Source organism: Paramisgurnus dabryanus, chromosome 2 (genome assembly GCF_030506205.2).
Source record: "Paramisgurnus dabryanus chromosome 2, PD_genome_1.1, whole genome shotgun sequence".
Classification (NCBI taxonomy): domain Eukaryota; kingdom Metazoa; phylum Chordata; class Actinopteri; order Cypriniformes; family Cobitidae; genus Paramisgurnus; species Paramisgurnus dabryanus.
In genome coordinates this window covers 38,504,863-38,649,041 of record NC_133338.1, presented here as the reverse complement: position 1 = coordinate 38,649,041, position 144,179 = coordinate 38,504,863, and the positions used below count along the sequence as shown (strand labels likewise).

The 144,179-nt window shown below is 37.6% G+C and overlaps 4 protein-coding genes and 1 long non-coding RNA gene across 7 annotated transcripts; all 5 read left to right on the top strand.

The window, feature by feature from the left end:
- The first annotated feature begins 37,585 nt into the window (after positions 1-37,585).
- Positions 37,586-59,900, top strand: vstm2b (V-set and transmembrane domain containing 2B). The gene is made up of 5 exons (XM_065289285.1): positions 37,586-38,345; positions 38,745-38,932; positions 39,660-39,689; positions 40,095-40,497; positions 58,889-59,900. The coding sequence occupies exons 1-5, from the start codon at positions 38,273-38,275 to the stop codon at positions 58,975-58,977; spliced, it is 783 nt and encodes a 260-aa protein (XP_065145357.1). The 5' UTR covers positions 37,586-38,272; the 3' UTR covers positions 58,978-59,900.
- A 25,021-nt stretch (positions 59,901-84,921) lies between these two features.
- On the top strand, positions 84,922-87,083 carry ciao2b (cytosolic iron-sulfur assembly component 2B). Its single transcript, XM_073813659.1, has 5 exons — positions 84,922-85,216; positions 85,416-85,493; positions 85,595-85,720; positions 85,807-85,852; positions 86,266-87,083. Exons 1-5 carry the CDS (start codon positions 85,088-85,090, stop codon positions 86,364-86,366), a joined length of 480 nt encoding a protein of 159 aa, XP_073669760.1. The 5' UTR covers positions 84,922-85,087; the 3' UTR covers positions 86,367-87,083.
- Positions 87,084-89,113: 2,030 nt separating this feature from the next.
- rrad (Ras-related associated with diabetes) lies at positions 89,114-91,896 on the top strand. Of its 2 annotated transcripts, none has more exons than XM_065289288.2 (5): positions 89,114-89,242; positions 89,693-90,064; positions 90,337-90,410; positions 90,513-90,717; positions 90,873-91,895. In XM_065289288.2, the coding sequence occupies exons 2-5, from the start codon at positions 89,707-89,709 to the stop codon at positions 91,148-91,150; spliced, it is 915 nt and encodes a 304-aa protein (XP_065145360.1). In that variant the 5' UTR covers positions 89,114-89,242; positions 89,693-89,706; the 3' UTR covers positions 91,151-91,895. The 2 variants fall into 2 exon arrangements, with proteins under 2 accessions (XP_065145360.1, XP_065145359.1); XM_065289287.2 differs by having other exon boundaries at positions 89,145-89,242; positions 89,697-90,064; positions 90,873-91,896.
- Positions 91,897-99,801: 7,905 nt separating this feature from the next.
- On the top strand, positions 99,802-123,083 carry cdh16 (cadherin 16, KSP-cadherin). The gene is made up of 14 exons (XM_065289584.1): positions 99,802-99,922; positions 101,340-101,498; positions 103,727-103,923; positions 107,455-107,580; positions 108,870-109,020; positions 109,109-109,321; positions 109,550-109,626; positions 111,021-111,212; positions 114,582-114,823; positions 115,041-115,171; positions 117,809-118,048; positions 121,767-121,883; positions 122,700-122,816; positions 122,908-123,083. The coding sequence occupies exons 1-14, from the start codon at positions 99,811-99,813 to the stop codon at positions 123,006-123,008; spliced, it is 2,175 nt and encodes a 724-aa protein (XP_065145656.1). The 5' UTR covers positions 99,802-99,810; the 3' UTR covers positions 123,009-123,083.
- An 18,759-nt stretch (positions 123,084-141,842) lies between these two features.
- On the top strand, positions 141,843-143,499 carry LOC135778932 (uncharacterized). 2 transcript variants are annotated; one of them, XR_010544656.2, is made up of 5 exons: positions 141,843-141,924; positions 142,280-142,377; positions 142,518-142,603; positions 142,684-142,799; positions 142,929-143,499. It is a non-coding gene; the product is annotated as an uncharacterized lncRNA (long non-coding RNA). The 2 variants fall into 2 exon arrangements; XR_010544655.2 differs by lacking the exon at positions 141,843-141,924 and having other exon boundaries at positions 142,196-142,377; positions 142,929-143,498.
- Positions 143,500-144,179: the final 680 nt, after the last annotated feature.

Genomic DNA, 144,179 nt, shown 5'->3' with positions numbered 1-144,179 from the left:
TCAGTATATTTAAAATATGAATCATTGAGCATAATAAAGCATTCAAATTAATGAACAAAACAAAGTGTAATCCTGCATAACAACATTAACAATAATAAAGAAATAACAAAGTTAGATTAAAAAAAATATTAATTGGAGATCTGGTAATGAATAATAAAAAGCAAGATCAGTGATTAATAGCAAAGTCCCAATAGTTTCAGGGAATGTCTACTTGATGTAACCCGTTGTGTTGAAATGGAGATGCTCCTCAGTATGGTGGAAATCCTCACGTGTTGAACAGGTGTTCCTCAGACGCGTTGCTTTATTAATGAAGGGATTGGAGTTCATTGCGATGATATTCTGTTGTTGCTGGTGACACCCGGGATTTTTATGTATGTCGGTGTGTGTGTGTGATGTGGTTCTAGAATAAAACAAATAAAGCGCCATTTGTAAGAATCGTTAACTTACTTTATAATATTGCTCTTAAAAGGTTAACGTTAAACACGTGAGACACGCATCTGATGTATAAATATATAAAACATTGCAGCTATGTTATCCAATCTGAATACTTACAACAATATACCCAACAATACTTTAGATAATAAGATAAGACCGAATAATAAGCAAGAGTGACTTACAATCTTTATTGAGGCACATCATTGAGGCTCGTCATATATCCGCGAACTCCGATGCAATCATACACCACCTGTAGTCAATCCAACACGAAAACTTCTCTTCGCTCATCACTCTGTTATTTATTCACCGGTTATGCCATCAATCTGTGATATTACAAACTTTAGAAAGACAGCACGTGTACCTTCCTCCATTGCTACAGCGGATCTCGCGTTATTTCTCTCCGAACGCGCGAGTCTCGATACTTAAGCATAACCACGCCTACTAGGCGCAACCAATACCGAAGCAACAATGGTTTAAAAATAGGAAAAAAACAGTTGAGTAACCAATACGTGATAATGACACGAAAACAGGAATTCGTTATTGTAACGACACAATAAAGTGGAGGAAGCAAGCGCAGGCGATCAACACAGATTTATTGTAAATGATGGTAATGACAGAGAAACAACAGAACATGTGACAGAGTCCAGGATGTTGGCGATGGTGATCGAAGGTATACGGTGGCTGAAGAGTGATGAAGCGTGAAGTCGGTTAAGAGTGTGATGATGGCCAATGGACGAAACCAGGAACGGACCCAACACTCACACGGAGACGACAAACACGAACACTGATCCAAAAGCACACGAAGACGAGAGACGATAATCCAAGTGGTACTGCTGGAACATGAAATGAGGATCTGACAACAGGAAGAGAACTGATTGAGTATATGTAGCTGATGGGTAATGAGGACCAGCTGGAGCGAGGCAATCATACACAGGTGACAACACTTAATCAAACGAGCACATGGCAGAGGTGAGTGAACAAACAAACACACACACACATGACACGGAGGAAACAGAGGATTTCCTACCGTGACAGTACCCCCTCCCCTAGGAACGCCCCTTGGCGTTCCCAGCCTGCTTTACCTGAAGATTGTAATCATCAATAAGGCGGTGATCCAGTATGTCCCGAGCAGGAACCCACCTTCTCTCCTCCGGACCGTAACTTTCCCAATCCACCAAGTACTGAAAACCGCGTCCCCTCCATCTAGAGTCCAGAATACGATTAACCGAATATGTGGTCTCCCCATTAACGATACGAGGCGGTGGGGGAACCGGGGCAGGCGGATTAAGACGGGAAAAAATCACCGGTTTAATTTTGGACACATGAAAGACGGGATGCACCCTCCTGTACGCCGGTGGAAGGCTAAGACGCACTGTTACCGGATTAATGATTTTGGTAACAGAAAACGGGCCAATAAATTTGGGAGCAAGCTTATTCGAAACGGAACGCATCGGAATGTTCTGGGTTGAAAGCCACACTCTTTGACCGACGACGTATCGGGGAGGCTTCGACCGGTGGCGATCGGCCTTAGCCTTGGTGCGCGACCTTGCCTGGAGCAGAGCTCTACGAGCTCTGGTCCAGGTGCGGTGACACCTCTGGACTAGTGCGTTTGCAGAGGGGACCGACACCTCGGATTCAGTACTGACAAAATTAGGTGGTTGGTACCCTAAACTACACTTAAATGGAGAGATGCCCGTAGATGACACTGGCAGAGAATTGTGTGCGTACTCCACAATTGAGAGTTGTTGACACCAGGACGAAGGATTGTTGGAAGCCAAACATCGCAAAGCCCTCTCGACATCCTGATTGGCTCGCTCGCTTTGACCATTGCTCTGGGGATGGAACCCGGATGAAAGACTAACAGTCGCCCCTAACAATTTACAAAATTCTCGCCAAAATTTGGACACAAATTGGGGACCCCTGTCAGAAACCACGTCTGTCGGAAGGCCATGTATACGGAAGACGTGGTCAATGACAGTTACCGCTGTTTCCTTGGCTGATGGCAATTTGGGCAAGGGAATGAAATGAGCCGCCTTCGAGAACCGGTCCACTACGGTTAAAATCACCGTATTACCCTTAGAGGGTGGGAGGGCGGTAATGAAATCTAGCGAGTAACCCATCTGGAGGTCGATTGGAAGTCTTACCAACAGCACAAACCGAGCAAGCCAAGACGAAATCGTGGACATCACGAGCCATACCAGGCCACCAAAATCGTTGCTTGACTAGAAATTTAGTTCTACTAACCCCTGGGTGACAAGCAACACTGGAACAATGACCCCACTGGAGAACGTCTGACCGTAACCCCTCCGGCACAAATAAACGGTTCGGTGGGCAACGAGCCGGGGGCGTTACCCCTTCTAAGGCAGTCAAAACCTTCGATTCGACCTCCCATCTGAGCGCGGAGATAATGATGGTCTCCGGTAAAATGGGCTCGGGAGTAGCAGTACGATCGGAACGCTCAAAAAGACGGGATAAAGCATCGGGTTTGATGTTTTTGGAACCCGGCCGGTAAGATAATGTAAAATCGAAACGACCGAAAAACAATGCCCACCGAGCCTGCCTGGAGTTAAGTCTTTTAGCAGTTCTAATGTATTCGAGATTCTTATGGTCCGTCCATACAATGAAAGGTACACCCGACCCTTCAAGCCAGTGACGCCATTCCTCCAGTGCCAATTTGACGGCCAACAACTCCCGATTGCCAATGTCATAGTTAACTTCCGCAGGGGATAAACGATGAGAATAATACGCGCAAGGATCCGTCCTTCTTTCCCACAAAAAAGAACCCCGCCCCCGCTGGAGAAGAGGAAGGGCGAATGAACCCCGTTGCTAGAGAACTGGATATATATTTCTCCATGGCCGCCGTCTCTGGAATAGACAAGGAATATAACTTGCCCTTAGGCGGAGAGGTACCTGGCAATAACTCTATCGCACAGTCATAGGGACGATGAGGAGGAAGAGAATCAGCTCGCGACTTACTGAACACCTCCTTCAGGTCGTGGTACTCCGCGGGCACGTTAGTCAAATCCACTGCTTCCCCCTGAAACACAGACTCAGAAACATTAACACCAGCAGACAAAAGACAAGACAAATGACACTCCTCGCTCCAGCTAACCACAGATCCGAGACGCCAATCAATCCTGGGGTTGTGTTGATGGAGCCAAGTGTGACCGAGAACAATGGGAGTCTGAGGTGAGTCTGTGATGAGGAATGAAATGTTCTCCGTATGATTACCAGATGTGACGAGTGAAACAGGAATGGTGGTCTGAGTGATGACTGGAAGCTTGTGTCCATCAAGTGCAAAAGGTGCAATGGGGTGTTTGAGGGAGGTGAGAGGAATCTTGATCTTACATGCGAAGTTGAAATCCATGAAACTACCCTCGGCCCCAGAATCCACCAAAGCGTGCTGATCCAGTGTATGTGTGGACCACCGTATTCTCACCGGAAGGAGTGTTGATGTTGATGAGGTCTTCCTGGCAGAGATCCCACCCGATAGTAGCCTCAGATTTACTATCGGGCTTGATCTTTTACTGGGCAGCGCTGGATGTGATGTTCTGGGCTGCCACAGCATAAACACAGTCCAAGGGATCTCCGCCTAATCCTCTCCTCCCGGGAGAGCCGAGCTCGCCCCACCTGCATGGGTTCCAGATCTCCAGGTGGGCTGACCGCAACCTCTGGCCGTCGATGCTGAACCTCTGGACTGGTGGTGCGAGTGGTCTTCCCCCTCCGTCTGGCTGCTTGATCTAGCCGGTTGTCAATCCGGATAGCGAGATCGATTAACCCGTTGAGTGAAGAGGGAAGCTCCACGGCTCGAATCTCCTGTTGAATGCGGTCAGCCAACCCATGCAGGAAATGATCCCACTGCGCCTCTTCGTTCCACTTACACTCCGCCGCCAGGGTGCGGAACTCGATGGAATAATCAGATACGGACCTATCCTCCTGCCGTAGGTCCGCTAGAAGCCTGCCCGCCTCCCTCCCGGCGACGGAGCGATCGAAGACCCGTCTCATCTCCTCCGAAAGGGTGTGGAACGAAGCACAGCAGCGATCTTGGTTCTCCCACACCGCCGTCCCCCAGAGGGCAGCCTTCCCCGTGAGTAGAGAGAGAACGAACGCCACCTTCATCTCCTCGGTGGTGAACGTACGGGGCTGCAAGGCGAAGTGCAGAGAACAATGAGAAAGAAATGATCGACAAAATCTTGGCTCACCCGCATACTTCTCAGGAATGGGGAGGCGTGGCTCGGACTGGGGAGAACCCCCAGTGGTGATCGGCGGTGTGGGTGGCGTGGGGGCGCAGTGGGCGGCGATGGATGATGTTGTTGAGCCTGGAGGGCGAGCTCGGAAACCTTCGTCACCATCGCTTGGAAAGCTCGACCCATCTCATCTATCGCTTTCTCTTGACGATCCATACGACCCACTGTGCGTTGTAAAAATTCCTCCAGATGAGATGGGGAGCGATCGCCTGCTGCTTCCATGATGGTCAGATCCTACTGTAACGACACAATAAAGTGGAGGAAGCAAGCGCAGGCGATCAACACAGATTTATTGTAAATGATGGTAATGACAGAGAAACAACAGAACATGTGACAGAGTCCAGGATGTTGGCGATGGTGATCGAAGGTCTACGGTGGCTGAAGAGTGATGAAGCGTGAAGTCGGTTAAGAGTGTGATGATGGCCAATGGACGAAACCAGGAACGGACCCAACACTCACACGGAGACGACAAACACGAAAACTGATCCAAAAGCACACGAAGACGAGAGACGATAATCCAAGTGGTACTGCTGGAACATGAAATGAGGATCTGACAACAGGAAGAGAACTGAGTGAGTATATGTAGCTGATGGGTAATGAGGACCAGCTGGAGCGAGGCAATCATACACAGGTGACAACACTTAATCAAATGAGCACATGGCAGAGGTGAGTGAACAAACAAACACACACACACATGACACGGAGGAAACAGAGGATTTCCTACCGTGACAGTTATACGATCACAAAAAAACGCGGAAATTCGTGATAATATCACGAAAAAATAATCAAAAAAATACGTGACTATATCACGAAACTTTGTCTTTTGCACACACTGTATGTATGGCATTTAATAAGTTAGATGGTTGACGAATCTATAAGTTCCTGAAAACAAGTATGCTATTACCTATTGATAATGTAAACAGTCTTGTGTATTAGTTTACAGTAGTAAACGTGTTAATGTAGTGTTAGTCATTTGTCCTATATTAGTTGTCGTTTAGTTTGCATGAATTATAAAACTTCACAATAGTTCTTTTGGAAGTATGAAAAAATAGTAGTTATTGATAAGTTAATAGTGAACTACCACTTTCATCTGTGTACTATTACTTACCAGTTTGTTAATGAGAGTTCCTTGTTAGTTGACAGTAGTTACTAGATTGTTAATACTGCATTACTGATTTGCTCCTGTGTAGTTATTCATTAACAATGGATCTGTATTCTAAAGTGTTACCGATTATCGTGCAGTAGATAGGACAAATTCCGTTTTTGCCAGTCCTTCCTGTTCTTTTATATGGCACCTCTTTTCGTGCCATTTTATTTATTGGTTTCTTATTTGTTTTCTGTTTTTTTAAACCATTTTCGCTTGTGTTTAGGGTTAGATTTGGGTTGTAATTTTAATATATAGGTTTGTCCATGTTTTGTCTATCTTTAAATCATGGTCGCTTGAAGTTGGGGTTAGAATCGGGCTGGGTTAGGATGTCATTTTATGTTACAAAAAGTTGCTCTAACCCCAAACCCCAGAAAAATTGGTAAAAAATAAACTGAAACCAATAAATAAAATGATACGAAAAGATGCGGCATATAGGTGAATGGGAAAGACTGGTGTATCATATGCATTCAAAATTGGAATTTGGCATATATATTGCACGAATATCACACTGCGTGTTATTTGTACGCATTTTGGTGAGAATGGGCTTTTGGTGAAAAAGTTGCTCTAAACCCAAACCCAAGCGAAATTGGTAAAAAAAAAAACGAGAACATATGAGAAACCAATAAATAAAACGACCCAAAAAGATATGCCATATAGGTGAACGGGAAAGACTGGCGTATCATATGCATGCAAAATCGGAATTTGGTGTATCTAGTGCACAATAATCACAGTGTGTTATTTGTACGCATTTTGGTGAGAATGGGCTGGTTTAGTCACTAGCCAGACCGATAAACAAGCACAGATTGGAATTACCTTTGGGCCAGGCGCAGTGGTGGCGTTTCACGAAAACTTAGGGTATGGCAAATTTCATCGTACAAGAAGGCCATTCCCAAATAACAAATCTATGAATCCACATTATATGTGTACTCCACCAACCTGTACAAAATCATACTAAGATTGCACGGATGTACACTTACAGACAACAATACGGAAGCAATGCAAATGCAAAACAAAAATAGAAACTGAAAATCAGAAATATAAAAGCATGGTTGTTTAATAATGCTTTTCAAATGTTGTAATTCTAAGTGCAACTCCAGCGACAGATAAACTAAAACAAGATAATATTTAAACAAGACATACTGAACTCCCTTCACAAATCTTGTAAACCGCCAATAAACACTTAATAAACACACAATAAAGACTTAAATGATGTGATAGAGCAACCACTAAGTTAACCAACTAAGACTAAAACACTAAATAAAACTCTTAGTAAAACAGGGCTAAATGCAAAAACAAGTCCTACTTTTTGTCGTCGTGAAGTTTTCATTGAACAAGTAATGTTAGCCATATTCAAAAATGCGCGCAAATAATTAATACAATTCACTTCGACGGCGTTACCGTGGAACAGAACATGTTTATTTATCCACAGATGACAAATCATATTACTTCTGGAATAATATCCATAGCGCGAGTGTGGGGGAGAACCGTGAGTCTGTTTGAATGTTAAAACAAAAAAGGATTTTACTTGTGAAAATAAAGATTATAAAAGCAGCGGTCATCATAAAAACTCCTGCAGGGTTCAACTTCAAGCTGCGCTGCAAGAACGACAGGCTGATGACATCAAAGTACCATGAGGGTGAGTCGAGAAATCATCAGAAGAGTTTGCTTTCAAATGACTTTGATGTCATTCGCCTGTAGGTTCCCTTGGTACTTACAGCATGAAGTCGAACACACGTGTAAATTATCCCTATTAGTGATGTACCAATGTTCAGATATGTTCTACTAAAATATTTAAAATTATCTTTAATGAGCATCATTATAGCCTATTGATTTCTGGTGTTTGGTCTGAATGCTAGGGTATGGCAACTGCCATACGCAAACGCCGCCCCTGGCCAGGCGCATAACCGCAGCAACGTACATGCATTTGATTTAACCGTCTATATGTCAAGCATTATATGAAGACTTCAGATGCAAAAGCCACTAGACGCCACCTCCGTCATGAGATAATGATTGTAACCGAATTCTCTCGACACATACTATACATTCATCAAATACTTTTGCATCGAATCAGCTTAATCCCACCCTCAGGACATTCAAAAATACTGTTTTTAGGCAGAATTTATTAAAGGCGGAGTCCACGATGTTTGAAAAATTGTTTGGAAAAGGAGACGGGCCGACTACCAAAACACACTTATAGCCAATCAAATCAAATGCTGGGTTGCGTATGTGTGGGGCGGGTCTTTCAACAGAAGGTCCAGATTCTATTGGGGAAGGGGCGTGTTTGGTTAGGTGATTTCAAATATCAACATTGGCTTTCAAACATCATGGACTCCGCCTTTAAGAGTCTGATAAGAAATTATAATTAACAAGAAATTGCACGTAGCGGGATTTGCATCTGAGCTCTTCATATACAGAAGAATGCCATTTAAATTATACACCAACACTTATACTGTATATAGAGTATTATTTTTATATTATATTTTGTGGGGTTATGTGGTAAACTTGTTATAAAAGCGATAATGCACTCATGGCAGGCACCCTATTTGGATTTCAGTGATGGTTGAAGGCGGTGAAAATGTCACACAGCCTATCATACCTTATTATTATATATCCACCGTGAATTCCATGTGGTCATGTTTTTCATGGATGACTGAGAGGGCAAGTGAAGAAAAAGAAAATAAGTGAAGCTTATTGTTGTTCCAAAGGTCATTGTTGGTCTTTAACACAGTTCAGATATATTCTAAACTAGAATCCGGCACAGTTGATGTCAGGTCTTATTATTGGTCAGAAATATGTTTCATTTTTGCACATGTCATTTAACGCATTCCCCCTTTCAAGTATATAAGACATTAGCCATGCATGACTGAAATAACTGCCTGGAGGTGCATGCGACTCTTCTAAAGGGACTTTTAGTTGAAGTTTCTGCAATATGGCTTTAATTCTATATGCATGCAGAGCTGCTACCAAGAGGCCTTCCAATACATGATTAGTCTTGGCTCAGGACGAGTCCCCTGCTGAAATCATTGGTTGAATCATATCTAACATGATACACACCAACTGTCTTACACTGTGGCTATAGTTTTAATTAGAAAGGCTCCCCTTGGCCTCCTCATGCTTTCATCGTGCCTTGCGGGCTAATTGTCTAAGATAATCAACTATCTGGACGCTAATTTCTAAATGGCAAGAATTCGAATACCAAAGGGTAAGGTGATGGATGGGCCAGGTTCATCAAACAAAGGATCAACACATAAAAGCTAATTAAATGTTGGAGATATTTGTCTTTTCCAGACACTAAAGATTTTCTTGAAAGCTGAACTTTATTATCAGACTCATAGCGCTCAGTTCTTGGGTAAGGCTCCAAGATAGGTGCCTGTGGCAATTCTCCAATAACGACCATGTCTATAATGTTTCACAGTAAATGCATTTCCACTACTACTGGCCCTGTGCACTCTCTTAATTAAGCTTAAGTGTTTACTCGCTCCGTGTGTTGTACAATGCCAGCGAGTAATAAGCTCTATGGTCCCAGTGGAATGAATACTGTTATGAATCTGCCGCTTACATTTTAAAATCTTTATTTTTTGTGTCTATTTTCAGCTTGTGCCACATGGACGTTATTTGCATGTGATATTTTATTCAAAGGACATTGAAAAAGCATTGCATGAAAAAGCACAGTAATGAGCTAGTGTATTTTGTTTGTTATGTATTTGTGACATGATCTTACACAGGGAGAAATTATGAATATTTTGTTCAAACTTGGCATGGTTCATCAGTTGCATTACTTTGCAAAATGTTTTAAAACTCCAATAATTCACCTATGAAAATCGATCTCTGTATGAATGCTTTTGGCAATGAAGGGCAATGCTGACCGCCTGGCAACTTTATCAGCAGCTTTTTCTCGGAAGTATTTTTCTGTTCATTCTATAGAGATTTAAAACGGGGGTGTCAAAGTCATTTTAGGAGTTAAGGGCCAGATGGGAAAAAATGTCACCATGTGCGGGCCAAGTTGGATTTTTTAAATCTTAGTGATTTGACAATAAATTAAATATAAACTACAAATGATAAATTACTTTGCAAGAAAATGAGAAAAACACACTGTTCTTTAAAAACTGTATTTAATAAATCCTCAGAAACCCCACATTAAAATTCTAATTTCATTTACAGCACTTTCCTGTTGAATAGTAATATATTTTTATGTGAATAAATAAGTAATAGCCAGTTAGCTACGAAAAGATGCTACAAACTGTAGTTGTGTGCAGACAGTTACATTAAATTTGAACCATGCAAGCAAAACATAATATAAAAATCGAGAAAAACACACAGTCCACCCATGACTGAACAAGCTGAACTTTTAGAAAAACAATCTCAAAAACTCACATTTAATGAAATGAAAAATATGTTGCTTTTGAAAAGTATTAATTACTTTGAATATGAAAATCAAATGCATACGCACATTCATGATTTGCTTCTCGACACCGGACATCTTTTCAATCAATGCATTTATATCAACGACCATGTACTTTAGATGTCTTTGTGTGCACCGAGAGCGCAAGTTGGACTAATGTTAATTAGTCCATTAGACTAATGTTGATAACAGAAAAAACCTGCTCACAAGGGTAGCAGGTATGTAGTCCCAAACATGCTGAGGATTTTTGAAGCAAAGGCTGACAGTTTAGGAAATGTCAATCTAAAGTGTTGATAAAATAAATCCATAGTGACTGTTGTAAATTTTTCTTACAGTTAATTAGTGAATTAATCTTAAAGGTGTATTGCACTGGAGTTTGATTAATTAATTTGGAGTTCCTCTGGTACATCTGTTGCGCTCACAGTAAACGGCAAGCGGAAGAGTGAGAATCCCCTTTCAAGTTTTTGAAGACCTGCAAGCGACTACGACAGTTCAATACTTTTTTCTTTGTATTTGTCCATGTAGTCTTTGTCGTGAACAGTGAGCACAGATTTTAAAGAGGGGAAATGAGCTGGATTACCTTGGGACAACATGCAAGCGTAATATTGAGTCACGACTTTGTTGCGGCCCTGAATCTTGAGCACATTTAAGTGCTCACGTCCACCATAAAAGCAAGATCACAAACCCACTCGGGGTCATCTAGCTCAGCCATTGGTTTTTCCTTTGTCTTTTTTTAACTTTCCAATTTCTGAGTGCATTTCAAAGAAACGTTTGAGCATTGCTCCTCTGCTCCTCTGAACTTCGGTGTGGTAGGGAAGACTGTAAAAAATATTTTTTCAGATAAATTGCCGATGGTTGACAGTGAGACCCTTTGCTCTGGTGAAACTAATGGCTTTTATGCTCTCATGATATTGTCAATTTACAGGCTTTTGCTACACAACGCCTTTTTATGCAGTGTACAATAAAAATTCCAGAATTTTTGGGTTGGGTTCTCGTTTTTAATTTTCTTTTTAATTTTGTTGCCACGCCTGCCTTTTACCCAACCATGAATGGTTGCGCCATCTGTTGCCATGCTAGCAGCACGACTCCAGTCAACCTTAAGTCTATCTAAAGCACCAATGAGGTTGGAGAAAATTTCATTAGAAGTAGTTGTGTCTGTCACTGGCACCAGCTCAGCAAATTCTTTTGTGACTTTGGTGAATAATAATCACACGTGGCTTCTTCAGAAGCATATAATTTATATAATAGCCTGAGCTTTGGTAGAAGTATCTTGAAAGGTTTTTACATTATTGTTTTAAATTGATTTCTGTATGGTACTCCTAGAACCCAAGTCCTGTGCAGTCCAATACATTAGATAGATTAGTAACAGTAGATATTCTTGCATGTCGTTTCAAGTAGTTGCAATATTCACATTTACACACTAACTGTGTGAATTTGCAATGATTATGTTTGTACATTATCAGTATGATATAGATCCTGTATATCTCAGTTGGTAGAGCATTGCATTTGTAGGGCAAAAAGGTCATGGGTTTGAAACCAGACCACACATACTATTGTAATAAAAAATTTGTACCTTGTTATGCAATGTAAGTCGCTTTGGATAAAAGCATCTGCCAAATGCATAAATAATATCTTCATCTGAGTAATTTAAGTTTGAGTTGTACATTTCACTGCCTTATTTTCAATTTCTAAATGTTTACTTTAACTGTTTGATAACAGACTGACAAAACTATTGGAAAAACTGGAAAAGCTTTATATTACTATTATTTTACTAACAATTTCATATATTTATTAATTATTCTATTAGTTGCATGAAGATTTAAGAAATTGTATTTAAGTTATGGCTTAATTGGATGGTTTTGATGTAATATTTATATAAATACTTAGTTAACATGTTCAAGTTTTATACAGTATTAGTATATGATATGGGTGGTGGGGGCCCACATCTATATTTTCTTAAGGGGGCCCAGAATTCTCTAGCTACGGCCATGACAGTCAGTATAGTACTATGCAAATGTCTTATGCCACTATCAGATGTGTTGTTTTGCAATGGTATAGTGATCATATATAATTATGTCTTATTATTAGAATAACCAGAAAATACAGGAACATTGTATGTAGTATTAAAAACAGTATAGAAACTAAAGGGTAAGGTATTTAGGGTAAACTCCCATTCAACTTGTTTTTTCTTTTTTTTTTAAATATGGATGGACATTAACATTTTGCTAAAACAACATCTGGTTGTGGTGGACTTTTGCATAGTACTGTATGTAGGATGCAATGCAAATGGCTCAATGTATCTTTGAGACTAACACTTGCAGTGGGATATAGGAAAAAAATAGTCATGTTAATCCATGGGATATCAATGAAAAAATGACCTCTAGTCCATAAGACTTATATTTATTTATTGACTTCTCATCCAGATAGAAGCAGTATTCAATTTCTCCTGTTCATATTTAGTTTTCATTTTTTTGCCAGTTAGAAGGCTGTGTTTTTCATTTGTCTGGATTGTCTAGGAATAAACATTTAGCCTAGCAAGTTTAATTATGATATTTCATCATTTCATTACACTGCAAGAATATTAAACCATAAGCAAGTTAACAACATCATCATCAACATCATTTTACCTTTGGGTCTTGAAACTCGCATTGTATGAGAGCAGCTGAAATCCTAATTAAATTCTCATTTGGACATGCAGAAACAATGACCTGCCATGCAGTGTTGAGGGAGCTACTTTGAAATAAGCTAATTTAAAGTAGGAAAAACTACATTCATTTGAAAGTCATTAGCTAACTCTAAAGCTACAGTAATAATAGATACAGTTTGCAACTTTTCTTTTAATATGTTCTGATTTTGTGAAATCACATATGACTTTCTTCACTACACTATAAATTCTGCTGGGTTGTTTTTAACTCAGTGCTGGGTAAATATTGAATGGGACACATGTTTTATTAAATAAACCTATACTCGGTTGATTTAACTCAATGCTGGTTTGTTTCAACTCATGGTTGAGTTAACAACAACAACCCAAGGTTTATTTATAATCAGTGCTTGAAGGGAAAACTTTCAAGTACTCTCTTGATATTTCTAGAACAACGTGTGTGTGCGTGTGCGTGCGTGCGTACCTGGTAATTATCACGTTGAGGGGACCAATTGTCCCCACAAAGATAGTAATAACAGTATTTTTATAACCTCATGGGGACATTTTGGTTGGGGTTAGGGTTTGGGTTAGGGGAAGAGAACAGAATATACAGTTTGTACAGTATAAAATGCATTACGTCTATGGAATGTCCCCACAAAACATGAAAACGAGAATGTGCATGTGTTTTTTTTTTTTTTTTGCATGCGTCAGAGGTAGAAGATTACTTAGCAGTTTGGAGATACATGCATCACATTTAATAGTAAATTATTTCACTTCAGTATTTTGGAGCCAAATGGATTTTGCATGCACCTCCAAATCAAACAAATGTCAATTAATCTGTTACTTGTATTTTCATCTGTTTAATACTGTATGCACAATATTATTGGTGTGCAGCAATCTTGTCACTTGTCATTTTTGCAATTTTGTTAAAGTTTTGATCGCGTTACATGTTACTTAACACAGTAATATAATGCATTACTAATAAAATGATTGTAATATTGTACTTGTTGCAATCTTTAGTAATGTGCGTTACAACAATGCATTTTAAAAATATGTTATGTTTATTTTTAAGAATTGACCAATGGAGTGCGACCAGCACATCCCCACAGGAAAAAGCTGTGGGTAATTTTTTTCCCTTTCGAGGGAACTTCACGCTGCGTCAGATAGCTGACACACGCATGCAGTGTAAAAAATAATTTTGCAAATGAGAGAACTGGCAAGTCAAATCGCCAGAAATGTAGTTTCTATCCATCTCTCATGGTGCTTGAATCCAGAGAAGTAAAGAGACTTTTAAAAGCTTGTCAGCAAAATTCCTGTCAACACTATCAACGAAAAAGGTACTGTAAGCTAACGATCAAATGATTACAGTACAATATACATTATAGATGACTAGTCTTTTTCCATGCTACACTCTTAGAAATAAATGTACAAAAGTTGTCACTGGGACAGTACCCTTTCAGAAAGGTACACCTTTGTACCCAAAAAGTGCATATTAGTACTTTAAATACTGGCAGTTCAAAGATACATATTTGTACCTAAATAGTACATATAAGGACCTTTTTTAAAGGGTACTGCCCCAGTGACAGCTTTGTACCTTTATTTTTGACAATGTATTTACATTTTTATTACAAACACTAAATATAATTTAGCCCATTTTAACACAGCTGTTTTACATTTTCACCAGTCTTTGTATGGTAGTCTATTTAAGGTATTGTTTGACAAAAAGCAGTGTTCCTCTGTTTGTCTGTGTTTTATTAAGCAATTATATTTTAGCTCACATGTAATCTTGATATTGTACTTAAATGACTGAGCTGTATTCCTAATCTTCCAATAGCACTTTTTGATTCTTAATAAGGCATAAGTTGTGTTCAGCGCATGCCAGGTTTGTGCTGTGAATCTGAATTAAAAGTGAACTAAAGAATAGAAATGAAAAGAAAATTAGGGTTGAATTATAGTTGTCTCTAACTCTATTGTGTTTGGTATCTGTACCATAATTTACCAGACTTTTACTAGATCATTTACCACGTATTACATTTCGGAAATAACTTGGCCAACACTGATTATGAGGAAGGCACTGCAGATGCAACAGCGCAGTCGCAGACGCCATAAACATATGAGCGCGGTTACGGGCTTCTTCTGCTGCATTTTGTTATCTGAAGAATAAAAAAAAACGTCGTCAGAAATGCTCACATTTCCAAATCCAATTAAGGCAATGTGCAGTGAACTTCCACTGTGTTGAAAATGTATGGTTCAAAATGTCTCTACGTTATATTAGTAGATTTCTAGATTAATCTTGGTACAACGGCAGAGTTCACATATGAAGTAAAAATTTGTGCAGAAATGTGTTCCTCTAATAATTTGAAAAAACTTTTTAATATTTGCAATTAAAATAAAAAGTTGAAAATAAACAAAAATTGTTACAGCATTATTGCTTTCGTAGCATTAAACATTAAAATCAATCACCTGACTGTTGCTTATGTCATTTTCATTGTCTATATATACATTTAAAACTACATTAATTTTATAACATAAAGCAGTAATGGTACAATTAAACAAGTCATTAAGCAGAACATAAATTAACAAAAAAAGGCCAATTCAGATGTTATATGATGCCAATATGTCATTATTCTGATTGAATTAATTGATTTAAGTATTTGACATAAAAGTTAGTCAATACATTTATTTTGGTGGTTTTCACTTGAAGGCATTGAGGCCTCAAATTATTAGAAATGTAAGTGGGAGTGCCATGGAAAAGACTGAATGCTCTATAATATTTATTTTAATGTCTGTTTATGCACAAATGTCTGTGAGCTGTGCACACTGTGCCTCCTTTAAAAATTAGTCCTTGAATATAATCACAAAAGATAGAGGATAAAAAACTAAATTCTGTTTTAAATTGTATAAGATAAAAATATGGTCTTGGTCACTCATGGTCAAGTTATTGTTAACATCACCGTCTGAGGTAATAACAGTGGTAACGTTGCTTGTGCTGCTGCTATAGCAGACTGCCTATTAGAGCCGCAGCTTTGCTCACAGGTTTACTTTATCCTGGTCATCCTTGGTCCACTTCAAATTATGAAAAGAAAGCTTCCTACAGATGGCTATTTTTCTCATGATATGTCGAGATGATAGATAAATCAGATAATTCACTCCCTGTAGTGTGATGTCATACCTATTAATCACCCATTCACTGACGCTTTGACTCGGTACAGAGGCATAGTATCGGCAACATGTAAGAAATGCGGGAACGCAATAAAAAGTGCATGTTCGCTAAAGAATAAAATCGGTACTATGTACCAATGAGTACATGTGTTCTGTCCAATATTTACCCAGCATTGGCTTAAAAACAACCCCACAGAACCATTTTCACTTGGGTTTGGGGTTAGATTTGAGATTTGCTTGTTATTTAATATATAAGTTTCTCCATGTTTTTGTCTATTTTTAAGCCATGGTAGCTTGGAGGTGGGGTTAGAATTGGGGTTTGTGTCAGGATGTCATTTTATGTAATAAAAAGTTGTTCTAACCCCAAACCCAATGACAATGGTAAAAAAAATGGAAAAAAAAGATGCACCGTTTTAAGTGAACGGTATGACTGGCGTATCATATCTACGCCAAACTGGAATTTGGCATATGTATTGCACACGTTTTCACACTTGACACATGCTATTTATACGCATCTCCATGAGACTGGGTTCAAATAGCCAGGCATTTTTTGGAGTGTAGGGTTAATTCTCCATTCCATTTTTCTGTTCTTCCTCACATTGTATCTAGATTGAGTGTATGTTGAGAGAAGCGTGAGGAAGCTCAGTTTAAAAAGATGCTCTTCAACATGCATCCACTTTTGCGAAGGCCAAATTGTGATTAACTGAACCTGAACTCAGTCAGAGTTTAACTTAGTCTGAACTGATCTCTGCTGCATGATGCTGAAAGGAGAAAACTGTATGACACCAGAATATCCCGCCCACACCGTACGCTGCTATTCACCGTGATCTGTAAATTTCAAACTTAAAAGGAGGACATGTTTCTTCCCAGCATTGGCATTGCCATTGATGGTTTTAGAGAAAAGGGACCTAGAAAGTAGAAAGTGCTGTTCAGCGTGTACTGCCCGCTTCCTGCTGTGTTTGATTTTGTGATACAGTCTTCACTATAGCGCCTCCTTCACTTGTTTTTGCCGGTCTATCAGAAGCTCTGCAAGCAGGATGGTATTACTGTACTTGAATGCCAGGTCAGTAATGACTGCCTTGTTTTCTCTCCCACATGGATGGAAAAATGGTTTTGCTGTGTTCCTGCCTGCCAGCTCTGAGCATGTAATGACAGGTCTTTTTCCAATGACAGGTAATAAGGACTATGAGCTCTAAGAGCAAAGAAAAGAAGAGTAGGAAGTAAACAGGTAGATGCGGGAAAAGGGTGGTTGAAAGGTAAAGCATTATGTAGCGAGAAAAGAGGAAGCTTTTAGCTCTCACAATTGTGGGCAGGGGAGTTTTTTCACTCTGACAGCATGTTGACATCTCTTTGTATCACAACAATGCTCGATTTCGCATGTTGTAAGATGTATTGCGTAGGACAGATCTGTATACTGTTTTAAATGAATGTTTAACCTCACCTACAGTTTGATAACGAATAATAATTTAAAAACACTAAGCTTGAAAAGGGTCTTTTCTATAAAATGAGTCACTGGACATATTTACCCCATAAATCTGTCAGGTTGCCATGGTTTTTAGTTTCTCCCAGTGTAGAAGTCAAACAGCAATGATAAGATGCTGAATCTCCGTGACCCAGAGCAAAGCAAAACATTTTTACTTAAAAAGCCTTTCTGAGGTCTGACATCCCCACCCACTTTCTGTCCTTGCATGTCCTGGCGCACTTATAAATAATGAAAATGTGATAGAACAGAAATTCACCGTTTCTAACACTGACCTTAACTAGAATAAATGGTAATGATCTTTACTAAAGAGCAGAAAAAAGTAAATAATATGTTTTTACAGTGTCCGGGAAGAAGAAAGAGACTAATTGATACTTGGGAGGACGTTTAATGATTGCTTAGTGTAAGAATGAAAGCTATGAAGGTATATTTGGTGCAAAACAACTGCACACCTGTGACAGTGGAATTTGTATTTGTAGAGATTATCCACACATGTGTATCAGTAAACTTGAAGTCGCAGAGGACGAGATGCAAACTTGTAGATTTTTTTTCTTTCCCTCAAATACAACACAACAGTTACACATTCACAAATCCTTCAGTGCAGCTGCACAAATCCCATTTTACAAATCACAGATTAAGAAACTCACAAGTTCACATTTTTTGCTACAATTGATGCAGTAAATATGGTGCATAACCTACTTGAACGCCTGCATCAAATAATGTGAAGTCACACACAAATTTTGTACATTTGCAAAATCAGTTTGTGCATCTGTGCGATGAGACTTGCATCTGTGTACAATTTATTTTTCACAAATATTTTTTTATTTTTTATAAATTTTCTAGCCCAAACACAAGTACATAAATACAACTGCTTGAATCTGCTGCTACGAGTTTCAAATACTCTTTTTCATGTGCTCTCTCTTCTGCACCAAATATCTCGAGATAAATGGTGCGAAAGTGATTTGTATACCTGTAGGCTTTGGCGAGCACTGTTCAGCACTGCCCACCAGGTGGCGCCCCCGACACTCACTGAAGCAGAGTTTATTAATTACCACCAATGTTTCAGCAAAGTAAATCGCCTTTATCAAGGTTTTATTTTCACCAAGTGGAGAACAATATAAATGGGAGTGCTAATTATACACACATGAAGGTAATTACATACAATATTCCAATCAATTCATTAGTAAACAAAATATAAGTTCCATAAATTTCGAACCATCAATATAAGTAGATTAAAAAATACAAGCAGCAAATACACACATAAGCCTACATTTAAATAAGATACCAAATGATGTAAGTCCCATTCATTTTCAATATCATAATACCTATAAAAACAACCCAAATCAAAATCTACTTTTAAACCATGTGTGCCAATGTTCACATTTAATATACCTAAAAGGCCTTCTGTCCAAGTAAAAATTGGTCAAACTCACCTCACCTTCTAGATGGAAATTCCCTCTCAATTCCTATATACAATAATGAAGTAATAGGATGATTAAGTTCAACAAAATGCAGTGCTAATGCCAGGTTCATATTTCTGCATATTATTGCACTCTGATGTTTTGCGATGTGTGTTTTATACTCTCTATTTGTTTTTCCTACATATGATTTACCACAGTGACATGTTATCAAATAAATAAGCTTGTATTTGTTTGGGGGTGAATCCCAAAGATATTTCCATATCATTAAGATTCTTAATAAAATCATTTGGTCCCTTATATATTATTTTTAGACTTTATATATTACATTTGAACTTAAGGAAGACTTTTCTTCAATGTTAACGGATGATAACTGTCACAGGAAGGCAAGACATGGCAAGATGAGTGGATCCAAATGCAGTTTTTAAGTGTATTAAATCCAAAAAAGGTACAGGAGCACAGGCAAGAACACGAACAGTAACACATTACAGGAAACAACCAACATAAAACAACGGCTGACAAACAGGCAATCAACAGGCAGGGTAATTAAATGTGACAAGAACCAATGACAGAACAGAAACAATTAATTACTATGGAAACAGATGGGCAGTGGGTGGAGTATGAATTAATGTCCATGGCAACAAAAAAGGGGTCGGGGCAACAAAGGAATAAGAGGGAAATAGGGCAGACACAGACAGGACTCTTGACCTTGGGCGTACCCACCATTAAGGTCCGGACTGTTTTAGTGAGTATCATAGTAAACTACTGATTATGTCGTAATATGTCTTCCGAATGTAAACATTTTATTACATTCTGTCTTAAAGTCTAAAAAACAGTACCTGTTGAAGTCATTAAAGTTACTTAAATAACAAAAGAAGAGAAAATCACTCACTGGTCCTGACTGTAACTTCGTAAAAAAAGATTAATCCATATTTAATTTTAAATAAATATCTTTTTTTGCCAACAATCCTTAATGTTGATCTCTGCTCTTTGAAGTAAGTTGGTTTATTATTGGTTTATTATGCAAGTTCAGCCTTGCATTATGTTTGTATCTTACAGTTAGTTTAATGCATGTAATGAATTCAGGGCAAGAAGAATATTAATGAATCATTGGAGTATTGTATGTAATTACCTTCATGTGTGTATAATTAGCACTCCCATTTATATTGTTCTCCACTTGGTGAAAATAATACCTTGATAAAGGCGATTTACTTTGCTGAAACATTGGTGGTAATTAATAAACTCTGCTTCAGTGAGTGTCGGGGGCGCCACCTGGTGGGCAGTGCTGAACAGTGCTCGCCAAAGCCTACAGGTATACAAATTACTTTCGCACCATTTACCTCGAGATATTTGGTGCAGAAGAGAGAGCACATGAAAAAGAGTATTTGAAACTCGTAGCAGCAGATTCAAGCAGTTGTATTTATGTACTTGTGTTTGGGCTAGAAAATATTTAAAAATTTAAAAAAATTGTGGAAAAAAAATTGTACACACATGCAAGTCTCATCGCACAGATGCACAAACTGATTTTGCAAATGTACAAAATTTGTGTGTGACTTCACATTATTTGATGCAGGCGTTCAAGTAGGTTATGCACCATATTTACTGCATCAATTGTAGCAAAAAATGTGAACTTGTGAGTTTCTTAATCTGTGATTTGTAAAATGGGATTTGTGCAGCTGCACTGAAGGATTTGTGAATGTGTAACTGTTGTGTTGTATTTGAGGGAAAGAAAAAAAATCTACAAGTTTGCATCTCGTCCTCTGCGACTTCAAGTTTACTGATACACATGTGTGGATAATCTCTACAAATACAAATTCCACTGTCACAGGTGTGCAGTTGTTTTGCACCAAATATACCTTCATAGAAAGCGCTGTATACAAAAGGCAAAGAGCTGCTAAGAAAGTTCATAGTAGTGAATAAACACGAGTGGATTTCAAAGCTCAAAACAAAGCTAAACACAGCAGAAAAACGTATGAGAAGCTTAAAAGTATATAATTCCTGACAGGTTGTTGTTTTTTAGGTTTTCTTTTCATAAGCCTGCTTTACATTTTGCATCCATTTCTCTTTGGGGGTAAATTAGAGCATTCTGGCAAATTATATGTTAATTGTTATTATGTTAAGTATATCGTTTACAGCCTTTACATTACTATCAGTACCAACTGTTTAGTGTATTCTAAATAAAATCAGTGCAGCAATGCTTGGTAAGGTTCACAATTTTAGACTTTGGGGTCCAGTAGATAGAGTCTCAACAGGTGTGAAATGGCTTAGATCAGATTGAGGAACATGTTTGTTTACAACAGATATTTTAGTTGTAGTTTATAAAAAGGCCCACACGGTAGGTTCCATCATTTTGAGAGTCCAGAAAGGAGATAATTTGCTAGAAACTAAACATTATTTACAATATTATAGCCTGTAATCCATAGACTCAGGCGACAGCTCCTGGGGCTCATTCACAAGAGCACGAACATCTTCTTGTTTTATTGTCAGCTGGCTACTGGTGCATTACTGCCATAATCAACCAGAAGCCTCATACATCTGCTTATTTTGACTCAAAGTGATAGTACTTATGGGCTTGTATTTTATGAATGACCAAGGACCAAGTTTCAACCAAAGGGTTTCCTTACTTTTCTACTAAAGAGAAAAATGTCCCAAGCATCTTCACTGTTAGAAAAAAAATGGTCAAAAAAGTCACTTGGGTGGTACCCTTTGAAAAGGTATAATTTGGGTACAGATATATATTTGGTACTAGTATCTTGACGTTGGTCTTAACGTCAGATCAATGTCTGATTTTGTTTTCAGGCCAATGTTGGATTTGACATCAATACCCAATTTTGAGCGGATGTCAAGGTGAAGTAAGACTATTTAAGACCTGCAGAAACTCTTTAGGTTGTAAGCTAATATTTCATAATTAATGTCCACAGCCTTATACGGGAAAAACATTTATGTTGTCAGTTTGCTGTATCCACTTGTGTTGGATTTGACATCAGATCAATGTTGGATTTTGAATTTATATTAATGTTGGATTTTGAAGTCAGGCCAAAGTTAGGTCTTGATGTCAAAATCCAACATTGGCCTGACGTCAAAATCAGACATTGATCTGACATCAAATCAACGTTGGATTTTGAAGTTGGATCAACGTTGGATTCTGACGTCGGATCAACGTTGGATTCTGACGTCGGATCAACGTTGGATTCTGACTTCGGATCAAAGTTGGATTCTGACGTCGAATTAGGGTGGCCATTCGTGCCAGTTCCGCCGGACACCTCCCGAACATGTTTTCGGGTTCGTTCTCCGGAAGTCGCGTTGGTCAACCGCATACGTCATCAAGGTTTAATATTTCAGGTTTAATTTCAGAAAAGCAACCATTAAATTTCAAGGTAAGAATGAAACTACAATGATTGTATGTCTTAAAATAAATAAATCTTAATTTTCTAATGTATTTTAACTGAAATGTGAGAACCTCGATGACGTATGCGGTCGAGCAACGTGACTTCCGGAGAACGAACCCGAAAACATGTTCGGGACGTGTCCGGCGGAACTGGCACGAATGGCCACCCTACGTCGGATCAAAGTTGGATTCTGACGTCGGATCAAAGTTGGATCCTGACGTCAAATCAACATTGCATTTTTACAACGGATCAACGTTGGATCCTGACGTCGGATCAATGTTGGATCTTGACGTCGGATCAACGTTGGATTTTGATGTTGGATCAATGTTGGATCCTGACGTCGGATCAACATTGCATTTTGACAACGGATCAACGTCGGATCCACGTTGTATCCTGACGTCGTATCAATTTTGGATTTTGACGTCGGATCAATTTTGGATTTTGATGTCGGATCAACGTTGGATTCTGACGTCGGATTAACGTTGGATTTTGACAACAGATCAACGTTGCATTTTGACAACGGATCAACGTTGGATCCTGACATCAGATCAACATCTGATTTTGATGTCGGGCCAACATTGGATTTTGACATCCGGCTAACGTTGGTTCAATACCCAATGTTGGGCAGATGTCCTGGTAAATTAAGTATGGATCTTTGATATACTAGGTGCAAAGGTGTATTTTTTGAGAAGGTACCATCCCAGTTTACAGTTAGGGATCATTTTATGACAATTTTTTAATGACTGTGTTGGATGGCCTGAGGGTAAATTAACAGTGATTTTTTTTTACAAATTGGCAGGAGATTGATTACCATGGCAACGCTTGTCTGAGGATAAGAGAGCAGTGTGTTGAGTGTTAATTGCAATTGTACAATGACCAGTCAACATGGGCCTTGCCTCGCTATCTCTCTTTGACCAGACTTACTGGAACTGTTCCAAATTTCAACAAATACCAAAACTGAACATAAATGTCTATTTAAACCACACTGTGTACTTTTTAATGGTCACATTGCATCATTGCAGGAAATAATAAGTTAATTAGCAAAACGTTTCCTAAATCTTTCCATACTTTACCTCAATGCTCCCGGAACTTTTTTCAAATAGCTTTTTATTTTACATATAGGTATTTTTGTCACTATCCAAGTTTCCCTGTCACCTTTTGGGCATGATACTTCATGGCGAGTTGAGCTTTAGCAGAGCTGGCTGACGCCATCGTCAATATAAATGCAAATGAAGATCAAGGTTCTGAGAGGCTGCAGTGAGGTTTTGTCATGATAATATCTGGCTTGCTGAGAGAGGTGGTGGATCAGGTATTGAGCTGTGCATGATGCCTTGGGCTTTGAAGATCTGAAGCGCATTTTCTAAAGTGGGGCCCCATGAAAAGGTACGGGCATGTCTTCTGGTCAGAGAGAGGGAGAACCTTTTGCTTTGATTTTGCACATTTGAGAATAGTGGTATATAAGCAAGGAAACCCTGAACAAAAACAGGCAAACAAAAAGTGCCCTAGGAGTCATCTATCTATTAAATCTGAATGAATGAGCATGTGTGTCAATGACTGTATTTACACAGTAGCAGAGAGCAAGCTTTTGAAGTTTGCGAGTAATGCGGGAACAAGCTGATGAATCTTTTGTGCATGTACATTATTTGATATTCAGCTTATGTGCCTGATTCCATAACATTTTTATAACAAAACACGGATGTTAACAATATACCACGTGACGGTTTATCCGTTTCATTCCATCCCACTATAATGAAAGTCCATAGGATAATGTAATGATCTCCCCTGTTCAATAAACTGCTCTGTTTTCTTGTCAAATACTGTCAGGTGTATGTAATTGACTGCTTCCTAAATTGATGCTTCGCTGTGATATATGGATGTTCCAGGGAACCATGCTGTGCCAATTTAAGGTGTTGGACAAAAAACCTTGCTGAAAGGGCAACCCATTACCAGGGTGATTTTAAACGTTTCTCCACTGGGGACCCAATTCCCCTGGGTTGAACCGCAGGCACTGCTACAGATGCTGACAATAAAAAAAAACTCTAGACATCCTAATTTCTCTAAATCCAAACATTTGAAAACGTTGCATGTGCCTCCATACCATGGTCAAACACACCCTCTGCAAATTTGGTTCTCCCAAATTTGGTGTCCCAAGTTTGGATGAGACGTTAAATGGAGGTTCATGAAATCCCAGGATGTCTTTCGAAAAAGACTAGGGGTTTGCCCTGTCATCCTGGCCAAACATGCCCATTGGCCTACTTCTCATCCCCTCATATACTAATTGGCTATATCACTCTGTCTCCTCTCCACTAATAAGCTGGTGTGTGGTGGGCGTTTTGGTGCAATATGGCTGCCGTCGCATTATTCAGGTGGATGCTGCACATTGGTGGTGGTTGAGAAGATTCCCCCTTTCACATGTAAAGCACTTTGAGTGCTGGAGAAAAGCGCTATATAAATGTAATCTATTATTATTATAAAAAGTGTCCACTCTTTCAAGATACCCGAGAAGGACAGTTGCAAGGGTGAAAAGGAAATCTGAGCCATCACATCATGTGTTTGTTGATACTTGATATCACAAGTATTTGATTTCACTTTATAATGAGCACCATATGTCCTTGCACTATATATAAATGATATAAACTATGTTAACATTGCTTTTTGCTTTTATAAATATAGATTTATTAAGAAATGAAGAGCTGAGATGCCTCAGCTAGAGTGTGTCTAACATGTGTTCTTGTAAATTAGCAGTCTTTATCAGACTCATAATGGATTTTGCCAACAAACAGGTATTTCTGAATGACTTTAGGGTGAGAACAAGCGGATTTAATATTTGACAAACTTATAATATGTGCGAAAAGCATTCGGTTAATATCATTATCTCATCTTTGACGAAGGTGCCGTTTAGCGGCTTTTACATGTTTGACTGATGTAATGTTGCCGTGTTTCTTTGTTTGATGCTTTAGAAATACTCATAAATACTCAGAAAGAGTGAATATACAATGATCACCCATTGTTTTTAAAAGCCTTTCCAAAGAGAGCATCACAGATTAGGCAAACTACAGTTCTCAATTCAAATGTTTTTACTCAGTAGGCACTTGAACGAGTAGAAACAGTCATAAAATCTTTAAATAAAACAACCCTGTTCTTGTCTGGTTATGTTAATTTTCCGTGCTGTCTATGCACTTTAAAGAGAATGAGAGGTGATGGTGAAATGGGGGTTAAAGGTTGTTGGCTGATAAAAATAGATTGAAAACGGTTTCCGATATACATGAGAGGAAGTAAAGTGGGCGAGTGAGGGCTAAGTGAAGGAAAGCAGACGAGGGAGAGTTAGTGCAGTTAATCACATAGGGGCAGTTCCAGGGGTCAGTGAATATTCAGGCATTAGCCCAGGCCTGCTGTGAATACAGGGGGGATAGACTTGGATGATATACTTAATAGGAAACCTAAATGTTGATACATTGACTTAGTGCAGAGAGTCACTTTTATCTTGTGAATCAATTTTACTGGAGCTTAAACTAAAAGTTCATAACCCAGCTTCAGCCGCAGGCACCACCAAAAATCAGAAATCGTGTATTTCAAAAACAAAACCTGAACACTGAAGACAGTTTAACTTTATTGGGTTTTGAGTGGTTAGACAGGCTGTTTGCATTGCAATAAGTGCTTCTAAGAAAACATATACTGTAGTTCCGTCTTTATAGAGGGTATGCATGTGACTTCACCTTCGGCGAAAGTGACTGCGGTTACACCCACTGAGTGGCAAAAGACAGAGTGGCAGAATTTGTGTACAGTGTAAAAGCAGCGAAAACACAGGGAAAAAGCTGTTGTGTGACAGATTTAACAAGAATTCGGAGGTATCATTTAACAGTCTGCCAAAAAAAACGAAAGGAGAAGTAAATGGATCGTCCATGCCAACATCCACTTACCACAGGTGGGTTGACAAGTTGTTAGGGTCACTGTTAAGGCCAACTAAATTCAATTTTAGCTGATAATAGTCAGTTTTACTGGCGTTTTTGAAGCCGCTATGAAAACCAGCCATTTTGTTGAAGGTTTTGCCACTCAACATGGCGAGCTCCGTGTGGTCACGTGAAAAAGTGACGTCAGTGCATACCCTCTATAGTTTTGCATGAGCTAAAAACCTCCTGGCTTGTTTCTTAAAGTTTGCCGTCAAATTCCTGGAGCATATACATGTAATGTAAATGTTGCATTTTTATGTCTGTGAAATGTTCTGTTTATTACACAATGAAAGAGCAATACTATTACCATAGAGTCAGCACATATGTTTCATTTCTTTGTTATCTGAACAGAACATATTACATTGAAAAAAATTGGTAGAGAAAATGTAATGAAAATGAAAGTTTTAATTGTAGATTAAGTGTAACTGTGGATGTGAAATTGTATATTTTAATGTTGTGTAATTTACTTGCATGGAATTTTATATTATTGTGTTACTTACCTGCTAAGGGAATATAGGCTGAAAATAGGCACGACTATTTACCTCATAAGTAAGGTAAGGAACATTAAATATGGATTTGAAATATTTTATTTCCTCATTTTTAACAAATGCAGACCTTCCACAAGGAAACGCTTTTAAGACAAGATGTTCAAATGTCACAAGCAAACCCACTTTACTATCCACCTTTTTCTTGATCGCGGAAGTAAGTGACGTATTTCCTTTCCGGTGCGAGACCTCAGTTCAATAGCCAGCCAGCAGAAAACAGTGTAGTGGGAGCACACATAAAACATTATTTAAACAGTTAATATTTACTACACCTGCCATGTATGAACCAGTGTGAGAATGAAATTAAAAAGTGGCTTGATATATGAAGATGAATTCAATCATTTCGTGTTGTTGATCAGAGGTGACGGGTCTTCAATGCACAAATATAAAAACTTTACAATGGAAAAGTCAGTCGAGTGTTTGTACATGGAATTTACCAAGACTCTGTTTTTAACTTTTCAGGGGCTGGTTTAAAATGTCAGAACTGTCCCTCTGGTGTGAGGTTTTTTTAAACAGCATTTTTTTGCTCTCTCTGGAAAGGCTTTTAAAAACAATGGGTGATCATTGTATATTCACTCTTTCTGAGTATTTATGGGTTTTTCTAACTTGTTTATGGTGACACGTCGAGCTTCACGCGGTCTGACACAGTCAGCAGTATCTTTCTTATTCAACACATTCTAAGTTATATAAAAAAAAAACACAATAAACATATTAAACTACATGTATTGAGTATTCTTTTCATTTATGAAAATATTATTACATCGCTTCTTAAGCAATAAGTGGAGACATGAGCTTATGAAATTATTTGATTACTTTTTAAAGTATTTGCTTTTTCATTTAAAACATAACAAAAGTTCACGCAAACACATTACAAACTTTTATAAACATTAACTAAGTAGATTATGTCGTAAATATTCTGTACTGTAATCACATTTTTGTAATAAATAGTAGCTGAATAAATCGGCTAAATCAGCATATTTTTATCAGCATAATATTAGTTGTTTTTTAACCAATTATTGTATTTATTGTTTACTGGCAGTTTCTATGAAAGGTTTTACTGGATGGATTTGTAAATACAGATAATGAGTGCATATGCACCACATACACATTCAGTTCTTGTGCATGGATTATGGTTAAAACAAATGTTTTGTAGAGATTTACTGCATTTGTATTAGCTATTATGGCAACCACTAACTGCACAAATTATGTCAGTCTTCCTGGATTTCATAATAAACATTAAACAGCCAGTCAAAACGGCACACTTGTGTCCTTCGCAATAAACTACCATTAGCTTTTGTGGCTTACCGAAATTCATAAACAGGAAAGCTCAAAGATGGCAGCGCCCACATTTACGTCAAGAAACAGGTGGATACACCAAATGGCTGGGTTATTTTTAAGCCGTGTTGGGTAAATATTGGACAGAACACACCACTCGGCTAAATTTGACCCAGTGTTGGGTTGTTTTAACCCAAGTGCTGAATTATTATACTGTAACCCATGGTTGCAAACAATCAACCCAACATTAGGTCATTTTTTTCCCAGCACGTTCTGTCCAATATTTGCTCATTATGGGTTAAAAATATAGAGTGTACCTCTATGGTTGCATGTTCATTTTATTTTAGTATAACTTATTTCAATTATGTGGAACCAGTGTCCATAATTAATTTACGTAGATCCAACTATTTTTTTTTAGTGTGAATTGTTCTGTTCTGCAGTTTTTCAGTGACCATGAATTATACAAGCCTCCACTGTACCACATCTTGAATAATAAAATAATTTGTGTTTATATACAGCTTGTTTTATTAACCACATGACTACCACATTTTAATGAAAAACATGTGGGGCTTACGCCCTAGAAGCCCATTAGCACCAATCATGGCCCTACTAATAAAGTTAGGACTTGCTGTATTGTTTTTCCAATTATTTGTTTCTTAATGATTGTCAAATCAATAATTGTTTACAACCGCATCACTTCTTTCTTCTATTCAATTCATTTCTATGACCTTTGACCTCTGACTGCTGATGCTAAGTGACTGAAGGAGCCAATGGCAACATTAGCACCATCTTCTGAAAGGGTTATATATAGACCTCAGAGCTGTTGCAAATACTGCACACTCTTATGAAAGTGCAGGCTGAATGACACAGACAAACAGAAGCTTTTTATAACACCATTCACAAAGGCTGGCCTCCATCCCCATCCTCTCTCCTCCGTTTTCATTCTATCCAACTCTATCCTGTTGCTTGTTTGGACTAATGATGAATGAAATGAAAAGGAAATCATATCCATATGTCTCCATGAACAGAAGCTTCTCGAACCGGTCTGTTTTCCCCAGCCGTTCTCCAGATGGACACAGTGGGGAGGACAGGGAGATGGTGTTAGTGCTAGTGTGTTTCCGAAATAAAACTGCAGTGAGATTTTTTCAGCAACAGGTATCTTCTAATTAATGATGCCTCCCTCTGCATTTACCCCAGCTGTTTCTATTGTCACATGATAAGACGAAGAAATGCATATTAATGAACGAAAATGAGGAACAAAAATTAGATTGCTTAAGCCCATGTCCGCGGCCGCTGTTTGGGAACAATACTCATGCAAGCACTAAATGAAGATGGCCATTTTGAGCTGAGTGGGATGCACATAGTAAGTGCTATAACTAAGAGAAAGAACATCGGGGGAAAGAGCGAGATATTGAATGATGCTGATACAAGGCTTTTGAAGAGGGACCCACTGTTATAGTTTCACCATACTGAGAACAAATGGTAGTAATCTGAGCTTCTCCAGTGCAAATAAAAACGACAATGTGTCATTTCTCTAAAGAGAGGAAGAGAGAGCTAGGAAGAAGAAAGACACAACTCTGCATGGAGTAAACAAATGGCAAATGATGGTTTCCTTAATCATTTAAAAGAGGCTCTGTCAACAGGACACCTTGCATTCGGCACATACATCCTCCAGGCACTTTTAAGCAATCTCTTTATTAATAAACAGCGTTCACAATCTGTGTCTGAGATTCATTATGTTATCCCTAAACCTGCAGCTCCGTTTTAAGTGTCCATAAAGCACTTAAACAGACATCACAATGATGCCGTGCACAGCAATAAGCTACTTTCAAACGTTGTTGCTTGTAGATTTGTAATGCCAAAGGTGAAAATAAATCTAGAATGGTTTCACCTTAAGACATAGAGATGGAGGATGAATGCAGTTGGAAAACATTTCATGGTCATGTTTCATGATGTGTTAGAATCCACCTTGGCATACACATGCTGCCCTAAACTCTGAGCATGCTGGTCTGCTGACTGGGTGAGCAGTCATCTCTGTTTATTTATTAATGAATGACCCTCTCCTGGTCTTAATGTCAAAGTGATTTGTCCCCCCTGGTGCCTGTTATTTTGGATGATTAGAGAGCTCGCTGCAGGGTACTAACACTAATACCCCCAGCTTAAGTATGCTCATTTAACGCTGGTAAGGAGCACCGCACATGTGGGTCTTAATCCACTATGCTGCGGCAGAAATCTATACATTCCTACCTTGAACAGATTTTTTTCACCAAAAGATTTTATTAAGCATCCCTCACCAGCTGTTTCAAATATAAAGGAGATATAATGTATTTAGTAAGATGCAGGTTTTTATTTGCTTCTTTTTCCCCATTGTTCTCTCATGCTTGCTGTCTTTCTCAGCAGATTCTGTGCTGGTGAGGGAGCTTATATTACCACATTGACCTCTGTTCCCTGAGCGTGTTTATTGCAGATTCAGATATCCCTGACAGATGAAACATGAGTGTGGATGAGTCCTAATTGGATGTCCTCCCTGACATCACTGCATTTAAACAAAATCTACAGCATTCTGTACTAAACCAAAAAACACACATTGTGAATATATCTAAATGGGGACATATTTATTTAACACAAATATATTTAGGCCAATAGAATAATGCAATAAGTAATACTCTACTTCTAAATTATAATTTTGAATTTTTCCAGATTCTTGCCAAGTACAATGAGGTATTCAAAATGATTTCCTAATAGAATGATGTAGTACCTAATATTAGTGCTGGGCAAAGATTAATCAAGATTAATCGTACACAAAATAAAAGTGATTTTTGGCATAATAAATGAGTGTGTGCTGTGTGTAATTATTATGTATATTTAACCACACACACATACATATATTAATTTCAGAAATGTTTTATTTATATATAATTATTTTAAAATATATATATATATACACACTCACCTAAAGGATTATTATGAACACCTGTTCAATTTCTCATTACTGCAATTATCTAATCAACCAATCACATGGCAGTTGCTTCAATGCATTTAGGGGTGTGGTCCTGGTCAAGACAATCTCCTGTACTCCAAACTGTATGTCAGAATGGAAAAAAAAGGTATAAGCAATTTTAAGCGTGGCATGTTGTTGGTGCCAGACGGGCTGTTCTGAGTATTTCACAATCTGCTCAGTTACTGGGATTTTCATGCACAACCATTTCTACGGTTTACAAAGAATGTTGTGAAAAGGAAAAAACATGCAGTATGTGGCAGTCTTGTGGGCGAAAATGCCTTGTTGATGCTAGAGGTCAGAGGAGAATGGGTCGACTGATCCAAGCTGATAGAAGAGCAACTTTGACAGAAATAACCACTCGTTACAACCAAGGTATGCAGCAAAGCATTTGTGAAGCCACAACATGCACAACCTTGAGGCGGATGGGCTACAACAGCAGAGGACCCCACCGGGTACCACTCATTTTCACTACAAATAGGAAAAAGAGGCTACAATTTGCACAAGCTCACCAAAATTGGACAGTTGAAGACTGTAAAAATGTTGCCTGGTCTGATGAGTCTCGATTTCTTTTGAGACATTCCGATGGTTGAGTCAGAATTTGGCATAAACAGAATGAGAACATTGATCCATCATCCCTTGTTACCACTGTGTAGGCTGGTGGTGGTGTAATGGTGTGGGGGATGTTTTCTTGGCACACTTTAGGCCCCTTAGTGCCGATTGGGCATCGTTTAAATGCTACGGCCTACCTGAGCATTGTTTCTGACCATGTCCATTATGACCACCGTGTACCGATCCTCTGATGGCTACTTCCAGCACGATAATGCACCATGTCACAAACCTAGAATCATTTCAAATTGGTTTCTTGAACATGACAATGAGTTCACTGTACTAAAATGGCCCAATAAAGCATCTTTGGGATGTGGTGGAATGGGAGCTTTGTGCCCTGGATGTGCATCCCACAAATCTCCATCAACTGCAAGATGCTATCCTATCAATATGGGCCAACATTTCTAAAGAATGCTTTTAGCACCTTGTTGAATCAATGCCATGTAGAATTAAGGCAGTTCTGAAAGCAAAAGGGGGTCAAACACAGTATTAGTATGGTGTACCTAATAATCCTTCAGGTGAGTGTGTACTGTATATATTCATATAAATGTTTCTTAAATTCATACATGAATGTATTTGTATTTATATATACATAACAATTACACACTCATATATTATGACAAAAATAACTTTTATTTTGTATGCGATTAATCTTTGTCCAGCACTAAAATATCATATAACATTGCATTTCATTGCATTAAATTACATTACATTACAAAACCAGTCAGGAGTGCCAGTTCTCATCAGACAAGTTACAGCTGCAATCTGTAGCATCGCTGCAATCCGTAACAGATAAAAGAGACACAGTGTTACTGATGGCAGCTATAACTCACACTGCTGTTACAGTACTATATTATAGAATATACAGGAAACCAGTGGGCTTGGCCAGGTTCTAAGGAAATGTAAAGCTGGGTATCTTCAGCATAACAATGAAAATTGATGTTATGTTTCCTGAAAAGTCTCCTTGCGGAAACATGTATAAAAAGAAAAGGATAGAACTGATCCCTGTGGCAAGCCATATTTAACCTGAGAGTAACATGACTTTTCCTCATACACATAAACAAAGTGATAGACGTCAGCTAAGACCTAAACCAGGCTAATGCCTTACCAATAATGCCCACATAATTTTCTATCTGGTTCATCTACCAGTCTATCTAGTAGAGTTGTATGATCTATTGAAAGGCTGCTCTAAGGTCCAGTAATATAAGGAGCAAGATTGTGCCGCGATCAGATGCTAAAAGGAGGTCATTTGTAACTATTAACAACACTGTTTCTGTCCAATGGTGGGGCCTATATCCTGATTTTCAAATGTACTATTTTTCTCTTAAAATGTGCATGGTTGGCTGGTCACTACTTTTTAATATTTTAGAAAAAAGGGATTTCCTGTTCACAATGTTTTGATATAATGGATGGCAGCCAAATAAATTTGATGTGTCACATTAGGAAAGAACTATTTTGTATTCAAACTTGTTCAATTCAGCAAAACAAAAACAGTGCAGAACCATTCTCATGACAGAACATGAAACTATCTGGCTAGATAGTGTGGCACATAAAAAATTATTAGCTCTGTCTATCTTTTCCGGCTCATAGTATGAAGACACATACACAGTTAATCTGGTTACTTTTTATTCTGCCTCTGCCATCTCTTGGACTGTATACCATATCAACTGTATTGAAATCTGCAAAGCAAGACATTGCCTTTGAATTGTGCTGTCCTCTATGAGGTAAATAAATTAAATTTGTTAAGGTCGATGCTGAAGTATAAAACATCAAGAAACAAGGCAAAGCTTGTAAATTCTACTCGGGAAACAGTGGGAGGGTGAAACGTATCCATATTAAAAACAAAAACTCTTCCTTAGGTCTTCAAATGTAGAGCCAATTCACAGTAACAAAATGTAATGACATTTTAATCCATTAACATAAACCTTTATATTGTTATTATTTTTATTGGAACCCATTAAGCTGAATAGATTGTGAAATGGTCAAAAAGGCTTTAGTGACTTTTTATAATTTCCTATAGTAGTAGACAGGACCAAGAACAGGGTGTTCAGAAACAATTGCTTATACAGTAATTGAGTTGAGCTGAAGTTGCTAATTCAGTCTTTTTAATTTGTTTAACTGTAGCAGCACATTTATCAAGACAAAAGTTGAACAGCAAGATTGTAACTGTGAAACTAATTAGGAGGAAATATTACTGTAGGATTTTTTTGTATTTCTATGTATGTGAATGTGGTGTATGCAAAGAGCAGCATGTATTTTTGAATCATTTTGAACTTAAAAGACTCTATACAAACTTTGAAAAGAAGAGTTTAGTGCCAGGTCACTCAAGGAAACTTGTTCGGTTTAAAAATCCCAAAAAGCCCTGTACATAAAAGCCTCTCTTTTGGGTTTCAGAGGTGGAGAAATAGCATGGAGATGATAAAAAAGTTAGAGTGCCCTCTGTGTTGTTTTAAATTGCATCACAGGCTACATCTACCATGCCTTACACATTAATATCACATTGCTTCCTCATGAATTAGAAAGAATTCCTGTCACCCACCGACAACTGGCTTTCTTACTCTTGAGATTGGCCAGCAACAGACGCAGCCTCCCAGAGATCATAAATTTCTAATTGTACTTTCTGCTAAATGTTGTGGAACAAAGATGTGTAATTTTGGATGATGACGAAGATGGCCAGCTGAAAGTGGAAACCCGAAAAGACCTTTGTCCAGCCATCGAACATCACGACTCACCACGGAGCCATAAAAAGCAGGTTCCAGATTAGATGGATGTTATTAAATTTTCTGTTTTTTAACTAAAGGTGACATACTCTGAATACCACTTTTATGTGTCAAGTTCAGTTTTACACAACCCATGAATATACTCTGTAAAAACAGCCTGATCTCATGAGAATCCATACATGTTTTATGAGATGGCTAATTTGTATAAATTCGTACGAAGTTAATTATGCAAAAACGTATGATTATCATAAAATAAATAATCACGAAACCACACCCCTAACCCCAATGTCACAGAGATCACAGCAAATTGTAAAAATGTTCTTTGTTATATGGTTCCATAAAGAAGCTTCAACATCCAGAGAACCTTCCAGAGTTGCATAAAAGTTTCTTTGTAGTGGATAAAGGTTATTAATACTTTTAAACAAAGTGGTTCTTTCAAGGTCATGTGGCTATAACGGTTCTTAGGAGACCTGAAAATGGTTCTTCTATGGGAGGGAGTCCAATACTGTTCCTGGAGGGCCGTTGTCTCTGCAGAGTTTTGCTCCAACCATTATCAAACACACCTGATCCAGCTAATCAAGGTCTTGCAAGTAGTGATGAAAAGTCTGATTTATTTCCGCAAACCGGCTCTTTTCGGACAATTTGGCTCATTGAACCGGTTCAAAAAGCAGATTCACCGGTTCCTGATGTCATCAAGAAATGACATCACTATGCATTTCTTTTCAACTACTTGTATCATGAAACATTCAAATAAAGTCGTTTGTGTCAACACATTAAAACATTCAATTAAAAAGTTGTTTTGGTGAAGGCATAGCTGATTTATTGCCTTTCATTCACATGTTAGTAATGTTTGTGGTAACAGTTTCAATCGCGGATAGTAAATGCCAGGTACGACTGATAAGATTCCTAAAAGATTGGCTCCAACGGCACACATTACAGACACTGATGCACAATAAATCATACTAAAACTAAAGCTTTTTAATAAAACAAGCATATCAAGAAACTAATAAAAAAGAAACTTCACAAGTTGATCAAGTTCATTCAAATCCATGGTGAAACACACCCAGTGTCAGCAACTCATTCGTCAGAATCATCGGCAATCCTTGCCTCGGCTGTCTTCGACAAACTTCGACATTCATAGGGTTCAACCGGCTCATTCGGTTCTTTTTGAGTCCGACGTGCTATTTCGGCTGTGCGTCCTGCGTCATCAACCCGGAACCTATGACACTTGACCTAAAGTATGATTCAGTTCGATTTGTGAACCGGCTTCACCAGTTACCTCCTGGGAACCGTCTCAAAAGAACAATTTGTTCAAGAACCTAAAATCACTACTTGCTAGGCAGACTAGAAACTTTCAGGCAGGTGTGTTGAGGGAAGTTTCAGTTAAACTCTGCAGGGCACCAGCCCTCCAGGACCAAGTTTGGACAAGCCTGTTCCACAGCTTTGCTGCAAAGAATCCACAGTGGTTTAGTGAGTAGCACTGTTGCCTCACAGCAAGGAGGTCCTGGTTTGATACCTGGCTGCAGGGTCAGGTGGCCTTCAGGAGTTGCATGTTCTCTCTGTGTCCGTGTGGGTTTACCCACTTGATCTGTATATAATTTAAGTTATTATATGCGTTTATATAGTTGCAACCTTAAACCAAACATAACACTCCATTCATTATTTACAGTATTATTATAGCAGACATAAGGTGCTGTCACACTGTCAAGAAGGGCTTTTGTTCTATCATAAGGGGTGATAGATGCAGATGGTCCACACCAGTTAAAGAGGATCTCATCACTACTGACAGTCTCTGATGAGGTGCATCTCTGCCTAGTGACATAGTGGCATTTATAAGTGATAGTGATTAAAATTATTCTGTAAATATGAATAATGAATAAGGCTTTTAGTTTATTATATATTGTGTGTGTGTGTTTTGTTTAGAAATGTCCATATAGACATAAATGAGCCAGAGTGCATTTCAGTGGCAAGCGTAAAGATTGAAATGTGTTGTGTCACCAGAGGTAAATACACTGGCACCTGCATCTTTGTCAAGGAAAAGCAGTTGAACAGGTGACAGATATGAGTGGATGGCCAGAAATGCTGCATTGGTTAACTCTGGATGTCTGTGGCATACCTCACAAAAAATATTGAGAACTACTGTTGAGCTTCTTGACTGATGAATATCTTCCTACAGCCGAAGGACAGATTACTGTTCAATCCACGTCTGCCTCTTACATTCTCTCGATTTCTTCCTCACTAGCTCATATAGTGTCTTATCTTGTTTTTCAACCACATTGAATACTATTTTTTACCCTCTCTTATATACTTGAGCACCAAAGCTTAATTTTAATATTGCTCTTGCCCCATTTCTCCTTTTATCTCTATCTCCTCTCTTCCTTTCTCTGTTGGTGAAGTGCTAATGGGAGTGTAGGGGTGAACAAGTGCTACATTATTGGCAGGCAGGCAGCTGGGAGGGAGGGCTGTTTTAGGATTCAGCCAGAGAAGCACTCTGCTGCACAAGCCTGGGACTCCAGGGACAATGCTGGATTAGTGGTCAGATATGGCGACACATCCTGCAATTCCATGTGAAGGAATATGGTTGTTTTTTCATAGACTGAAGTTAAAGTTCATATGCTGGGCTACTATGATTACAGTTCTGGTTGCTCAATTGATAGTGCATTGCGTTAGAAGCACAAAAGGCTGTGTCGTTTGATCCCAGAGAACATAAATGCTGATGAAAAATGTATACCATCATTTTCACTGCCAAAAGCATAAATGTAAATGAGTGCTACTAATATCAATATTAATATATGGTCCGTGTTGCATACAGCTGTTTGTATTTGTACAGTTAAAGCTGTATCAGAAGACTGCAGTGTTATGGTGGAAACCCTGATTTACTGAAACAATGTGAACCTGTGCAATGCTGAACAAAATGTGTATTTGACTTTTTTGACTATCTGCATAGGAAATGCAGATTACTATTATTAAAATGGGAGGCTAATCTAAAATAAAATAAAAAACTTAATACGTTTAGCCCTGACGGTAGCTACTTTTAAGCATGCTTGTTGATCTCATAGAACAAACCGCATGAATCATTTAACTCCCGTTTATTTTCAAGCCAGTCGTCGTCGGCTGAAACGGTTTTTCTCTTATTGGTCGAGGCTTATGCTGATCCGGGAGACAGAGAGTTAGTTTGCTCCCAAACCCCGTCGGTCTGTCAGTGGTCTCGCGGGTTTGGAGATGCCAAAGCGCCTCCTTACTGCTCACGCGCTCACACACAAGACAGAGAGTTGGAGTGGCGCGCCGGAGCTGTCCACTAATGCCTCTTTATCATTTAGGTGCTTCTTAAAAACGTCAAGGGAATCTTTTATGCACAGACACTGGATCTTTTATTTTTATTTTTTGTCGCGGACATAGATACGGGGTTGTTTTGTGATGGGTGGTGGAAACGAGCTACGGATTTTTTCTCTTTTTATGGAGACCAAAGTGAGCATATTTCCTACTGTTGAAAGCGAGTTTTATCTTGAAACGAAGCAAATGGTCAAACAGAGGATTCGTTAGTGGCAAAGGATACACATTCATGAAAACACAGTAAAATTCTACAGAAAGCAGTTTTTGCAACAGAAAAGGGTATTCTTGTCCGCAACATTGGATTTTACGTCTTGGTTGACTGACGCAGCATCCTGTTGGAGTATCTTATTTGAAGATTTCAGACCGTTCATTGTAGCCTACCTATCGGAGAAATAAATGATATCTCCTCAAGCAAAATCGAACCAAACGAAGTTATGAAGATGCCAATGAAATAAAACCAGTATATCCTGGTCAAATGACCACTTTCACTCGTTCTCCAATTTGATCACCTTATTTATGACATGGAAAAACGGGGACTCTACGGCGTCCTTTATTATTTGGTTCTGAATGCGCCTTTGCTCCTCTGTGCGAATGGTAAGTAAACTTAAGCAGTCACAGATTCCCACTCTCTGCTGCATATTTGCTCACGAGTATAGTCTGTTTAGAGATAGCAGATGCGGTTTAACGATTCTGCACTGAAGTTTTTCTCTTTTCATGATGCTCATTTATTGCATTGCATCTGGTTAAAGCAATTGTTATTGTGCCATTGTTTATTCGTGCCACATTGCACGCTGAACCCAACAATGAATGCATATCATTTACTTGTGTAGAGTCAACATCCTCCCACCCGAAACTTAAAAAGCTTGATTCTTTTTAAACGATTTACAAAACACAATGCGTGCGTTTCACGTTATTGATATAGTACTTTTTGTTGTCTGTTCGAAGGTTTTCTTGTAATCAAACTATCTGTTGATGATGTGTTTTCTTTGTAAGCCTCGTTTACTGAAGTCCCCAAAGATGTGAGTGTCGGTGAGGGCGAGGACATAGATATGCCGTGCGCTTTTCGAGCTGTTGGTGTCTCGCCGTTCTCTCTGGAGATTCAATGGTGGTACCTAAAGGAAGCAGCCCCTAAAGAGCTCGCGCAAGAACTTCAGATCAGCGCTCCGACCAACAGAGCCAAGGTAAAGGGGGTTATTGCTTATATGTATAATAAAAACCTCCAGAGTTTCTGTTTGGAGACCTGTTGTAAAAGTTGCACCAGGAGTGCTTAGTGTTGCGCAAACCAGCAAGGTCATAGGCTTGATTCCTAGGGAACACGCATACTAATGAAATGCACTGTATACACTGAATGCGCTTTGGTTAAAATGCATAAATGTAAATGAATGTTGTTTGACGGACGCATTGGGGTGTGACGTGGTTTTTGTTCACTTTTTCTTTGATGTGTGTGAACTTAAATTATAGGTATTTGAATCAATATAGGCCGTGGGTGGTTATTTAGTTAAAGGTCTGATATCAAGGTGATGTCATGCATTCTTAATCATATAAATGTCACAACGCGTTTTAAGTAGCCCTATGGGTCCTTGTCCACAATACTTGTATGCCAAGAGAAAAGAGTTTCGTTGCTTTTAATTGTAAAACCAGTGACTGCTTTTAACAAAACTAAATCAACCTAAGCATTCATCAATAGGCCTAAAGTCTAAATTTGTTGGAACTGGCATGCAGCTTATTAATACAAAACCCTCCATAGCCATATGAAAAGCTTTAAAACATGAATGATAAACGTATCCGTGATACGCTCTACTGTTGCTGTCCATGGTGCTGATGGGAGCGAGGCTTTTAACGCTTCTGCTTTAGTTTCCTAATGATATTATGACAGGAGTGTTTATGTTTTGATGTATTTTTTTACAGGTTGCCCACCGGGACGCCACGAAAATAAGCGTGAGTATTCCAATGAGAATTTAGTAAGTGTTTAAATAATTCATGAGGTCCTTATAAGAGGTGGTGGTGAGAGTATTTATGCTATTTCACGTGATTCAGTGTGATATATTATACCGCAGAGAATACACAATCTGATCCGATTATATGACTTGATTTTTATTGCTGCATCACTTTTCAGCGAATTTTTTAGTGTTTTTATATTAATAAAACATAAAACAATTGAAAATGTTATAGTTAAATTATATCTTAAAATTGTGATTTTATTAACATTACAGATACATTATAGGCTGCATCTGTTAAGCTACTTGCTTTGTTAAATGGAAAATACGGAAATTAAAATGGCAAAAAATACATGTATTATCACCCATCCCATTTAATACCACGTCTTTCTCTCTTCATGAACAGACGGTAAGAGTCCAGGGCAACGCTATTTCCCACAGGCTCAGCCTGTCGGGCGTCCGGAAGGAGGATGAGGGCGTGTATGAGTGTCGGGTTTTGGACTTGTACTCTGATGAGACTCAGGAAAACAAGGTGCAGGCCACTCTGCGCGTGACTCCACGCGAGGGAATGCTGGCCGAGGAGGCCGTGTCTCATATCCAGAACCGATGGCCACTGAGGAACAGTAACACGGCGACGGGTGGAAGGGCCACATCAGAACCGGGCCAGGGTCAAGGAAAACCCCGCGTGCCTCCACCGCTAGGAATTGGACCTGCTCCCGCCACAACGACTATGACTGGCACTGCGGTCAAGTCTTCAGCATCACCCCGGCCTGGCAATTCATCCATCCTAAGACAACAGCACGGATCCGGTAAGTGAAAGCGCAACAGCGACACCCAGTGTTCAAGAGAGAAATGATATATAGGCTATAGGATGTTTGGTGATGGATTATGTGAGATTTTTTGGTGACTTTGCTGGATTGTTTTTAAAATAGTAAGTGATGCAACTTGAATGATCTTTGTCTATTCAAAGTTTATTTATGTATGAAATTATGTATGAAATTCCCAATGAGAGTAGCCTATGGTAGCTCCATAGCAAGCTTTAGATAAAAGTGTCATTTTTAAGAGTGCAATACAGAAATACAGAACATTAAATGAAGTTTTATCTGTCTACTGTCAGACATTAAGACATTGCATTTCAATGTTATTACCAGCATTATTCTGGACACTTTGTTTTTCATATACCTTCCTGTTTTGATCTGTGTGTGTGTGTGTGTGTGTGTGTGTGTGTGTGTGTGTGTGTGTGTGTGTGTGTGTGCGTGCTTGTGTGTGTGAGAGAGAGAGAGAGAGAGAGAGAGAGAGAGAGAGAGAGAGAGAGAGAGAGAGATACAGACACAAACACACACTAATCAATGAAGCACATCTCAGAATAATCGCATTGTACACCCACTGCTGGAAGGTTTAATTTGATGCGCTGCCATATCAAGCCCCTGTTTGCTCACCAGGCAGTCTGGGAGGAAATTGTATGGAGGTATATGTGTGTGATTGTTTATGTATCACTGTACTTTGTGCTACTTGAAAGGCAAAAAAGCAGAAGATTGAAGGGAATCATGAGAGAGAAAGTAATAAAAGCAGTTGATGGCACAGGCTGTTTGATGCAGGAAGTGGCACTAGGGTCTGTCCTGTCTTATAGCATCAGTCTTGACCCTTATTGTCTCTTTATGACCACCGTGCAGTGTGAAAGTCAGGTTATCAAGACATAGCCTTGTCTCTTTATCTCTGGCCTGAGGTTGGGTCCTGTATTTATGGGGGGCTTGGGTGGGGATTAAGAGGCTTGGGTCTCTTTTCTGTCACCGAGTGATTTCTGCAGACAATGGTGGGCGATTACATCAAGTGTGTTAAGCCATGGGAATTTGTTTGTGGCAGGGATGCATTACCCTGCGGGTGACTTGACTAAACAGTGTGGTCTATACAGTTGATTTAAAAGCATTTTAGAGAAGGGTAATTACGCTTTAACCTTGGTACTGTCTGTAAGTCTCATGAGTGGACACTGTCAACAGATGTGTAGATGTGTCATCATTCTTCCTCTAACATTTTCATTTGATCACAAACCAGTGATTTGGAAAATCTAATGTGTTAAGTTTTCCTTTTTGGGAACAATATCTTAAATGCAAAATGATCATAAAATGCATACCATTTTTATGCTATACATATAGTAGGATATTTGTGCGGTTTTACTTTTCAATAATGGCCTTTATTTCAATAATTAAACAAGCTGCATCAGTTTTTCCTGTGCTTAGTAAATGGCAAATAAATTCATAGAAGCCATTTTAATGCAGCTTTGTTTCTTGTTGAAAAGGCGAATGGCTAGGTTGTGTTTAAAATCCTATTGAAACTGTGACACACAATGTGTTTATGATCATGAAAAACATATGCATGTCTTTCCTGTACATTTACAGTATGCTTGTGCAGATGAGGGAGTAAACATATGTGCGGCAACATGCTCAACCAGCCCTATCTTTAGTGCAGTCAGACATGGAGGCAGCCATTTGGCGAGCATGTCGGACATGAAGAGGGCCAGTGCACTGATCATCCACGCTATTTTTCCAGGCTTTATTTCTCTCTCTGTCTCTCTCTGTCTCTCTCTGTCTCTCTCTCTCTCTCTCTCTCTCTCTCTCTCTCTCTCTCTCTCTCTCTCTCTCTCTCTCTCTCTCTCTCTCTCTCTTTCTATTCAGCTTTGACCACAATATCAGCACGTCTCTCTCACACTGACACACACATACACACAAGCACATCTCCTCTTTTGGAAACATACATCTGTCACTTTTCCACAATGTCATCACATTGAGTGACAGAAACAATTAATATTAAAGGAATGCCATAGGCAGAAGCTGATAAGCTTGGCCTTCTGCATGCTGTCAGGTGCATCAAATTGCCTCTTGCTGCTTCGTTGTTGTTTTATTTTTCCCAGCAGGGTTGGGTGGCATGTCTGTTCTTACTGGAAAGAGGAGATTAACTCAGTGCCCTGTAGAAAATGGGTACCGATTTCCGCCAAGTTCCCAAACAAAGAGGTTATAAGCATGTGTCTGTAAGGAACATTTTCTGTAATTCTATCAAAGCATTAAGCATAAAAAATGTGTCTCTGTGTAGAAGTGGTCTGCAATTAAATGCCTTCACTGGAAATGCTCAATTTAATTCAATTCACATTTATTTGTTTAGTGGATTTCACAGTTTACACTGTTGCAAAGCAACTTTACAAAAGGATACAATGTAGAATACATAAAGCATAACAATTCAGAAAATACAAAAAATTTAAATCAGTTTATAGAGCTGATGTCATCTGCAAGGGTCAATGTTTTCTTTCAGTATGTGTTGGATCTTTTGATCCAGACAGGAGCTGCATGAGCATCCCGTGGTAGAAACAGAAAAGCAAATAGAGAAAATTAGTGTAGTTGGTGTTCATAGCTTTTTAAGTAAAGGGTAGTTATTAATACTGTAAGTATTTTTAAATTCCATGCAAAGTTACAGGATGCAATTATGTTTATGCTAGGTTGAGATGCGTTTTTAGTTTAGATTTAAACTGGGAGAGAGTGTCTGAGCCCCAAACAGTGTCACGAAGGCTGTTCCACAGTTTAATTCCACAATTTTCTCAGCTTGTTTAATTAATTCAGAAGCTCATTTCATATCAATGCTATTGCTTTCTGGTTGAGCTATTTGTGTTTGCCCTATAGTTCAAACTGATGTAACAATTATTTTACATTGATTTAGCAGATTTGGCTAATCTAATTATGTATGTAAATCGATTTTTTTATCCTTATGTTTGGCTGTTTGTGTCAGAAAGAGGAATGAGGTGAAAGTAGAGAGAAAGATATTTTTTGGAAGGAATCCTTAGAAACCTTAATTTGGCAGGTGGGCATATTTTTGCAGCAAGATGAAGAGAGACAAATTAAGACCTGCAGAGAGGTTGGAAATGTAATAAAATAAATGTTACTGTCAGGAACAAGAGAGAGACTCAATTGCAGGTAAAACACAAATTTATTATAAAGTTGGAAAACAATGAAAAGTCTCTTAAAGCTCGGCCCAGGATTGGATGGATAGGCAGAAACAACCAGGCAGATGACCGGTGGAGAACTCAGATCCTCAGAGCTGACTACAAGGCCAACTGGAAGCCCAGTGTACGACAATGCCAGCAGAGATGGAGTAGATAGCTGATAGGCTCTGGGAGACAAAGTCAGTGCTGACTACAAGGCCAACTGGAACCCCAGTGTACGGCAGCGTCAGCAGAGAACCATGTATCCGACCCGGGTGGCGAGCGTTGAGGTGAAGAGGCAGAGAGGCTGGACTGAAAAGTAGAGAAAGAGAAGCCTGGCTGGACTGAAGAGGCAGGGAGGCTCGACTGGACTGAAGAGGCTGGAGAGAGGATGAGACTGGTGGGCAAACTAAAAGAACAAAAGAAAGAAAAAACAGCAAAAAAACAAAAAGGCAAGGAGTCTAGAACGAATGACAAAAACTAAACTTAAACCAAATTAAAGTATCAACAAAAGATAAACCTGAACAAACAATAAGACTGGAAGACTAGACTTAAAGATCAGCAATGCTAGAACAAGAGAACAACACGGTCTGACAGAGACAAAGGGAAACATGAGGAGAATATAAATGGTGTTTAATCATAGGGAACAGGTGTGGTGATGAGTGAATGAATTAAGGTCAACGAGGGGGCGGGGTAACAAACGAGACACCAAACACATGTCAAGCAAAGACCATGTGCTCCACAAACAACAAACACACAGCCATGGTTCATGACTGAGCTGACCTGACCAAATTCCTAACAGTACCCCCTCCCCCAGGAACGTCACCAGACGTCCCAGGAAGAGGACCATGATGCCGGCGGAAGTCCAGGATCAACGACTGGTCCAAGATGTCACGGCCTGGAACCCATGACCTCTCCTCAGGACCGTAACCCTCCCAGTCCACCAGGTACTGAAAGCCCCTACCACGACGTCGCACAGCAAGGATTCTCCGTACAGTATAAGCAGGAGAGCCATCCACCATGAGTGGGGGAGGGGGAGCAGGGGCAGAGACAGGAGTACTGTGGGGAGAAGACAACACAGGTTTAACCCTGGACACATGAAATACAGGGTGAACCCGACCAAGAACAGGGGGAAGCTTGAGCTTGACAGTCACCGGACTGAGCACCTTAGTGATCCGGTATGGCCCAATGAACTTAAGGAGCTAGCTTACGAGATGAGCCCCTGAGAGGCAAGTCCTTAGTGGAAAGCCATACTCGTTGACCACAGATATAGGTGGGTTGCTGGGTCCGATGTCTGTCAGCGGCTGCTTTGTTCCGTCTTGAGGTCTGGGCCAGGACCTTCTCCGCCTTCCTCCAGGTGCGACGACACCTCTGGACAAAGGCAAAGGCAGATGGAACAGCAGCGTCGGGTTCCTGTGAAGGAAACAGAGGGGGTTGATAACCTAAAGATGTCTGAAATGGGGACATACCTGTCGATGCCACAGGTAATGAGTTATGGGCATACTCAATCCAAGGTAGTTGTTGACACCAGGAGTTCGGATTATGAGACGACAGGCAGCGGAGGGCTCTTTCGAGATCCTGGTTGGCTCGTTCACACTGCCCATTGGTCTGAGGGTGGAAACCGGACGACAGACTCGCAGAGGCCCCGATCTGTCGACAGAACTCCTTCCAAAACCGTGAGACAAACTGGGGACCCCTATCTGAAACCAGGTCAACAGGAAGACCATGAATACGGAAGACATGTTCAACCATGATTTCAGCAGTCTCTTTAGCAGTGGGGAGTTTGGGAAGTGGGATGAAATGAACTGCTTTGGAGAAGCGGTCCACCACTGTCAGTATAACAGTGTTACCTCTCGACAAGGGAAGCCCAGTGACAAAGTCTAGAGCAATATGTGACCATGGGCGAGAGGGAATGGGAAGGGGCTGGAGCAGACCAACGGGAGGCTGATTAGAACTCTTGTTCTGGGTGCATACAGAACAAGCCAACACAAACTGCCTGACGTCGACCTGCATAGAAGGCCACCAGAATCGTTGACGGATGGCAGTCATCGTTCTGCGAACACCTGGGTGACAGACCAGCTTGGACTCATGACCCCACCGGAGAACATCAGGTCGCAGCACCTCCGGCACAAACAACTGATCCGCTGGACACCCCTCCGGCACTTCAACCTCTCGACCAGCCTCCCTGACCCGCCTCTCAATCTCCCAAGAAAGAGAGCCCACCACCACACCCTCTGGGAGGATGGTCTCAATCGGACTCTCCCCCTCAGGAGGCTCGAACAAACGAGAGAGCGCATCAGGCTTAACATTCTTGGGACCTGGACGATACGAGAGGGAAAAGTTAAACCGGCCAAAGAAGAGTGCCCAGCGGGCCTGCCGCGAACTAACCCTCCTGGCTGAACGGATGTATTCCAAATTCTTATGATCCGTCCAGACCAGGAAGGGTTGTACTGCTCCCTCCAACCAGTGGCGCCACTCACCCAATGCCAACCTGACCGCCAACAACTCCCGATTCCCTATGTCATAGTTGCGTTCGGCTGGGCTGAGCCGGTGGGAGAAAAAGGCACACGGATGCACCTTCCCATCTTTGGGTGAACGCTGAGATAAGACCGCGCCTACCCCGACATTGGAAGCATCCACCTCAACAATGAACTGGAGGTCAGGATCTGGAACAGAAAGCACAGGAGCAGTGACAAAACGGGACTTAAGCTTATCAAAGGCCTCCTGAGCTCTATCATTCCACTTAAACTGAACCTTAGAGGAGGTGAGTGCTGTAAGGGGTGCAGCTACCTGACCAAAGTTCCTGATAAATCACCGGTAGAAGTTGGCGAAGCCCAGGAATCGCTGCAGAGCCTTTCTAGAGTCGGGGACTGGCCACTCGGCAACGGCCCTTACCTTAGCAGGATCGGGTCTAATCTCTCCCACCGCAATGATATGGCCCAGGAACGAAACTGACTCTTTGTGGAATTCACACTTCTCCGCCTTGACAAAGAGCTGGTTCTCCAGCAGCCGTTGAAGGACTCTGCGGACATGTTGAGTGTGTACCTGCTTAGATGGGGAAAAAATCAAAATATCATCCAGGTACACAAAGACAAACTGATTGATCATGTCTCTCAACACATCGTTCACCAGAGCCTGGAAGACAGCGGGGGCATTAGTAAGCCCGAAGGGAAGGACCAGGTATTCAAAATGTCCCGTAGGGGTGTTGAAAGCTGTCTTCCACTCATCTCCCTCCCGGATCCGAACCAGATGATAAGCATTGCGGAGGTCTAATTTGGTGAAGACCTGTGCTCCCTGCAAGAGTTCAAAGGCAGAAGACATAAGAGGTAGGGGGTACCTGTTCTTAACTGTAATGTCGTTCAAACCTCGATAATCAATGCAAGGCCGCAGGGAGCCATCCTTCTTCTTCACGAAGAAGAAACCTGCACCCGCTGGAGATGAGGAGGGACGGATGAGACCAGCTTTGAGAGATTCTTGAATGTATTTCTCCATAGCCTCTCTTTCAGGACCAGACAGGGAAAATAAACGACCCTTAGGCGGAGAAGTGCCTGGGAGGAGATTGATGGCACAGTCATACGGCCGATGAGGAGGAAGAGATGTGGCTCGAGACTTGGAGAAAACCAGACGAAGATCCAAATACTCCCCCGGCACCCCAGAGACGTCGGCAGCCTCCACCTGAAACACAGAAGAACAAGACACAGAAGAAGAGGCAGCACCCAGACATGAACCATGGCAAGACGGACTCCAAGCCAAAATAGAATTGCCTGACCAATCAACGTGAGGATTGTGCTGCTTCAGCCAGGGATGCCCCAAAATAATGGGGGCATGAGGTGATTTCATCACTAGCAACTCAATTTCCTCACGATGATTGCCCGACACAACTAGACCTACCCGGGGAGTGCAGTGAGTGATAACAGAAATTAGACGACCCTCCAGGGACCAGGCATGAACAGGTGATGAGAGGGGGAGTAAGGGTATACCCCACTGCTTAGTTATGGCATAATCAATGAAGTTTCCTTCTGCCCCGGAATCCAGCAGAGCCAGAACTTGATGGTTGGACTCCTTAAAGAAGAGAGAAACGTCCAAATGAGTCCGAGAACAGGGAAAAGAAGGAAGACGGCCCACCAGTACTCCCTGAATTACGGGTGGACCCGGGCTTTTACTGGACATCTAATGGCAATGTGGCCAGCCTTCCCACAGTACAGGCATAACCCCCGAGTCAAACGGTCTTGTCTTTGCTGGGGAGTTAGACGAAGTCGCCCCACCTGCATGGGCTCAGGAGCTGTCGGTGAGGAAGTAGCTGGTGAAACCGCAGGTACCAGAGAGGTATCCTCAACCTCCATCTGAAACGAATGGAGGCGACGACGGTGTTCACGCCGAGAGAGACGAGTCTCAACACGCAGTGCAAGGGCCATAATAGAATCCAGACTGCTGGGTAACTCCAGTCCCATGATCTCATCCTGGATGGAATCAGCCAGCCCCTCCAGGTAACGAGAACGAAGAGCGGCCTCATTCCATTCACAAGAGGCTGCCAAAGTTTTGAAAGTAATAGAATACTCGGTCACAGAACGAGGCCCCTGAGACAGGCGTGTCAAACGAGATGCTGCTTCCTCTCCTCTGGCAGAGCGATCGAACAGTTTTATCATTTCAGAGCGAAAACCCTCAAAAGAGTTACAAAAGGAGGCTTCAGAGTCCCAAACTGAAGTTCCCCACTCACGAGCTCGGCCAGACAATAGTGTTAGTACATAAGCTACCTTCGATCTCTCTGTGGGGTAGCGACGAGGTTGCAAAGCAAATACTAAGGAGCACTGAGACAAAAATGCCCGACTGGAATTAGGATCCCCATCATAAACGGGCGGGTTGTTGGCATGGGGTTCAGGCTCATGACGAGAGACAGCAGATGATTCCGTGGATGCAGGACTGGCAGCAGCACCCCGTTGGATCTCCTCGATCCGAATGTTGAGCTCCGCCACCCGGGAAGAGAGTTGGACTACCTCTCGTAGAGCAGCATCGAGCTGGGTGGCCTGTTGTCCTAAGAGTGCACCTTGCTGGGCGAGAGCTTGGCGAATCTGATCTTGACCTGCTGAGTCCATGTTGGTCAGACCGTACTGTCAGGAACAAGAGAGAGACTCAATTGCAGGTAAAACACAAATTTATTATAAAGTTGGAAAACAATGAAAAGTCTCTTAAAGCTCGGCCCAGGATTGGATGGATAGGCAGAAACAACCAGGCAGATGACCGGTGGAGAACTCAGATCCTCAGAGCTGACTACAAGGCCAACTGGAAGCCCAGTGTACGACAATGCCAGCAGAGATGGAGTAGATAGCTGATAGGCTCTGGGAGACAAAGTCAGTGCTGACTACAAGGCCAACTGGAACCCCAGTGTACGGCAGCGTCAGCAGAGAACCATGTATCCGACCCGGGTGGCGAGCGTTGAGGTGAAGAGGCAGAGAGGCTGGACTGAAGAGTAGAGAAAGAGAAGCCTGGCTGGACTGAAGAGGCAGGGAGGCTCGACTGGACTGAAGAGGCTGGAGAGAGGATGAGACTGGTGGGCAAACTAAAAGAACAAAAGAAAGAAAAAACAGCAAAAAAACAAAAAGGCAAGGAGTCTAGAACGAATGACAAAAACTAAACTTAAACCAAATTAAAGTATCAACAAAAGATAAACCTGAACAAACAATAAGACTGGAAGACTAGACTTAAAGATCAGCAATGCTAGAACAAGAGAACAACACGGTCTGACAGAGACAAAGGGAAACATGAGGAGAATATAAATGGTGTTTAATCATAGGGAACAGGTGTGGTGATGAGTGAATGAATTAAGGTCAACGAGGGGGCGGGGTAACAAACGAGACACCAAACACATGTCAAGCAAAGACCATGTGCTCCACAAACAACAAACACACAGCCATGGTTCATGACTGAGCTGACCTGACCAAATTCCTAACAGTTACAATAAGAGACAAAGATACTGTATGTGAATATAAGATTTCTAACATTAGGATTAGGATTAACATGCATTTGGAACACGGTTTTATCCAAAGTTATCTACAGTGTATTACAAACAGGACATTTTATCAATACAGTATGTGAAGATTTCAGATGCAAATGCCACTAAACGCCAAGTCAGTCAAAAATTAGATGATGATATTGACTGAATTATTTTGTCTAATAGTATACATTCATCAAATACTTTCGCTTCAAATCCACTTTATTCCGGTGTCAGACCATTCAGAAATACTGGGCAGAATCTGTTACACGTCCATTTTTCAGCAAAGTCCTAAGTTACCTGGTTAAAGTTTAAGAAAATAATATTATGATATTGAATTATTGAGAAAGGACAGTGACTATGTTACTGTCTTGTCCAAAGAAGTGGATGTAGAGGTTTTTGCCAAAAAGACTTGCATGCACTTAGAGGGTTTTGCACAAAAGCCAGTCATATTTGTTAATTACCAATAAAATTACTAAAGTGACATTTCTGAAAATAAAGAATTTTAATTACTAACTAATAACTTTTCAGTTGCCATTCATATGAAATTACAGATCGTAAACATAAGAGCCTGACAGAAGATGTTAATTTAGAAAAAAACATAACCGACGCACTAGGAGAGTTTTGCGTCTCTCTGGGATCGAATCCAGAGCTTTAATGTAATGCTCTACCATCGAGCTACAGAAACACTTGATGTGTGTGACTACATCATGCCGCATGTAACCCCAGGTGACCTTGAATCACTTTTGGCAAGTTTAAATCACTCCAGCTGCACAGCTGTTTTAATCTAGCCTCTGTGTGTGTGCACGCATTCCCTTTACGCTTAATACCCTCAGACATCAATCTGGGTATTTCACCTGTAATCAAATTGCAATCCCCCATGACAGTGAGTGCAGAGCATTGGGTGCTTGAGGGGAGAAGCCGGGTGTTTAGTGCAGCTGGACAGCTTTCACACATAAATAATGAGTCTCTTCAAACTGCAGACCCCCACTGCAAACATTCGTTCACCTGGATATGTTTGTTCACTGTTACTGAACATTGTCACTGTGTGGGAAGCACTTCAGCGCTCTAGGATGAGTGTTAATTGTTTCATCTCTGCTTTGGTCATGATGGGACACTGTGCTTACTTGTGTTCTTACTGACTACACAAGGGAAATCAAGGGAAGCTTTGTGTCATTCTGGGTTTTGTTTGACTACATGTAAGAGAGAAAGAGAGAGAGAGAGAGAGATAAGTCTAAACAAAGCATTCAATGAAAGATACAGCAGAGTGGATTGTTCAACCATGTTTACTCTTTCCCCGCCAATTTTTTTTAAGTTGCCAGCTAGCGCTAGCATTTTTTATGATTTTCACAAAAGTTTAATGCCTTCCAGAAAATGTTCTTCTTTACACATATAAACATTCAATATATTAAATGAAAGAACAGACCCTCTGCTTTCAAACAAAACTTTGTTTCATCCCACCATCTGTTCTCTTGTTCTCACCTCTCAAATATGGGCAAGTTTCTTAAAAATACAAAATTTTGAGCAAAAATTTGAGATAATTGCATTTTCGCGAAGGATTTGTGATAGAGATCAAATTCACTGTTTGCCCTAAGGGAATACTTCCGGGTTTTATGAATTGGGTAACCTGGTGGTTAATAATGTAAATACAGATTGCCGGAAAACTTGTCATTGGCAGTAAAGCGTTTTCTCTTTATTAACGAGTTAACACGTCAATGGCGGGGTAAGAGTTAATAGAAACATGTTAGCTGGCTAAAATGACTGTACAAGAATGTGACAGAATAAATGGACATTCCATAAAACTAATGGTGCTTTCATACCAACCGCGGTAGAGGCGGCAAAAACGCGCTATTTGCGCATAGTTGGACACTTGAACATTTGAGTTTACCCGCTTCATTCGCGCGTGAAAGCAGCACGTGAAATTCTAGTCATTCGAGACATTAACGCGAAAATTCAAGTCATGGACGCCTGAGACTCTGCTCGCTTTCTGTAATCACGTCACTACAACAGTAAGGTCCTGATTGGTTAAGGCGGCGCGGAAATCGACGAAGTTCAGATTTTTCAACACGCGCTTTTCCTACGGCAAAGCTCAATTCGCGAGGAACACGCATTCCGCGCCATTTGCGCGTACAGCGGCGCAGGATGTCTAATCGCGTCTTTGCATTGACTTAACATGTAAATCACTCACACTTGGCGCATCTACCGCGTCTGGTGTGAGCCCTGCTTAAGAAGGCTGGCCAACAAATAATTTTTCTAGTTTCATCTACTTCAGCTCGTCTGTATGGGCAGGTGGGGCAGCGCCCCACAATAACATTAATCCACTTAAAAACATAGAACTCTATACAAAACTGATTTGAAATAAATTGTTAACTTGTAAATGCGTCTTACTTTATTCAACAAATATTTTTTTTCAGTTTCTAGACTATTTTAAGTCATAAAGTGAGATGAGATTGGAAAATGAGTCTTGGTTGGCTACTGTATGTAATGAACTCAACAGCAACCCACATTTTTCCAAAGTAAATCTGTGGTGAGAAATGGAAATGCACCATTTAAATAAAAAATCAGGAGCAGCTACTAAGTTTCATGACTTTAACTAGATATTTCTGTGCCAGCTAGCCAGTGTTTCTGGCAGTCTGGATCTCGTGTTCATTATTCATTTTATTAACATTAACAACATTAAGCTATTTGAGGATAAAATGCCCTTGGTGGCCTGAAACAAATCCCACAATCTGTTTATTAACTGTAAAATGTTATGCATTTGATTACTTTGCTGATCAGGCTTTTAAAATATATTATATTTTAGATTATCTTTACTTAAAGAGACATTTTAGATGTTGTTGTCACATAAACAACAAAAGTCTATGGTGCTGCATTTGAAAGTAGATATTGATGTTCTTAATGTCTATACAGGTGAGCTGGCTAAACAAGCCATTTATCAGCATGAAGACAGCATGTGTTGTTTTAGTCTTGTCAATATTCATCCTTTTCAGACCTTTAGGCTTTAATCTTTTGTTTGCTAAAGCTTTGCTCATCCACATGGAGTGACTATCACGGTCCTTTAATCGTCTTTGTTTTCTTGTCATACTGTAGGTTTGCTTTACTGAGTGTGTCATAGTTGTGCTTCTGTTTATGACGGTGAATTGATTTTATATTTATTAATGTTGTTATTACTTAAACAGATTCATTAATGTCACATCACAAATAACAAAGTCATTTGCAGGTATCATTGATTTACTGCATCGGTTTCTGCATTCACACAGACATGCTGGGGCAGAAACATTTATGCCTGTAGCTTTTAAAGCGTGTTTTCAACAAACCATAGTCAATTGGATTTTGAGGTGGAAGAGTGTGCCGCAGAAACACTATTATCCATCCGAGGGGTGGGACATGCCCTCAGCTCAACAGATATGATCACACTGAAACCCTCTAATCTTTCATCTTTAGAGTCCATTGCTTCTGATCTCTCAGTGGGCCCTCAAGTGCCATTATAACTGTTTATAAGAGCACCTGCTGAAATGGCATGGGAGTTAAAACAACTGATAAAAGCAAAAGGTGTTGTGATTCATTTTTGTAATTCCGTTATGCGCAAATTCATGGCAATTACAAAAGGATAAAGCTATATTATTATCATCAATATATCAGTGAAGCTAAGGGCAAAAATTGGACAGAATTTAATCCAAGCTGCAAAGCACCCAGATGTGATGAATCTTTATTTAAATAGACATCTATTTTAAGAAATAAAAATACACAGGAACAGTTCTGAGAGATTCTGCTTTTTAAAATGACTGGTCCCCATAAAAATGTAATCTCAAGGTTGTGGCATTGAGACCTGAGGCTGTAAAGACCTGGAGCAGTAAACATAATGAAGCATATGAAAGCCAAAGCCGAATAAAAATGCAATGGGAACAAATTACTAATTTTAGACTAACTAGATGTGAAAGGCTGAACATACCGAATGTTGTAGTCAGTGTGCTGAGGAGATACAAAATACACACATATCTTAAATGTCTTTTAAATTCTATTTGGTAGTACAATGTAAACTATGTTGCTGGGAGACTGCATTTACCAGTGTAAAACACATTATCATTCTGCACAACAGTATAAGAACCATAATTCATCAAAGGTAACAAAATGATATTAACAGTGGCATGGACCGTGATCACTGGGGTGTGTTCATTAAATGTGTTATTAAGCGAACAGACAGATTAATATCGTTCTATAGATGGGTTAAGTGAGGAAGAGGAGGAGATTACGGATGACATGTGAGTAATGAGCTGGACTCAAAATCCCTCTGTGTCCATGTTGACTGTAATTATTTCCACAGCAGTCAGGGTCATGACTTTGGCATTTTAGCTGATTTGCTCGTCTGTTCGTGTATTCACTTACCCTTGTTTAGTTTAATCTCCTGTGTATCTATCATTTCTCATGGAAAGAGATTTTGATTGCTTTCAGAGTGACATTTTGAAGGTCAGTTAATAGGGGATCCTGTGAATCAATTAAGGTTTAGGGGTATAATGAAGAAAGTGGAAAGGGTTTGAAAATTGCTCCCTAATGCTTGGTGAAGTGATGCGATTAAAATATGCCAATGGATATCCTGATATGCAGCAAGTTACATCATGTATTTCTCGATTTAATCCCAACTGTCTTCAAATTAAAGGTTTATTGATAAATCTTTGTCAGGCTGTATAGTTTCATAAATAACCTTTAACATCCACAAAACCTTTCTGTTTCACAAAGGTTCTTTGCAGTGAATAAAGTGTTTTTAGATGAAAAAAGTAAGAAAGAAATGGTTATTATACAACCCCAAATCAGAAAAAGTTGGGACACTGTAGAAATTGTGAGTAAAAAAGTAATGGAATAATTTACAAATCTCATAAACTTATATTTTATTCACAGTAGAATATAGATAACATATCAAATGTTGAAAGTGAGGTATTTTGGAATGTTATGCCAAATATGGGCTCATATTGGATTTCATGAGAGCTACACATTCCAAAAAAAGTTGGGACAGGTAGCAATAAGAGGCCAGAAAATTTAAATGTACATATAAGGAACAGTTGAAGGACCAATTTGCAATGTATAAGGTTAATTGGCAACATGATTGGGTATAAAAAGAGCCTGTCAGAGTGGCAGTGTCTGTAAGAAGTCATGGGCAGAGAATCACCAATTCCCCCAATGCTGCACCGAAAAATAGTTTTCTGAGTTTCTCAGATAAAAATTGCAAAGAGATTGAAGTTATCATCATCTACAGCGCATAATATCATCCAAAGATTCAGAGAATCTGGAACAATCTCTGTGCGTAAGGGTCAAGGCTGGAAACCCTTACTTGATGCCCGTGATCTTCGGGCTCTTAGACGGCACTGCATCACATACAGGAATGCTACTGTAATGGAAATCATAACATGGGCTCTGGAATACTTCCAGAAAACATTGTCAGTGAACACAATCCACTGTGTCATTCGCCATTGCCAGCTAAAACTCTATAGGTCAAAAAAGAACCCATATCTAAACATGATCCAGAAGCACAGGCGTTTTCCCTCGGCAAGGCTAATTTAAAATGGTCTTTGGCAAAGTGAAAAACTGTTCTGTGGTCCAACGAATCAAAATTTGAAGTTCTTTTTGGAAAACTGGGACGCCATTTCATCCGGACTAAAGAGGACAAGGACATTCCAAGTTGTAATAAGCGTTCATTTCAGAAGCCTACATCTCTGATGGTTTGGGGTTGCATGAGTGCATGTGGCATGGGCAGCTTACACATCTGGAAAGGCATCATCAATGCTGAAAGGTTTATCCAAGTTCTAGATACATATGATCCCATTCAGACGTCATCTCTTTCAGGGAAGACCTTGCATTTTTTAATATGACAATGCCAGACCACATACTGCATCAATTACAACGTCAAGACTGCATAGAAGAAGGATCTGAGTACTGAAATGGCCAGCCTGCAGTCCAAATCTGTCACCCAAAGAAAACATTCGGTGCATCATAAAGAGGAAGATGCAACAAAGAAGACCTAAGACAGTTGAGCAACTAGAAGCCTGTTTTAGACAAGAATGGGACAACATTCCTATTCCTTAACATCGGTCCTCTTCCAGCTGCTCCTTATATGTTAATGTTTTTTTGGAATGTGTAGCTCTCATGAAATCCAAAATGAGCCAATATTTGGCATGACATTTCAAAATGTCTCACTTTCTACATTTGATATGTTATCTATATTCCATTGTGAATAAAATATAAATTTATGAGATTTGTAAATTATTCCATTCCTTTTTTACTCAAAATTTCCCAACTTTTTCTGATTTGGGGTTGCAAGATCCTTTGATTGAAAGGTTCTTTGGGGAACCATAAACGGTTTTTCTATTGCATACCTTTATTTCAGACTGATCTCACAGAAAGTCGTGTTATAGTCACAAAAAAATTGATTAAATTATTTGTGTCCATGGCGCGAAATTATGCTTTTTTCATGCCTTGAGCACGGATGTCTTTTTCGTGTCACTCGCACGAATCTGTGGCACAACTTTCTTTTTCGTGGCATTCTATGTATTGTTTTTTTTTTATATTTTCTTACCATTGTCGGTTGGGGTTAGAATCACTTTCTGTTACATTTTTAGACATCCTAACCCAAACCCCAACTCCAGGCGAGAATAGTTTTAAAAGCGGAAGAAAAACATGTAGAAACCAATACATAACAGTATAATCTAACCCCAACTCCAAGGAACAATGATTTAAAAATAGGGTAAAAAAGAGAAAACAATTCATAAAGTGACACGAAAAAGAAAATCGTTCCACAGACACGAAAAACTATTTATAGAAATTTGTGCTGAGTGACACGAATAAATTAATAAAATTTTTGTGACTATAACACAACTTGCCGTGGTATCATGTTGCTTTATTTTTATAATAGTTTATTTTAAAAGTGCACTGCCCAATGCATTGGCCATCAAATGACTTTCTTACTTATTATTTTTGTCTTGTTTTAGGAGAAATATAAAAAAATTAAATGCGTTCTAAGCAAATCTGCGAGACGTTAGTTTTTGTTGACGTTTGAATTGTTTTCAAACAGACGGAGCGTAGCTAACTCCTCCCCCTCCCTTCCGTGCTTTCATGAACGCACCCAACCCTGTTTATTGGCTGGAACACTTTGTTGTGTTTCGTGGTGCATGTTTGGCCACTATGTTGATATTGCCGTTTGTGAAGCCTGGGCTGTCTACAGAGATCACATTTTTTTACAGTTTGATCAGCGGACAGGCAAGCAGATAGTGAGGAGATGTTTCCGGTATGTAACAAAAAAATGTTTTATTGTCTAAAACGCGTCAATTCGCTTAGAGCGCCTTTAAAGATGTGTTTTCTTGATGAGCAAAATGACCTAAGATAATAGTTTTTAGACAAAAAAAATATACAATTTAAGTGAATGTGTGCTTAAAACAAGCAATATCTGCCAATGCGGGCAAGACAATTTTTCTTGAATTAGGTGTTTAAGACAAAAGTAAACTTATTTCAAGATTTTTTTCTCATCTAATTGGCAGATATTGTTACTTGTTTTAAGCACAAATTCACTTAAATTATATATTGGTTGTCTGAAAACTAGACTTATTTTCTTAGGTAATTTTGCTCATCAAGAAAAAGCGTCTTAATTTAAGAATTATTAGATATTAGTACTAAAAAAGCGAAAATTAAAAGTCATTTTTTGCAGTGTATATAACACACACTCTCAGAAAAGGTACAGGTGCAGATATGTCCAGTATACATACATACTTAAACTCTATGTACCTCTGAAGTACTAAAAGGTACAAAGGTGTACATTTTGAAAGAGTATTGCCTCAGTGACAGCTTGTGTACCTTTTTTATTATTGTCTATCTGTAAGTTTTGCAAGTTTATTGTCTAAGTGCAAATATATGTACATACAATATATGTACATTACCTGTTTTCCTAATATATACATAACAAGTGTATATGTCATAAAAGCATTTCTGCCGTGATAATTGTCAGCAACAATGTAATCGAGACTTTTACTATTTCATGTTTGTAATCCATTGATCCTCACGGGGAGTAAGCGTGTGGATGAAACACTCTGTTTCGGCCACTAAGGCCTTCAGCTTCTATCAAGTTTTTTTAAAAGATATATCACAGTGATTTAGAGACAAATACGAAAAACAATAAAGAGTAAAAAGGTGAAAGTGATATTAAGTGTCTCTGTTGTAAACCCCTGCTATATTGTATGAATGGTGCAATTGAACTGCAATGTTTCTGAAATACTCTCCTGTGCCAACCCAACTAACCATGACAACACGACTTTCTAAACCCACAACAATGATGATAAAAGAGATGCCACAAACTGCTACTGGTAAATGTGAAATTTTAGGTCGTATGGACACCCTCCAGAAGCCCACTGTATAACACGCTCCAAGAGCTTGTGTGATGTTGTGCTAGCTTGCTGTGTTGTGGTGCACAGGAACCAGTCACAAGGCAGCACACTATGCTAATCGTTTTGGGGCTGATGGGAGAGTTAGAGTAAAGAAGTGCAGTGAGATATGACCACGAGGAAGTCAGAACTGTGGAAACAGACGGTGGTTTCACACTCTAAAAGTCAGGAGCTCTCCAGCACTGTTGTGTTTACCTCTGGCAAATGAGTGTGTGGTTGTATATTAGAGAGCCAGACAACAAGTGTGTATGTGTGTGTTTATGTGGTTTAAATGTATCCATCTGGCCTTAGCTGTGTGTGTGTGCGTTCAAGGCAGTTTCTGTACTCTGGTCTGCATTTCTTGGCTTGCGCTCAAAAGGCCCGTGGGCTACTGATCTGCTGTCAGTCAAGGGGAAGAAATGTCATGTAGGTCCCACAAAAAGGGCAAGGAGCTCCCCTCAAGGCCAAAGGGTTTTTCAGTGCTCCAGGCTTGGAGCAGTAGCACATTTTTCACCATCTCCAGCACAGTTAACAGCATTACGCTCTTAAAAATTGTGGATGAAAATGTGAAGTAACTAAATTCTTTGTTTTGTGTGATCTGCAACGAAGGAATGAAGTGTTAAGAGCAAAATTGCTGAGTAGTGTTTATGAACGAGCCATCTGAAGGACTGTGGTAATGTGAAACATGGCCCAGATGCTGAAGCAGGCAATAATAATACTTAAAGGAATAAAAGTAGATATTTTGGAGGCTACTTAAAATGTGATGTGACTGGTCATTTTGAAGGACTATGATCTAACAAAGATTTCTGTCTCTCTCTTTTTGTTGTTGCTGACTTTCGCAGGTTCTGGAACAATGGCAACCACCGAGCCCCTCCTTTACATCACTTTGCTGATCCTGCATAAGCTCATCCCCATCCTGTTTGCCTACTAAGAGACCACAGCCAAACAACTCGCAATGATTTCACTTTATGTACCAAACGACAAAGGGAAATATAACTACGTACATCTAAATATATATATATATCTATAAATAAATATATCTACCATTATGGCACATCACAGAAAGGGATGAGATGTGGCGATAAGATCAGCGTATGACTTTGGAGTTTATGAGAATAATAAAAGACAGCCATGTTTTTTTCCGGGACTTGTGTAGAAGATTTGACTCAGATATGGATGTATAAATGGATTCTATAAGAAGCATGATGAAAAACAACAACAACAAAAATATGTAAAAAAGGAGTCAATGTGAATTAGAGCTTCACAACTTGTGTCATACACATGACTGACATCCATAAACGCTGCATCGAATTTTCAAATACTAGTGTTTGCCTTGCTAAATGCATGGCTTTTTGACATTTGTTTTAACCATTTTCTTTCAGTTTTAATGATTTTACATTTTAATTTCATCATTGTTCTGATCGAAGTATGTGATGTTGAATCATTGAATCGTGAATGACTTTGTGTTTTTTATGATTTGTTATTTGTCCAACTTGCCATTTTTCTTTTCTTTTTTTGCATGAATGGTTTCATTGCAGTAATGTCAAACAGGACACTCTTTCATGTCAGCTCTTTCTACAGGACTGTGTGTAATACTGTGTATTCTGTTTCTTCACATCTGAATTTTAAGTTCTCAAGCTTTTGGTCTCTTAATGTATAAAAATGCAACCTTATATATTTTGACGAAAAAGACACACGTTACCATAGTTGTTGTTAGTCACCTCTAATAATGTTTATTTTTATTAAAGGTACGGTGGTCAAGATAAGACATTCATTTATAAAATTTTAAAAGAGAAAAAAAATGGTATGTTGCCAACATCAGTTGAAATAAAAGTTGTTGTTTTTTTTGTTTTTTTTTAAGATGAAAAATATGAAAAACGAAAATTATAGTTCTCTAGGTTTTTACATCACAAAGATACTTTGTATTGTTTTTTTTGTTCAGGTGACTGAACACCTGATTTTAGTGTGCTACACTGTAAAAAATTATATCAAATCAACAAATTTTTGTGTTACTTAGCAAATTTAGTTAAACAATTTTAACTTGTTTTTATAAGTTATATCAACTTATTTCAAGTCAAAACTTGAAATAGTTTTGTTGAATTGACTTGCATAACCAACAGTGGCGTATCGTGACTGCTCATCCGAGGGGCGTTAATTCAAAATAAGTGTGGCATGTGTGTTGACAAGATACATGATGCACACAGGATCTCTCGAAGCGCAGGACACATTTTGAAAAAAAGTAAACACACACATGACAGGCTACATACATGTTGTGATGAACTTTGCATCGAGCGCCCTCGAAAAAGAAGTCACTTGCTGTCACTGATAACCAAGTTGTCTTAACTTCATGTTGCATTTTCTTACAGTGAATACACTCATGGTGTCATTAACTTATTTATACTTTACAATTGTATATGTCCACTTCCAGCTAAAAACACATTACCCTTGCCAGCAGTACCAAATGTTCAGAGCTGGCAAACAACTCATGGTTCATTTCATTAGTCAAATACACTTCACCTTTTTACAAGGTCAAAAACTACTTTCTTCAGCTAATGATGTCTTCAGCTAACCCTGCTTCACTCTCATCTACTCTACCTAAACAAATCTTCTTATGAATGACAGAGGCATTGTTGCTTACCTAAACACAGAAAGCCATTGTCCTAATGCAAACCTGGAAGGTGTAGCATAACAAAACCGACTTCTTACTAGCTCGCACAGCCATCTCCTCCAAGTAACTGACTTTCACTCACTTTGATATCCGTGCATACAATGAAAAGTCATCCACCTTTCACTGGAATAAATAACTCTTTGTAAACATAAATGGATCCAGCAGGTAAATCCAAGCATCTACCGAGCCACCGCAACATTAGCATTTTTCTTAAAAAAAAAAAAATGAGCCAGGTGGCTTTTACAATGCTTGGTGAAGGCCTCTACTCCCCATCAAATTAATGAGTGCTTGACAAGACCATTTATATGTGTTGCACAGCATCCGACAAGGCCCCGAGTGCTCTCCACAACGCTGTAAATCATTTCCTATTCAGGTAAACCAACTCTCTTCATCTCCTGCCTCCTCAATTCTTAAGGTAACATGAGGTGTGGGCAGGAACATTGAGCTGTGGATGGTGCATTAGATGCAGATGGATTCTCGTGCAACATGTACAGATTGATAGTAATAGCTTTGTCTCTAAATAATTCTTCTGCTGTTCAATAAGATCATTAAAGTGACAAAGGTACAGAAAGGATGAGGGCGCCTGTGCCTATAGTACATTTGTACTGTGGTTGTGCTTTTAATACCTCAGACGACTTTGAATCAACTTTGTTCATTTAGATTAATTCAATCTAGAAAACTAGATAATATTTAATATCATTTCAATATCAGTCATGTGACCTTTTACGTCATTCCAGTTGCCTGCCACCATCTTGAGTACCTACCGAGTACCAGTAGGCTACTGACAAAAATAAATGATAAATCTCATATGAGGCTCCTTTTTTTACTAGGAGGTCAATATTGTTTTTCACTTGCGACGAAACACCGAATTATCCGTACATTTATATGGAACTATAATTTAAGATCTATCCTTATTTACTCTCCTCCCTCCTTACATCGCATTCGGAGATCGATACATCTTGACTGGGAAGATGGCGGCGAGCGGACGCCAAAACAACCAAAGTCAGTTGTTCAAAACCTTCTTTTTAGTAAACTCTGTGTACACAAACAATGTTCTCAATGCTCAAGTTCACGTGTAGAGACACAGGTGATACTTCGAGCAAAGTATGATGTTGTGTCGAGCCTTCTTAGTGTTATAAAAATAGCGATTTTGATTCCCACAACATATTGAAGGCATAGCTTCTAGTTCTTTTGTGACCACTTCAGGTACTCAAAATGGCGGAAGACAAGTTTGAGATGTGAGTGACGTCAGCTTAAAAATATGGGAAGCAAGAAATATGAGTCGATGTGCACATAGTTTTAACATTTTGACAAAAACATATGTACAATGTAGTAAATGTATTTCAGTCTTAATTCTTGTGTTGTTCTTGGGCATTTGCAGACTAATGGTTTTATTGATATTTATTTGGATACAGTGAATAAGGGCCAAGTAATACAAACTTTATGATAACTCAACATGTGAACAAAGAGTTGGTCTTTACAGTAAGACTACAGTAGGTGAAGGTCTCTTCTATCTGTACATTTGGGTCATTTTTTTATTTTTTTTGCTCATTTAGGGCAGTGTCTAGTTGGTTTTCGTTTTGTTTGTTTGTTTTAAGTGATGAATTGTGTGAGTGTCTCTTGATCTCCTTGATAAAGCAAACCACAGAGGTAAGTGAATCAAAATGAGCACCACCATGGTAACAGCAAAGAAGAGAAAGTGCCAATTTGATCAGGTTGCTGAAACTGGCGTCTGTCTGTAGGATATGATCTGCAACTGATGCACAGAATGCGGGCTGCGCTTGACCGAGACAATTTCCACAGGAACAAGCAGAAATTATCCATGCGTTATCTGTATCCTTGCAGGACATCAGTTGAGCTTGCCGGCAGGGTGAGTGAGTACACATACAGTATGCGTCATCAATCCACTTGTTAAGTCTGACAACATTGTGACAAAACCGCAACATTTTCACATCTAAATGCAAATGCAAACAGTTTTTACAGTGGAACCTGAGAATCTTTTATGATCACTTACCTGACCTTATTGGAGAATGTGCATTTTAAATTTCATCAGATTGAATTGATTATCAAAAAAGCATGAATGAACCCCAACCCTAACCCCAATGTCACCCAAGTGAAATCATACATATGAATGAGATTGCGCAAATGCCTTTGAATGAGCTAATGTCACTTGTGTCTAATATAGCACCCACTGGTGCCAAACTTTGCATTTTTTTGTTTTTATGAATGGTAACTGTCTGAAAGTCTTCACAGGGAAAGCAGAATAGCAGTTCACTTCCCCAAATTAAGATGATTATCAACAGCAAACCGTACTCTAGTAGTCCATCTTTTTTTCAAGTTAAACTTTTGCGGTTAAAGATTCTGCATACAGTTTGAATAACACCGATCAAATAATTCACACGAACCAAAAAGTCTTCAAATGAATTGTAAGAGATGCAGCTTACCTGTTCATGAGACTTTATTATAATTTATATCTAACCTGATAGTCTTGTTTGAGCTCTGAGCTGAGTGCATCATCTCAAACTATTATAAATTGCATTGACCTTGTGTCTAAAACTCGCTGCTATGCATACCTGTACTGCTGGCAACAGCAAAAGAGACTGAACTGTTACCCATGAATGAACACAGAGTTTGATGTATGATGTAGAATGGATTTTTTTAGAAAAGCTTTGAATGCATTCTTATCATTTAAAGTTTCCCCTTCATGTACAGCAACTAAAGAAGCACGTTCATAAAAATAAATTTGTAAAGCCAGAACGAAAGTGCCTTTCAATGAAGGGCAAATATAAACACTTGTACAGGTATGCACTTGAAACTGAACTCATTGCCAACTTGAAATCGTAGCCAAGTTGGATATGACACAAACAATGTTCTAAGTTCACCATCTTCACAAGCTAATTTAATTTGCTAATTCCTTATCTGCTTTTTATATAAAAAAAATCAATAAATCTTTATTCTAGTGTTTTTATTTTGACAGACAATGATTGAAAATGAAGATGTTTACCCAAAACATTGTCTTTGAGCGTCATTGACATTGTTGGCACAAAGTAGGCTTTAAAGGACTTTAAGCCCTCAGGATAATTTCTTAAATGCCCCACAATCTATGGCCATATGCCTCGCTTGCATTTATTATGTTGAGGAATCTTGATTAAAAGCCATATGCTTCACACATCCACGTTAAGTGGCTATCAGCAAACAAAAGCAAAGGGCTTTGTGACCTGACTCATTACTCCTGGTTGTATGCAATCAACAAGAATAAATTTCTGGTGCAGCTGAAACAGGTGTCGAATAAAGAGCGTTTCAGTTCTTCTCCTTGACACGGGTATCATTCTGACTGCTCTTAAGAATGCACAAAGGAGAAACAGCCCCTCTAAAGCTTATTTATAGTCCAGCGCTTTAGTAAGAACATTGATCTTCTTTAAGACATTTCCTCTGTGGCCAACGCAGACTGTGTTCTTTGAATATTAAGCTGTAAATAGATGTGAAGGGTCTGGTGCCCTTCCCAAATCATTATTCCTAGGAGAAAATCAAGAGGATCTCAACAAGGTTATGTGTGCTACAGGTGAAGACATGGGTCAGTGACAGTACACATGGTGACAGGTTTGGTGATAAATGTGCCCCTGTATAGCTCAGTGGTAGAGGTTGTGTAAGCAGTGCAAGAGGTCCATGGTATGAACCCAGGAAACAGACAGATACAAAACATACCTGGTAATCGACTGTAAGTCACTAAAAGTATCTATCCAAATAAGTAAACTATAACTAATTTAGTAAGAATAAAGTGTTTTATGATCCATTTGTTTATTAAGTTCAGCTTGTGGACTTGTATGGGTACAAGAGAACATCAGCACCCTTCAAATGTAATCATGCCCATTCAAACTGAGGGGGCACATGCACCCTTTGTTTTTTTTAGCCAAATGGATTTTGCATGCAACCTCAAAATCAAAGAAGCGTCCATTAATATGTTATTTGTCTTTTAATCTGTTTAATACGCGCAATATTATCAATTCTGTGCTGCATCCTTGTCAATTTTCGGGTGATTTTTGCCGTTTTGATCGTGTTACATTACTTTATTCTGGCGGAAGGCCGCTCACGGGCAGGGTTTAAATTGGGCCGGGGCCGTCCGGGGCTAAGCCCCGGCACATAGGCTGAAGGTCGCGCTCTGCTCTTGCCAGTGTACTCGCTGCGATGGTGCGTGTGCACTGACGCGAAGGGAATAATGTTTTTTCATGTATTATGGGGCATACTTACCAACGCAAGTTCAACGATTTGCGCGAGCAGATTACATACAAAGTAAATGCAAAGACGCAACAGGCGCGTCCTCGCACAGGGCGATGAAAATGACGCGAATTGTGCGCCGCCATTGCCGCGAAAACACGCGCTTTTCCCTTTAAATGCGTCTTCGCGCAAGTTATGCAACTCAAGCGAAAAAACTCAGAACTTCAAGAACGCGCTCTCACGCAGGACCATTTGACGAGAGAGAGAGAGAGAGAGACAGACAGACAGACAGAGAGAGAGAGAGAGAGAGAGAGAGATTATGTTTGATGTATAATGCTTTGGCAATATTGTAAGTGACACAATCATGCCAATAAAGTTCTTTAAATTGAATTGAAATTGAGAGAGAGAGAGAGAGAGAGACAGAGAGAGGCAATAATGGTGCCCACGTCGAGAAAACTTCATAGAAGACTAGAAACGTGTAAAGGATTAAAGTATGTATGTCACTCATCTAATTACATTATGTTAAGGATAACACTGGATATAACTATTGTATAGTTTAATAAAATAATGTATTTTGATTACACAAATCAAACCTAACTATATGATTGTTTTAGCTGCTGACCAGCATAGGGAATCTCTATGGCTAATTTATAAGACATGTTGATGATACAGTACTGTGTGTTGTACCTTTTCTTGTTAATTTAGTCTTTTGGGGTAGCCTATTTTATGCCTAGAATTATTCAAGGAGGTTGATTCTTTTAACTTCCTTTAAAGTTTAATCAGTTGTGCATAATGACATGTGCAACAAATGGATATAGGGTGTCAAACTCATAGATTTGCATCATTTAAAATTCAGATGCTCTTTTTAAAATATTTTGGGTCAACCTCTGGCACAGCTTTAAAGCTGAAACTTATCAAATCCTATAGAGGTCCAGAATGTCATTGAAACACACCAGTGGCTTTGCTATCATCAGTATAAAACATGTTACCTCTTGAAGTACCCCTCCCCGCAGAGCCCCCCCACATAACAAATCCCAATTTAACCCCTGCTCACGGGCTCTTTGCTGTTGCTGCTGCATTTTGCTATCTGAGGAATTAAAACGTATAAGAAACGTTCACAACGTTTCCAAACCCCAGTACGGTAATGTGCAGTTAACCTCCTCTGTGTAGAAAATATATGGTTTAAAATGTGACAGTCTTGACGTTATATTAGTAGATTTCTAGATTCATCTTGGTACAACGCCAATGTTCGCCAGAGTTCATGGGGGCGCGGAATCACACATGCTCACATATGAGGTAAAATTTGATGCAATAATGCGTTCCTCTAATAATTTTGTCTAAAAAAATTTTTTTAATCATTATTGAACATTAAAATCAATCACGTAGCTTAAGTCATTTCCGTTGTTTATATACTTTTTAAAGGATAATGCAGTTGTTGTGCAAAATGTCATTTATTCAAACTTAAATTAATAAAACATGCCGTTTCAGATGTAAATATGATACCAATATTCCGATTAAATAGTATTTGATATAAAAGTTAGTCAACACTTTTATTTTGGAGGTTTTTGCATGAAAGCAGAGGTGTTCAGAAATGCCATGAAAAAGACTGAAAGCTCTATAATATTTCGTTTGATGTCTGTGTATGCACAAATTTCTTTGAGCTGTGCACACTGTGCCCCCATTAAAAAAATGGTGCATGACGCCCCTGCAATCCGTGAAACCTTGACCTGCAGAAAGTCAGGATTCTGCGGGCAAGACGTGTGATGTTTGATAGCTAGATTAAACATTAAAAATGTGATAGCGAGTTAGTGCAGACTATAGAGCCTCACAGTAATCCAGTTAAACAAATCCTGTGAGAGATTCAGGGTTAGATTCAAAACAATTACCCCTGCCAACAGCCTGTGTCAACTCTGATTACATTGTTATTGTCTGAGCGGGTCGCTCTGAGCAGGGCTCAGTTACACAAAAATATATTCTCTGACAAGCCATGCAGACAAATGTAAACTCATTTATGAACTCTCTTGCCGGCTGTACACTCCAGCACAATAAAACTTCAAAGTGATCCCTGCCAAAATGAAAAGAACTTGTGCTTGTAGATAAGTTATATTTAGGGGGTAAATCAATATTAGACTAAAATAATATTTGTTCAAGCAAACTTTTTGTTTGCTTGACGTTGTATTTTTTTGCACTAAACACTTTTACTTTATGCCAACCTTATAGAAATAGATTTGACTGAATTGCTTCTGTTTACGAAATGTAAGGCTATAGTATAAAGACTAATCTGGTTATTTGAAGATCATGCACTCAGCAGAATTTATCTCTGTTACTTTTGTGTATTAAGTTTTCCTCATAAATTTCTTACATTTTGCCCTATGAAGATAGATAGGATATGGGTGTGAGTTCATGTCAGTCCGCAAAAAACCTGTGTTTCAAAAGCTCAGTGTATTTATTAATGCAATAAAGCTCAGTAAATCAATAAATCTCAACCAATTTAGTACTGTGGGTGAAGCTTTGCTTTAGTATTGTTATATTTTGCTTGATATTGTTATTTACAGATATTTGCTACAGCAAATCATGCATCATAGCCAATACGAAGGATAAAAACAGATTTATAACCGAAAGTATATTAATGATTTACAGCCCCGTCCTCTGCAAAGGCTGAGGAATAAAACAAATGGAAGTCAGTGGAAACTTTTCAGTGTTTATACTTACGAATAACTGATGTCAAATTAAATAGAAATTATGATAGATATGTTTTCTTAACAAACTGAATTGAAAGATACATGAATATTGTGCTCTTCCTTTTCTTTTCTTGCAGTCTTTCCACATATTTTACTAAGTACACTGTAAAAAAAATGGTCAAAAAGTGGTCCCTAGCTGTAACAAGGGTGGCACCCTTTTAAAAAGTGCGCCTTTGCACCTAAGAGCTCACTTAGTACCTGACATTGGTACAAAAGAGTGACTATTTATACCTCAAAGGTACACATTGTGCATACATATCTGTACCTCAATGGTAACTTTTAAAAGGGTACTGACAGCTTGGGGCAATTTTCTGAAAAAAAAAAATTCTGAGAGTTTAGATTAATACATTTACCATAATAAAAAGGATTTACAGTAAATATGAACAATTACTGATTATGGTAGCTTAAGTCTCACATTTTAATTGTTTTGGTGTGCTGTAGTCTTACATAAACAAAAGGCATATAGTTTCTTTGTGTTAGATCCTGTAGGTTAAGAAATGTGTCATTTTTATGGAGCGAAACCTTAGATTTTCACCTATTTGGCTTGCCAAAAGAGTAGAACAGCCCTCACCTTCCCGCTGTGTTCCCACAATGCTATTCACTGTTAAGCACAGGCTATTTCATACCGTACATAAAAGCTATGAAGCTTCTCTGTGAGTTTTACAAGAAATATTTAAGCACTGAAAATCAAGAACTGCTTGGTTATGTTTGTATCCAATGGGGCTTATTCAGCAATCCAGCTGGCATACAAGCAGCAAAACTACATAAACTGATTTCGAGACTATGGAAGTTTTATCCTCATGTCTCTTGAGTATCAACATGGTGATTGCGTTGACCATCTGTATGAGTGTCAGCAGTCATTTCACCAGCTCAAGGGGACTTTCAAGAGACAGCAGTAAGAAGTGTTTGTGCTAGTATGGCATATTCTTTGGCATTTCACCACAATAAAATAAATTCAATTCCCACTACAGACTCTCAAAGCCTTTCAAAGGCTCTTTTTTCTACCAGTGAGGGACATCACACAAGATGGCCCTGTTTATCCAAACCCTGCAGCATGCTTCCATTTTTTTACTGAAGCTTTGTCTGTTTCAGCACTTTGTTTGCAAGCGATCACTCACGAGAGCTGACAACTACACATCTGTTTCCACCCACTTTTCTTAAAAACTACTGAGCAGTCAATAGTTTAACTCCCCCAACCAGGCACGTGCAAGGGAGGGGGCCGGAAGGTCCCCGAGCACCTCCCCTTTACCCCTGGAACTGCCCTTTTTGTCAAGGCATTTTTTGTAATGAAATGCCCTGTTGTGAAGGCCTGCCCAATCTAACTATTAGTAAAACTAATGAAAAATAATTTAGCCGTAAATAAAATGAGTCACATGATGATCTACTGACCTTTCAATGAAAATCTCTTCCAGGACGTTCCCCATATTCACTAAATATCGCCTTGGGGTTCGAAGCATGCATCAAAACCGCCACCATCTTGGAACAGGGGTCTTGTCATAGGAAGTAGCTAGGTAAAGCTGCTATCTCCACCTGTACTTCCAAATTATGGACGATATCAGACTTTTGTGCTGAGTATTGATGTTAGGGCAAGCACTATGCATTATAGTTAGAAAAAGTAGATTTTTATAATATCAAAACTTTAATTTTTTTCTTGTCTCAATGCTAAATACATGTCTGACTGTTGAAATGAGCCAAAAGAAAACCAAGAAAATCGCATTCATGACGATTTATGGTGATTTTATTTCCGTTACACCATTGCCTACAATGATGCTGATGCGGGGTTCCACTGTTTCAAGATGGCGGCTCTATTTGATGCATTCGGTCCAATGAACTGCCGTAGCCAAGGCAACATCTAGTGTACATGTCTATGGACGATCCCTAGCTCACAGCGCGAGTGCGCTCACACCCCTTACTATGACACAGTGCACAGTACAGGAAGTATTCCCCTCGAGTCGGCATTGACTGAAATGGTATGCTTGTTAACGTTACTTATATTATTTTACAAGAACAACATGAAGAGATGGAGCGTAGCTTACTCCTCCTCCCCCCTCCCTTCCGTGCTTTCATGAACGTGCCCAGCCTCCACCCCCAAATCCTTCTTGTCGTTTATTGGCTGGAACACTTTGTTTTGTTTCGTGGTGCTAGGTTTGGCCACTGTGTGTTTATTGCAGTTTGTGGAGCCTGGGCTGTCTACAGAGATCGCGTTTTTTTACAGTTTGATCAGTGGACAGGCAGCAAGCAAATAGTGAGGAGATGTTTGCTGTATGTAACAAAAAATGTTTTATGGTCTAAAACGCGTGAATTCGTTTAGAGCACCTTTAAGTTTCTCCCCAAAAAAGTAACTAATTGCGTTACTTAGTTACTTTTCATGGAAAGTAATGCTTACGTTACTTTTAACTTACTTTTGCGTTACTTTTTCTTAATTGGCTGAGGCTTGATCTCTTTCAGGCGTTGCAGATGTTTTTTATGAATGCAAAAATGTCAAGCTCTGGCCTGCCATCTCCGTTTCTGACTCAAACTGTTCCCGCTCAGTCACACAGAGTGCGTAATTCTACGTTTATATGTTCAGTTTAATTCAGTATGTTATTTTATTTTTAAATTGAATTAATTAAACTGAAAAGTAACTTGCAATACTATTTTAAAAAAGTAACTCAAATATTAATGTGTACATTTAAAAAGTAGAAAAACACCTTAGAAAAGTAATATTATTACGTAATGTGCGTTACTTGTAATGTGTTACCCCCAACACTGTTGACTAAAAACTATTCATACTTCAAATTACAAACAGTTTTTACAGTAAATTACAAACATAAATAGTTTTCACATCACTGGTAAACAGGCTCATACTGATTTTATAATTCTCTGATTTATCCTCATAAATGCTGTTTTTGTTATTATTTAAATAATTAAAAATAATAAATTCAGAACAGGATTAGAATAGACGTATATTTTAAATATGACAAAAAACACAAGCCTGTAAACACAAGCCTGCAAACCAAATAATATCTTGATAATAATAATATTGTCACAATGCAATATATAATATCTTATAATATCAAAACTGCATACTGTTGACACACACACACAAAATCAAGTCTCACGCATTCACCATGAGACACACGCATTTCAGTCAGTTCACACGCTCACACGCCACACCTTGTATTTCTCACGCTGAGAAGTAGGAGATAAATTGTCCGGCTATATACAATTAATGGACGAAGCGCAGGCATATGCAGGACAGTTCTGTCGAGTTCAGCTGCTTTCAGTTTTTCAAGTGTGCTCAACTTTACGCAGCGACAGAGTACCGTGAGAAATCTTGCGGAGGAGGCTGATTTCAAAACGCTCTCGCGTTACTCTGATGTCATCCACTTGTCGTTTCTTGCAGCGCCTCGTGAAGTCGTACGCACCTATTAATGCATCCTACAAGCCTAATTTTTTTTTGTTCTTTAGTACATTAATATGAAATATATTATAATTTAATAAAGGAATTTAGGTAACACTTGTAATACATTTGAACCCATCTTTGTATGTAAGATGAGTACAAGTTTACTTCAAGTGTATACATTTTTGTAATACGAGATAATAAGTATGTTAAATGCATTTCAGTTCATATTTATGATATCTCAAAATAAAACCGATAAGGACACCTATGCTTTTAATATTATCTTAAGTACTAAAAAATATTTGCCTTCTGCATTTTTGTTTTGCTTTCCCTTCATTGAACCGAAATTGCACTGAACCGTGACGCCAGAACCGAGGTACGAACGGAACCGTGACTTCTGTGTACCTTTTCCACCCCTAATTATAATGCACTGTAAGTCTGCCAAATGCATAAATAAATATAAAACTCTGTCTATATAGATTTTTCTGTCTCACTCCGTTTGAAAGGAAAATATATTAGAATTAAAATGGTCTTTTCTATTCTGTTTTGCTTTATTATTTGTTTAAATTGTGTGCTTGCATGTGAAAAATTTGCCCTTTTTATACTTTGAGCACCTGCCCCTAAAAAGGTCTCTGCATGGCCCTGCCCCCAACTGCTCTTTGTAAAACACACACTCTTAAAAATAAAGGTGCTTCACGATGCCATATAAGAACCTTTTCTGTCTAAATGTTCTTCAAACTAAAGGTTTTTATAAAAATGTATCAAAGAAATGTTTTTTTGAAGAACCTTTGACTAAATGGTTCTTTGAATAACCAAAAAATGTTCTTCTATGGCATCGCTGTGAAAAACCTTTCAAGAACCTTTATTTTTAAGAGTGCAAACTGAAAGAGAACTGGTTCCTCACTTAGACTCATAATTGAATTAGTCAACTTTATCATGGCATGCTATCACTCCATTGTCAACAGATGTTTTAAACAGACGTTGCAAAGAACCATATTGATGTGATTGCAAGCAGTCAGAAAGCATGTGGAGCCATCTGTTTCTGACTTAAACTGGTTGATCTGCATGCTAACCCAACTCAGATCAGTTTTTGACAAATTAAGTAACTAAAACATTGACAGGAACCTGTTACTGTAATCATTATACAGATTACATAAGACGTCAGTGTGTTACTTTGGAGAATGCTTTGCATAGTATTTCTCTTTTATTCAGAAGGAGATTGTGCTGAATCTATACAATATAGTCATTACATAACATCATAAAAGCTTCAAGCAAGCCATCTGGCATAGTATTCGAGCTGTTGCGAATATTTTGAAAATACCATTATGGTCAGTATGACTTTTCTGCAGGTTGAAAATGCTGATTTGATTTTAGTACCAATATACCAATTTAGTATCTTTGTCTCAATCCATCATTCCCTTCATCTTTGTCTGGTCTCTCAGCAACTGTCTATTAGTCGCAAATTGTCAAGGGAGCCGTACACCACCCACCTAAGCATTTAATGAGATATTATATTAAGAGGATATTAATTTGTTTCCATTTTCAAACGCTTATTAAAATTCCAGACTGGCCGCAGGCTTTTAAGAACAGTCCTTTTAATTTCATTTAAGACACAGTATAGTGCTTCATAAAGTAGAATTAAGGCTTAAAAATGTAGTCCCTAAATTATCAATTTATACAGTTTGTGTGTCTGGAGGGGGTATATGTGGTTTACGGGGACATGAATAGTGTATAATAACATGTTTATTATACTATAATAAATGCATAGGAAGTGTCCCCATAAACTGAACACCTAAAAAACATACTAAATGTAATTTCATAGATTAAACACTGCCAACAGGTTTTTGTGACTTTGGGTTAGGGACTGGGGTAGGTACGGGGAATAGAATATACAGTTTGTAGGCCTACAGTATAAAATGCATTGCGTCTATTGAAATGTCCCCATAAAACCGTGTGTGTGTGTGTGTGTGTGTGTGTGTGTGTGTGTGTGTGTGTGTGTGTGTGTGTGTGTGTGTGTGTGTGTGTGTGTGTGTGTGTGTGTGTGTGTGTGTGTGTGTGTGTGTGTGTGTGTGTGTGTGTGTGTGCGTTTGTGTGGGTATCCAGATGATTCATGGACAGCCCTGCCGCTCCCATAACGCGCATCACGCGCTGTGCGTGGGGCACCACGTGCTGAGAGGGCACCAAAAATAATAGCCTAATGAAAAAAAATTATAATGCTGAAATTATTTCATTACCCTATAGAAATATTATTAGGCACTTTTTATCCATGTATATATGTTACAAAAAAAGGGGGAACGAAATAATTTAATTGCTCTAGTCTAGAAAGTATGCCCCCAGCCTTTGATGGTCCGTGCCGGTTGATCGCGCGGGCGCCTGACTAAGTTTGACAGAGACCGTTGCTCAATCCGAAGGCTGCAGCCTGCAGAGGTCACATATCTAGCATACGTCATCAAACCTTCTTATTTGGTAATATTAACGATTATAAAGTTGACTATTATTCTTAGTTAATCTTAAATTTTTGTAATATGCTTATGACTTGCTAATGTAATGTTCAGTTAACTGAAATAAACCAGGCTTGATGACGTATGCAGCCTGCGACCTCGCGCAGGATGCAGCCTTCGGATTGAGAAACGGACAAGTAGGCAACTTTTGCAAATGGCCCCGAAAACACAGCAGGAGTCAGGATCGGAAAAAATAAAAAAAGAAGAAACTGCGGGATGATGCCCGTGCATCACTTGCAGGTAAGTCCATCATGTTTAATCATTCCTAAATAAGGGAAATGCGCATGGGCTGCAGCTGCTGCTAATCATAATGCGCCTCGAACTTGCTGTGATGACAAACTATGTTGTTATAAATTATAATCTCAGTGCAAGCTAAATTGAGAAACATTACTGTAAATCATTACCTATGCATATGCATTTTACAAATAACTGACGCAGCTGTTACTTTCTTTACTACGTTTCTTTAAATATTGAGCAGTAGTTTATTTTGTGGTTTATTTTGACGTGATGGTGGCTAATACTTTCTCAGTAAAAGTTAACGTTAGCAGTCAGTGCACATGCTAGGCTAACAATTCCTGACAGTTAAATATATATAAATATAAAACGTCATTATATATGATATGAGGCAAACATTACTGTGACACTTAGTTCTCTGAATCATTGTTTTATTTAAGAATATTGAGTATTCTTGTTTACTTATTGATGTTTATTTAATGTAATTTATTTAAAGTGACATTGTGCATGGGAAAAACATGTCTGGATTATTTTGATAATTTAAGTTTGGTAATTTTTTCTATTTTGCTATTTTATAAAAGTTTGCACTTTCAAATGTGTAATGTGTGTTGGCTAAAGCTGTAAAGATTTTACTTTTTGCTATTATGATATATGTTTGGTAATAAAAAAATTAAACTGGCAAAAACAAACTCAGGGTCGGGGTGGGGGGCATTAAAAAGGAATTATGCTTAGGGCACCAAAATGGCTAGCAGCGGCACTGTTCATGGAATTCAAAATTATAGAAATTCAGGCTTTTGAAAAGCGTGTTTGTCAAAATACAATTATTTATTACACGGCTAGTTTTTTCCAGTGTCATTATAGTCAAAAGCTCAACACAAAAGGGCGAATCCAAGTTATGATTCATGCATGATAAACCAAAATACATTAGTGTAAACAAAGGCACAGCTTAACCGAGCTTATTCATCTCAAATGTGAGCTATCGCACAATAACCCTTATTGGCATTATCGTGGCAATCTAATGTGGCAAACTAATGTGCCATTTTGTAGTCATGGCGATTGTCTCTTCCATCTGGTCATTGTAAACATCACAAACACCACTTTCAACACCCTACCCCTTTATCTCCACAAAAACTGGCTTATGCCACTCAGTCTATTTTATTAGGCAAAATTTCCCCAGAGCTGGCTTTTTATTCTGCACCAAAAACATCTGACAGCCAATCACAGCCCTTCATTTCCTAATACACTAATTTGTCAACTCCATACATTGTCCGCTAATGATAAATGTATTCAAATTCATCACACAAATCTCAGGATCATCTATGATATTTCAGTAGGTTATTTTCCTTTATTGGGGCATTTCGTGCACAGCTGCCCAGGCATGGAGAGCATACAGAGTTACAAAGCTTTTGATTACATCTTATCTGGTCTCTTTGTTGTGACAGGGATTGAGGCTATGGAGTCTGGCATTAGTCTGACTGTAGCTATCATGGTATTGCACATTCTAAAGCTAATAATTGGTCTGTCAGTCTTGCAAGACAAAGCTCTCCAAAAACTTCATAGCACTCATTGATTTTATGATGGTAGAAATTTCCAGTCGTTAAAATGTCTTTTCTTTCCTGAGTCTTGCATCAGGCACAAGGGCTTTACACTTTAGCTGGTTATACTTGAGCTGTCTGACCGCTAATAGGAGCCATATTGTTTCTGCTGAAGGTGTTTTTAATGGTTTTCTACATGAAATCATCCTACATGTACAAAATACATTTTGTGTGAAAATATAACTTTAATATCTTTAATATTGATTGATTAAGGTCATGTCAAAGATTAAACCAAAGTGAAATTAATGATTGCATATCTCATTATTATGAGAATTAGTCTATAGATATAGCATAGAAAGATATATAAAAAAGTATACATATGTAATGGTAAATGGACTGCATTTATATAGCGCTTTCAACAGACCCATGGCCATCCAAAGTGCTTCATGGTTTGTAAACAACCTACATTAACCACTGAGCCACTGCCGCCCCATAGATGTGTACAACGTATACCATTATGTATACAAAATTCCCATTTTTCATGAGAAATTTTGAAGTAAACCACCCAGCTGATGTTGCTTGCAAGGTGCAGAGAGCACAGTGAAAAGAACAGTAATCCCATTTCCTATCATTAGAGTGGAGTATTTTCTTTTCTCTGCAGTCCTTGGCTCTCTGAAGCACTAATCCTTTTACATCCTTTTATCAACCTGATCTGTTCTCTAAGGCTACACGGCATCCCGATGAGCAGCCATCAACAGGCTAGATTCACTTAGAGCTACAGGTCTTTGCCAGAACAACTGTCTCTCACGATTTAAGTTAACCTTGAATGTAGACACATTAAATATTACAGTAATATCAACAGTTTATGACTAGCCTTTAAGCGGGTCCTATAATGATTTTTTCACTTTTTCAACTTTGGTTAGTGTGCAATGTTGCTGTTTGAGCATTAAAAAACTGCAAAGTACAGTAAGAACTAGAATAAAAGGCTCATTGGGACTACAGTCTGCTTTATTGTGACATCACAATTCCACCCCGTGTGTTGACACCATGTTGAAGAGATGCTGTTTTTCCAGCCCGGGTCTCAACCCAATTTGTTAGACCTTCCTAAACAGACAAATGTTGATGTAGTGTTTGGCTACAGGCTCACTTTTTTCACTTTTGTAGTTCTGGCAATAAAGATAAGTAACAGTGCATTTCATTATTTAGTGATCACCTGACGCCTAATAATCCCTTCAGGACTATTCTGTGTATTTCTTTCTCTCTCATTTGGTCCCCACAGCGTGATAATTATTAGGTACACACACACACACACACACACACACACACACACATTCTGGTTTCCATGTTTTATGGGGACATTCCATAGACGTAATGCATTTTATACAGTACAAACTGTATATTCTATTCCCCTTACCTGCCCCATTCCCTAACCCCAACCATCACAAAAACCTTTCTTGTACCTTAGATTTTCAATAAACATCATCTTGTTTGATTTATAAGCTTGTTTCCTCATGGGGACATCAACATGTCCCCACAAGGTCACAAAAACACTGGTATTCCTATCTTTGTGTGGACAATTGGTCCCCACAACGTGATAATTACCAGGTACACACACACACACACACAGAGGGTGCACAGTGCACATCATAAAGTTGTTTCTTTTTATGTTCTTCGTAGAAAATGAGCCAAGGCCAATGAATCTGAGGTTGAAACAACACTTAATTGCATAATATTTCTTTTAGTAAACATTAAAAACGGGTCCCACACAGACCTGAACACCACACAAGGGTTAAAACACAAAATAATGTAAGAAGTACAAGAAGTACCAAAGTACTTGAAAGTGATGTTGTAAATTTTGATGTATGATCTGATCTGCTTTGCTTGTTTTGTTCTGGTGGCTTTTATTTTGAGGTTTCTTTAATTTATATTCTTATCTTGTTTCTGAGAGCCAACTTGGGTTGCTGCAGTAAATCTCAGAGTAACTTTTATATTATATAATTTATTGCAATTTAAATTCCATGAGCACTGTGTAAGAATTTTCCCATCCTATTAATAAAATATTCCTTATTATAAAACCAACACCATTGCAGGAGCGTGTGATCAAATATACAGTAATTAGGCTGTGTAAGTCACTAGTGAAATTACATAGGAAAAGCATTATGCATTTTTTATTCTATCAAGCAGTGAAAACGTACAGGACGTTGCATCAAAGAGATAAAGAATAACAGCAGGGCTGCAAAATGCTTTTAATCTCATCCCAGTGAAAAAACATGCCCTCATTTTTATTTTTACCTGACTTCAGAGTAATTTACATCACCTTCCCAATGTGACTATTTAAAAAAATCATTTATCTTTAACTATTAGATTGATCTAATCAGTTTGTCCTTTTTTTTCATGCTTGTGACAATGGCTGAGGGAAATCAGTCCCGTAGTCTAGAGGCTTTTGAAAGCTGTATGGCATGGAAATGTATAACAAAAATAAGTGCCTGACCTAGCTAAAGAAACATTTAGTGATGTCCTGTGCTGTAAGAACTTCCACCCATAGTTTTGATTTGATTTTGATTTGATTTATTGAACAAAAAGTGAAATAAACACATTTGTCAAGGATAACACAATAAAGTTAAAAAAATAACATATTTTCACCGTGGTCCTTGAAGCAAAACACAACTTCACTTCTAGTGCAAAGGGAGCACTATAAAATCACCAAAATATAAAAATAACAGACCATTTCTAATCTAAAACAACCTATCTAATATCCAGCTTAACTTTTATACTAAAACCACCCGTATTCATAATACTTTTAATATAAGGAGGCAACTAAATTTCACTCTGCCTCCGAGTATTTTAAAGACATACACCCATATTTTTTATTGTATAATGTAACATTCATTAGACTTTGCCTGGTGTTATTGAAAAATGAGAAATAGTTATTATTAAGATATAAACAAGCTCTTCAATTAAGTATCTCATGTACCATTTTTAGATAAGATAAGACGTTTGACTCTACTCTTTATGGGTAACCAGATAAGCTGTCTAAAATGAGACACATTAACATGTGTAAACTACTAAGACCTAAAACTACTCTTATTAAAAATATACCTTTTATCTCAATGGTCCACCTAACTAGTTACTGTCTTCTTTACTTTCTCATATTAAATTCACCAGAAATTGATGATTTTTCTGATGAGCTTTAGAGACTGAACTGACTGACTTTTTCTGAAATATGAAACCCAATGACTTATCATGACTAGATCAGATGTGCAGGAGCTCAGCTGGAGTATTTGGATTTCAGCACTGGGTTAAGGATATGTATCAGGTACTCAATATTTCTGTAATTTAATTAACAAGCTTGGAACAAGGTTTTTAGAAATGAAAAAGATGGATGATCTACACATGGATGAGTAATGCAGGTATAGAGGGTGTTTGTTCATGTTGGCCATCTCACCTGCACACACACACACATTGGCATATGTGGTTAATACAGGGATAATTTCGTAGACGCAATGTATTTTATACTGTACAAACTGTATATTCTATTCCCCTAACCTACCCCAGTCCATAACCCCAACCGTCACAAAAACCTGGCAGTCTTTAATCTATGAATCTATGTTTTTAAGCTGTTCAGTTACGGGGACACTTTCTGTGCATTTATTATAGCATAATAAACATGTCATTATACACTATTCATGTCCGTGTAAACCACATATACTGTACCAACCCACACACCTTTGCCATCTGCACCAAGATATTTGCACCTACAGGTCTGCTGCTTTGATCTTTGTTCTCCATTTTTTATTTGATTGCTAGTAGCTTTTATTGAGTCCAATGCAATCCAGTGCAGAACTGAGGAGCACCAGTTTCTGGTACCCCTTAAGGCAACAACAAGAAAACAAATGAACATGAGCACACATATGAACATGAGCACACTTAAGATTGTTACATGCGAAAATAATGGGGCAGCTACTTGAGAGGAAAGTGCTCATAAAATCACAGCAATGAAAATAAGCAATCACAGCATTCTACCATGCGATCCAGGTTTGTCATTAGCCAAAACCCACATTCTGTTCAGAAATAAGTTCCTTTTCTTATTGTTTTAATCTTTAGCACATACATTGTTTTGTTTGTAACGATGGTTTCATTCAGGCCGTAATTTTACAGCTAATAAGGTCAGTTATCGTGTTTCCTTTGAAAGGTGCAAGGCAGTTTCTGCACAGTTTGTTGTTATTCACCTATAAAGCTGGATATTTCAAGTTGTCTTTGTTAGTGCATTATAAGTAAATTAAGGCATTGTCATAAACAGTTCAACAGCAGTCTCTACGTGACCAGCACAGTATAAAGTATATCCCTTGAACTCAACACTCTTAAAAATAAGGGTGCTTTACGATGCCCTATAAGAACTTTTAACATCTGAAGCGCGTTTCTGTTTCACAAAAATTACATTACCAAGACAACATAACTGACCACTTCTAACCAGTGATACAAATTAAATTGTCATTAAAATGTCATTAAGTGATAATAGTTTTATACCAACATCATTAATATTCTTTAGTTCATAATTTTTTTTCTCCAGGTGTTTAAGAAATAAAATTCAATAATCCAATAAAAATTGATAAAATAATATTTTATTGCTTTATCGGATAAAGTTAGGTATAATCTTTTGACGTGTCTGTTGCATTTTGTTAAGGTTTTAAATTTATTTCACATAGTATTAACACTTATTGACATTTGAATGACAATTTTGATTTGTACAACTGCAGTTAAGGTCAAGAAAAATGTTTATGATGCTGTTATAAAACTATTTGATAGAGTATTAACACTTAATGACATTAAAATGACAGTTTAATGTAATGTTAACCCATAAAGCTTTCTTAAGTTTGATAATTATTCTGCTTTGTCATGTTTATGACAGGTTTATGACAAGTAATGATGTATTGGTTTATGTCAAGTTGTCATAACAAAGACATCTCAAACAATGTCAACTATGATATAATAAAAAAAATCTAATTATGGGGGCTATGCAGTTTGCATCAATTTCACGTTATATTTTACAAATGCATAAATACTATTTAAGATGCAAGCATTTATAACAACACTACCAGTCCAAAATTGGGAACAAACTGAATTTGTTTTTATCATCTTAAAACTTTTTTATTTTGAGATTTATACTTATGTGTTTGAAATAGTTGTTGTAGACAAATATAAATTACCAGTGTTTGAAATTCTGAATTGATTGAATGATTTGGGTACAGATGAATCAGCCAACCAATGACATCATACATTCAATACTCTTTCAAATAAAGTACCCTAGTCTAGTGTGTTTTAACTTTTGACTGCAGTAGAGTAAATTTTGAAGCTGGCACATATTTACAAATATTTGCACACAACCAGAACTGTCCTTTCTAATTTGTGCAAAGCTGTGGGAATCTTTTTATTTGTGGAACAGCATAAACTTTCAATTTAGAAAAGTCATTAACATTGTTTATTTATTTTACCAAGTACACTCTAAAGACTTCATCAAAAATGCATGCGTCTATTCAGGTTATGCATGTCTATGCTGTATTTTTTAAGCACATAAATCCTATGGTATATAGTTAAATATGTATATTTTACAGACAATATATTGTCAGGTTAGTGTGCTTGCATGTTAGAGAGAGACAAAGAAAGCTAAGTTGGCACAAACCAACTGTCATCTATGTGTGTCCATGTGATCATATGTCTCATATCTTATGAAAGAACAGAATATGGGGAGAAGCAAAGGAAGTCCGGAATCTTGCAGAGATCAAAGCAGTCAATGACAGAGCAGTGAAAGATGTACACAAGACGTTTGGAGCTGTGTCAATAGATCTGAGTTTGTGGAGAGTTCTGGTGTCATAAAATGAAAGGAGTATAGGGACACCTAAAGATCCAATGATTCAGAAGCTTTCTATAAGATGAGTTTATGCTGTGATTTCTGTAAATAATTTTTGGCCAGGGTCATAAGAGTGGTCCTTGTTCAATATGCTAAACCAGCAGTTTTTATTTAATCCTTCTAATTAATCTTGTGCATAATGCATTCCACACATTTCCATGCAAACACAAGCATAATTTTTAGACTTTGGGGAAATAAATGTTTGTTTTGTTTGTGTTTATCCTCCACGATTCCCTAAGGTATTGTGCCCTTCATCTTTAATCTTGCTGAACATTTCTTAAAAATGTTCCAAACATACTTTCAGTGTTGTGTGTCATTTATCTCTATGGTTTTACTGTTGATATATAGCTGAATTTCATACAGCCTGCTGCAATGTATAACTTTGACATATACACATTGCCTACATATACACAAGATCATATATAAAATGCACCTCACAATATTTCATTTCTTAATTATGCGCATAAAGTAGAATCTGTGATACACATTAATTACATTCTCCATAAATGTAAATGCATTTTTATCCTCAATATTATTATAAATAATGAACAACTATAATAAATAGAATGAGACAAATATTACAGTTTGGTCTGACTCTAAATTGAAAAAACAAGCCAAAACGAAGGCTTTATTCTAGCTGACCTGCTGAATAAACTGTCTGCAGTTGCAAATACCTGCCCAGTGCCAAACAATTCAGTGATTTAGTTTGTCAAGCCCACTAGAGGAAAAGCATAGAAATATAGTGACATCACCAATGTCACCACCCTCAGCACTTTCCCCGAGAACCCTCACATAAAACACATCACAGACCAAACTCTTGGTAGCAGTCAGCATGTTTGCCACACTACTGTCTGAAGGAACATCATTCAAGATTGAATGTCAAATAATATTAATATATAACACTTCATGTGTCTTTGCAGAGAATGGCTTTGCCTTGAAGTGACAGCATGAGATAAAATAACATGACAGATAAGAACATTCATACATAACAGTGAGTACATAGGCTGAGAAAAAAATGTAATTGGATACTGCTGTAGAAGTTTATCTTCTTATCAGCCCCATTACCTCTTCAAACACATTAGTTAATAGAAATGTGTAAGTATCAAATACAAATAGGGCACTACAAAGTGTGTAAGAGTTGGCTACCCACCAGCTAAATGACTCTTTAATCAGCAGTGTGGCTGAAATCCAGAATCAACAAAATGAATCTACTTCAAGTTTGAATATCTACAATGCCCTCAGCAAAACACAAAGTTACCCTTCGGCAATCTGATAGAGCACTACCTCGCAAAAACAGTATTGTTAAAAATCTCTTTCAGACATTTGCAAAAACAGAAACAATAGACAAAAAGGTGATTCAGTGTTTTTTCAAGGTTGTGTGGTGCATGCATTTCTTCATTCATTTCTGACATCCCTGCCAATGATAATATACAGTATGACATGTATTATAAAACTATTTGCATGTTTGTGTCTCTCACACATTCTGTTGTACCTCGTACCTGTTATATAACAATGTTCATTTTTTATTCATCACATCCAGCCCTTGCAAGCTTCATTTTGGTTGCTTAACCTTTTGCAGGATTTTCAAAAGCGTCTCTTTGTGAGAACTCCTGAACTTCTGTTATTATTACACACGGACATATACTTCCACTGAAAATGTCAGAGGCACTCACCAGAACCAGGACAGGCCCAGATTCAACTATTATTCCTGACCAGGAGTGATGACTCAACCGTGTATAATGACCTTCAGGAAGGTTCGGTGAAGAGCAAGTGTTTGCATGCGTGTTTCTTTACGGCATTGCATGTAAACGTTGCATAATCAATGGGATGGTATTGGGATTCAGAGGATGAGGTATCACTACTTGTGTGAGGTAGCACAAGTTTATTTCATATTAAGCTTTAGCTTCTGTCTAAAACTAAAACAAAGAATCAACTGTTTCTCTTTTTTTAACAAGACATGTCTTAATCCTAAAAGAATATCACAGAATTTGTATATTGCATTGTGGAGATTTTTAACAGCACCTATAAATAATCCTCTTATTTGTAGTCAGCGAATGAGGAAAGAAAAAGGATGATGTCAGAGATTATCTGCTTTCTCTATCGACTGGCATTAAACCCAGGTCAGATTATAACAAAATGGAAAGTATGGCATGGTGTAAGACTGCCCCCTTATGGATAAATTGCATGCCATTAAAATTCTTTATAGCTATATCAGAGATTTGAAAAAGTAACTAATTTGCAATAAATACTGGTTTATTATTATTATCATTAAGAAAATACAGTCAAGTTTTTTTATTAATAAAGTATTTCAAATTATATTTCACATAATCTCAGGGAATATTTGTTAATAAAAATAATACACAAATCTAAAATGAACATATCTACAGATGAGAATAAAGGTAATTTCAAGGTAGGAAGTATATGTAGCAATTTGATAAATTGTAAAGCCTATACTCAAGCCTAGTATGCATATCAGAGTTAACTACCTTTTGACCTTCACAGATTGAAGATAATAGGAATGCTAATTTTGTAGCAGACCAATGCAGGACAGCGTTTCCAGATTTAAAGCCTTATTGGCTGGAACAGGGCCTGCAATAAAAGTGTGTGTCCATTAAATATAGCATGTGATTTTTTTTAAATAATCTTTTTGTCTATAAATCCTTTTTGTGGGTGATTTTTTCTTTAAGAATGAGGCTCATTATAAAGTGTAGTAGGATCCAACATTGCTGTTTATGTGTCCTCTAATACATTAAAATAGCAAAAAAAAAAAAAATGTATACATTACATTGAACCATATTGTTTTGTACTGGTAATGTGCATGTGGTTTGCATTAACTATTGTCCATTGTTCTGTAACTATAGAACCATGTTTATGTTAGTGTAATCACGTTTTTATTAGTCTGTTTTATTTCAGTGCATATATGTGCACATGTGCAACGTAGGAGTGCTTTATACCAGCAACAAATTCATTTTGCTCAGGGGTACTTGGCCTATTAAGCTCAAAATCTCAAAGCTTCTATGAAGGGTTATATGAGCAAACATAGCAATGAATTTTCAATAGCTATCTAAAGAAAAACTAATGTAGCTACTACACATACCATCTATAAATAAGCATTCAGCTTTATTTAGTTTTCTGTGTGTTTAAAACTAAGATGTCAATCTACTGCTAGAGAAAAAACCTTTTTTGTGCCAGCACCAGGCACCCCTATAAAAAGCCACCTTAATAGTAATAGCCACCACTAATAAATATTACCAAACCAATTCTGTGATATGGCATAGTCATGGTCAAAATATTTTGACCATGACTATGCCATATCACAGAATTGGTTTGGTAATATTTATTAGTAATTTAAAAATGTGTTATTTAAAGGTTTTATAGGTCTCTGTTCTTTTCTTGAAGTTTTTGTTTAAACTTTTATTTACTTTGGTAAACAACAGCAAGAAATTAGACAAAATGACATTTTAACTAGTGATTTTCTCAGAAATTCAAAATTTCTCAGAAATTTGTTTATCACTAAAATATAATAATTACAATGACAACTAATATTATTATTATTATAATTATTACTATTATTATTATTATTATAAATATGACTATTATTATTATTATTATTATTATTATTATTAGCAGCAGCAGAAGTAGCAGTCATTTGTCTGTGATCGTTATTTGAAGCTTTTATTTTGAAAACGTGACGCGCTCTTTCCGGTTGTTCGATATTTGCTTGCTGGTGGTATCCTGTTGTTGATATGATCGTTTAGGTATATCGTGGTTTGTTTGGAGTTATTATTATTATTTTGCGGCTACGAAAGCGCAATAGGGAAAGTCGTCTTTTAGTGGATTATTTGTGAGTGTTTATAATGTCAGGAGGAACCCGACTTGAAAACGCCAATCCTCTGATATTTCAGCGATCAGGTGAAAGACTCACCACTGCCAGTGACGAAAACGAGGATGTTGCTGATCCTATCGATGACAGAGAGATCTTCGATATCCTTTCAAACATTTCACTTCAATTTTGTTATTGAGCTGTCCTGACAAGCCATCCTTCTTGGATGATTTATTTGTTATGTTTACACTAACTTATTATCTTATACGTTGATTTTAAGTAAGCTAAAAAGTTAGATGTATTTTAAGTAAATTAACACGATTTAAGCAAGTAAAATTAAAAACCTTAACCAAGGAGTACATCTCATCAGATCTATAAATGATCCTGAGCATCCACTGTCCCTCGAAGAACTAAATGTCGTGGAACAGATCCGCGTTCAAGTGAGTCTAATCAGTCAGCTTTTTAAATCAAAGTAAGAAAAGTATCATTTTCTTATTTCTGTCTATCAATAATCATCCATAATATTTCGATCTGTGAGTAGGTGAATGACCAAGAGAGCACAGTGTCTGTAGAGTTCACCCCTACCATCCCACACTGCAGTATGGCCACCCTCATTGGCCTGTCCATCAAAGTCAAGCTTCTGCGCTCCCTGCCTAACAGATTTAAGGTAAGTTCCGTGAGAGAGGCTTTTAAAATGAAACGCAATTATTGGCTTTGCTTTTTTATCTTAGTCATTTTTATCTTTGTTGTTAGATTGATGTTCACATCACACCTGGCACACATGCCTCTGAGGATGCAGGTAAACTTTTATGATAAAATGTAGAATACGATTAGTTCATTTTGTCATTATAGTTTTTTCATTTAGATACCAAATTACATCATTTGGATTTTTTCAGCTGAACATAACTTTTTACGTGGATGATATCAATGTCTAGAGAGACTGTGATAATATCCCAGTGCATACATTTAATTATATTTTTGGACAGAGTGTGTGCACAATTGCTGTAAATAAATAAATGTTTTGTTTTGCTCAAAAACCATTAAACATTAAACAAAAAATATATATTATATCCGCTACTCATTTTGAACCTGCTGTTTTTTCCAGTAATTACAGAGTTGTAATTTTTGGGTAAACTATTCTTTTAAGGGTATAATCTCTTATAAATTGATGAGTAAAGCCTATTTTTAAAATGTTGTTATCTTCTGTACCAGTTAATAAGCAGCTTGCAGACAAAGAGAGAGTGGCAGCAGCTCTGGAGAACTCTCAGCTGCTAGAGGTGGTCAACCAATGTCTGTCCACTAGAGCCATGTGATTGGAGAACTCCATACATGCAAGCCAGAGCTGTGTAATAGTTGTAATATTACCTGATAAGAAAAGGAAGCCTTACTGTTAAAAAAATATATAAGTATACTTATGAAAAAATTTTTTTGGATATGTTGTTTACTTATTGCTCCAATGGAGTATTTAAACTCCAACATGTGTCAGGAATCGAATATTGAAACTGGATCCCCTTTTATGTTTGAGTGTAAGTGGATAAACTAATTGATATATATATATATATATATATATATATATATATATATATATATATATATATATATATTTGTATTATTTAGAATAGAATTGCTCATTGTCTTATATGGATTCATCATCTTAAAAAAATAAACAGTTCGCCTTTTTGTCTTTCTAAGTTTTTTGAACAAAACGTCTTTAGATTTACAAAGGTGGGGATTCACTGTAAATTACACCTGTTAATTAATTAAGGTGGGAATTTCATGACTAGTAAATAATGCCTGTTTTGTCAAGTTGATGGAGCCTTAGTATAGTTCATTTCAGTGCTTGCTCATACGTAAAAAACAAACAAAACAAGTGCAAGTTTTGACGCAGAGAGCTAGAAGTTGCTATGGTTGTAACTGCATTACGATTTTTTTATATTGAATTATCTTGAGGCAAGCATATATCATTACAGTTGTAGGTCTGCCATTTCAATTGAACAAAGTATAATAAAGTGTTATAATCTGTGAACTCATTACCTGTGAGTCAGTTTCTGTAATGCACTGCCTCCCATAGATTCTTGTTTTAGTAATTCAGATGACTTTTCACAGGGTTAATTAAATGCTGCCTGAGGGAGCAGACTTCTAATATTATTAAGACACATCCACATATTATTAGAACAAAAAAGGTTTTATCCACTATAAATATTGGCCTACATGTATGAGCAGTTCAGATGCAAAGTCTGATAAAGCAGAATCCATTAACAGTCTTGATTTAAAAAAATGCTAATTTACAAGAAAACACGGTCTGAGCTTTTCATATATTCTTTAAAGTAGTTAAGAGTAAGAATTACAAGTCTTGTATCTGACACATCTCTGAACAGCTCAGTGAGATGTAGACTTGTTTTTTTTTTATATATAATTACCAGGGAAAGGGACAAAACATTCTGTTGCAAGTGCTGGATCAGGCATTGCACAAGCATAATAGCTTTTATTAACCTACCTTTGTTTTTGTCTCTGTTACTATGGTCTGGAAGGACAAACAGTATGTGATTTCTGTACGAAATTCGTCATTATTATGTATTAAGTTGACTCACCTGTCACCTGTGTTATAAAACTTTTTTGTTTCAAAAGGTCTGAGGGATAATATGAGATGGAAGGCAATGAAATGCTGATACTATAATAAATACAATAAGCTGACAAATCTATTTAGATTACACTTGGTTGGCTTTCAAGACTTAAAAGTGCTTTCGCTGGCAAGCATTAAAAATGCATGATAGATACGATTTCAGGTAATAGAACACATCTTCAATATTCATCTTCAACAGACTGACTAATGCTGGATTTTTTTGGGTCTTGTCATGAAAAATGCCAACATCAACTAAATGAAATGGCATTAACGTTATTAATATAGTTGGTATAGTAATTAAACATAGTAAATTATATAAATAGCTTTATCATTCATATGTCTATATAATTATGAATAAAATATGATTTATGCAATTCTTTAATGCAGCCTTTTGTGGATTTCCATTATGTTTGCATGACTGTAAAGGTTGTAAAAGAGTTGTTTAGCTGCTAGCAGAGAATAAGCTCTGAGTCTTTACAATACATTACAAAGTTATTACAATACACCAACCTCTTTACATAAATCTCAATTCAGCTTAGTGTGGGTAAGTTTCCCGCTTGTAAAAATCTGAGTTATCCTTCACAGAAAAAAATATGGTAAATTGACAAAATTAACAGGAAAGGGGAGATTCACATTTACTTGTATGTTATGTTTTATTTAGTCGGTCTGGCGCAGGTTTGCGAATGCACGCCACCCCAAACAATACCTTTCATTCACCACCAGATGGCAACGTTGAACACATCATTTATGTACCAACGTTTCTAGAATTTGCCCTTGAGAAGTGTCCAGAGCAGATACAAAACACAAATTTTCTGATAACCCACATGAAACGATAGTTTAGTGTTTTTTTTTGGTTTTTACTATTGTAAGCTGTAATAAAATTCCAGGGTTCTATAGTATAGGCCTAGTGCTTTTCAACCTTACCTAATAAATTATAAAAACATTTACAAAGTGTGGTAATTACAATAATATACTACAATTTACTATTTGGGCTAATATATTAAATACTTTGAATAGTATGCCTACAGTAATTCTTATAGTAAATGATACTACTTAAAATCAGAGGCAGCTTAGTAACAATTGATCCAGGAATGCCAGGAAATATATATATATATATATATTTATATATACACACACACACACACGCATATACATGTCCACATCCTTCATATGTGTAATTAAGGCTAAGAAAATGCGTACGGTATACCTTCTTGATTTTACTTGGTACACGTGTAGGGGGAGGAAAGACCCTCTCTGCCGGACACCCACGCAATTTGTGAATCACACAAGCAGTGTGTCGGATTCCGCCCCCTTCTCCCTCCCTCCTCTTGTTCATCTCTCACCATCATGATGTTACTATAAAGAGAGACGTGATTCTCCGAGGCAAGCCCCCCTCCCCTCAGTCTGACGTCACTGACTCCAGAGCGCAATAAATAAGGGGATCCGTCTCGTCACGGATCATAACCAAAACCCTCAGCGGACAAAATAACGGAGTAAAACGACAGGCTTTTTCAACACTAGGATTTTGACATTGACAGCGAGGACACCTTAAAGCCGAAATCATATGTAAGTATCATTTCTGATTGACTTTCTCATAGTTAGTTTACTATAAAGCATTGTAGGCTATTCGGGGTGTTTTTCGTTTAGCCTTATTTTTGTACTGTTTTCTTATGTCTCAAATAATCTAATGGAAATAAAATTGAACTGAATAAACCCCGAGAAAATAAACATTGGTTCTATTGTAGCCTAAAAACGAAGTAGCCTATCCATATTTTTGGTGGTTGATATTATGTTTATTTACACAGTTTCATTACAATATCATTGCTAAACTGTGATTCGTTGGATTAATAACGTTACATTTGTCGTTACAAAGGTTTTACATAAGTTAAACGATTCTTGATTGTCGTTAAAGAATATTGGGGTGCTGGCAGCCTACTAGAAAGTCTCATTCATTACAAACCATATATAGCCTATATAATAAAAGGAAATGTTTTATAACAGTTACGTTTTACACAGACAGGTTTGGAGTCATGACTTTAAACAAAGAAGACAAGCTGAGAAACATGGACAAGAGAAGAGGCAGCATGCCGTTTCCCGTCCACCTGCAGAACCTGCACAGGAGAAGCATGCCGGTGGATGACCGGGAACTGCACGCGACGATGCCCGCTGCTCAAACGGGCGAGCTCTCCCGCCTCATGTGCTTCAATCCTGGTGAGGAGAACATGAACAGCTGCGTGTCCGATTCCTCCGACTCCGTCATCTCATCCGGCAGTGATTCAGAGGGACAGGTCTACAAGGTGGTGCTCTTAGGTGAACAAGGCGTGGGGAAGTCCAGTTTGGCGAGAATATTTGGCGGAGTTGAAGATAATAACGATTGTGAGGAAACAGGTAATTGTTATGTCTTGATATAGAAGGGTTTAAAATAAAACAATATTATAAATACGAAAAGTGTTTTGAGGTAGAATGTAACTCAAAAGGTACGAGGTTGTGCATCGACTATCTATGACTTAGTCACGACCATTTTTGCATGCAACATTATAGGAGATCTATAGCATATTCTTCAGGCAGCATCTGTTTAAGTGATCAAATCAATACTTTGGAAAATGATTACATGCTTTAACACATTAGAGATGAGCACTAATATATAGCATTTATTTCAGGAAACACCTATGACAGATCACTTGTTGTCGATGACGAGGAGACATCAATTCTTCTGTATGACATATGGGAACAGGTAAGACAAAAATCTAATATTTATATGTGAAACACTGAAATAAATATTCTGTTTGCACGTTTGTAAAATAAGTCATGATAACAGTCCATTTAAATCCTGCAGGATAACAGCCAGTGGCTTAAAGACCAATGTATGCGAATGGGTGATGCCTACATCATAGTGTACTCCGTGACAGACAAGTCCAGCTTTGAGAAGGCATCAGAGCTGCGAATCCAGCTGCGCAGAGCTCGACAGTCTGAGAACATCCCCATCATCCTGGTGGGAAACAAGAGTGACCTAGTGCGCTCCAGAGAAGTGTCAAAAGATGGTAAGATTTTTTTTCATTTATCATATATTTAATGGCAGTTTAAAGAAAATTCAAACCTCTGATAGGGAAGAAAAAGTAGTAGTCTTTTTCTCTCTGGTAATGTAGCCGTTACTCACCTGTATCTGCATCTCTGTTGTTGTCTTCTCTCTCTCTAGAGGGCAGTGCATGCGCCGTAGTGTTTGACTGCAAGTTCATTGAGACCTCAGCCTCCTTGCATCACAATGTCAGCGACCTCTTTGAGGGCATTGTGCGGCAAATACGCCTACGCAAAGACAGCAAGGAAGAGAATGCCCGACGCATGGCCAACTGCAAGCGACGTGAGAGCATGAGCAAGAAAGCCAAACGTTTCTTGGGCCGCATGGTGGCCCGGAAAAACAAGAAGATGGCTTTTAGACAGAAGTCCAAATCCTGTCATGACCTGTCTGTGCTCTGAAAAACTGGAGTGATATGCTCTCTCAAACCTAAGACCAGAAGCTGTGTGATTTTATTACTATTATAAGGACTGAATAGCCGTACAGAAAAATATGAACATGTTTTTTAAACTGAATGAGAGATTATAAAAAAGCTGTCAAATTCATGTTGATTTTCCGGCATGAAGCTTTTAAAGGTTACGTTTTATTTTATTTTTGTTTAGTGTGTTTTGCTGCCTTAACATGTATATTTGTCCATTTTAATGAATGTAAATATGAGGTAAATCCACAAAACATAATGTTCCCTTTTGAGGTGATGTTTGCTCGGAGGCAAACAAAATCTTTTCCTATTTTGTGTTTTATCGCTGTACTGATTATCAGATGTGGAATGCACCCTCACGTGTGCATGTCCAGGAGATGAGCACAAATCATTTTCTGGCTTATGTGACATTATATCAAAAGTTACTTGAAACTGAGTACGCAGGTTCGTAACTCAGCCAAGACATAAAACTAGAAGGCTTGGGGTTGTCGTGGGTGGGGCAAGAGGCAATAAAATAAGATGTTTCAATATAAGAAATCTGACATGCTCAGCTACTCTGACAAATGCTCCTTGTGAAGATGACAGAAGCAATAAATAATGTGTTGTGAGCTGTTTTGAAAAATGTTTGATTTGCACTTAATGCCATTTAATATTATTGAGTTGTTCATTTTGTTACATGTTTACATTGGTTTTATAATAAAATTCTGATTATGGTAAAACAATTATGTTGAGATTTGTTCTATTCACTATCACCAAAATATGCACTTAACTTCTTTGATGTTCTAATATCACACAGTTTGTTCACTCATGCATATGCAAGGCAGAAACTTGCTAGTAAGTTGTAAAATTGGAGGAAACAAGGTAGTTAAAGGTTTTCTGAGGCAAATTAAGAAAGCTAATCATTAATCAGAGAGAAAGGAGATGCGGTGTTCGTCTAACACCTCAAGCCATTCTCACCCTACTCACTAGACGTGTGGACTGGAGGTAAGAGCTACATTCATTAAACAATGTTTTAAAAAAAATAATGATAGGTGGAAGATAACAAAAACAATTATTGTAGAGTTTACTAGATATTCTTCACAATGTTGCTCGGATTTAGATAAGATGTAGTTTTTTTTAACCTTTTTGTATTGTTGTTCTACACTCTAAAAAAACAAACGGTGCTATATAGCACCAAAACAATTGCTTTGGATCGTAACGATAGAAGAACCATTTTAGTGCCATATAGCACCGGTGAAGAACCAGTGAAGCACCAGTGAAGCACCAGTGAAGCACCAGTGAAGCACCAGTGTAGAACCATATAGGGGCCATATAGCACCACATATGGTTCTACATAGCACTATATGGTTCTACACAGGTGCTTCACTGGTGCTTCACTGGTTCTTCACCGGTGCTATATGGCACTAAAAATGGTTCTTCTATCGTTACGATCCAAAGCAACTGTTTTGGTGCTATATAGCACCGTTTGTTTTTTAGAGTGTATACCACTCTTTTAGAAAAAAGTTGTCACTGGGACAGTATAAAAAGGTCCTAATTTGTATAGTTTATGTACAGATATGTACCAGTATGTACCTCTAATTTGTATCTTTGAGGTACCATTTTGAAAAGGTACACTCTAAAAAAACAAACGGTGCTATATAGCACCAAAACAATTGCTTTGGATCGTAACGATAGAAGAACCATTTTAGTGCCATATAGCACCGGTGAAGAACCAGTGAAGCACCAGTGAAGCACCAGTGTAGAACCATATAGGGGCCATATAGCACCACATATGGTTCTACATAGCACTATATGGTTCTACACAGGTGCTTCACTGGTGCTTCACTGGTGCTTCACTGGTTCTTCACCGGTGCTATATGGCACTAAAAATGGTTCTTCTATCGTTACGATCCAAAGCAACTGTTTTGGTGCTATATAGCACCGTTTGTTTTTTAGAGTGTACACCCAGTGCCAACTTTGTACCTTCTTGTCCCTTTTTTTCTGGGAGTGAGGTGTACGTATAGATTGCATATTAAACCTTATTAAATCAAAACACAAGCAGTCCTACTCCTCCAAAATGTTTTTTTTTTTCAGATTTAGACATTTTGGTTGTAATTTCACACATTCTGTATTGTTCTGCATGTAGACATACAGTATAACAAATTAAACCATCTCATCTTACTTATTTTGGCATAACTGTGTTTTCTTCATTTAAAATAGAAAGGGATAGATTTGTATTTATTTATTTATTATTTAATTTACGTATTTAATATTTTAGTACTTTTGTTACTTTATTTTTTTGTGTAAATACTTCTTCTGTACACTGTAGAGTGTAAATGTTAATTTTTTTTCTTTACCAATGTAATCACTGGGTCCGTCACAAATATTGTTTCTGCTAAATACTTTTGTTTGATTTTTTTTATTGGTAGCTGCTAAATCTTGCATTCATCCCTGTAAATGCTGAAAGAAAATGCATTTTCCTAATAGCACCTGTGTAATTGGACCCCTGACGTGAGGTTACATTAATGAGCTGTGTTCACTCTTAACACACTGAGTTAATCATTCTGTGGTCTGATGGCATTTTTTATTTTGTTTTCCTTTTGTTATGTAAATTGGATGAGTGAAAGCATCTGCACGCTGGGGAAAAAACAATTAAGTATCTTTTGTTCAAACCTTTCCGTCAAAGGGTGAATACTAAAATGTTATATTTTTGTGTCTGAAGGCAATTCTTCGGACAATGGAATCTCTGAGTATCTGGTTTATTGTACTGAAGGTAAGTTCTTTTTTATTGCTTTTCTTCTTTCTGGAATCTCTAGAGGTTTATCACTCACAATGTTTTAATAAAGGTATTGAACTCCTTTCTGTTTTAGGTGATATCTCTAAATATCTTGCTTTCTGAGACTGCTCATCTTAAGATTGGTGTTCCAGAAAACTATGATGGCATTTTCCCATGGTACCTCACCAAGGTGAGCTATATTTCTAAGGACAAAATGACTATGGAAAGTTGACATGTTAGTTGGAGTTTTAGGTTGACTTAAATGGTAATGACAAATGAGTAAGTTAAAACTAAATACATTTACCTAAATGTTTAGTATCTATAATATAGTAAAATATAAGCAAAGGAAAAATATTTTATACTTTAAAACTATTATTTTAGCCTAATAATAATAATAATTACCATAAATGTTAAATATTTAAACAACAGGTAATTGTTGTTTTAGATAAACTTAGATTAAAGATGTAAGGTTGCATATAGGTTTAATAGAACTGAGCTCCGGAGATAAGGTGCCATTATGAAATGATCTACCACCTACAGTATATAAAGATAGCCAGGGCCATGAAGAGCCATAAAGGTTAAGTGGAGTGTTTTACACTAAATACAGGGTGATACAGGTTGTTATTTTGTCTGGAAATGCTTTGCTGGCTAAGCTGGTGAAAAGGACATTACAGTAATGAAGACAAAAGACAATCAATGCAGGTTTTCAAATATCAGCCTCAAAGAAATAATGTAAGCTTTAAAAGTGAGAGATGCTTCAAATGATGCCCAAATACTGATCAGTTTGTTAGGCTAAAATAAGTAAAGTATTATTCAGTTCTATTATACTGAAGGACACATTGCAAACTCTGTGAATAACTGAATGAAAGACATTCTTGTAAAGGTCATTTATAGTCTGCATTTAAAATAGTAAAATCGACCATCCTTGTGCTTTGTAGTGAATCACCACTACGCTCAGAGCAATTCATTAATTCTTAATTCAGAAAAAGATGTCAGAGATTTCTCAATAAAATCAATGCAGAGAAAAGATTGAAAAGGATGAAAGCAATTGTCTGTGCTGTTCAATAAACCCCACTTTCCATTTTTCAGAGCTCTCAGAACTCAAGGTATAATTATAAGCAGACATTTACGCACCAACCACTCGTCACCAAACTAAATATGGAGCTTCCATACAATGCTTTACTACACCCCAATGTCAGACATCTTTACAAGACGGCGTTTAGTAATAGCTCTGTTGCTCTCCAAAAAGCTTTCCACTTTGACATTATAATTGGCGGCATTTGTGAAGGACTGCTTGGGTCCCAGTGTTTCTCGCTCAACGTTTTTTTTTTTGCATTTGCACCATGCTATCAAAACAGTTCCTGCATTCCTTAATTCATGTATAATGGTCTACATGTATGTGGGTGGATAATTGCCCACACCCTGTGTTATCACTGCAAACAACTAAAATAAAGACAACAAAATGAAGGCTCCATCATATTTGTGTAAGCTTACAAAGTGACAAATATGTCTGAGTCATCCATGAATGTGGTGTCTCCAACAGGCATCTCAGATAAAATGAATCAAATTTGATAGCTTTCCCCCAAAGAAACTAACTACAACAACAAGTTTGGTTTTAAAGTGTATGTTCCCCAGATATTCTGAAGGCATGTAGGCCGTATTTGTCAGATTGAACAGGCAGGGTTAAGGTAAGCTTCAAAGTGCCATGGAAGTCATGCGGTGAGCAATTAGCCCTTCAATCACTCTTTAGCTTTTCAAATAAACAATTACTGACATGCTATTCTAAACATGCATGGCAAGCACAGAAAACACACCAAGGGCTTCATTTCTAAACGCAGACAATAGATTAAAAATGTACTGGTCAGACAGATGAAAACTGTTGACATGTCACTGGATGTTTAAGGGTGACCACATACACTGTGTACCAAATACTGTATGCAAGAAGTACACTGTGTAGCCTCATGCCCAGCCAACTTCAGCATCTGTCAACCACAGAGCTACATAACTTCTGTCAACAGCAACAGTCTCTAAAGCCACAGTAACAGGGGCCAACCAGTCATAAAACATCATTACTGTCTTACTGTTGGCTCCTTCTAAACAAATAGTGCCCACTACCTAGTCACATACAGTCAAACAAAAATTTATTCAGGCACCTTCAACATTTCTCATATTATCACAGGTTATTCGCTATTGTTTCGATAATGGTAATAAAATATGACAAGAACTTACAGTTAAACTATTTGAAATTTCACTGGTGAAAGGAATTACAGTAGGTTAAATAGCTGCAGGGGCTGAGCCAGACATTGTAGACATTGGGGGCTTAGCCCAAATTTAGAGTTTTCAAAGCATGGTCCCCTGCTAATAATGTTTCTTCATTTACAGCAGCTTTATAAGCTATTTTTTTATCTAAGTGTTCAATGTATTATCATTTTGAAACTGTAACATCATATATTTTGACAATGCCCCTATAACTTCTCTTTCCAAAAATAGGCTAAATATGTTTGCTGTAATCCAGTAATTATTAAGCTACATAAGAAAGAATAACAATTTTGATCTCACTAGCAGAACAATTTCTCACCTGCTTATGGAAGCTCTCTCTCTCTCTCTCTGATCTCTCTCCACCCTCTTCTCTCCCTCTTTGCACTAACAATTATCACACATAAGCATATTATAATGTAAGAGATTGAGGATTCACAATTTATAACTGTCTATCAATGAATTTCTGGTCAAAACATAAGCTGCCTAAGTAACTATACTTTCTCACCTTCTTACTTCTGACGTCTTGAAAAGAAATCGTACATCCATCTATAAAAAAAAGGATAGATGATATGTGCAATGAGCGAGTTTTTTTCTCAAAGTTTTAATGCACTGTAATTAGGGTTGTAACGGTATACCGGTTTGGCGGTATACCTTGATACTAACTTTTACGATTATCATACCGTAAACATTTGCTTATACACGGTTTTGGAAAAAAATAAAGCAGATCTCACCTGCGCTAATACGCACATGCAACTTCATTTGGCGTGACTGCTAGACTCCACTCGTTTATGTATAGCAGAGAAAATGTCAGAGACTACAAATTCTATCCTCTATCCCCACCAGAAAAAAAGTTAAAATCTATGGGAATACTTTGGGTATACGAAAAACGAACGCGGGTTGTCCTTGAAGACAGATATACAGTTTGCAAGAAATGTTGACGAAGAGGCACTAAAGCCCATTTAAGTGATTTATATTACAGATCAATTGAAATTGATTATACTTAGGCCATATAATAAAAACTATACATTTCACTCACTATATGATGATGTGAACAAATGAATATATCCAGAGCAGTTCTGAGAGAATTTAATGAGAATTTTTTCATTTTATTTAAAAGAATCAAATTAAAAGAATCAAAAAAGATTAAAAATCAAAGTTTACTTTTTTCGAAAGTGTATTTTTCCCCAAAAAAGTTTAATATAATAAACCATATGTTCAACCCAAAACCCTATCTGTTTTTTATTCATTTAAGGGTCTTTGTAGCCAATGATAATAATAATAAGTGTTTAACCGCAAAACCGTGATAGTTTCTGAGACGATTATCATACCGTGGAAATCTCATACCGTTACAACCCTAACTGTAATTAAATGTACATAGCGCTACCAATGAGAGTGTGCAGCAGAGCACTAATGCAGATAATATCAGTTAACGCTATTTAACAGTATTTACATCACATAAGTATAAATATACACTTTTACAGAAATAACGAAGGCACTTTAATAATAAACACTATGAAAATGCGTTTACTGTGTGGAGATTCAGCATATTAATTTGCCTTCAACTTGAATCTCTTATTCCTATTCACTCGAGTGGAGGACTGGAGCGTTTAAAGCTGAATGCCGCCACCTATCGTACTGGGTGAATTTATTTTACAGATCTGAAATGTTTCGTTGATTTTGACAAAATATTCGGGGTTTAACCCGTTTAATCCCACAGGTCACATTTGTGACCGTGTCTTTTTTCTTATTTTTGAAAGCTCTAAAAGTGTTGATGTTGGCTCTGGGCAAGAAATTAAACTTTTAAATGAAAAAATAGATTGTCTTGATTAAAATGTATCAATGTCATGTGACTAGGGTGAAAGGTCACATGACCAGATCAGTTTCTGCTTGCACATTAGAAGAGGATGTCTACCTCAGACTACTACAAAAAGAAGTAAAAAATCTTAAATAACAAATTGAACTATCAATTTTGTAGGTGGGGTCTCCTACAGATATATTTTGAGGATTTTTTTTAATGGTCACAATTGTGACCGGTAGTATAACACACTGTTTCTACTGTAAATATGTCTCATTGAATTTCAATGAAGTCCGACTATGATGTTTCCCACCGGTTACTTTTGTGACCGAGTATAAAACCTAATATTTCACTAACTTAACCAACATAAAATCAAAGAAGGCATAAAGTTTGTGTGTTAGGGAAGTCTAAGGAGTAAATTGCATGTATTCAAATTCCAAGAAAAAATTTGGGATTAAACGGGAGCCCCAGAAGCCACCCCTCGATGATGTACTTGAGGCACCGCGCATGGCCCCGCCCCTAAAAACATCGCGAGCATCCATTCCGTTTGTAGCAGTATTTGAATGCGGCGAGATGGCAGCTTTCCCGCGAGTGTGCGTGGTTTTAGAGCCGACAGCAGACACGCAGTCATGCTCCCATCATTGGAGAGCAGTAAACCTGCCTATTTTTCCAAGATTTTGATAACTGATTTTTTTTTTTTACTTGACGGTTTTTATCGTCATTCAATTTGGCTGGGTGGTTAATAACATTTTTCTGTGGTGTGACAAAGTGAGAGCACATTTCGCTTTTTTTACGGACTTTAAATGTAAGTAGGTTAAAGTTACACAAGTCAACCAATTACCAAGCAGTGCTTCATTTTGTTTAGTCTGATGTAAAAAAGGTTGCATTAGCAATTTAAGAAAAACACTGCAAAACATGGTCAGGTCGAAGTGTCTGAATCATTTCGGGTCAATTTTATTGGTAGTTAATTGTAAGAAATTTGGAGTATAATATCACTGTTTACTTTATTTTGCCATCCTCAACTGACTATTGTGTCCTGCACCCACTAGTAAAAATATCAAAAATGATATCTGATCTGAATTATTTTGGGGTTGACTGCACATAATGTCATGTCTAAAAATGACATGGTAAAACTGACCAGTAAATAAAACAAAACATACTTTTTAAAATTAAAAATGTTATCGTAGCTTTCTTCAGTAGCATACTCAGCAGTTCTCTACCTGGTGTAAATCAAGTCAACTTTCACTACCTAATACGTATTGTTTATTCATAATTTCCTACATCTGTTTATTCATTCATCCATTTTACAGTTGCCTGATCTCCCCCTTACTTACTCTGATCTGACTGTGAGTGGTGATGATGAGGGGATATTTGGAGTGGAGTCCGGCTTCCTGTATGCCCTTAAACCTCTGGACAGAGAGAAGCAACCATCTTACTCCTTACAGGTAAAGAATCATATAAGTTTCTCATTACATACATTAGAAAATGTATCTATATCACAGAAAGTCCAATATTCACAGCATTTTATCAAAACAAAGACTGAAGAAATCAGAATCTGTCTTGATGTTTATTGATGTCATTTTGTGTAACATAAATTCTTGCAGTTGTATAAAACCTTTAAATCGTTAGTCTGTTTTAAATTTAGGCTAGTCTTTTCTATGAAAAAGCAGCCATGCCCAAAATCTCAGGCAACAACCAAAAATATCTAAACAAACACTGTGGAAAATTGCAGACTTTGATCAAAATTGAAGCGAAATGTCTTGAGAGCTAATAGGACATGCTGCTGGAGTGCTTTGACCTGAGTGCTTTTTCCCAGGTGTCCTTCACAAAGTCCATGCACACTCAGAGCTTTACTGTGGAGGTGTGCGTCATCGATAAGAATGACAACGTGCCAGTGTTCTTGCAGGAGAGCATGAGAGGCAGCGTGCAGCTGGGTCTTCTCAAAGGTGGGTGTGGAGGACTCAGCAGGGCTACACGAGACAGCTTCCTTTGCTCCACGTTCAGCCTAATTGCCTTGACTTTTCCTTACATTTTGCAGCCGGGAGAGGCTAAATGAGATAAACTGTTTGAATGTCACACATTTCCTACACCAGACCATAAATTAGATAAAAGTAGATAATAGCAGCGGAGCTAAAAGTATCTTAGTGCAGAGTGGAGATTGAATGTTAGCTGTGAGGAGACAAATGACAAGCTTTTATGTCTGTTATACATGAGGACATTGAGATGCGTACATCCTCACTGTGATAAAAAATGCCCTTGAAGTAATGGCTCCTGAATGTTGAAAGGTCTCGAACGTCGCTCATAAACTAAGGCTAAATAAATATTTTTCTCAGAAGAATGATGATGTTTGCCCGCAAAGATTGAGATGAATAAGACACACTTTCGTTCATGAATGTACAGGGATTACTCATTTCCCTTTATTAAAAAAAGTAATATTAGACTGTCTTTTGAGAAAGACCATTAACATGATTTACACAGGGTCAAATGATTATTGATTATTAATGTATCATATATGAATTCATCATCCTGCTGACTAAACATTTTTATATCATTGTAATTATCTGTGTGAGATTGTGAATTGTTTCGCAATCAGTTGATTGCAATCAGATATTAAAAATTTAGCAAATTAAGTAACATTCTGGGTTAATCATGTCTTGCACATTGGCAATCACTTCAGAGACAGAAAAAAATGATCAAAATATAGTACCAAACCTAATCTGTCACTGGAGCAGTACCCTTTAAGGTCCCATGCACCATGTGTATTTCCGACAGTGTATAGACAATAACTTTGACTTGTAGCTCAGTTTGTAAAAAGCCATCTTTGCAGCTCATCTACAATTTTCATGATTAAAATCAATGTTGGGTCACATGCTTAAGACAGAGGACCACAGGTGAGCGAAAATCTAAGAAAGTTATGTTATGTGAAAGTGTGAGTAAAAAAATAAAGGCACAGTACTGTATATACAGTACCTTGTGTGCATGCTTTTAATATTGATCATTTCTTTAGATGTACAAGAGAGGTATTTACGGAGTGCACTTTAAAGTGTAACCAACATTTAAAGCAAGATTGCAAAATAAACTTGATTGCTGCTGCTGATAGCTTCATGAATATATACTCTCATCAGAGACTTCAGCTAGTAGTACAAATATAGTTTGTTGTTAATATGTGGGCGATTCGTTTCCTGATTACATTGCTGTTATGTTTCTTATTGCTTCCTGTCTCCTCTCGCTGTACATAAATAAATTCCATTCAGTTCTAATAATATGATAACAATGTGTACTTGTTAATGCAAATTTATTTGATTTTGGCGATTTCATGCACATGTGTGAAATAAATGTGATATGTTTGCGTCATTCTCACAGGAATCCCGTTCATGCAGGTGGAGGCACTGGATCGAGATGACCGTAACACTGCCCACGCAGACCTGCGCTTCAGTCTTCTGGACCAGATCCCTCGCATCCCGGCCAGCCACATGTTCTCCATAGATGCTATTACTGGGGAAGTGTCTCTTACAGAAGATGGTAATAATACGACTACTTGATTGATATAAGGAGTCAAGTAAATAATTTATATAAATAGGACCCAAAAGGCCACTAGAGAAAATACTAGTAATTTGTAGTCTAGTGGTTAGAGAGTCAGGCTAATAACTTAAGAGTTGCTGGTTCAGGTCTTACGGCCGGCAGGTTGCAACTGTGGTGCCCTTGAGCAAGGCACCTAACTCTAATTGCTCCCTGGGCACTGGGATAGCTGCCCACTTCTGTGTGTGTGTTCATGACTTGCAGTGCGTGTGTTCATACTCAATGGTATGGGTTAAATGCAGAGGTCACATTTCGAGTATGTGTTGCATACTTGATAAGCTTGTCACTTTCAACATGAACACACAAAGAACAATACTTCTACATCATTTATTAATCTTAGTTCAGGTTAATTTCAGCATTTACTAATACATTTTTTAAATCAAAAGTTGTAACAGTTAACAAAAGCACTTAAAGGGTTGTTTTACTAAACCATTTAGAGTATAAGCATAACTATCATCATATGGTATCATTAGAAAGAAGACACTTTGAGCTTCATCTTCCAGGTCAAAATTATTTTAAGTTAAAAATTAAGAAAGTTAGAGAGGCTGAAGTACATTGGAATACATTTTTTTTATGCATCACATCTTATTTATTACTAAAAAACTTAATGATAAATATGTGTGTGAAACCTAGAAATGCAATGATCCCAAAGCCACAAGTCTAACAAAGTTATGTTTCACGTTTGGGGTCAATAGGCCCAAAAATGAGGTTCTTGCAAGGGTTTTTGTAAGACTAGTGCCTTTTCTAAGTGCCAGTCAGCCCCAAAATAAAAGTCTTTTGTTTACATGCATACACGTTCATTCTTATTATTATTTATCCTTGTGTTAGCATATAAAATGCAGTTTCCACACCAGAACCTGCACTGTTAACTAATAATTGAAGTGGCATTAACAAGCATTTTCAAAGATTAATAAATGCAGAAAAACGGAATTGCTTATTGTTACGTATACGTTAGCTAATGCATAATGTTAACAAATACAACCTTATTATAAAGTGTTACCAAAAAATTATAATTCTGCAATAGAAAAAATCTGCATTAGACAATTCATCGATCAGCAATAACATTATGACTACCTGTCTAGTATTGTGAAGGTCCCCCTTTGCCACCAAAACAGCCCTGACCCATCGAGGCATGCACTCCACTAGACCTTTCTATCAGAACCAGCATTCACTTTTTTAGCAATTTCAGCTACGGTAGCTCGTCTGTTGAATCGGACCACACGGGCCAGCCTTCCCTCCCCTAGCTCTAGGTCTAGTGGAGACCATGCCTTAACGGGTCAGGGCTCTTTTGGTGCTAAAAGTGGGACTTACACGATATCAGTCAGGTGGTCCCCTTAATTCTCCAACCTCTGTAAGCATCCCTCTTTATCTTTCTCTCACATACACAGACACATATTAGCACCCACTATAGTCCAATGTTAAAACCTAAATCCTTGAGTAGTGCCCTTATACCCTTTCTGTGTCTTGGTATAAACCGGATAAAATATCTTTTGTCTTCGTTCCTCACTTGTCAATCCTTTCATCCCTACAACATCAGCTAATAACTTTCTCTGTTTACTCAAACACTCCAACATGCTTCAATTATTGCATAGTTAACATGGCTGTTAACAGAACTGACCCTTTAATTTTTTTTAAATGCCAACCAAAATGAAAATGATTTTGAACGTACCACTGCTCACTAAGCCAGACAAGCAAGCCGTTTAATTTGACTGAGAGCTCACCCATCAGGTCAGATCAGGTGATTTCAGGTCCAGATGCAATCGGAGCAGCCTGGCATTTGTTCAGAGAGAGAGAGAGAGAGAGAGAGAGAGAGAGGCTTAATGTGCCCACACAGTGTTTGTGCATTGTGTTTGTATGAGTTTTCCTGTGGCGGTGCAGACAATAGAAGTTTTTTATAATTCAGGTCTTCAAGTCCAGTGTGGTTTATCTTCTGGTAAACACAACCTGACACAAATAAAATTGAACGGTTCGTTGATAAACAGATCATGCCTTTTACAGTTTACTAACAGAAAGAAAATCAGATGTTGGTTGTTTAACACACACTTTGTAGGTCAAGCAAAACATAGCCTTACACGTACATACAATGCTCTTGTATGAGGATTTATTTGGACGTTGATGATCTGTGTGTTTTCTATTTGTTTCTGAGTTTGTTGTAAACGTTTGGTGTCCAGGTGCTTCAACACTAGATCCAGAGATGTGTGGCCGCTACAAGCTCTCTGTGATGGTGCAGGACATGGCTGGCAAGGCCAACGCTTTCTTCTCTACCGGAACAGTATTAGTGGAGGTGACTGGGAATACATGGGCCTCACCTGACCTAGTGAGACTGCAGGAGAATCTGCCTGGACCTTACCCCATCCAAATTTCACAGGTATGGACAGCTATGGCATGAGAGATGGCATTGTGTGTGCTCACACGTATGTTTGCACCTTGGCCCATGGCAACAGTGATCACTTTTTCAGACCTTATTTATCAAAATATTAATTTTATTCATACAAGATTGGGGCAACGCATCTGTTATGGGTAATGAACTGCTTAATTATTGTGAATGGCATAATAAAAAACAACAGTGCAAAATAAAACTATTTCATTTTGTAATTGATGAAGGATAAAATACCATATTTTGCAAGTTTATTGCACATTGTTTGAATAAATGGAGGATGACTTGATTACTTCATTTGCAATGCTTCAGGAGAATGAGGTTGGTGCTGAGCTTAGCTTTTGTTTCCATGGCAATAGTGACATATCTGATTGGTAGATCAAGATTGCTTTTTTATATTATGGGCAGTGTAGTTCTTTCCTAGGATTTTGGCAATTATATTTTTTATAGAGGACGAATAAATCACATTGGTTTGGATTAAATGAGTTATTATTAATTTGCACTCTGATGCGCTCTGTTGCTGTGCTTTTCATAATAAAATGACCTTTTGCCTGTGTTCAGATATTATGATAATAGTCACGACTCTCTGTCTATTTCAACATTCAGTTTGCTGTTTCTGGAAAACCTGATATGCTCATGATAATAGATATGAGGCATCTGCTTTCAACTGCTCAGCACAATAAAAATTATTTTACATTTAATCTGATGACAAAGTTAAACGCTGTTATGGAAACCTAACACTTAATATCAGAGTAATGCTTAAATACATCCAGTAACCTTAGAGTAAACACTGCGGTGTACAGTGGAAAGAGATGTGTGTTTGTGCCTGTTTAACACCGTCACAAGTTGTTCATGATTTATGGTTAAAGGTAATTTTTTTGTAAGAATCTTTATGCTTCTTTTGCTCGTCTCTTCTTCATGGATGCCTCCTACACACACCAACACATTTTCAGCCCACTTAAACTGCCTGGATCATTACCAGTCATTTTCTTTGTCGCCTTCTGTATCTTAACCAGGGGTATGTAAAACGTTTCCGGAAGTACTTGGGCAGGTTTCAATTTTGCTTTGTTAAAATAGATATTAGAAACCATCTATAGATGGACATAACGGATTAAAATTGGGAAATATACTATTTCTATGTTATATATTATGGAAGAGATCAAACTAATATACAAATTTTATGAATTTGCATGCAAAATATTTGTAGCAGAATGTTTTTCCAACCACTTGATTGTGTGTTTTGTTATCATCTAGAACAAACTCCAATATGATATGAGCTGAAATTAATATCTAAAGATGTAGTTAGTTTAATAATATAAAAGATGTAAAGATAAAGAAAAGAAAATACATTATAATAATTAATATCAGATGCACAAACATTGTGCCATACTGTAGCCTGTTCATTATGATTTAGTTTTTTTTATTAATGTTCGTTCAAGAGCATGACCTTGAATCATCCCTGCTGATTTAGATAAAGTATATTTAATTAAAATCTGATTTTTATAAAATAAAGAATAGATCCTGATGGAAGTGACAGAAATGTAAATTTGCTGTATGTGTGGTGTCTTTCTGTATTATTTATTTGGGAAAAGCCTTTTTCCACCCACTCCTGTGTGTTCTGTGATAGGCATGTGGGTGGTTGGAGTCACACTGGTTATGAAACAGATTAGTGGTCATGAAGGACTCAGACATTTTCTGTCTTTCATAGCAACACTGCAGGACAGTGCCTGCTGCATTTAACCCTTGCTTTATTTAGGGATACAAAAGTTAGAATCTAAAAAGGTTTTCTCAGTCTTCATTCCATGTGTTCTTACAAAACACATTTGATATTTCATATGAACAGCTTCATTTGTTGTTATACCACGGGTCTGTTGAATGCTGTATTCTGATTGGCTGATAAATGTTCCATGGGTGTTGATTATTTTTCAATAACTGCACACCTAACTTGTCAAATGTCTTAAAATTAGGCACCAGAGCAATGTATGTTATAACCGTGGTATAAGCGAAATTATTGACTCCGGTCCTTTGAATCATTTGAAAATAATGCATACCCACTATTTGAGTGTGCATTATGCATCGTGCCGCATAACCACCTTGAGTGTGCATTATTTTCAAATAATTAAATGGCCCGTCGTCAATTATTCCTTACGTAATGCTTAGCAGGTGACCTCAACATGTGATGTCAGCTTTTGCTCAAATCCATCAAAAGAAAAGTGACACAACTCGAGAGAATACAGCAGAATAGAGACACGTTTGTCCTCATTATTTGTCTAAGTGCTATCCAGATTATTCCACTTGATGTTTGCATTCCCTAATAGGCATAGGCCGGTTACCGGTTTTAAGGTATATCGAGGTTATAAAACAGTCAAGGTTTCAAAATCACTAAAATGTTCTGTGATATCGTTTCCAAGGTTTATACAAAATTATTAAATCATTAAGTCATGTAATTAATTTAATGTTTACATTTATTAAAATACATTATGAAAATGTATATTTTTTGAAAGCATATTATAATTTTAAAGGCTTGATTTTTTTTTATCTGGCATTTAAAAATAACACATTTAAGGTTGGAATGGCAATACCGCAACACCGTAAAACTGTGGTATTTTTGCTTAAGGTTATAATACCGCCAGAATCTAATACCGGCCCATGCCTATTCTCTAACCATGTTTAATCAATGTGATATTATATTATATTATATTATATTATATTATATTATATTATTTTTATAAAAAGATGCATTTGTGGTTAAAAAAGTCATGTGCAAACAGAAACCTCTCTTTAAACATTCTTAAACATGTCAGTCATGCTAAACATAAAAAGCCTTTGGGGACACTATAATCTCTATCTAAAACAGACCATGAAAACAAAATAGATTACATCATTTTCTTCTTGAGGTTGGGACACACAATCATTTCTTCAAAGCTCTGCTCCCTTGACTGTTAATAATGATGTGGGCAGGTCCTCTTTTCAGAGTCTTGCTGATGTATACAAAGTGCTTGAGTTTGGAGAGGTATCTCAATAACAAACGGCCACAAGATGAGTTATTGAAAAGATACAAGTGCTGCCCTCACTGTCCTCCTTCCAAGGTTCTCTCCTTCTTCGGTACTATTCCACACCCTTTCCAGAACCGTTTGCATCATTTGTTGTAGCAGAATGGAAAATCCCTCTGTTGCGAGGAAGGCTGGTTTGTTTTGGCAGGTCCCCTTACTTATCAGCCAACTGTTAACAATAATCAAACATCCAGGGTTTCCCCGGAACACCATATCTCATGATTGTTTAAATCTGATGTCTACGCCAGATGTATGGTGACTTGTAAACATTGTGTAAGGGAAGAGTTTTTGTATTTGAGATACTTTGAGGGACACGACAGTAAGTACACTTTTATTCAAGTTACATTTACCAGTGCATTTATCCGTTTGGCAGACTCTTTTATTCAAACTGCTTCAACCAAGCAAAGTCATCTGCTTAAGTGTCTGTGTCCTCACTGAAACTGACAACTGTGGGTGTATGTTTTCGCAGGTGAGGTGGAGTGGCAGTCCAGTTGAGTACAGTCTTGAAGGAGAGTTTCCAGAAATGCTCTTTACAATTAACAGAGAAGGAAACATTTACCTGAATGCTCCTCTGGACAGAGAAACACAGGACCAGGTTTGACTCGCACAGGCTGTGCCCTTTTATAACACACATCAATAGATGCTAAATTTACTGCTATTCAAAGTAAAAAAGCATGTCTGAATTTGAACATAACAAAATGAACGGTTTCAACAGGATTTTATGTAGGCTTCTTGGTATTTCCATTTTTGAAAGTTTACAACATGAAAGTGTAGGCTACACTGTAAAAAAGCAGCATGCAGTTAAACTTGGTACAAGTCAATTCAATGTACAATTTTAAGTATTAGTCTGTGAATAGTTGACATAACTAAGTTAAACTAATTGTTTAAGTTAAAGTAGCATAAAAATGTTGATTTGGTACAGAGTAGTTGATTTTTTTTGTTTAATACACAAAGCCATTATATAATCAGCCTGTTCCCTTCACGAAAACTATTCCAATAAAATTAATTGCTGGGTGAAATCAGCTTTAAATGGAAAATTTTAAGTAACAATGTATCATTTAAAATACATGAATTTCAATTACCAAACAAAACACAGGCATCAATAAGCCAACCATTAAATGTATTATATTTTTCCTCTGCTGAGGAATAGTGTTGTGTATAATAGTGATCAGAAAAATTATGTTAAATGTTTCACTAGTGTTAAGTGCTGTAATAGGCAGGTGTTTATATCTCAGCTGGTGCTTTCTATAAATGTCTGTTCTTGATTGGTATAATGATCATAACACTACATTTAATAAAATGAGGCAACTAGGCCAACTGAGGCAGCATTATAGACATTATTTGATCGCCATTCATCACTGCAATAAATTGAGAAAATTTATAGTCATGAGATCAGCCTGGCATTACATTGGTAACATTTAATTTCACAGTACAGTTTCCTAATATGTCTGTGAAGGTTTGCAGTCATCCATGTCATTGCACACTGCCAAATGAAATTTAGTCAAAGTTATATAAATTTGCCAGAGGGAATATCAAAAGTAGTACATGCAGGGAAATCCCAGACATTTCATGTTTATGTGTATTGTGTGTATTCCCTTTCATGTGCTCTGATGGAGAAGAATGATGGGTACATGGGTCACCAGCCCATAAACAGAGATATACAAATAAACATATATATTTGCTACTTAGTTATACATGTTTTTGTTACATTTCCTGTGCTAGCTCGAGGGGTAAAAGTTGGAAGTGATTCTACTGGGTCGCAGGTGCAGTTTTTATATGGGCATGTGCTCAGGCCATAGCTGATTCATTATGACATCAACATGCAGAGACAAACAAACAGATTTCTAAAACTGAAATCATTTGAATTTTGTTTTTTCCTCTTAGTTTCATATTAATATAGTGGTGGAGAGGCCGGATGGTAGAGAAATCGCTAAGCCTGTTGAGCTGAGGGTAATGGTGGGTGATGCCAACGACAACAGACCAACTTTCCCACAGATGCAGTACCACACCGTGGTCAAGGAGCTTGCAACTAAAGGTTACACTCACAATAAAGTGACTTATTTTACTATGAATACTATGAAACATTATTCATTTTATTGTGTTATATGGTCGTCTGCTCACAGGGACAGAAATTCTAACAGTCCAAGCAGCAGACAATGATGATCCAAAAACTGATAACGTGCGGATCTTTTATCGCCTGGTGGGCCAAATGCCCGAGACTCCACGGAATTTGTTTCGTGTCGACAGAGACTCGGGAGTTATAACGGTGCAGGCGGACAGCATGGAGGGAACTGCCCCACAGTACACGCTCACCATCACGGCCGAGGATGCTAAAGGTTGACAGCTCCCAAATATCTCTGATCAAAATTAGTGGAATGAAACTGCAGGGCATTTTATTTAGTTTACTCTGATTCGTAAATAGTCTGACTAGTGTGTCACCAAGTTACATCTTTAATATTTAATAACATGATCATGATTGGCAGTGGCATGAGATCTTGTTACAACTTAAGGTAATGTTGCTTTATTATGAAATAAATCTATATACTCTTTGAATTGTTCCTTAGGGCTGAACAGCTCCTGCACTGTCATAGTCAAAGTTTTGGATGAAAACAACAACCCTCCAATCTTCTCCCATCATGAGGTAGGGTGTGTTTAAGTAAAATACAATTCTGTATGTAAAGGAAATCTTTGATACATTTTCTTTAGATGTTTTTGTGCTGTTTCTCTCTGCTTTCTCTCTTTGAGTGGGAGTGTGTGTATTTTTGGCCATTTCAAAATGACAGCATTTCCAGTGATTTGAATAAATGTATTTGTTTATTCATATACACTCTGTAGTGTACTGCACTTTATTGACATCTGACATTTATTGACATCTGATAGTTTCTTATTCTGAGGTGGTTTTCTAAATACAACCACTCAGTTATTTGTAGGCCTGTCTATTTATGGTACATGAGCACATTCACTTATGCAAAATAGCCCTGATCATCTTTCTTAGGTCATCATCTTTGTTTATTGATGTGGCCAAAGAGAATAATAAACAGAGAGCAGACCTCTGACTAAATTGATGGTGGTTTTAGAGAAGAGATGAGGGATGTATTGATAGCAAATGCAGGATTGAGGTTTCTGGAAAATACCCTATGTGTTTACTCCCACGTGTTGTGAATAATACAGGAGATGCAGGGTGACTGCTGATGTTAAGAGGAGGGGGGCAGGAACAGTGGAAGGGCACAAAAAGCAATTCTGGCATGAACTCAATAGGTATATTTAGATTTGCTTTGAAAGTCGGGGAAGACGCAGGTAGAAGAGACGTGCTCTGTTTTGCATTCTGGAAGCATCATAAAATTCACCCCTCCGGCTGTGTTCCTTTCATTTTATTATGCATTTTCTATTTTAGTTGACAATGAAGTTTAGTCTGTAAGATGCAGCCCAAACTTTCTGAGATGGATGATGAGCTGCTATGATGGGTAATCGCTGGTGTGGATTTTTAAATAAACAACAGTGTTTACAGTAATACAAACGCAGCTTTTCTAATTTAAGGCACTCTTGTCTAATAGTCAGGTTTCAGAAATCATTGTTTCCTTTCCTCTGCTTCAGTGTTGGTCTTCCTGGAAGTAAAAACCGTTAGGGTCCGAAGTGAGGTGTGCAGACACTGCTGTTGGCATATCTGAATAAAGCACTGCCAAAGACAGCAGTACAGCTTACGGTTCAATAAACCATTTGTCTGAGAAAGCTCTCCTCTGTGGGAATATTCAGAAGTACACTTATTACACATGATGTACCCATTTGCTCTGATCAAAGAAATGAATTATGATTTAAGATTATATCCTTGACACATTTTATGACCTTTCTATGATTCATCTTTATTCTTTTATCACCTCCATTCCACAGATCATCTTACCTCCATTTTTTCTTATGCCACCACGTTTATCTGCCTTTACCATATTTTTAATCATATTTTATATAAAAAGATAAAATCATATCATATCTAAAATCTCTCTCTCTCCCTCTCCCTCTCTCCCTCTCTCTCTTTGTCAGTATGGGCCCCTTCACCTGGCTGAGGATTCTGCCGTGGGCACCACAGTGGCAGTTGTGTCAGCATGGGATGCAGATGAGTGGGGTGGAGACAGCTGGCAGGTGGACTACCGGCTTGAGTCTGGAAATGAGGAGGAGGTTTTCACTCTAGTTACAGACAGACAAACCAATGAAGCTGCTCTCATCCTTGATAAGGTATAATCTCTTTTATACTGACAGCCTTCATTATAAGCTATATGTCAACTATAGATCATCATAAACATGGGAATCAAGATATAGCTATTATACAGATTACAAATGTATACAGTGGCATGAAAATTTAGTTGTTGTTTTTTTCCGAAGAGATTTCAATGATGTCCTAATAAGCTCAGAAATGCCAAGACATCAATGTCTCCTTTCAATACACTTTAAAATAATGAATGCTAAATAGCACTTAAAGCTTGTTAACATAGGAGAACCATTTTTAGAGCTATAACACCTATTTAGCACCTATGAAGAACCATCTGGGGGAGATGGCACCATTATAGCCCCAGATATGGTTCTAGATAGCACAATGTGGTTCTACACAGGTGCAACATAGGTGCTCACTTAAAATGGTTCCCCTATGATTATAAGCCAGTGAACCACTTTTAGTGCTATTTAGCACTGTTTGTTTTTAGAGTGGTGCGATAAAAGTCAACATATATTTCTTATTACACAAGCTCAAAAACTAATGTTTCATTTGTATTTTTATACAAAGATATTTTTGGAGAAACATCGAAGATAAATTTGTACTAAAATTAAACAACTGGCAAATCCTGGAAATCTTTTGAGCAGCCAGAAAGTAACTTTTTTTAAGATCTCAATAAATCTTTTGTGTCCCCAGAGCACATATGTGAAGTTTTAACTCAAAATACCATATAAATTATTTATTATAGTATGTTAAAATTGCCACTTTGTAGGTTTTGCAAAAATGTGCCTTTTTGGGTGTGTCCTTTTAAATGCAAATGAGCGGTTTGTTGCAATTGAAATTCAACTGTGCTGTGAATTATTTTCTCTATCTTTTTCTCTGCACTAAATGGCAGTGCTGTGATTGGATTGTGCAGATTAAGGGGTGGTATTATTATAATAAGAGCTCCTTATGACATCATAAGGAGAGCCAAATGTCAACAACCTATTTTTATGTGCTTCTAGAGAATGGTTTACCAAAACTAAGTTACTGGGTTGATGTTTTTCACATTTTCTAGGTTGATAGAAGCACTGGGGACCCAATCATAGCACTTAAACATGGAAAAAGTCTGATTTTTATGCCATGGCCCCTTTAATGATATGTGAAATACAAACACTGGTTTTGTCTTGTCTTGTTTTTCCACACAGCACTCCTAGGGTTTTCATCTGTTGTTGCTTCTGTGGCTCTGTAATTATGTAATTGTATTGTTATCTTTATTAGCAGGTGCTAATTACATGTTTGCACCATGTGCAATCCAGGCTGGAGACCACATGCATTCTTTATATACACATGTATATTTCAGTAAACTTTTTTGTAAACATCTGTAAGAATTGAAGCATGTTAGAGTGATGAGCTGTTGTTGTTACAGTTGTCAGGAACTATAAACAGTGCTTTTGGTTTAGATTTGTTTATGCAGGAATTGCCTGGATTTAAGGATCTCTTTTTTTGCAGTTTGACAGGTGTGCCGAACACACTCAACTCTGGTTGGAGAAATAGGATTAAGATTACACACACGTGTACACAGGGTTGCCAGCAATAGAAGGGTGGGCTGGCAGATATCCTGGGTGGGCAATTATATATAGCCTATATATAAAATTACATCAATTATTATATATACAAAATTATGAGATTATGTAATTGCACAAACTTAGATTAGAATACATTTAAAAACAATGCACTGCATATTAACAAGCTGAGAAAGTTTATTAATTGGTTGCTTTTTCATGCAAACAACACTGAAAGAGTTAATGACTCACTTCTGTTATATACTAATAAGTCAGACTTCACAATACAATGAATCTCCTATTTGCATCTGCACACTGTTGTTTATGATAAACTCATTGAAGGCGTGGCACACTTTAACCAAATTCTTCAATTTGAACCAAAAACTAATTTAAACATTATTGGCCATGGCATTCATCTGCTCAAAAGGCATGACTGTGATCGGTTGTAATTCTCAATGCTGCAAAAATAATGCATATAAAGTATTGTGATGCAACGTGAACAGATCTAAGTCTGTTCAGATCTATGCTGTCATATATTAATTTGTTTAAAGGGTCACGTTTGCCCCTTGTCTTGAATTTATTAGGGGCATTCGGGGCATTTTATTCATCGTGGTTGCATTTATGCCCCAAAGCCCTCAGTAATTTTCAGTTATAAGATGCGAACAGACCATCCACCATTAAATGACTGCTAAATTGACTTAAATGACAGAAACGGTGCAAGTCAAGTCCTGTAACAGATTTATTTCTGAAGCGGGAGCTGTGGAAAATTGATTTTTTTTCAGATCATCGGAAACAACAGGCTTTAATATTGCACACAAGTTATTCTTGTGTTGCGTCAGTCAGATTTAGCTAGAGACAGAGGCCGCATCATGATTGTAGAGTGACGTTGCTTTCAACCAATAAAAACAGAAAAATACTGACATTTTCTGGTGTTGATTGGTTTGGACAGTCTACAGCCATTTTTTAAAGCTTTAACATAGCCTGGCTCAGATTGCATTTAACAATGTATAAATTGTAGGAACATAAAATATGAATTCTGATTGGGTGAGCAAGAAAGACGTTTGGGTGGGCATACCCCTGCCCATGCCTAGAGCCGGCCCGGCATGTACAAGTAGTCGAAGCACTTATTAAAACATGGAAAAGGCACCTTTGTGCTATATTTTTAAAAATGCGATATTTTAAGACTCATGTAATGTAAACAATACATTTTTTCTATCACCAAATAAAAATCAGTATCCAGATGAAACAGAGAAGAAGGTAAAATATAACGTTTCAAAGACAACAACTGAGATAGCAATTGGGATGAAATGGGGGGTCTGACCCAAATGCTGTCTGCTTGTAAAGATTAAAGCAAGTTGAGTGATTTGAGTGAAGTTTGGATGAAATATACAAGTATACTGTGTAATTTCCACAGCACTAGCATCACCAAATGGTTTAAAAATAGACCTGAATTCAGCCTTGGTTTCCTGGAAGGCAGACCAGCGTATGACATACATGCTGTGTGATAAATGTGTTGTGTGCATCCAGCAAAATATAACCTTGAATCTGACATCAGAGCAATCAGTGGGTCACTCAGCACCACAAATATCCAGATCTAAACACCTGTTACCTTCAACAATGCAGTTTTGATGCATTGTCACAACACTCTCAGATTGTGTGATTTTGTACAGGAATCTGGGGGGTGGAATGTGATTTGGAAAAGCTTGTGAAAATCTGATTTTTTTTCTGTTTGGTTTTGTTTTTCATCCTTCATTTTTCTATAAGAAATCTGTGCAAAATATTTTTCCAAAAGTCAATGTCAATACTATTTCTAATGCACTAACAGCATGTCCATCTGTAACCTATGTTTAGGTGCTGGACTTTGAACGAGAGAATGAGTACATACTGGTTCTAAGCGCGCAGAACCCAGTTGCTCTGGTGAGAGGGAGATACGGACCTGCATCCACAGCTACTGTCACCATTTTCATTGACGACATCAACGAAGGGCCTGTTTTGTCTCAAAGCCACTATGAAGTCACAGTTAGAGAAGGAGAGGAGCCAGGACGGGTTATTGCCACAATCAGGGGCTACGACCCAGATTCTCATCCAATCAGGCAAGCCGATGTTTAAGTCTTATTAATCCCCCACGGTTCCTTAAAAAATGATTTTAAAATATCCACCTCTGAGGTAATAATCATTCTTGACTGTATCAAACTATCTGTAATACAACAAATTCATTAATATTTTATACCCAATTTAACATAAGTGCTGTACAGTACATTAATGATTTATCTTAAACACTGATTTAACTTTGACTTTTGCTTTCTACAGGTATTCACTGAGAGGTGACACTAAGAAATATTTCTCCATTGGAAAGTACTCTGGAGAGCTGAAAACAGTCCAGGCATTGGACAGAGAGGAGAACAGCACCTACACTATGGAGGTGGTGGCTGAAGATGGGCGTAAGAGATATTTCACCCACCCAATACCATGCATTCAATTTGAAGAGCTGTATACACTGTTTGTTTGAATAAACTTGTCCATCAAACTGAAACTATTATATGGAGAAAAACACAAACCGACAGGGGGTGAGGCTATCAATGCGAGACATCTGGGAAAATAAGCATCACTCTGCTTTTTCAACATCAAAAAGTGTTACCAAGACACTTGACATTTCAAAATGCCGTGACAGGCTGCGTTCGGTTTAAAATCTCATTGAGAATTCTGGGCCGCATCCACACGCAGTGAGAAAATTCTCAGACATTGTAACAAGCAGTGAATGAGTCACCAGCTGATGTATTGTGGGTAGAGATGGAAGGAGATGTGAGTGAGTGTGTGTGGGGCGGGGGGATTTAACATGCTTCTAGCATACTAGGTGGGGTGTGGATCAAATACGTGAGGTGTGACTGTGAGACAGTTCGACCACCAATTTACTTCTGCCTTTATCAGAGGAGATATCAGTCCATGAGAAAACGCTCAGTCACAAATGTTTACGTAGAAGAGAGAGGTACAGGAAATAAGAACACAGGAGTTATGACTCACAATTCCCTGTCATGCGTTGCCGAAAGTAAGGTCGAAAATGAGACGGACAGGGAGAAATGAAGAAACTATAGATGAAAGAACAGATAATACCCATGCTTCTATCTGAGAGCCTCTGACCTTGAAATTGTGCTTTACTGTGGGCTAAAATGACAGATATAAAATGAGACTGAGAATTCAAATGTAGTCGGAAGAAAATTAAACTGCATGTAAAGAGGCATATTTTCCGTATTTGTATTACTAAATGTTGAAAGTGAGGTGAATTTGAATTTTCTGTGACTCTTAAAGGAACAGTATGTAGGATTGTGGCCAAAACTGGTATTGCAATCACAAAACGTGTGGCTAAAACTGGTACTGCAATCACACAGCTGGTGGCCAATATACCAAACGACAACATAAACATCAGTTGAGGGCTGCAACTCCACTTTTTAAATGACAATATCCTGGCCAGACCGCTGTTGTGAGTGATATAAGTATTTGAAATGAAAATTATTTCTTAATGTCTAGTGACATTTTAGGGCCATTTAATGATTAATTGATATAAATTTCTTACATACTGTTCCTTTAATGGATTCTGCCAACAAACCAGTATTTCTGAGTGGCCTGAGGCTGGAATTTGAAGTATTTGATAAACATATAATAATACATGTCGAGAGAATTCAGTTAAAGGCGGGGTGCGAGATTTTTAAAACAACATTTTGGAAAACAAATTGGAGCCAACTACCAAAACACACTTGAGCCAATCAGCAGTAAGGGCGTGTCTACTAACTGACATCGTTGCCTTGGTTGCGTATGTGTGGGGCGGGTCTATCAAATAAAGGTCCAGATTCTATTGGGGTAGGGGCATGTTTGTTTAGGTGATTTCAAATATTAACATTGGCTTTCGGAGATCATCGACCCAGCCTTTAATATAATTATCTCATTTTTGACGAAAGTTGCATTTAGATAGGGTGACCATACAGGCCATTTTTCTCGGACACGTCCTGGCCAGGATTTCGGGTGCTTCTTCCGGAAGTTGTATTTGTCGACCGCACACATCATCAAGGTTCTCATATTTTTGTTAAAAACATAAGACATACAATCGTAGTTTCATTCTTACCTTAAAACGTAACGGTTGCTTTTCTGAAATAGAACCTGAAATAATAAACCTCAATGAAGTATGTGGTCGACAAATATGACTTCGGGAAGACACACCCAATATCCTGGCCAGGAAGTGTCCGGGAAGAATGGCATGTATGGTCACCCTAGTTTAGAGGGTTTTGCATTCCTTATAATATTTATTAAGAAAAAAAATCTGTCATTATTTTGGCTACACCTGCTTACAAAATACATTATTCTGTGTAATTTTAGGGTGTTTATTTAGGTCCTATTTTCCTGGAGCACCATATACTACACAAGAAACTACATTTTGTAGTTTTACCATAGCAATAATGTTTGTTGTTTATGTCCTTTATTAGTCATTGATTATCATTTTCTCCTAAAACGAGTAACAAAAATAAATCTGGTCTGCTATTTCATCTCATAATCTAATCTGACTGGCACTAAGAGCTTGTCATTGCAAAATGACATTTAAATGATAAAGTCTGAGATGTTTATCAGTTTTTAGTGTTCCATTACAATAGCGCTGAATTGGTTAAACATGACCATTGGCATTGAGGCCTACAGAGTTAATCTTGATTTTCATAGCTTTAAATACCCGCTCTGCTTGATATTTAGCATCAGCTTAATGCCATCTTTAAACATGATATGTACTGCAATAAAAAGAGCAGATATGGAAATAGAAACATTGATTTTCATCCAACTTTATTTTGGCAACAGTCAGTGCAGAACATTAAATCCACTAAGCACAGGCTGGAGTTTCAAATATCTTTTATATGTCAGTAATGCATGGCATGATCCGCAGCATTACAAAGCTTTTGTAGAGTGGCATATGTGTGGCTTATCGGCATTGTAGACTTTCCACATAACAGCATACTACAACGCACAGAGAATGCAGCTTATACAAATGTGACAATAGATATAATACGTAAATGTTGAATCTCTGTGTTTTGTGTCACCAGGCAACTCCTCCTTGTCAGCCTCCACACTTGTGACGGTTCATATTTTGGATGTAAATGATAACAGCCCAGTACTGGTGGGCGATTATTCCTGGAAGTACCTGTGCACCCCTCGCTCGGAGGACCAGGCTCTGGTTCTGGCATCTCGGGACAGCGATGGACCCCAGCACGGAGGGAGACTCAACTTCTCGCTTCGCAGTGACGTAATAGTCCGTCGTAACTGGAAGCTCACGCCCATCAATGGTTAGTCTATTCCTGACTTTGTTTTGAGGGATAACCTTGTTTGTGTCTCATTTAGGGTGACGCAAATGTCTTCTCATGTCAAGAGCTATGCGACCGTAAGATGTGTTTGTCTGTCGTTCTTTTCAAACATTTTATGTCAAAGGTGCGTCAGTCACTTCATAATTCCCTTACCCACTGTGATCTCAAAAGCACCAACATGCCCGGTTGTTATGACCTTTTCTGGCAGTGACGTCAAGATGGATAAAATTGGGGACTTGATAAAGGGGTCTGTAACTGAAGCACCTAACTAGTCAATGCACAACATCTTCTGAATTTAGTGTAACGCTTACCACCTGCTGAATCACACAGTGAACATCCAGAGAAAGGAGTATTGCTCACAAAAAGGAAATTGCCCTTCATTTCTAGTGCCTAGTTTAGACGGATCTGTGTTAAATGTAATGTGTGTAATGGTCCTCTTCCCACAGCATTAGGCGTTATAATGTGCCAAACTGATGTCGGTGAACAGGTTGACCTAGCCGCATCATCTGAGTCACTGTATGGATCAGCTGAGATGTAATTATATGGCCTAATTTATATGATGTCACAGCTGGGGCCGCTTGGTTGAAAGGATAAAATTGACTTTTCTTCTAATTGATCCTATGACATCCTACAGCGAATTTCCTTTTTTTTCTCACCTCTCTCCCTCTCTAAGCTTTAACCTGCTTAATCTTGAATGAAGTATGACAGGAAGGGATGACGTTGTATGGCGTCTGCAGCTCCCAATTTATATGTCATTCTGAACATGTGACTCTGCTGGTTAGCTGAGGAGCTGTGTGTCCCTTAAAATAAGAGCACATCCTGCTGTGCTTATGTCAGATAGAGTGGTATAACGTCTGCCGTCTGACAAACTGGATTAACAGAAATAGTCATTTTCAGAAACATGAGTCCTTCTATCATGTGATTTCTTTTTGCTGTGCATTTTGATATGTTTGATCATCATGCTTCTAGTTCACTACAGCAGTCACTGTGATTAAATATAGATGCATTTGTGTCATTGCAGTCAAAGTATGAATGAAAACTAATTATGTTTTACAAAGCATCATTTTATCTGATGGTTCAATAACAAATCTAACATTTCCAACCAAGTCTAATAACGAAAATGAAAACAACCATTATAATCTGTATGTGTTTTTTGCCTCTGACACATACAATCCAATTCAACTCACATTTACTTGCATAGCGCTTTTCATAATGCATATTAATTCAAGGCTACTTTACAGAAAACATGTTTATGTAAGAAATGTCAATTTCGTATATAGCTAAATTAATGTGTATTTTTATAGCAATGATTGGTGATCATATATGTAATATTTGAACGTTTTCTATGATGACCCAGAGCTGATGTCATTTGATGTCATGAGGCAGGGAAAGACATCATCTCTTCATAGGTGTTGGGTCATCTGTCTTTCTTCATAAGAGGTCCAATGCAAATTGGAGATTGGTGTAGTCTCTAGTTACCTCGGGATAGGAATCCTATTTAATCTGATGTAGATGAAGTTAAACAACTGAAAACTGACGATAGAGAGATGTGTCTTTACTTTAGATTTATCCTCTGAGAGAGAGTCTGAGCTCAAACACTGTTTAGGAGCCAAATGTAAAAACTTTTACCCTCCTTTAGTGGATTTTGTTGTCCTATGGACTACTAAAAGAGTCCAGAGTTTTATGATCTTGGAGCAAGATGGATTGTAGCATGTGAAAAGTATTGACAAGTCAGCCCAGTCTCACGAAATTACGTACCTATAGGCACGTCATTTTTTTTATTCTTTTTAGTGATACTGTCACGAATTTGATCGTATCATGAATTTCGGTTTATGTATCATTGTCACGTATGGTTACTCAACTGTTTTGTCCAATTTTCTTACCGTTGTCGCTTTGGTTTAGGGTTAGATTTACATAAAATTACATCCTTAGCCAAACCCAACTCTAAACCTAACACCAGGCGACAATGGTTTAAAAATCAGAAAATATACAAAAAAATCAATCAAACCAATACTTAAAGTGACATCCTAACGCAAACACCAAATCTAACCCTAAACCGAAGCGACAATGGTTTGAAAATAGGAAAAAGCAGTTGAGTAACCAATACGTGACAATGACACATAAACAGAAATTTGTGACACGATCACGAAAAAACGCGGAAATACATGACTATAGGTACATAATTTGTGAGACTGGGTAGCGACAAGTATAGGCTACAGTGGGGTTAGTTGTGAAAATTATTTTATTTTGCCTATGTATTTCACATCATATGAACTATATCTATATTATATTAGCACATCTCAAATAAAAGGTTTAATTAAAAAATGTACGTATGTTTAACTCTACCAAACAAAGTCTAAACAAAAAAACTTTAAAGGTGACATAGAATGATTGAACGGAGTATTTATCCTTGTTCTGTGATGTGACATGTAGACAAAACATTTTTTGTTTGGGTCTGTAATGCCTTAGAAGCTTCCTAAAAACCTCTCTCAGATAGCTCTATTAGGGTGGGGGATTTTAAACAAGTGGTTTTGCACCTATTTGGCTCCCCCTACTTAACTTGCAATCTCATTACTGATTGGCTGACTTTGCTGCCACTCAAAAAATTTAGCCAATTATTGTGGAGGGGCAGTGAGATGCCTGTGATGTCATAAGCATCAGTTTTTCAGATTGGGCCGTTTTCTGGCTGACATTTCTAAAAGAGGAATTTCTATGAGACTGAGATGTTTAGCATGTTTAGCACTTTTTGTATGTTTGTGAATGTGGGTAGACTACCATTATTCAACAAAGACAAGGTAAAAATGGTTTTTCATTCTCTGTCCCCTTAAATAAAAAGACTCATAAATGAGCTGACCTGGCTATTATGTATTACATGTATATTATGTAAGACAGAATTAGCGATACATTTCTGAGATTGTTATATCAGACTTCTTTAGATGTGGAGGCCATGGTGAACGTATTCGTCACCTCTGACAAGAGAGATGGCTACAGGAGACAAGCCTGTTTTAGTTTAGCACTGGTGTCATCAAGACCCCTTTGGTCTCCTGTTGACTAGAACATTAAAGGACTTTGGTGTCAAAGGACAGTAGTGGGGCTTCTTGGATCATAGATAACAGTAAGCAGAGACTGATAACAACCCATCGGTTACTGGACTAACCTCTTGGTTCTGCATCAGACAGCCAAGCCGTGATTAGGGTTTTTCCATAAGAAACATAACACTAACCCGTGACAAAAATCTTTGCAATCTGATTTACTTGAAGAGCGGATTACATTTCAAAGTTAATGTCAGTGATGTTATGCAGGGTACATGCATTGTCTTCTTTATTAAATGGCATGGGGTATACAGTACCTACTTCCAAATTCTAAATATTAAATATTACATTCATAATGAGCTAAGAAGTCAAGCAGAAGAAGTTAAGTGACAGTACTAGCCCATTTTGGAGTAAACTAATTATGCATAAAGCTATAGTGTTACATGTTACTGTTAATATCACAGGGTGTTTAGCCTTAGTTGGAATGCTTAAAAGAGGGGGGTGTAAATTAAAGAGGATACAAGAGGATCATGGGACTACAAATGGCAAAATTACTTTGTTGATTCATTCTTTCATTATTAATAATTAAGGAGCAAAACCACTGATTAAAGTTGTTTTGTGTTGTTTATAGACATTTAACTTCAGCTGGTAAATCATTGTTTTCACAGATACCCACACCAACCTGTCTTTAAATGTCCCGTACCTGCCTCCAGAAGTTTACATCGTGCCCTTTACTATCTCAGACAGCAGCTCTCCACCCAGAAGCACATTCATCAATTTACCAGGTAACATGCTGCATTCGGAGCTAAGTGAATGAATGGAGAGCCCGCTTGTAAGACGTAATGCACTGACGTCATTTAAGTACCAGTACATTGTATTGCTCATGCAGCTGATCAACGCAAACACTGTTCTCCGAAAGCTTTAATATTTATTGGAGGTCACAAATGGCATTTACAAATTTAGATATTTTTCAGTGTTCAACAGCTAAATTTAAAATACAAGTTTAGTCAAATTTCAGCATCATTAGTATTAATAAAGAGCACTCAAATGAAAATGACTCAGTCAAATTTTTGTAAACAGTTTCACAGTAATGTAGTCAGTCTCTGTGATCATAGTTTTTTTTTTTTTTTTACTTATTACTCACTGCTGTTGTGAGAATAGGTGCGCTTTTTCCTTGTTAAATGTTATTATTTCATGTCGGTTATAAAGTGGTAACATCATAAACCAAAAACAATTCTGGTCTAAGGTTGTCAGGTTGATTCAGTTCTGTTAGTCAGTTCAAATTAAATTTTGTGTCTTTGTCCCTTTTTTGTACCAAGACATTGCATGCATTCACCTTTTATTGGTTTAATTCTTGCTAATATCCTATTTATTAATGCATGGCTTGACCACGGGTGCATGACTCTCTTCCTCCCCCCTCTTTCTCTGTCCCTATCTCTCACCTCACTGTCATCTTGTTTGAGACTGATGCTAGTTTTTTATGAGACCTCTCCAGAGCAATCACCTTCAACTCGCCCCCATATGTCCTCTTTATCTGGCTGCAACCATTGCCCCTCTAATGCGTTTAAAAATAAGCTAAATGGTTATTGTCTTTGCCACAGTGACGGTTTGCCCATGCAACGTGAGGGGCAACTGTAGGATGGCGGCAAAACAGCTTGAGGGCATGCCCACTATTCAGTCAACAATTGGCATCCTGCTTGGAACTCTGGGAGCGATAGGTGAGCCATGTTCATTCAAAACATCCTGAAATTATTAGATGAAGTTGAGACGAAAATGCAGTTTGCAAACATTTTATGTTCTTGTTTACAGGCATTATATTGATTGTTATATTTGTGAGACTATCCTACCAGAATCCCACACCACCAAACAAAGCCTGTCAGGAACGAGTGCCACTTAAAGTCTCTCTATAACATCTGAGGGGGCTTTCTAGACTACTTGGTCACTTTTTTCATCGACCACATTGAAGAACCATTTTGTTTAAATCCTAAATAGGTTTTGCTGCTTTTTGATACAGTATGTTTTTGGTTTTAGTGATTTTTACCTTAGTTATTAATTAATTAATTATTACGCAATAGTTTATCACTGAGAGACATTTAAAACTTCTGTCTGCACGGGATATTTTGATGTTATTTATTTGTTGTTAAGCTTTTAGTTGTATCTTTTTTTTTGCAAATATACTCTTTTATTTAGTGTTGATTTAAACATTTGAATACATTAATCGCCCACTCGACTGTATGCTTATTTTAATTGAACTGAAATAAAGACAATGAGACAAACAAGCTCTGCTCGGTCACTCATATTTACAGTATGTATGGGCATAGGTGCTTGTATATGTGTATATATATATGGATTTACAGAAAGAGCAAGAGTGCTTAACCACATCCCAGATTTCATGCACTTATTTTTCAGGCTATCTTGGGTTCTAAATCATTTAAGAGGTAGAGATTAATTATCCAACTCGAGGATAATAACCAGCCTACATTAAAACAATTTCACATCCACTGAGACATGGAAGATTACCCCCAATTGCTTTTAGCCAGCCATCTCCTGTTTATGGTTAGATGACAACAGTAAAACATGACCCAAATGACCTTACAGCTATCTATTTATAGCCACACAAAGTGCCAAAAATAGTCGCACTGCTGCGTGACGCCAAACAGCAGCCTTCCCACTATGACTGTAAATGAACCCTGTTCGGCATTGAGAAGGTATAGCTCATGCTATTAAATTCTCTTCATGTACCTTCCCTAAGGTGCTCTTGAATGTCAGCAACCTCTGCAAGGAAGCATCGCATTACGTCACACACTTCCTGCTATGTCGGTCCTCCTGATTCTCGCCATAAGGCAGTAATTCACAGAGAAGCGTCCCTGAACAGAAAAGTATAATCTCTCAGGATTTGCTATGCCTTGCCAATCCATTCAAATGTTTTATTCATGCATTTCAAAAACACAAATTCAAAAACAACATGCATTATGTACCTTCAAGCTGAGTTTCCGAAACAGATTTTTTTTAACATTCCCTAATGTCATGCTAAAATACGTCAAGTATACAAAACAAGAATTACTATAATGCTTTTGGAACTGTCAGTGCATACTTGGTAAAAAAAACAAGTCAGTGAAGGCTGTGAATGGTCATGATTGCGTGCATTTTTTGAAGGATAAAAACACGAAAGAATATTTACCCAGTCGTTCGTAGGTCAATACTAATAATACTGTGAAAGGCAGGGGCTATATTTAGATTCTCTGGCCTTGTTTTAGCTCTCTTAGGATCAAAACAGTTTGACTGACTAACAGACCGGCCACGGTCAGTTTTGCCTAGTTAAACAAGCAGCCAGCTCTTTTTTTGTGTAACCTTTGAAAAAGTTCTGTGCGCTTTGGTAAAAATTTGTCATAAAATATCAGTCAGCTGCAGGCTCTACTTTTATTCCTTGCTAGGAAGAGCTCTCTTTCTCAGACGTGTAAACATGTTTCAGGGTGATGAAGCACCCATGATGCTGTTAGTTTGCCGAAAATGACTTTGTGGAAAATATTTTTCATTTTCACTGGTCCAGTTCCTGTGTACTGTCGAGCTGGATAGTGTTCCCTTCCAGTTAGACTGTCGCCCCATCCCTCAACACTCAAGGGCTTTTCATATTACACTTAACCTTGTGTTAGTCTTTGAAGCTGAAATAACGGTATGTTTGAAAGGTGGTTAGCACGATTTTCAATGCTTGGTTACAGGACCACTTTTCTAGAGTGTTTGAAAAAGTTGTTTATCAACAAGCAACCAATCATTTATTGCCTCTGTTTTTACCTCATCAAATAAATACTAGTTTTGTAGGGGTGCGCGGGGCAAAAACTAACGTGGAGTTAGTTGTAACACGGACTGTTTACATTGTTGCACAAGGTTAAGCGTTTTGATTTTCCGGTATTTTTTTCACGCTGCCAAAAGACGATCTACCACAAATTATTGGAAATGTATAATGTTTTTCCAGAGAGTTATTGATGAATGAGTGTTTTGGTGGCATGTACATTTTTTCATCATATGTTTTTTTTTTCGGTTTCTAAGTTGGGTGTGTAAGATACCAAATCCAATGCTATGTCATATTAATCAGTGTCTTGTTGACTAAAACATAGCATTGTTTTGAAATATGTCTGCAGCTCTTAGCAACTTTTTTGGTGGGCTTGAAAATATTTTGACCAAGTTGGTTAATTGTAACGCTGTGTTACAACTAACCCCTCCTCAGCACTTACGATATGAAAACCACTAACGTTAGCGTAATTCTTGCCATTGTTTTAAATAGGCTACACACTAATGATTGCTGGCTGCCAACAAAATAAATGTGCCTGTCTTATCAAAAATCATGTGTCAAATGTATTTTTGTTCATATCTTTAATATTGATTGAATAAGGTCACGTTAAAGATTGAAATCATAATGAAATGAATGGCTCAAATCAGACTCATTGATGCTCATCTCAGAATTTGATCCTGAAACTGTAGTATGGTTATTACACTGGGGGGCTGTCCAAACGGAGACGTGTATCACTGTATACGTATAAATTTGTTATCGTATTGGCGTTTCATCCACACGGATCTGGCGTTTTGGGAGACTGAATCCGCTTTTTTTTTTAAACCAGGTCCTAAAGTGGATAAATCTGAAACCGACACCCTTGCGGTTTCGTCTGTACAGCCAATCCGTATATTTTGTGAAGCGAAAACGTCATCACATCACGTGTCGGAAGCGTCACACGTAACAGCAACAACAATAACGGCGGACTACGTGATTGTGTTCGTGCTACAGAAGCTACTAAAGCCTACTAGCTTTATTACAGCAAAATCTATTGCTTCTATGCAATTGTGGTGACCAACAAACGATAATGGACAACACCATAAGTTGGTTATGCGCATGCTCAAAGTCTTCTTCTCAGTGTATAGTGTATATCTGTGGCAGAATAACAGCGCCACATACTGGTCCGGCATATATACTACACCGCATTCAGTCGGTTTCAGGGGTTTCGTGTTTACGGATTATTTTTTTAGAGCAAGGGAAAAAAAATGATCGGATAGGGAATGCACCGGCTTCGTGTGGACATAGCCTGGGTCACATATAAAAAAACTTTGTCATAATTGTGCTGCTTTTTCTCACATATTTAGACATTAGTATCCATTTATAATTGAACTATTATTAGAAAAGGGCTGGATGAATGAATACAGTGTGGATACCTGTCTATTATAGGCAGATATATAAACAATATCCACTTCAAGTATAGACAAAATAGTATTGAAATATTTGCCTGCAAATTTAATTTAGTCGCAAGTGTTACAACTAACCCCCTGCATGTTACAATTAACCCCACCTATGGGGTAAGTTGTAACATTTGCACTTCTGTCACGTTTGGTGTAATTGTCCTAGAATGGTAAGTAATAGAAACAAACTTCAAAATGTTCATTTGTAGCAGAGATGTGTGTGTTGCTTGTGTAAAAATATAATGAATCAAACTCAAATATTGTTTGAATGTTTGAGCCAAAACCAAAAAGCATTAGGTTATGCCCCAGTCTCCGCTACAGTCACAGAAACGTTTACATGCTGTGTCTGGGTGAAGAAGTTAAAATTGTTGAATAGTGACATCAAATGTTTAATTTGGCATTAAGAATTTTTTTGATGTTACAAAAGACTAAAATGTGGATTTTATGATGTAACTTCATACCTGGTTCTCCAGAATTGTTTACCTTCCAAGGGTGACGTATAAGAATAAGATAACCCAGTATTATGTTAACCAGACAGCAGGCGACTCTGGGCCAGATCCACAATGGATCTGTGCCAAAGTCAGCAACTGCTGTCCTGGAGTCGTCTGCTGTCTGGAAAGGTTTAGAAAATTCTTTTTTTTTTAAAGAAGGATAATGCAAAATACAATGATACAGAGGACAATGAATTTTAACATCCTTCAGTATATTTATACACTAACACCCAGAAAATACACCCTCCAGAAAATTCATCATTTTGAATATAAAATTTGTCATACTGATACCTCTTTTCATTTGTTATTTTCACACATACCTGTATAGAGTCAGGAGCAAGCACTGGTGGCCTGAAAGCAAAGGCACAGTGGGCGAGAAGTCACGCCAGCATGATTAGCCATTTTTGTCTCTGACAGTTTCAGCAATACCCTTCCAAACAGACACAACCATGTGTACATAATTCAGCATCAGCACCGCTGTAGCTTTCTATTCATAATCCTATTTAATCTATCCAAAACGATAAAGTGTTCGCCTTCCTGATTAATTTAATAGGGCCTTGGCCACTTAGCCCCTCTCCACTCCTCCGTCTTGTTTACCACAGTTAAGATTGGAGAAGGCGAGTGAAGGTTAGCCGTCTAAATTAGAGAAGCTTCCTTCAACCAGAAAACCTGTAATTGCCTTGATCTGATGCGTATTCAATCTCGCCACACTGAGTGATACAGGCTCCAGTAGAGCTTTGTGAAGGGGGACAAGCATGAAATCCAATTTAGGCTGCGATTCAGATTCACATCACCCTGAAATGCTGACGCAGCGGAGCAGAACAAGGCAGATTTATGCTGTTGTTTATAACATAGACTACATTGTTTTCTCTGCAGCTTGTTATTACGTGGTAATGATTTTATTCATTGGAAGCACTTTGTGTGTTTATATTGACTTACTATCACCAGACTTTCAGACACCCTGTGTCGTGAAGCGTGTGAGACAAATAATTTGGTGAGCCATGCATATGACCCATATGAAAATGCATATGCATATCACTTTTGATGTTATTGCATCATTACACAAATGTATCCATTAGTAAATATTTAATCTATACATCAGTGTTTAAAGCAGCCAGTTCGGTATATTTTCTATTTAATTAGTTACTTCCATTGTCATGTAGACATGTTAGCATTTTTTACATACTGATGAAAAATAAGTAGTAAGCACAGACAGTTAGGTTTATTTTTCTTGGTGTCTATAAGAATACTGAATCAAATACTATTCTCGGTATTGCACAATCAGATGAGAAATCGACTCTGTGACATGTGCTGCATGAACTCTAGCCTGCTAAACAAGTGTAGTGTTTCCATACTCTTATACTTTGCAACTATTTTGATGCTACATCTAAATTTAACCACCTTACCAGATAGCACAGACAGATGGTGATTACTGGCACTGGCTGATTTCTAGAAGTGTACTGGGTTGTAACCATAAATCTGACCCCAAACAAATCTGACCCCTTTGGTTACCATAGCAATGAAGAAGTTTTATAATTTATAATTTTATTGTTTTATTTATTTTGAAAGACATTTAGTCCAAACAGGTGATTATGTTATTTTATGAACAAATATATATTTACTGATACAACTGCGAAAATCTATATTTAAAAAAGAAGGAATAGCTAAACATAAAATGTAACTTTTTCCATGGACATTACTGCAATCTATGGTAACTGGGATAAATCTGTATAGATGGTCTCAGCAGTAACAACATAAACAAACTGCTTTCATGGAACAAACTTAACTTTCGGAAAACTCTGCAACAAATCAATAACAACAAAGTCATTTAAGAGTTGTTTATTTCTGATAACAAGCTAAATAAACAAGTAAATAATCTTAGTTACCTTAGATAGCTAAAGCGTATCAAAAACTACACTGAGCTAACATTACTGTGTAAAATGTGTAGGGGTGTGCGGGGCAAAAACTAACATGTGGTTATTGTAACACAGACTGTTTACATTGTTGCACATGGTTGAGCGTTTTGTATTTCCGGTATTTTTTCACACTGCCAAAAGACGATCTCCTGCTAATTATTGGAAATGTATAATGCTTTTCCAGAGAGTCATTGATGAAGTGTTTTGGTGGCATCTAAGTAAATTTTCTCATCATATGTTTTTTTTTTTGGTTTCTAAGTTGGGTTTGTAAGATAACAAATCCAATGCTGTGACATATTAATCAGTGTCTTGTTGACTAAAACATAGCATCGTTTTGAAAAATGTCTGCAGCTCTTAGCAACTTTTTTGGTGGGCCTGAAAATATTTTGACCCAGCGGGGTTAATTGTAACGCTGTGTTACGCCTAACCCCTCAGAACTTACGATATGAAAACCACTAACGTTAGCGTAATTCTTGCTTTTGTTTTAAATAGGCTACACACTAATGATTGCTGGCTGCCAACAAAATAAATGTGCCTGTCTTATCAAAAATCGTGTGTCAAATGTACAACGCGCTTGTGTCCAATGGCTCTCCTGATTTTGCCAAGTGATTGATGTCCTCAGGGCAACATAATGTTGACCCTGGGACAACATTTCAATCAACCAATCAGAATTCAGAAATAAGTTTACAGTTTGTTTTAAGTTTAAGCTTACAACAAGGATTAGCTGTTTTTAGATCATTGTTTTTCACTTATCATGTCCCTCTGATTTTAGGGTTTGATTATGGTTAGGGTTGGGGTTTGGGGTGGGTTTAGGTTTTATTTAGAAAAATGTTGTGCTTGGGTCAACACAATATGTTGCCCTGAGGACATCAACCCTTGGCAAAATCAGTTTGAGCTGTGTCCGATGAAACCGTCTATTCCCTTAGTTCTATAATGAGTTAGCAACTGCCTTAAAGGGAATTGTTGTAATATAGCACAAGCACACTGTAGCTGTTTGTGAGCAAATAAAATGCCAAATTCTTTTGAGAAGATATAGTTTCCTGCAAGCTGTAGCAAGGGGGTGGTAGATTTGTCGAGTTGATTTGTGTACACATGGATCTATTCCTGAAACCGCCAGACTATTTTACAATAACCAAAAGTGATGACGCACTGTTTACAACACTATTAGCAAAACTCAGAGCAGCAAAAGTGTTTAAAATGAAGAGTGCATTTGCTCTGTTCCACAGTCACCTGTTATGATTTTAAAATAATGTGTATTTCTCAAACTAGCCATTTTATATAAAGAGAAAGAGAATCATTTTCAAATATTTTTCCAGATGATTGCTTGAATTATGGCCCATTTGGCTATAGGTTGTTGACTAACTTCTGACATTGCATAGTGGTGTTTAGTGGCAGCCACTGTTATAAAAACTCACTTCAGCCTCTTCAGCCTTTGTTTTTTATCCATGGGAGCAAGTGTGTGAATAGACTGAAGGTTTGATGGACACTCTAGAAGGTCAAGAGCTATGACTGTAAACTCGCTATTTTATATTTTCCTTTTCCGTTTTTTTATATAAAATGACTTGGCTGGTTTGTCTGACTGATCTTCTGTTTATGCACTTCTATAAATATTTGCTTTAGATAGTACAGAATTATGGGGACTTTGTCATCACAATGGTGAGATTGTAGATGGTATTTACAAAAAAGGATCCTTGATTCCGGTGGCCACATGACTTGTCTATTTTAAGAAAAAGGTCCCGTTGCTTATAAATACCTACCAGCTAATGGTTCTAGTTATCTCTCAAAGAAAGCAACAGACATAGAGCTAATAGAATAGACCTTTCTTTTATTACATTAGGATCTCGGCTAGTTGCTGCTCAGTGAAAGCGGTGCCTGGCAATGCTAACTACATTACGTTGGGTTTTACACAGTTGAGAATGCAACATTCTTATCACAGCAGATGATACCAAACAGAAAGTGTGACAACATGCATTTTCATAACAATCACTTAATTATAAAAAACAAGTACGATAGTAATGTCTTATGTTTCTGTAGCTTACAATTGCACTAGCAGCATCTCTGTCATGGGTTCGAGTCCCAGAAAACACAAACTGATCAAATGTATATCTTGGGTGCCCAGTAAGTTGCCTGATTTCCAAAATGCTTAAATGTAAATATTATAAATCTTCTGTTTAAATATGACCCCAACTTTGTGGATGATGTGCATCTCTCAAATGGGTCATCAATGGCACCCACCCAAACCTTTCTCTATTTCTTTTCATCAAGTCTATTTCTGTCACATTCATCTTTAGTTAACATTAAACAAAGTGATCTCTTTCTATTAAGGCTGATGACATAAACACCAGCACTGGTGACATAAGCATCAATGACAGTGTGGATTGGCCTAATTCTTTTAGAAAGGCGCGATCACGTGTAAACAAAAGGATTCATAGCTTGTCTGAAAGAAGTGAATCAATGATGTTTAAGAGCATAACATTGCCCCACAGCCTCATTGGGAGACATGTAAAACCATTTTTAGACTGCATAGTGAATAGCCCTACTCAAGGGGTTATCTCAATGTTATAATAAAGTGAAATTATGCTCTTTTCTGTACTTTCAATAGGAGGTTGGATTTTTTTCACGGGCACATCCGCTGCATTGTCATGGTTGCCATAGAAACAGCCCAACTCTAGGACTTTTAAGTCAGATTGATTTTCTTTTTCTTCCCCTTTTGAATGAAGTGATATTTTTATGTCATTCTCTTTTGTGCTGAAGATATCCTGCTGTGCTTAACCAGCACTTAAATAACTGCGTTTATCCACACCTCTGACGGTATGTTCACAAAGTGACGGACAAAAAGCATCTGTACAGTTAAACTGTTATTCTCACGGTGTGACATAAAACAGGACAGAAATGCTCAGTACAGCCTTGTCCTCAGATCAGTATGTGTCTTACTGAATTCACCTCATACAATATGGAAAACTCTTGACAGACTGCAATAAGCAACAGTTTTACCCACCCACGTACGCTGCCCTTTCATGCTAGTCTTGCTAGTGGTAGAGAAGCTTACTACAGTCATATGTGCAGTCACCCACATGAGCCACCCACCGTCTGAGTCTCCACTAGAGATATACAGTAGTGGATCACGAGCATGCATGTGGGCCAAGCGCATTATCGTTGTGATATTTTCCTCTTTGGCTATTACGTGCCAACACTACATTGATTCACTCTCAGTGTTATTTGGCTTTTTCAGTGATTCAAGATGAAGCGGTGATATAAGCTGCCGGATAACAGTTACTTATGTTATATTTTGCATACATTTTAATGGGCTTTTATAAAGATTCATACTGGGCAATCTATACTATTAAAAAAAAAATACTTAATAAAAAATAATACTTAGTAATACTTTTTGTCACCCCTTTTAAATAATGAGTCATGAGGAAGAAAACACTCATATTTTATTTATCCCACCAGTCATGGCATGCGCATTGCTTTCTGGGATACAGTATAAATGTAAGCACGCACATATCATTCAGATGATTTATGAATTATTAAGTTATATAAAAAGGCCTACGGTCAACAGTATACAGTAAACTCGCAGAAATTAAAGCTAAAAAAGGTTCATCTCTGTTCCAAAATGTACATATTAGGGTGTTTTTAAAAGGAACCTTCCTAGTGACAGCTTTTGTACCTTTATTTCTGACAGTGTACAGTATTGTGAACAGTATCCATGTATAGGCCTTGAATTTTACGGTTTCTATGTGACAAGTAAAGGCCTTGAACTCAGTTTTTCCATTTGATCAGGCCCTCCCTTTCAACATTTCACCTCTGGTCCTTTCTTTTACAAGCAAGCAGGCAAAGAGCCCAACTCTAATGTGGAGTTTCGCATTGTCTTCCACTCTGAATGAACTATCAGCGGTTTTAATCTTCCTGTGCTCTTCCAGGAACAACATCACCAATATGGCTGCATTAAACGTTTAGACAGGCCGCTGGGACAGCTGGTCAGCTTAGATCTCCTGTTAAGACTGCCCTGCCTTCTCTTTTCCTTGTAAACCCTAGAGACAAGCAACTCTTATCTCAGCAAATCTACACAGGGGCTGCCCATCCACGTATGGAGCAGTGGAGCTCCGTTGTGTATTGCCGGGATCCCTGTAGCTTATACAGTCATTTCTTAATGGTGAAGTATAGTTGCTTAAGGTCACGTAACCTCCAATGTTTGTTCAATGTGTATGTTCATTCCATAAATGTTTTCGACTCATGTTTCAAAGCTCACTTCTTTTAATGCTCGCTATCCAGTTAGGTGGCTTGTCATGAAGGAGTTAGTGTTAATTTATTTATTGCTACTTTTATGGGGTTTGTTACACATATTACATTATAATGTTAATATTTTTTATAATAATGTTAACATTTTTAAAATGTACATTGACACTAATATTACCTATATTGTCTATCCAGTGTGCATTTAATAGGTGAGATCAATAAATATTTTTGATGCTTGCAACTAGAAGTCACTGCATTTACATTTATGGCATCTGGCAGACTCCTTTACAGCAAAACAGCGCATTCAAGATACATTTGTTTTAGTATCTGTGTACCTTTTTATGTGTATCTCAGTACAATATATTAAACTAATGCTCTTGGCACTGCTATAGCATACTACCTAAACTACAGGTGTACACTAAAGTATCCAATACAGTTATATAAATGGTACACACATAAATTATCTTCTAGTACTGTTTTGCATATCACACATACAGGTTTTTGTTGATGAAATGATTTTAATTGACAGATGACCAGCTCAAATTATCGTCCCTGCCCTCTGCCTTCATTCCTTCTTCCATCTCTATATTGAAGTCTATGCATGCGTTTCTCCCAGACCTCACAACTTCTTTGACGGACGTATTGTACACAAAGCCGAATTTATTCCTTGATGTATTTCCTTATCTACTGTGTGTTGGCAATTTTGCAGATGCTCACCATTGCATTACATACTGTGGTGCCCACCGATTTACAGTAAGTGTGATACCATGCGAGATAAACTGGCAATAGTGTTATGGGAATTCATTATCTTTGTTTTCTTGTTAAAAATAATATAATTTTGTAAGTGATTTAGCACTTAGAAACAGACAGAAAAAGTGTTGTTTCATGTTTTATACTGCAGATTACACATGTTTAAATTGTTAACATTTTTTACTTAAATTGACCAACAGTTGATTTAAATTTGTTTCAGGAAATAAATTTGTATTGAAAATGTTCCACTTACAAAGGAATAATATCTACTGTATTCGTGTGAGAGGAAAGACATAAAATTTGCATCAAGTGGCTGTTTTAGTCAGCTGAAGGGTCATTGAATGGTAAGAGCAATTGCTCTTCAACCTGCACTGAACCTCTCTGTCTATCCTCTGGAGATTAGTGCATCAGCTATCAAAATCACATATCAAATAATCCTCTAAAATATCTTTGCTGACCACCCTTCAGTCTGCTGCAGACTGTCTACCTCAAGTCACCTCTGTATTTCAGTCGTTGCCATGGAAACAGTGGCACCGAAAACCAGTATAACAGCCAGTAGTAACCCAACTCTGCCCTGTTGATTTAACCAGGTGAAAAGCGCCAGATATTCCTGCGTCACGTAAGCTTATAGCAGCTAGATTTACAGGTGACAATATGGTGGCCAATTTATCAAGCACGTTCCATGTTGTATTGAAAGTGGCAAGAAAAATTGTCACTTTATTTGCATTTACATTTACTCATTTAGTAGATGCTTTTATCCAAAGTGACTAATAAAAGAGCATTTAGTAGGTGCTTTTATCCATCATTTCCAATAATTTTCCTATTTGTAATTAATTATTAAATAATGCCAAATTTGGCAAACAAAATACTAAATCAGTAATATTTATTTTATTATTTTATTTTAATTAGAGCTTGCTCTTTCTTCAATATACATTGCCCTGTCTATTAAGATTTAGTTTTAGGCATTGTCTAATCACAGTTACATTAATTTGACTATTTTAAATGAATAAATGCTAAAGTATTGATTATTGTTAGTTGGAATAAATGAAGCCTTACTTTAAAGTGTTACCGCATTTTTTAAAATGCAGCAGTAATTGAACGGAAAGAATTTGGGCAGCTGACTGTCGTTAAGTTAAAAATGGTGCACTTCCAGTTATTACCGTTGGCAAAACACATGCACAAAGGCTTTTCACTCAAGGTGGTGCTTTCCAGCAAGCAAAGCCCTGGCAGACACGTGACCAATTGCATGGTGACTGGAAAGCATACAAGTGCTACTGTCAACACCAGTGCATAAATAAAGCTAAAGATAGGGCTGCGCCCCCATCGCCACCAACCAGGAACGCTTTTTATAGGGTCGCTTTGATTTATAAAAGGCACTGAGGGCTATTTTTTAACTGACCGGTCTTCTGATGGAAACTTCTGATGGTTGCATGACTGACCCCCGTGGCCTGAGTGTGGTGGGGGGGTTTGGGAGATAGTGCTTAGTGAAGGGTGAGTGACACAGCAGACAACGTCTGTTTTTATGCTGGAGGTCTTCCAGGAAGAAATGCTACTGTACTAATGGATTCCTGCTGTGGAGTTCCTCAAATAAAGAGTGCTCAGCATGTAGTGTAAAGATGAGAGTGACAAATGTGTGTTTTTGATGTGTGAAATCAGCCCTGTACCCTGCAAATTTAGATGTATTTTGTTTTTACCATTGAAAGGCTGTTTAATTGCACTCAGTAAAATTAACTAACATAACATAAGTTACAACCTGTACATCATTTTATATATATATTGAATACACTAAATAATTACTTTAAAGGGATAGTTCACTTTAAAATGAAAATTCTGTCATCATTTACTCATCCTCATGTTGGTCTAAACCTGTATGAATTTCTTTTTTCTGATGAACACAAAAGAAGATATTTTGAGAAATGATGGATAACACACAGCAGTAAGTGACCATAGACTTCCATAGTAGGAATAAAAAAAATATGATGGAATTTAATGGGCAACGTCAACTGTGTGCTTACAATCATTTATCAAAATATTTTCTTAGTCATTTATCACAATACTTCCAAAATATTTTTTTCCTACTATGGAAGTCAATGGTCACTTACTGCTGTGTTTACCATCATTTCTCAAAATTTCTTCTTTTGTGTTCATCAGAAAAAAGAAATTCATACAGGTTTAGAACAACATGAGGATGAGTAAATTATGACAGAATTTTCATTTTAAAGTGAACTATCCCTTTAACACATCAAAGTAAGTTGAGTAGTTTTAACTTTTTTTATAAATTACAGCAACTCATCGCTAGTCAAGGTAATAAATTGAAATTACTTGTACAGCCGATTTTATTATAGTTAAAAATTTGAGGAAGCAAAAAATTTACAAAAACTATTGTAGTAAGATAAACGTAGTTAAATAAACTTGTCATGATGATTGATTGTCTTTGACATTTCTAATATCAGATATTAATGTCGTCTCTAATACAGTATACAGTATGTGATGCAATCTGGTAAAACCTGTCGGATGTTGTGCTGAAACGATTTCAAAACTTAAAAAAAGGTTGAATGTCAATTTTTGGCAAAATTGGGTTTCCATTAAAATATTATTCTATTTTGTCTATCATCTTTGTAAAAAGTGTTTTTTTAGTGTAGAAAAACTATAATTTTTTTAGAGAAGAAATTGTGTAAGGTATAGCAGTGACTGTAAAATGTGCGTTTTAGGTGAAAAAGGCATATGTTGAGTTTTTGTGTTTTTATTGCGCTGGTTTTGTTATGCAAATCCAGCAACCCTGAATACGGCACCATTTCGTTATTCTATTATCACTTCCACTGATCTACAATGAAATTAGTTGAAGTCTTTATTTTTATATTAGTTAATTTTATATAATAATAATATAAATCTTAACATCCTAAAACCTGGATGTCCACACATACGTGGACATCACATTTTTTGTTGTTTTATACTTTATTCTGTGTAACTGTAACCTGTTATTCACAAACATGGACAATTACACTGCTTCAAAATATTTGGTTAATATATTCATTGGTTCTTCCAAAAATAGCTGGAAGAAATCTGAAAAAGACAAACCCAAGATTGGGTATAGGAGGTTAATGACCTTTAGTACATCAAAACTTAAATCAGAATTAGAGATTAAGAATGTGAGCACAGTGTAACAGACAAGTGAGCCGTGCAAGTTAGAGACTGATGATTCTGACACATTTGAGTGTTGTTCTTTGGGTGAAAGGTTAAAGTGATGGCATGTTCAAGTGGTCTGCTTTTTAAACGACAGAAAACAGACATGGTGGCCACTTTGTTCTTCCCATCAATGGCTCAGTATTTCTCTTCGAAGATTCAACGGTTAAAGCATTACGGGCAATTGTCAAACTTATCATAGTTTTTAACCATACTGATATCTCAGATGTCAATATTTTGGTGGTTTAAAACTCATGCAAAATCTCTTCTTAAAGGGGACAGAGAATGAAAACCCATTTTTACCTTGTCTTTGTTGAATAATGTTAGTCTACCCGCATTCATGAACATACAAAAAGTGCTAGACATGCTTAACATCTCAGTCTCATAGAAATTCCTCTTTTAGAAATGTCAGCCAGAAAACGGCCCAATCTGAAAAACTGATTCTTATGACATTACAGGCATCTCACTGCCCCTCCACTTTAAAATAATTGGCTACATCTTTTGAGTGGCAGCAAAGTCAGCCAATCAGTAATGAGATTGCAAGTTAAGCCAGAAGGGGGGGCCAGATAGGTGCAAAACCACTTGTTTAAAATCCCCCACCCTATTACAGCTATCTGAGAGAGGTTTTTAGGAAGCTTCTAAGGCATTACAGACCCAAACTAAAAATTTTGTCTACACTTCACATCACAGAACAAGGATAAATACCCTGTTCAATCATTCTATGTCACCTTTAGGTTTTTAAAGCATTTTTTTTATTTCAGTAGTTAATTAAGTAATTTTTTGAATTGTCAGGTCCATAATGACTTCCTCATGAATGCGCATACAGTAATTAAATTTAAACAAATATTTAAAAAAATTAGTATTGCTTCTGGTTTGTGCATTTTAATTCACAGAATTTTTAATTCACAAAAACTTTGTCACATCTATATAGCATGCATCTTTCTCTCGCCTAAAATATAAAACGTGATATTTTTCTGATATCTGGACTCTATCATCAGGGGTTTAGGAACAGATGGTTCAATATATTGGTAATAAAATAAATGCATTCTCACTCTAAAAATGGCTGGGTTATTTTTAACCCATAATGGTAAATATTGGACAGAACACATGCTGGGTTAAAAATGACCCAATGCTGGGTTGTTGTTATGCAACCATGGGTTATAGTAACCTAGCAGTTGGGTTAAAACAACCCTGCATATTGGGTCAAGTGCTCTGAGAATTTATATTTCAAGTTTTGACTGCAAATATCACACCCACAACGCTGGAATTGCTCTTATATAAAATATTATCTGTCTATAAATATGACTTTGCAGGGTTTGTATAATTCAACTGATTTGTGACTTTTGACCTATGTTCTAAATTCTAAAACAATAACATTATCATTTAAAAAGAAAAATTGTGCGGCTGGAGGAAGTCATATAAAGAGAATACTAGATGGTGAGAGGGCTTTAAATAATTTCTGGAAAGTGCTGGTGTTAGATATCAATCTTACTGTAATACATATAGACTCTTTCCATACTCTTCATAAATGTCCTGCTATGGTATAAACATGCCAAGGGCTGTAACATTGTCATTTGCGAAGCATTGCAAGACCTATCATGACGGTACAGCCTTTACACTTAATAATACCTATATCACAGTACAGGGTTATGAGTTCAGTCATTTGGTTTTTTTGGAGACGGACACACTGTTACCAGTCTTGTTTACAGTTGCCATGATCATTTTGAATCAAGTGGCACGATTACGAATCAGTGATTGAGCAACAGCCTGGCAATGTCAGCCATTCGTCTGTGTAACGGCTGGGAAAACCCCAGACTGGCAGAGTCATGTGGCCAGCGATCAGATCCAGGTCTATAATTAAGCATAATTCTCATCAATAAAATTTGTGTGCAGGTGTCAGTGATCCCTCTTAGGGTATTAGCACTCCTGCCAATATATTACGGACACATACTGCCTGTGAAACAGTCATGCCTGTGGTTCTGTCGAAACTCTCACTTCTCAGCAATGCTATTTAAACATGAAAAAATCTCACATTAACTTACTGTAGCCAAGCCTGTAACCATACTCTGCTGGTAATACACCCAGTCACTCATGTCAAAATGGAAGTATGACCATCCCTGACCTCTGACAGGAATTTGTGGAGGCCATGATGATGACACTGTTGAGTTTGGAGAGAAACCTCACTAATCATTTGTGGTGCGTGTATTTGCCTTTATTAGTATGCCCTGGTTTATAGAACATGACTGCTCAAAGATTAAGATTGAAAAATGTTGGAGACTTTCATTATGTTTAATGTACCTAAATAAAGATCAGCCTTACATGTAACAGAAATAGAAAATATATTTACGTATTCTTTTATTTTCTGATGGATGACGGCAGCAGACTGCTTTTTCATCGGTAGACTTGAAGTGTCAGGATTGTTTGTTTGTAACCATGGTAACGTGCGCGTGTAAAGAGATGAGGTTTCATGTGTGTCGTTTTATCCGTTGACTGGTCTATATAGACTGCCACCTGCAGGCGATGTTTTAAACTCATCAATACTTTCTTGTCTGCAAAAATGTGATTGTATTATAATGTTATAAAGTTTATATCTATGTACTCTATAGTATATACTTTATGTTCAGAATCAAATATTTTCCTGATTCTAATCACTTCCCAAACAAGCAATTGAAAATGAATTATAAAGGACACTTTCTGAAAGAAATAAATAAGTATAGTATATCACATTATACAAAATATTAATAAGGGCCTATTATGGTAACACGATTTGTTAACATTATTGAATTCCTTAGCAAACATGAACTAAGAGTGAGTTTTTCTCTATTATAAATTTATGTTCATGTTAGTTAATGTCAATAAAATTGTTCATTGTTAATTCATGTTAGCTAATACATAACTAGGCTACTGTTATCAAAATACAACCTTAATGTGAAGTGTTTCCGTATTAATAGGCCTATTATTAATATTTGTTTTAAAAAAAAGTATTTACAGTAAAATGCTGTACCAATTTCTGTATAAACTAACGCTGCATGCCGAGGAGGTCACGTGGAGGCGTTCCTAATTCTGGTTGTTTTTGTAACAATTATGAATAAATGAGTTACCTTTGTCTCAATAACTGACAAAAGAAGGATGACATGAACCTTACTTCTTCACTCACAGGGAACCGCTCCATAAAGTCGCTCGTCCTTTGCATAAAGTTGAACTTTTCTTAATTTTGTTGCATAGCTGGACACACCCACTTCCTGTCGCAAATGGTCGCTTGTGTCAATGGGAGTCAACAAGCTTCCGCTGTAATAAATGAGATCGCATCAATCTCTAGCCGCTGACAGTGTGGATGCTGCTTAGTGGTTAAGGATTTGAGCTGTTAAATCTTAAAGGAGTGCCTTATAATCCTAGGCTATTTTTAGTACCCCGAAGAATAATTTCTTTCATACATTTTCAATAAAAAAATTATCTATGTACTGTCTATTTGTGCAAAAGACAGGTTCTTTGTATGTTAAAGGTTCTTTATAGAACCATACAGCCAATTTTTTTTTTCTTTTTTTAGCATCATTTAGCACCTTTATTTTTAAAAGTGTACGAATGTCTTGGATGTTCGGCAGAACAGGAAACAGGCTCCTGTCTCTAAAACAGTATATTTTTTTAATAAATTTATTTTTGCGACAATGTCACTTATTTATAAACTAATAGAAGAGCACTACAGTGAGTTCGTAATTGTATCTGGAATCCGCTTTTCTCCTCCTCAGGCGATATTGGTTGTTTTTCTGACTGAGATGGCAGTTGATATTGCTGATTTCCAGGCTTCCAAAAATATCAGCAGCTATTTTTATGACACCCAGATGCAGTTTACATTTCATGCCACATTGATTGCAGCCATACATTTTGTGCTTGCTCAGGTATCCTCAATCTTTAAGCTCAGCTTCTACACAGCAAAATCACAAGTGTTAAATTTTCAGGGATGGTGTTAAATACACAGTGTTGATGCTGTTTTAACACTATCTGGTAATAAAATAACACTGCCATTGCTAGGCCAGTGTTATATTCATGACAGTGTCAGTGTAAAACAAGGGTGTTATCAGATTTCACTCTGAGCGGTGTAAATCAAGCCACGCCTCCACTAAACATATCCTGTCAGGGATTTTACCGCCATTTTCTTTCACAGGAGGACTGAAGAGATCAGGTAAATCAGTCTCATAATATTCACATGGTTTAGCTAAATTAAACTGTTATTTCTCTGTCTGACTCTACGCAGCCATATGCCAAAAAACCTAAATAAGATTTTTCCCATTTTATTTCCCCTTTGTTCGTTATTTGGTTCAGTTTAATCAGAGCTACCTTGTGTTACGTTGTTCCCTTGTTAGTTTAGTATAAAATTAAACTGCTAGCTAAAAGTTTAAAACCAAGAAGGATAATATTAACAGGAGATATGAATGAAATAATTGAACCATGATAAAACGCGACATGCACTACAAATTGAAGGTATGAAATTAAGTTAAATGAAAGCTCGTTTATTCACCATATGATGCTCGTTATGAGGTAATCATATAGGCTAGATACCGTGAGTTAACGAGGTCGTTTACATGCACGTGAGTGCACGGATATCGGTTAATTATTCAAATTACTGAAAAACACGGAGAAAACCGCAACCGCATCGTCATGTGTTTTTCTAAGATGTATGCAAACAGGGGAATTATCGCCAAACCAACAATTAATTTGACCAAAACCTCACAATATATCATCATTTGTATGCACAGATTGGATGCATTGTGTGTTGTAAGCTTTTCGTGGCGCTAGATGTCAGACAGATGCAAATGGCAAATACATACAAAAGTGTAAAACGTGTATGGCGAACATTTGTTTTTCTGTCATTATAGATGCTAGTTTGGTGAAAGTACACACTGAGTGCTTCAAATCATTCAGACGAGATGCTGTTTTTAGGGCAGTTTATTAAAGAAGACCTGACATGGATGACTTCCAATGAGAAACGACTGCTAATACTTAGCAATAATTCATTACAGAAGGTAAGTTTATATATTTATACATATAAATCATTTTATTTGACATAACTGAACAGTTAACCAATCTTTTTAGTATATGTAGTTTTGTACATATTATTATTATTATTATTATTATTATTATTATTATTATTATTATTATTATTAATCTGGAAAGAAACTCACATGACCTGCTGCCAACTTTAATAAAAATATATTATCTTCTCATACATCGTTTTGCTATTGATGTCATATTAAATAGCAATCAAATTGATGACTATTTTGAAAATGTATAAATGAAGATTCATTTTGTCTTGAGTGCTGTTTTTAATATAAAAAGAATGTTGAGTTTTCAGAGTCTTTATTGTCATTTTTGTGATAGGACCCTACCAGACTATATTTGAATACGGCATACCCATGAATTCTGGAACTGTTATTCCTTAACCCAGTTTGGAGGATAAGAGCTTACCAACTAGTTATGTGAGTACACACAGTACATTTGTACTGTACACTGTCTCTAACATGATTTATTATACTGAGATGATTTTGATTCAAACAACGGTTAAAACTGCACCCTTTTTGGTATTTTCTTGACTCTTTTTGTCTTTGAAAATCTGCAGAAATATGCTGAGGTGATGTATTGCAAAATAGCCAACATACAACAATATGGATGACCCTCTGTCTGGTCAACAGGAGTTTAAATATGGTAAGTGTACATGGGTTTGCTACTTTTACGGTTTTAAAGTTTAACTGTATACTCATGGTGTTTAAATTCTGTTTTGCTAGGACAGGACAGTGATGTGGCAGCTCTTCCCTGGCTCATTCACCTCTTGCCTTTCATTTGTGAAAGGAAGAAAGAAGAAAGAGGGTCAATGTGCAACTGAAGCTACTGATTGTGCTATGTAAGTTTTTTTTTTTAGTATTTTGTTCTAGTTATTTATTCAGCAGTTAGTTTGCTTGCATTGTTCACCCCATGTAAATGCATACAAGTTCATAAATACACATCAAATACACTCTTTTAAAACACTTAGGTGATGAGCATCAATCCATGCTTTGAGGGGGATGAATCAGCACAGCCCTGCCTGCACTGCGTTGGGAACAGAAGTTGCATCCAGAATTTTTGCATCATTCTGGACCAAAAAGCCATTCCCTCCATGATGAAGACCACTGATGCAGCCTTCCACTACATCATGAGTAAAACAACTACAGAACTAAATACCAGGTTGGAACGTATTTAAGAAAAATGAAACCTCTTTTGAACTGAAATGTCTGTTTTGTTATGGAAAAATCTTTAGTATTGTGAAGGATAAGCATTTCTGCCTGCCAGTAAGGTAATTGCAGTGTATTTTAATGTTCAAGTTTTGAGTAGGGTGGCTAATTTTTTTTAAACTCTCATTTGATATATTAAAGACCTTATAATAAGTGGTTTTCATGTCACTGCGCTGTGGTATAAGATAACTTTCATTATTCCATACTGTATTCTGTTTTCTAATTGTAGCTGAGGTATTTAAATAAGCAGTGTTAAATGCAAAGTGTTGTGTGTATCAATTTAAATATTAAATGTGATGTACTTTAATAAAAAGAGGTTTTGCAATATTTCTTGTCATTTGTCTTTTATAGAAACAACCCATTAGCAACAAAAGTGGCTATTAATCAGTATTTTAACACTTAACATTGTTGAATTCACATTACACCGGTGTTGACTTTAAATTAGGAGTGTTAATTTTTAACTCTGTATTTCTGTGCCAACACCAGTGTAGTGTGGAAACAACAATGAATAGTGTTGAACAAAGTTTAAAATTTAACAATATTGAGTGTTAAATTAACATATAATGAGTGTTGTTAAATTAACACTACACTTTTGACTAAATTAACACAGTGTAGTGTGGACACATATACACACTTTTCCAGTGTTAAATTTGACACCCTGGGTGTTATTTTAACACCAGTGATTTTGCTGTGTATTCTTGGAGGGCTATTTTTGCAGCTATGTTAAATATATGCTAGACATCCAGCCTCATCCATTGTTAATGAAGATGCAAACAGACAAAATTCAATGAATTAGACTGCTCAAATGACAGATAACAGACAACGGAGCCAACTGAGATAAGGCTCCACCTGGGATTACTTACTGTAGCAACCAAAAGCATGACCTCATCAGTGCATTTGAAGACTTCATGATGTCATCAGAAAATCCATGACCTTCAAATGAATGAAAAAAATGAAGTCTGTATGATACTGTGAATGTTCTGAGTCCTGTTTTTAAGGTCCTGTTTTAATCC

Bases quoted from the DNA above. Each gene is read 5' to 3' on its own strand.
- vstm2b (XM_065289285.1), top strand. From the start codon at position 38,273: ATGGAAAAACGGGGACTCTACGGCGTCCTTTATTATTTGGTTCTGAAT. The intron at 38,933-39,659 runs GTAAAGGGGGTT...ATTTTTTTACAG, and splicing joins CTCCGACCAACAGAGCCAAG to GTTGCCCACCGGGACGCCAC. The intron at 39,690-40,094 runs GTGAGTATTCCA...CTTCATGAACAG, and splicing joins GGGACGCCACGAAAATAAGC to ACGGTAAGAGTCCAGGGCAA.
- ciao2b (XM_073813659.1), top strand. From the start codon at position 85,088: ATGTCAGGAGGAACCCGACTTGAAAACGCCAATCCTCTGATATTTCAG. The intron at 85,217-85,415 runs ATCCTTTCAAAC...CAAGGAGTACAT, and splicing joins ATGACAGAGAGATCTTCGAT to CTCATCAGATCTATAAATGA. The intron at 85,494-85,594 runs GTGAGTCTAATC...ATCTGTGAGTAG, and splicing joins TGGAACAGATCCGCGTTCAA to GTGAATGACCAAGAGAGCAC.
- rrad (XM_065289287.2), top strand. The intron at 90,065-90,336 runs GTAATTGTTATG...CATTTATTTCAG, and splicing joins TAACGATTGTGAGGAAACAG to GAAACACCTATGACAGATCA. The intron at 90,411-90,512 runs GTAAGACAAAAA...TAAATCCTGCAG, and splicing joins TGTATGACATATGGGAACAG to GATAACAGCCAGTGGCTTAA.
- cdh16 (XM_065289584.1), top strand. From the start codon at position 99,811: ATGCACACTCAGAGCTTTACTGTGGAGGTGTGCGTCATCGATAAGAAT. The intron at 99,923-101,339 runs GTGGGTGTGGAG...TCATTCTCACAG, and splicing joins GCAGCTGGGTCTTCTCAAAG to GAATCCCGTTCATGCAGGTG. The intron at 121,884-122,699 runs GTAACATGCTGC...TCTTTGCCACAG, and splicing joins CACATTCATCAATTTACCAG to TGACGGTTTGCCCATGCAAC.